This window comes from Paramormyrops kingsleyae, chromosome 9 (genome assembly GCF_048594095.1).
Source record: "Paramormyrops kingsleyae isolate MSU_618 chromosome 9, PKINGS_0.4, whole genome shotgun sequence".
Taxonomy (NCBI): Eukaryota; Metazoa; Chordata; class Actinopteri; order Osteoglossiformes; family Mormyridae; genus Paramormyrops; species Paramormyrops kingsleyae.
Genome location: NC_132805.1, coordinates 2,216,328 through 2,332,222, shown reverse-complemented (window position 1 = coordinate 2,332,222; position 115,895 = coordinate 2,216,328). Strand labels below are relative to the sequence as shown.

Here is a 115,895-nt window from a genome sequence, read left to right as displayed (position 1 = left end):
ATGAATAGTAGTACAATTGGAATAAAACAAATTGTATCCAGTCAATAAGACATGCAATTTCATACTTATATAAAATCAGCGTGTCAGGCAGGTTTTAAGCATGAGTTCCGATGCAGCCTTTAAGAGGTTTTGATAGTTAGAAAGTAGACCTTCCAAGTCCATGTTGGACCTGAAATCGCAAAGGACAGGAGGACAGGAGACTGGAAACAAAAGTAACAAGAACAGGATACATAATGTGGATAATAATCCACATTGTATATTAAAGTCAATATCGGTGTTCAGGGAAATAAACTCCATCTGACAGGCTTGGTACCAATTTGCATAAACCTCCCCACCAATCAGGTGGCTAAATGCGTCTTTCTGTCTCTGTCATGATAACGCGTAAACCAGGAAAATGGCCTCTTCTTCGTCAATTATTTTTAAGATAAACTACTGCCTTGGGTAAATCGATGGCTCCCAGAACTCCAATAAGACACTGGAAAAGTGTCTTATGAAAAAGGTGCTTTATTTAAACAGTGCTAATATACTTAATCACTGTATAGATCACATGTATTAAAGCTTAACATTATTTCATAAGCATTTATAATATTCATAATTTAATCCATGTTAGATATTCCTTTCTGTTAGTTCCACCGCTTGCTTGATGTTTTTACATAAGAACAAAAATGACGGTGAATTCAGCAAAACGCCCGGTAGAGGGCAGTCTACTACAGCTCAATAATGTCATATCCCCATTTTGACATCCCAATAGGTCGTATTCTGTTCGTAGACGATCTGAATTGAAGATACACTTTGGCAGAGGTGTAGCTGTTAAGAAATAGATTCTTCTATCCGTCCATAACCGCTTGTCCTACTTAGGGTCGCGGGAGGTCAAGAGCCTGTGGGCGCAGGGCAGGGAACAACTCAGGATGGGGCGCCAACCCATCGCAGGGCACAATCACACACCGTTCACTCACACACGCATATCTGCAACCCCAACTAACCTCAGCATGTTTTTGGACCGGGTGGAAGACCAAGAGGAAATCCCACGCCGACAGAGACCATGCGAACTCCACAGGCATGGAGCTCCGGCGGAAACTCGAACCCATGTCCCACAGGTGTAAGGCAATCGTGCTAACTACTGAAAACAAACAGCCAATATTATAGTGATACTTAGATAATGAGTTGTAAAAATATTAATTTATCTTCTGAACCGCTTATCCTTGTCTGGGTTAGGACTAGAACCAACCATGTCATTAAAATGGACACACGCTGTTTTAAAAGCTAAATGACGATGGTCGCTAATCCTATGTTTTAGGTTGGAAGTATATATACTGCTGTTTACAATGTATTTACAAATGATATATATTTATTTAGATTTAGCCTACGTACTTCTGTAAAATTCAACAATAAAGGTAAACTGCTTATATAAAAAAAAGGCAGGGTACAGTTGTTCTGTCTCTTAACAGCAAATTAAACGGTTGAATAAACTTTTAAAATACTGAAACTGAGGATATTTTTCCTTCCAATTTTCTAAGCTCTGCACATTAAAACAGATTTGTTTTCAAAACGAACCCTGTCGAACATACCGCACAGGTGCAAAAATCATTGTTTGAAAAGCGTGAATTTGATCAGTAGACCAAAACATCATTAAATTCACGCTGTTCATGGTGATTACAGGTCACAAGCATTTGTGTTTGCTTGATATTTTTATTATCTTTTAGTGGTGAGGGGTATAATGGTAATTTATTCTGGTTTGAGACACTATTTCTGTGCATGACAAACACCGAAGACACACCTGCGTCGCTGCCCGCCCCTCCAAGTTCTGTAACTAATTTTATTGATAAATAATTGCTACTACTGCATTTGATTATTGAAATTGCGTTCAGATATGGAAACCTTTCTAAGGTGTATTATAGTAATTACCACTGTCAGCTTTAAACGTTTTTACATCTGGGGATTGAATGGAGCAGAATAATAAAATATAATGTTGCGCTGATTCCACAGCGATTTCAATTACTTGCTTTTCTTTTGCCAGATAATGTCGGCTTAATAGCACATGCAAAATAACCGAAAGACGTTTGTTTTTACTTATGCTGCTTTCGGTTAAATTTTCTTACCTACATTTAACGATGGAAATTTCATGTTTGTCAAATCATATACGTCAAGTAACTCATCGAATATGAAATACATCCCATAATATGACATGTTATATATAGATAGTCAATTAGCTTACTGAATTGTGTATGCGACTAGGGCATACTGTATCGCCACAGAACGGCTTTTTCTAACATTTAATAAGGGGTGAATAATTAATTTTGGACTGAACGATAAAATCTTGAATGGACTCGGTAGCTTTGCAATGTTGCCTCACACCTGTAGATTTGCCTGCACGCAGTTGGCCTGACTGGAGTATTACCTGGAGTATTATCTGGAGTATTACCGTAAATTACTCATTACCACCGCATTTTAGATGTACCCCTGCCTGGTTCCTCAGGCTGCCTGTGAAGTGACTTTAGGTTCCTTGTGACCCTGAACCAGGATAAGCGATTGAAAGATGGATGGGATTTAATGTTGAGTGCAATTCAACGTTACTTTACATATTTGAATATACGTTCTAAGTGTAATCGCCTTTTAATGACATGAAATATAACATTTTATTAACACTAACACTTTATATTATCAATGGCAAACGACTGATGGAGAGCGAGTAGTTCTGTAAGCATATGAAGAAGTTTTACATATTTCCACACCGGGCCAGTAGAAGGCGCTGTTGTCCATAAATAATTCAACATCTGCATGGAAGATAAAAATTGTCGTGCTCGTGTAGACATGGATAACTGTAAAATGGAAGTGCTTTCCAGAAAAAAAATGTACTTCATAGAATATTATTTTTATTTTAAACGCAATGAGCTTGTGCCATACGGCAAATGTTGGATTCATTTGAATGTTATTTATTTGTTTATTTATGATTTTGAAATGTATACCCCCCCCCCCCCCAAAAAAAGTACATAATTAAATAATGTAATATTTAATCGATTGAGGAGACGAACCAATAAAAAGAACACAATTTAACATAGTTGCTAAAATGATCAAAACATTTAACTAACTGGTACACCTTACAAAGTGAAAAATCGATGCTACACTTGCGGTCTGTGATATATTTTAATACAGTATTTTAGACAAAACAGGTATTTCCTACTGAAATGATAAAAAAAAACTTCAGTTTATCGTGTTTCTTGATAAACATCTCTTCTCTATTTTTTCATTTTCACGGAGTACGTTATATAGATAGCTACAGATATTGGATTAAAATGTGTATTTTAACACTTTGTAAATTATCACAAAATACATTTTAAATGTTGGTGAATACAGAACTCAGCAAGAACGTGGTTGATGAGGAAGAACAAATCTAAGCAGCGGAGACACCATTTCTCTATCGCTCCAGGGATATATAATTTTGTATTGTTTTATCTGTGTGTGTCCTGTTATTATTCCTGTCTGGCACCGTATAGCTGCATGCTTGAGCTTGTAGCACCGTTTTTACTGGGAAGGGGAAAATGCTGATCAAGTTAAATGTCTTAAAGAGCAGCTGAAACGAAGCACCGCGAAGTGACACCGGTAAACATTATTTCTCACAGAACTCGTATCCCGCGTAACGATCCGCGATTCTGCTGAAGGATGCTCCGCTTTCGCTTTGGCATTGGATAATGAGCGAAATTAGTGCAAACGCCATAAGTAATAGTTTTAGATTTTTTTTTCCCCTGCAAATTATTTTTCAACTTGTTTTTGTATCTGTGCATAAATTAAAAAATCTGCTGAAATTTATTATTCATCTGAGATGTAATTAATATGCAAAATTATGCAAATTAAGATGCAATTAGGCTCCAATTCTCTAGTGGAATTTTCCATTATAATTTAATACAAAGTAACAGAGTAATTGGTGTCACGTGTAATTACGGTTACTCAAGTGTACTTTCAGACGTGCAAATGATGTGCTATATGTTGGTTATCCTATGCAAATTTACCATGTGGTGCTTTAACACTTGGGAAAGACCGAAAACTGTTTTATTTCATAAATATGAAACTTGAACATTGAAACGATAGAGCAGTAGAATCCAGCGTGCTATTTCCTTGTTCAGAGCGGGATTCATTTTCTGTGATGTTTTATGGCATTTAGACTGTATAAGAATGACACAGTGACTAGTTAGAGAACCTGCCTCAGTTGCTGGCGAATTTGTCCAGATGTTCCTCTCCTGTGACCTGTCAGAGTCTCCTCTGCCGGTACGCTGCGTGTTATGCATGATAAATGTCAATTGATGACGTTAACTATGGGCAATTTAATATTGGTTAATTGGAAACGACAACAGAATGGACTGCGCTAGGTGAATTCAGGCTGTAACTTCAGAACAGCACGATGCTGTCCGTGGGGGTGTAGAGGAGCACAGGGGCCCAGAGTCTCATAGATCGGAATGGAAAGGGTCCCTTCATAGACATACTCTGTCTTCAGAGGCAAATTGATTTAAATAGTTACATGGCTGTTTGCAGGGCCTGACATCTTGCGCATCCGGCATCCTCTCCCTGGCATCCCCCCCACCCCCCTACTATCTGTCTTGTTCATGATCGTCGCTCCGAACAAAGCCATCTGCCCCCCCCCCCCTTCCTCTCCACTGCACTCGCCGCCCCCTCCCTGCCTGCACAACTCTCTCAAAGAACATAATCCTGCAACAAAACCTACACACAAAGGAAACTTGAGCACAATCCTATAACGCACCGCCAAGCCTCACAATGCTGCCACCCACCAGCCCGCACTGCTGCCTCCTCATGAGCCCAAAATGCCCCATGGCACAAATCAGTCTTTATCCTTCACACCTTACTGATTAGTGCCACCCAGGGCTCTTTGTCGCCCCCATATGGCTGATTGCTGCCACTGCAGCTCTTTCGCAGCTTCATGGTCAGGCCGCAGCACACAGATATTTGACCCAAAGGGATGGCGTTTCATCTCAGAAATAGAAATCTCTACATTCTATGTTGAGTATGTGTTATGTTTCCACTGCAATCAAATAAAACCAGGTGCCAAGTATGTTATTTCCGATTTTCTCCCCCGCTACTCCCCCCCCTCGCCTTCTCCCCCCCCTCGCCTTCTCCCCCCCCCCCACCCCCCATCAGTGCCTGCATTCAGTGATAGTAAAGGCACTCAGCCCTACAGTACAGCTGGTGTAGCCAGGGGCAATGAGTGTGTGGGGAGAGAGCATCATCCCCTGGGAATAGAAGGGGGGGGGGGTTAGGCTGGCAGGGGGGGGGGCAGGGGATAAGGGGGTAGCATTCCAGCAGCGGTCTGGCCTCCCCTCCACGTCAGATAATGGCGTCCTGGAGCACATAAGGACTCACCGACACAAATAATTACACTGGCTGGGTCATCGGGAGAGAACCCCCCCCCTCCCCCCCCCCCCGGTCAGATGTCCTTCAGAAGAAGATCTGCACATATGGATTTGAGGATATTTAATCTTCCTGTGGTGGAGCATTAAGAGGTTTTTGCATCTCAAAATACTGTAATGTTCTGTAAGTAATATCCATCCATCCATCCATCCATCTTTTAAACCACTTATCTAATACAGTGCCAAGGTGAGCCTGGAGCGCAGGCCATAAGCTAAAGCAATGGTTCCGAACTGGTTTAACTTCAGGACCCACATTTTTCCTTGGTCATTAAATTACGACTCATCCATCCATCCATCCATCTTCTATCCTTCCTTGTCCTATTAGGGTTGCAGATGTCTATCCCAGAAGGTGCAAGGCAGCAATTCAATTTTTGTACCAAATTTTGAACCAAACTTATTTCAGAAAAAAACTTGCGCAGTAATATTAAATAGAACACAGTGTAGTAATAGTACTATGACGCCTTCATCCACTGTTAAAAAATGCTTGACATTAGAAAAAACCTTCAAGATAATTTTTGTTTATCCACACACTCTACAACTCAATGAAACGACCCAAAAGTGAGACCCACCAGTTGGGAGATTCCAGTCCATCATAGATGTGTAGCAGCTCTTAATGAAAAGCGGACTACTACTACTAACTTACGTACAGAAAACAATCCTGTTCATCACCAGTGGGTGTGAAAAAAAGACAGAAGCAGCAAAATGGGAGAGTAGGAGTGACACAGAGATAAGGAGCGGGGGCGGGGCGGGGGGGGGGGGGGGGGCTCAGCAGCCGCACCCGGGCGGGGGCCCTAACCGCCACTGCATGGGGCCCTCAGTGGCATCAAAGGTGAGCGCAGTGGGGCCCGGGGAACGAGGCCGCCATTGACAGCGTGGGGGCGTGCTGGGGGGGGGGGAGTTGGCAAAGATGTGACCCAGATGTAACCTCAGGGTCGGGGACACGAAGGGCGCTCGACCGCCTGCTCGAAAGGAGCGTGTCTGCGTCACACCTCCGCATCGGAGAGTCATGCTCACGCTTACGCCTAAAGAGCCGAGGTGAACGTAACCATAAAACCTCATCTCCAGATTATATCACAGGCTCCCGGGGAGAACGACAGACAGGGGTAAGCGACAGGTACGTCCTGTGCCCGCTAGGAAAGGCACATCACCGGCCGCTGAGCCCAGTGACACCTGCAGCTCAAGCTCCTTTGCCTCTTATTTTCTCGAATCTGTATCGCACAGATTTTGCCCGCTATTTTTTTTTTTTAAACGTTCATATCCATCCTACTTCTGTATACACACAGTGCATCGTATTTTCATTACATTACAGATGCACAAATTTTCCTAAGTGTTATCGTTTTGTTGCCGTCGGCTGCCAACTTCACATGCTAGTCCCTGCCAGTCCTGCTGTTCATTTCTTAGTTTGTTTGCGCTCTACCTTGGAATTTTTGCCAAACGAATCCTGAAGCTTTAATTAAATTCACGCTACTTCACAGTCTATATGGTAATAACTATTCAATATGCTGAAGCCCACCTTACCCTCAGAAAATCATATTCTGTATATTTACTAGAAAAAACAAACAAAAACAAAAATAAGTTGTGTGCTTAGGTCTCTAGACAGACTTGCTGGTAGAACAAGGAATAATACAAATGTCGAAATGGCACAAGCAAATTATTTAATTCATTTACAAGTAATATATTCATTGTTTTTTAATAGTGAAAAAATTGTCATAATTGCATTTAAAATACTTTAAAAGACAAACATGACAATAAAAATGATTTAAGATTTTAAAGAATGCACTGTCTTTAATTACGCTGACCATGTAATTAAATTAACTATAGTGTTTGAGTAAACCCACAAATGTATTTGCGGAAAAAATGCATTTAAAAATTGTGGTGGGAAAAACAGACACACAAAGGAGGAATAATGAGCACTTACTGGGAGATATTTAAAGACACACTGGAGATCCTTAGTACAGGAATATAAAATGATGAACAATATTTCACGTCTCAGGGACAAGCAGCACAGCTAAGACAGATAAATCATTTTGCCCCAGGAACAAACGCTTAAGTGGAAGTTTTTACTTCAGAGGCAAATTTATGAAATTATGGCTCAAATCGAGCACCATGAAGGGAGTAGCTTACTCTACAGACAGCTCACAGTGAGACAAACCTCACAGTCTGATATTGTATCTAGGAGTCACAGATTCTGACACATGCTTAAACTGTCTACAAATGCTATGTATTTATTACACTAAATTGACACCAGAGTTGGAATGGAGTATATAAAAAAATCCATTAAAACAATATAAAAGCATTTAAGGGTTATTTGTTTGTTTTTTTTTTATTTTATTCCACCTCAGCTGAAGAGAGATCAATGAGCTTCAAAATGTCCTTTTCACCCTCAGTGACTGTATCCTTTCCTGTCACGCATCTCTCCGCTTTCAACATGGACTTTCCACGCGTTCAACTTTTTTAGGGCCTTGTTAAGAGCAGCTAATAGTGGCTGCTCCCTGCCTCCCTCAAACGCTTCTTATTCTCCAGTAATTTTTATTTTTATTTGGTTTACAGGCGATTTCCAATTTGGCCACTGATGACATAATTCATTAATGTTTGCCCAAAGACATGATTAAAAATCTGGAAACTGCTCCTCCAAGCAGAATAACTATTACAGAGGCCATATGCACCAGTTTAAATGTTAAATGGTTTGTTGAAGTGAACTGGAGGTGCGCGAGACGGTAAACATAAATTACGGCTAATATACTGCATCAGTGGCTTCAGAAAAATAAAAATTACTGACACAGGGAAAACACTGCAGAGGCACTGCGGCAGTGTAACGGGCCTAATCCTGCCTGGTGAAGCGTTTGGACAAAAACAACACGGGCGCCAAACGCGGGGCTGCGAGGCGTCCTTGAAAACGAAGACGGGTTACTGCGGAGCGCACGCCCGGGCGTGTGGGCGCGTTTACTTACAGCCCGGCTCGCATCAGCGTTAAATCGCACGACCTGCCGTGCACAAGTGTGCCGCGCTCATGCTTTGGTGACACACACACACACCATTCATTTCCTTGTGGGGACCATCCATTCATTTCTATGGGTTTTTGACATTGTTAGTTTTTTTTTATTGCATTCGCAGATTTTAATAAAATTGAGATATATCACATTGTGGGTTACATTTGGTTCCCACAATGTAATCTATACATGCCCCCCACACACATCCGAGAAACCTGTTCTGAACAATAACATAAAACTAAAATCAATATTAAAGCAAAAAGCTAGAATATTTAAACTGCTACTGCTGCTAATGTAATAAATATACTTATCAATATGCGATACATAATAAAACATACATCTGCAGCCTTATATGTATGTGTGCCAGGCATCAGTAGGATTGTAATCATGCAAAGTTCAGTCCTTCATAGGTAGATAGTCGTATTAGGAGAATCTGTTTTAAGGGGTATTACAGCCATGGAACCATGACAATGACATCCTGACGCGATACTCAGTCATGTTCCCCTGCAATCTTTTAGGGTGAAGGAAATTCTAGCAGCTGCAAATATGGTGATTTTTTTATATTCTTCAGTACCATTTGTACAAGTTTCCTTGTCAATCAATTTTAATCCACTGTCATCCGTTAAGAGTACAAAAAAGAATTAAGGATGAAAGAGCAGGCAAAAAGGAGAATATTTTGCAGCGTAACACTTTCAAGATTACAATTAAAATGTGTATGTTATAAAAATAAAGAGGAAAAAGTATCATGGTTATATCAATCTATAAGAGTTTTCTTCCTGGAAATGTTTTTCATATATGACACAGTCCCATGAATTTATTAAACATATTTTTATTACTGAAGTGCAGGGGATTTCCTCAGTTAAGATTATTGCTAGATGTTTTTATTCCACAGGAAAAAAATCATCTTTGCACAATCACAGTGGAAATATTCAAAACAAAACCTGTCACGCTGACACAGAGAGTAAAGAAAAAGATTCTGGGATGTGATTTACATGATTAGAGTATTGATTAGAGTATTGCTACCGATGTTACTTGGCTACGCTTTGCTTTTTCTTTTTTGTGACTCATTTACAGCGGGATTGTTCAACATGTCAGTGAACCTCAGGTCCACCAACACCACCTGTCTTGTGGACTAGAACTCTATTTTCCTTTCCTACAAAACAACTATAACCCTTAATAGCTTGGCTCTCTTTGTATATTTAAAAATACTGTAGGAAGATGGGCCTTTGGTTCTGATATTTGTGTCTGTTATTCTGGTAAGGATTTCCAATGCTGGCCTTCATCAAACAATCGCGCCGGTCCTGGCTAACTGGCTAGCTGGTAATGTACCACGCCTCACTCTCTTGGTTCCACGTGCATGTGAGTATGCGTGTGCGTGCGTGCATGTGTGAGCAAAATCCCGCTCTCCTTTCCTTTAGCTAGCTGGCTGAATCGCTGCCATATCTGGCATGGAATGAGGCAGCAGTGAAGGCGGCCGGGATGAATATGGCTTAATCTTCACCAGGCCACATGTGTGTGCATGATAACATGGACGCTTTCTTCCTGTGTGGGGTCCTTCTCCTCCCATTGCCAGGTGGCTGTTTTTTTGTGATATTTGCACATGCTGAAAGTGCTATTGAACCTCAGGAGAGGGTTAGCGCACGTCGCTGGAATTTAAAAACAAACGGTTTGTAATTCCTGGTGCTTTATTGACACCAAATACTGTTTGACAGCAAATGGTGTTCATCTATTGGGGGGGAAAAATAAATTAATAAATAAATAAATTAATAATAATAATAATTAAAAAACAAATATATATATATATTATTATATATATGTGTGTGTGTGTGTATGTCTGTATCTGCATGTGTATAATATACGTTTAAAACCTTTTAATGTATCTTAAAGAATATATTTCACTTCTGAATATTGACTTCTGTGAGGTTTCAATATCTGTTAATATCTTTCAGCACATTTCTGAGTGTCTGTTTATAGGGTTAGCATAGGTGCTGCTGTACTGTCCTACTGACAATTCCATTTAAAATCGCCGGATAGCTGAGCGCAAGTGTAAATATCTTTTTTTTTTCAAACACAACCCCATTTAATATGATTGCATTATCATAAATGATTTTATAACATCTGCTTGTCAATAATTATCCTACAGATTTCTTTGGCTTTTGACCCCTGGTTTGGATAAACCGCAGGTGTACAAGTCTGCTTAATGAGCAAGACAACAGCTCCACATTGTGCCCCCCCCCCCCCCCCATACCCCCCCACCTCACCCCCGCCACTCTTCATGGCAGTAATAACTGAGGGACATTTCCAGAAACATATGTGCATGTGCATGTGTAAGTGTATGTGTATGTATGTCTATATACTGGTCAGATTAAAGTAAAAATTGATTCGTGGCAAAAAAACAAATAAATAAAATCTTGACAATACATTAACATGTCAGTCTGAGACAGGTGCTAGGATGACACTACTAATGTCTGTTAAACGTGAGATTTACATTTTGTCCACCACTAATAGTAACATTTTTCATTTGTTTTACTTTTGAAGTGCTGTATGTTCAATTTTTTTTACAAGAAATAATCAAACCTAACAAAATCATAACTGCCTATTTCACTCACCACTAACTTAGCATACCTCATAAACCATAATAAATGCATAAAAAAGAACACAGGACATGCAATTACAATGTATACCTTTGATCTTTTAAAATGTTTTTGAAAGTCAGTTGGAACAAAGTAACAATATACTAGATTTGAAAATGCAACATTGTCTTTGCAAATAGCAACCTGCTAGTGCTAGAAATAACTGCAAAGTCAGATGTGACTTTAATGGAAAAGTTAATTATGTTTTTTAAAACCATCAGTTGTCATTTAAGGAGATCAGATTCTGGTGTCGTCCCCGGAGACAAACTTTATTTCGGTCTTGACGGCTTGGGGCCTCCATTTCCCTTTCCGTGAACATTTGGTCACCGAATGCGCCATTTATTGAGTATTGTTTAATTAAAGTGAAATTAAGAGAACTGTGTGCGGAATTTAATTTCATATATAAATTATTTTTAAAGCTGGAGGTGTCTCTCTTCCCATTACCCTCCCTACTTCTGGAAAAGCTTCCGTTTTTTCCACTTTGATCTGTACGTGTTTGTTGACTGTTCTTAAACAGGAGTAAATGCATGGTAAACACTCAGAATGTATTGCTTTGACTCCACTGGGAAATTATTGTGTTTTGTATTGTTTTTTTTTCCTTTTTTGTCAGTTTTTTTTTTCTTTTCTGGGATTTACTTTAATAATGTGAAGCCAGCACAGGGTTCAAACTATATGGGCTGAAAATCGAGGGCAATTTATAAAAACAGATGCATTAGAAATCATCACAGTTGCTTTGAAGGAGATTATCAAACTCTCTTAATGTCATAGAAATGTCGCTCATGTCAGTTAAACAGCAGCGTTTTGGACCCAGTTCTAAAAATGAAAGAACTGAAAATTAAAACAGCATGCTAATACTGTCCTGACATGTAGCCAATTATTCTAAATGTTTAGAAGAAACCAGTTGGTGTGGGAAAAGTAAACAGAGAATGAATGTTATCTTTTTGTTCAACCAAGCCCATACTGATGAGTAATAGTTACATAACACAACAGCTCCTTAAGTATGATTGATCAGAATTGGAATCAACTTAAAGTTCACTGGAAGCTCAGTGATTATAAAGAATTTGCTGTGGACATGATTCACAGTGCAGGCAGGTGACTCGTAGTGCAGATAAAGAAGCCACAGAATTCAGAAACTGCATAAAGAAAATAAGGATGATATTCATGGAAACATGCAAGGCATACATACAGTATGTAGCAGTATTGGTTATGTGATCGCTATGGAAAATACAATATGAACAATACAATATGAAAAGGAAAGGAAATGTCTCAAAATGTTACATTTAAGTGACATTCAAGTGATTGTAATTTTGTGAGTATTTACCAAACGTTTAATTGGTTGCTAGGTAAATAGTCCATTTTTTTTCTTGCAGAGATAAAAGTCCAGTAACAGGATAGCAGAGAGCAGGAGGGAGCTTCAGATTGGAGCTTCAGATTGGAGCTTCAGATTGGAGCTTCAGATTGGAGCTTCAGATTGGAGCTTCAGATTGGAGCTTCAGATTGGAGCTTCAGATTGGAGCTTCAGATTGGAGCTTCAGATTGGAGCTTCAGTGAACTGCTTGGCTGGGTCTGAGGCGTTACATAACGCAACAACCAGCTGAAACTGGGTGTCAGGTTAAAGTCTTCTGCTGGTTCTTCAGCAAGAATTTTTCACACCACATCACATGTTACCCAAACAGGACATTTTGAGGATATTAAATCTAATTTTAGACTTTTTCCAAACATCCACTAAATCTACTGTCACCGCCAGAGGAAGCCTGTTCTTTAATCCCCCGGCGCTGTTTTTGATCCAGACTGTACTTGCACTGTAAGAGACACTGTGCCTTTATTTTTCTAACAGTAAACATTGCTTTGGAAACTCTTAAGCTGCTCATTTACAAACATATAACCTGTTCGAGGTACTAATTAAGAAAGTAATTCTCCCCATGGACGCTTACAGTTCCTTTCATTTTCTCATCTTATCAGTCTGTGGCATCTTCTTCATCAGCAAACCAAAAGGAAAAAAAAAATGTGTTGTGCAGTTTCTGAGCTCCATGGCAGCTGAGGTGCCTCCCCTTCTGCCTGTACATTTTCTATTAAAAAACAAGAATAAAACCAGTGGCTGCCTGTACTGCTTCATTGGCTTCCCTTCACGCCCCTCCCTATTGCTGGGCCCAGCTTTGCCGTTTTGCTGCCGCCCTGGTGTTTGGAAGGTGTAATGCATGGCGTGCTCTGAGGCCGGATTGCAGCAGGACTGTCATTCTGCGGTGGCTCGCAGAGGTGGGGCGGATTAGTGCAGGCCCCACTGCCAGATGAGGGCGAGCTCCACCCAGCATTTCCTCAGCCGCCTACTGCACTGCCCCCACCCAACACGGCAGTAAGACTTTCGGCTGAATTGCAGATCGTGCATCAGATCCACACTTTGATCTAAAAAGGAACCACTTTTTAATATTGCTGGGGCAGATTTAAGGGTGTGTGCGTGCGTGTGTGTGTATGTGTGTGTGTGTGTAGTGGGGGGGGGGGGGGGGGGGGCGGGGGTGTTTACAGACCTGGCATAGGTTGTGGGAAGAATTTTTCATATAACGCCACCCAATAATAACATGAAAGCTATGACTTAGGTAGTTATAGTCAACTAGCAGTGTATTTTTTTTTGCACAAATTACACAGTAACAATAATTCCTATGATGCATTACCTGTCAGGCCACTGGAAACCAGCTGCACCTTTACATTACGAAGGGGAAAGACACACTCCACCATTTTAAGAAATTACAGAATAATTTTGACAACTGCCCCCATAATATATACCTCTAATGCAATGGTGATATTTATCTATTGATTTTTACCAATGTTAGCAGTGACGAGAAGATTTTTTAACTATTTTTACACTATTTCAATTTTTGAAATTGCCAAATTATATAATGTGACTGTGTAATTGCATAGGACTGCAGGAATGAATTGTGTATTGCAGGCAGGTTTATCTATAGATAAAATTTGAACTGTTTTTAATTTTTTTTTGTAAAAATGTAACGTGTAAAATGTAACATGCAATATAAAAGTAATGACGTTGAATTAAAACCAAATAAAAAATTTGGATGCAATAAAATGGTTGGCCTAAATGAGCAGGTTGAATGATAAAGAAGGGCCTAGATTTGGGAACGGATGGTAGGGACATGTACCTACAGTACCAGTATAGTGTGAGTTCCCTGTGTATATACAAGTCATGAGCGGTTCAGTGTCATCAACCCAGCTCCACCGTGTGCCCTGGCAGGGATCCCACACACACTGGAAGGCGCTCGGGGCAAGCAGAGCTGGCCGGATTCAAACCCACAGCCCTGGGGGCTCAGGGGCACTAACTGCAACTGCTAAGCTGCCTCCGTGTTTACGGGCTTAACCGGCTCAGTGACTGATGACGCGGATCTGGGGTCGTCCCCTTTGTCCCTCTGTCCGAAACGCCTGAAAGAGATCAGAAAGGGGAACTTCTTTTTTCTTAAGAACTCTATTCATACGTTTCAACATTCTAGTCATTCCCTTCTCCCATATGAGGTTTCTCATTTGATGGAAAATAATACGGACGCTCCCCAGGTTACGATGGGGTTATGTTCTGATAGATCTATCGTAAAGTAGAAATATCGTTAAGGCGAAAATGCATTTTAATACAGCACACCTAACCTAACAAACATCATAGCCTAGCCAAGCACACCTTAAACATGCTTAGAACACTTACATTTGCCTACAGTTGGGCAAAATCATTAACACAAAGACTATTTTATAATAAAGTGTGGAATATCTCATATAATTTATTGAATAATGTTCTGAGAGTGAAAAACAGAATGGAATTTGAATACCCGTCGTAAAGTCGAAATATCGCAACACAGACCATCGTATCCTATGATGTATGATTGTTGACTGTGTAGGACCTGGAACATTGATTGATTTTCATATTGCTGGGATTGCTGCGAGGATTGCTGGGATTGCTGCGATTGCTGCGAGAGAGTGGTGTTGAGCTGCAGCGATTGTTTGGGATTGTTTTTTTGGAGTGTTTTGAGTGTTTGTGTGCTTTACCTGTTTACGTGGGTGGCTGTTTATTTCTATTTATTGTTCTTATTTCGGTCAGCGTGAGTGCTTGTCTGTCCTGTCTGTTAATCAACAGCGCGATTATTACCGACAGAAGAGCTGCGGGTGTCGCGTGCGCGGCGTTTTTCTGTCCGCGTTTAAACTCCGTAACAAACACCCGCGGGGCGATTATAACTAATAACATCTAACGTCGGTATCGCTACCAAGCGTCGGAAAAGGACAGTTGCTCCTGAGCTTTGCTCGGTCGCCAGTCGGGGCCGGGAGGACATTTTCCACTTTTTTCCCGCTCCGGCAGTAGCCTGCTGTGAGGGGGTTTTTGTGGTTTTTCGACCTCCCAAGAGCAACTTCGATTTCGCCTTGTTTTTAGTTCATACTTGGTTCAGGCAGAAGTTCTTCTGGTAAGTAGTAGTAAGTTTATCAGGTTTAAAATTTTTAATAAAATAATAATAAAGTTCCGTTTTAACACAAGTAATAACTTATTTTAGTGTACTCCGCACGTTACTGCATTTATTGTTACGCAAATTAATCTTTATAGTTAAATACACTATATAAATTTACTGGGCTGGGAGTACGGGGTCATAGTGAGTTAGTTAATTATGGGGCCAGCTCAGTGTTGCGTTTGCAAGATGTTTGCCCTTCTGGACGTTAGTGTCCAGTCGGACTTCATCTGCGAGCGATGTAAGCTAGTGGACTCACTCATGGTCAAGGTTCGCGACCTTGAGGAGCAACTGGCTCGCATCCAATGCAACAGTGAGTTAGATGAGCTAGTTGATACGCCGTTTAGGGAGACGGTGTGTACGCCACTAACGGGGGGGAGGGAGAATGAAGAGCAGAGAGGTCGAGAGAGCTGGGTGACCGTAGGTCGTAGACGCAGGAAAAGGCGTACACACGTTACAGAGGCGGCATCACCTGAGGTGTCTGTGTCTAACAGGTTTCAGGTGCTTCCAGCTTTAGAGCCGGAAGGGACTGGGGAAGCAGGTGGGCCCTTGGGCACTGAGGAGCCCCCTCCCCCCAGAAAGAGGGAGGTTGTGGTAGTGGGGGATTCAATTATTAGGGGAGTAGACAGTTATGTGTGCACGCGTGATAGAGGGTCCCGTACGGTGTCTTGCCTGCCTGGTGCCCAGGTAGGAGACCTTCCAGATCGTGTGGACAAGCTTTTGGCCCCAGCTGGGGTGGATCCAGTTGTTGTGGTGCATGTTGGCACCAACGACATAGGCAAGGGTAGAAGGGCTGTTCTGCAGGATAAATTTATAGAAGTCGCCAATAAGCTTAGAAGCAGAACGTCCATGGTGGTATTTTCCGAAATACTCCCCGTGCCACGCGCAAGTGAGGCTAAGTTAGCTGAGATAAGGAGATTAAATGCGTGGCTAAAAGGATGGTGTAGGAAAGAGGGGTTTAGGTTTATGGGGCACTGGAGGACCTTCTGGAACAGGTGGGACCTGTTCAAGCCGGATGGGTTGCATCTGAACCGGAGGGGAACCAGTGTACTGGGAAGGCGTATTTGTAGAGTAGTTGAGGAATGTTTAAACTAGGGACTGGGGGGGCAGGGAGGTTAGTTAAGTATGTAACTGGGGGGAAACGGAAAGCCCAAAAAAATCATATTATAAGTAGGCACTGTAATAAGCCTACCCTTTGTTGTCTGTATTTAAACGCCAGGAGTATTAGGAATAAAATTCATGATTTAGAGGCTCTTATCTCATCGGACTCTTATGATATTATAGCAATAACTGAAACGTGGTTGAGTGATAAGGATGGACAAGAATATAATATGGATGGTTACACATTGTTCCGTAAAGACCGTATAGGTAAGAAGGGAGGTGGTGTTGCAGTATATGTAAAGGAAATCTTGCAGGCAAGGGAGCTTACTGATATAAGTAAAAGTACGGAAGCTATATGGGTAAAATTAGATGCTACAAACTCAAATAGCCTAATTGTCGGTGTTTGTTACAGAGCACCCAATGTAGCTGCTGAGGAAAGCAGATTGTTATACAGTGATATTAGGATTATGAGCAATAAAAATGATGTGGTAGTTATGGGTGATTTTAATCTACCGGGGATACAGTGGGACATTGTTGCTGGCTCTTCTGAAAATGAACTTGAGATGGTGGAATTAGTACAGGATTGTTTTTTTACTCAGTTTGTTAACACCCCTACCAGGGGAGATGCCATTCTTGATCTTGTTTTGTCTAATAACCAGGACAGGATTGGTAAATTAGATGTTTTAGAACCACTTGACAGTAGCGATCATAACATGGTTAAATTTGAGGTTAAGTTTAGTGCCCGAAGAGCAAAGTCCAAATCAAAAATATATAATGTTAGGAAGGCTAACTTCAATTGTATGAGATTAAAACTAGAAACCGTGAACTGGATGGAGTTAAATAACAAAACTGTTGAAGAGGCATGGGAATTTTTTAAAAGCACATTATTGCAAGTACAAGAGGACTTCATACCTGTTTCTAGCAAGAATAAATCTAGGAAATTGCAACCTAGGTGGTTTAATAGGGACATAAAGTATAAAGTAAGGAGGAAAAGGGCTTTGTTCCAGAGATGGAAAATAACTGATGATGACATAATAAAGCAAGAGTATCTAAATCTACAGGCTGAATTAAAAAATGACATTAGACGAGCTAAAAGGAATGTCGAAAGGAAGATCGCATTGGAGGCTAAGGATGACGTTAAAAGTTTCTTCCAGTATTTTAACTCTAAAAGAGCTCTAAAAGCTGAAATTACTAATCTGCAGGATAGTAAGGGTCTTATAATTGAAAACGACATTGACATAGTAAATGAGTTCAATGATAGTTTTGCACGGGTATTCACTGTCGAGGACACTAGTAACTTACCAGTTCTTATTACTAATTCAACATCGTCTATAACTAATATATATATAACTGAAGCTGATGTTTTGCAAAGCCTAGCTAAGCTCAAAATAAATAAATCACAGGGCCCTGATGGCATCTTACCTATAGTGTTAAAAGAGATGAGGGATATTATTTGCCGACCCTTAACATTACTGTTTCAAAAATCCTTATCTGAAGGTGTGGTACCTTCTGATTGGAAGCATGCCAACATAACGCCCATTTTCAAAAAAGGGGATAGAAGTAATTTGTCAAACTATAGGCCAATCAGTCTAACTTGTATAACTGGTAAAGTTATGGAGGCTATAATCAAAGAGAAAATGGTAGATTACCTGGACTCAAATAACATTTTGAGGGATAGCCAGCATGGATTTAGGAGAGGTAGATCCTGTTTAACAAATCTGTTGGAGTTTTTTGAGGAAGCTACTCAGGAAGTTGATGATAAGAAGGCCTATGATGTCATCTATTTAGATTTCCAAAAGGCTTTTGATGTTGTTCCCCACAAGAGGCTCTCACTTAAACTCAAAGCGACAGGTATTTTAGGAACTGTAGCGACTTGGATTGATAACTGGTTAACGGATAGGAAGCAGCGAGTAGTTATAAGAGGCTCGATGTCACAGTGGGCCTGCGTTCATAGTGGGGTACCGCAGGGTTCAATTTTAGGACCACTTTTGTTCCTAATTTACATAAATGATATAGACACCAATATATACAGTAAACTGGTGAAATTTGCAGATGACACCAAGGTGGGTGGTGTAGCAGATACTGAACTAGCGGCTCAGCAGCTACAGCGGGATCTTAATTTAATTAGTGACTGGGCTGACACCTGGCAGATGAAATTTAACATAGACAAATGTAAGGTACTCCATGTAGGGAGCAGAAATATAAAGTACAGGTATTTTATGGGACCTACTGAAATAAAGGTAGCTGATTATGAGAAAGACCTTGGTGTGTATGTTGATGCTTCCATGTCTCATTCTCGCCAGTGTGGGGAAGCAATAAAAAAGGCCAATAGGATGTTGGGGTACATCTCCAGGTGTGTGGAGTTTAAGTCAAGGGAGGTAATGCTAAGATTATACAATTCCTTGGTGAGACCTCACCTAGAATATTGTGTACAGGTTTGGTCACCATATCTTAAAAAGGACATAGCGGCCTTAGAAAAGGTGCAGCGTAGGGCCACAAGAATGATTCCTGGTCTTAGAGGAATGTCATACGAGGAAAGGTTATTTGAGCTAAATCTGTTCAGCCTCAAGCAAAGGAGACTGAGGGGGGACATGATCCAGGTCTATAAGATTCTAACAGGTTTGGATGCTGTTCAACCGAATAGTTACTTCAGCATTAGTTCAAATACAAGAACTCGTGGCCATAGGTGGAAATTAGCGGGAGAACATTTCAAACTGGATTTAAGGAAGCACTTCTTTACACAGCGTGTAGTCAGAGTATGGAATAGTCTTCCTGATAACGTAGTGCAAGCTGAATCCTTGGGTTCCTTTAAATCAGAGCTAGATAAGATTTTAACAACTCTGAGCTATTAGTTAAGTTCTCCCCAAGCGAGCTCGATGGGCCGAATGGCCTCCTCTCGTTTGTATAGTTCTTATGTTCTTATGTTCTTATGTTCTTATATTTATTCAATTTTCAACAGGAGACTCATGCAGTTCAGGTATCAGTTCCATATGTTTTTTTCTCAGATGCATCTTGTAAGCAAAAAAACCAAGATAAAACAAGATAAGTTTAAACATGTTTAACAATGTTATTTGCTGCTCAGTAACAGACTAGCTGTAATTCTGAAAAAGGCTTCTCCAGAATATTCAGATTGAAGCAAGTTCAAAGCACCTTAACCATCAAATAATGAGGCCACTGCGGGAAAATAGATATTCCTCAGCTGTCCAAACCACAAGCTTTAGCAGTGCACTGCACTGTGCAATTAACACGCCATGAGCACTTATGGCAGAAATGAGGCTTTGAAAATTGGGTGGGATTCACCACATACTGCTCAGTGTAACCCAATGGGGACCAATAATGTAACCAATGACAAGTGGGTTAATCCTGCTGCTGACAGCCAACGATTACCCTTCCCACTGCAGATTTTCTACCACCGTTCCTCTCATCGCTAAATATAAGAGGCTATTAGCTCTGCACTGCAAGCACATACTGTACAGTGTGCAGAGAATTTAAGTACAGGCATGAATAAACAGCTACGTGGGAAATGATTCAGTTAAAATCTAATAATTAAACACACAGCATATAATACTTGTTAATACGTGTTTGAATGTACTTAATTATAAATAGTTTGTGTTTGGCTGCATGTGTATCGGACACCTGAATGTGGAAATCCAGATTAATAATAAGGCTATAACGCTTCGAAAGCCCCCTTGAGGTTGTTACATGTGGAGCTTTAATGTGATTTTATGCACCACTTTCTTGTGTTCAATGTAATGGGTCACATGATACATCAATTATATATTCATTCCAGAAAATTCGGGGCACATGAGGAATACAAATATGAATGGAATTACTCGTGTTTAACTGTTGGCAGGTAGGGTTGCAACTTTCAGTCTGAAGAAGCCCACCCTCAGTGTATCCCCACAATAAATCGTGCCAAGTTGTTTGGGGGAGGGGATGCAAATCACAAAATACAGGACAAATCACACCCTGTACTGGTTCAAATTCACAGCAATTTCAGTTTTTCAATACAGGATGATCCCGCAAACTACAGGACAGTGAGCAACTGTAACTGGTGGACAGACTGGTGGTAATTTCTCTACCCGACAGCCTTACGCTCTTATACTGTAGCTCTTTGCGGGAAGCAGCCCCCCCCCCCCCCATCACCTGATTGGCTCAGGCCAAGGAGCAGGCTGGAGACACGCCCCCCTTCCGGGCTGCTCGGCACGTGTGTCAAAGTGGCAGAAGTCCAACTGCTTTTTTTTTTGTATCACGAGAAGTTCCACCTGGGACTGAGAGTTCACACCTTCACAACACCAAGAAGAACCGCCGTCTCAAACTATTCGGCATGCCTGCATATGTTAATTGAAATATTAGCACGCCCTGCGTGTAAAGCGTAGCCAGCATCAATGGCCAGAAAGCATTAAGAGAGCTCCTCTTATATATGTCAAGTACAGAGATTAATGTGTGGTAATTAGATTAATATTCTTCACGTCACACTCAGTGAGAACATCAAAACAATACTGTTCCCACTGATGAGATGAGTCGACGCGCTGTTCATTACTAATACCCTGATTCAGGCTTCTTTTGTTGTGGTACAGTCATGATTCCTCCTTTCTCTGAACTCCTACGGCTTACCTGAAGTTACTCACCGCTTGCCACTGATCTATCTTTTGGAAGGCTTCTCTTGTTACAAACAGACATGCACATTTATACTATCCAGGCTCAACATGATCTTTCTCCATTTATTGTTTTATTAATAAACACAGATTGACTGTGAGCGTAACAATGGGTAAACTCCAGAAATGCTCAAAAGAATATTTCTTTCTTTCTTTTGAGGTTGAACTATTTTGCATATTAGCTTAGAGTATGTTATCAGGACTAATTAAATAGCAGCAAAAGGAGACTTGTTATACCACTGAGATAGACAGTGGCACTAAGTGGGTAATTACCCCGTTACATCTGCTTTGTTTGACTGTAGTGTAGTAATTTTGTGTCATCACCTGAGAGAGTGAAAATGGTATTTTTTATTTTTTTTCAACACTGCTAATCTTTTATTGATGCAGATTTTAGGTCACCGTGCTGTTATTTCCAGTTAATCAATTCATTTTGATTTGTTCTTAACCAGTGCATTAGAGCGCTTCCACAATTCGTAAGAATCACACAGAACCAGAGTCTCCACGTCCCGACGACAGCAATATAAGGAATGCAATGAATGATGTTTTTTTTTTCCCATAAAGACAGCAATACATAACTGTTTTTTTTTCTAACAAACCTTTCATTTAAGAGAATCATACAGACCTGCCCCTTGTTCTAATCACCCAGCATCGTCAAGCGTATAAATTGTGTTTTTTCTAACTTCTGGGGTTTTTTGCCTCCTTGACCATCCATCCCTTTCTAAAGAAAAAAAAAACGTTGCCAGTTCAGCATTTTCCCCCTGAAAGTAACTCTATGCAGACAAATGTTGCCTTTGAAAGTCAATGTGGTTAAAGGAAACTGCTTTTTTTTCAATGAAACCATTTCTTAAAATATGACGAGTCTAGGCGTTCCAGGCAAAGTGCTCTCTCCGATACGTAGTGCTCATGCAGTATCTCCGATACGTAGTGCTCATGCACATGTCACGCGCTCTTTCCAGTTCTGTGAACTCGTCCTGACCTGTGACTCGACTTTTAAATCATTTTATGTCTTTAAATGGATATTTTCTTATGTAAAGTGATTGACTGGGTTTTACATCGAATGGCACATGAGAGAAGCAGGTCCACGGAATCCCATCTTTGTGTACATTTTGTGACTGCGCTCTTTCCTGTAAAGCGCTGATCCGGTTATAGGGAGGCGGCCTGCCGATGCCTTCCAGGGACTCTGATGCGGAGCCCTCGGTGGCAGAACATTGCTTTATAGGAATGTGTTCTGCAAGCATTTCAGCACTGGCATCAGTGGTGGGGGGCTGGGGGGCACACAAGACTCCCCCAGCATGCTCGCACGCACACACACCGTAGCACTAGCTCCCATAATCCAATGCAAGGGGCTGATACCAGGAGAGAAATGGACAGTGGTTCTTATCAACGCCAATCCAGATGAAGGGAAAGACATGCTCAACCAACATTTCAGGTCTTGTTGCTCCATATCTGGAGCCTTTAACTGTGACAGACCCGAAGGCACAGCGAAACACTACTGCCAAGACACATTTCCCAAGGCAGGGGGCCCTGGGGGCTTACTGGCCTATAGAGGCTTAAGCCCCGCCCCCCCTCGGGAATCTCGGCCAACGGGAACGTTTGGCACCGACTGTTTATGATGGATCACAGAGCGGTGAATGGAAAGGATATGTTTTCACCATGGGCTATTTCTGTCATGCAGAATTTGCAAGGGAAAAAATTGTGTTTGCTTGTTTGAGGTGTCTCAGTGTAAAGACAGGCTAATGCTTCAGTCTGCAAGCCGCCCTCATATTTCCTACCTCAGGGAGATTATACAATACAGTGGCTCATTCTTAAACGATTACCTAAAGGAGGCTATACGATTGTGATACTGACCAAAGGGATACTTTGCTTTTATATTTTCCCAATACTTCAACCTTAGAAGCACAGATTTATCTCCATGCGTGGCAGATTGCGACCACAGTTGGACAGCTGTAGTGCTGCACGCTGATCTCTGCTTTGTTTTACCACACATGCAATTGACACCAGTGGTGTTCGAGTTAGCAGTCTTGTGCAATTTTCAACCGTCAGATCAGAGATTCACAGTAACGGCCGTCCTCGCTGTCATCTCAGCAAACAGGAGTGCTTGGGCATTCCTTGACCACAAGATTTGGTGCTTCTGTCCCATGAACATAGTATCAACTAGGTGAAACCACATTTCTGGTGTGTAGCTCTGTTCTTCTTTCCCACCTTCCATCTCCTGCTTTCTGGGTCCTGGTTCCTGTCTTCTGGCTACAGCAAGGGTCTCCATCTCCAGTCCTGCAGAGAAACTTTCCAGTAGGTTTCCTATCCACCTGGCTTCATATGAGCCTAGATAGTAACTCTCCAAGACTGGAGTTGAAGACCTCTGGGCTCCACCAACCCTCTCACCTCAAGAAAGCTCTGCCTTTCCACTAAAGAGCTAAAACTGGAAAGTGTTGCCCACATTTAACCTTTTATATTCCATAAATAAAATTAGAACATGAGTGCAGCATTGACAACAACATTTATTTGGAAGTTTCATTGTAATATAAACAGTCAGTGAAAGAAGTGACATAAAACACAAAGTTAAATGACAGTAAAAAATTGTGTTGGGGAGGAAAACGTCAGCAGAGAGCATCAGCTAGAATGTCAGCCGTTAATTTTAATGAAAGAATTAATGAGCTGCAAATGTATTAGAAAGTAAGATCAGCGTCACACACAACAGATTAAATACAATCTCAAGTTTCGATAGTACAGCTTCTACTATTTGAAACATCTGTATGTGCTAAAGGAGTGGGCAATACAGTATCAAACAGAAACATTACTACACACACTGTGCACATTTTCACCTTTACCTTACTGCAATAAATCCCAGGGTAAAGCTATTATATGCTACAGCAACCCAAAAGTGTAATAAACATTTATGATCTGATATCAGTCATTAAACGTTTATAAAACAAGGTTGTCATAGTCTCGAGTGCCGCATGTTTACCTTTAACCCATCAAAACCGTACTGTCATGATATATTGCAGTAATTATTTAATTTAGACATGCACTGCTTTGTAATTTACTTTGCTTGTTGTGCCTTAATGATTTTGATTAATAATGGATTTTTCTGCCAGTGAAAGAGATTGATACAACAATTCATCTAAAAAATCCAAATCATTAGCAACTAATGGCAAGCATGAAAAATTATGCGAATCCTTTGGTTTTCTAAGAAACAGCCAAGTCGCTCGCCACACCAGTCTTGCCCCTACCGGTTGTTCCCCCCACTGCTCATTACATTTCAGTTCTTCTTTATAACTTTACCACAGAGATAACTGAGATCTTAATAAAACTGCGATAACAGGGAAATGCATTCAATAAGAACAGACCTCTAAAATTGGGTCAGTGATGATTTCTGAGAATTCTGTCATTAGTATTGAAAGATAATATGATTTCTGGGAATGTTACCATTAGAATCGAAAGATAATATATGCTATTAAAAATGTACATACTTTTGGGCATGACAGCAATGACACAATTCTATTTGGAGAAACTCCAGTCACAGTAAAGGAGAAGATGCAAGTCTTATGTCTGAGATGTGGGCATTTTTTTGGATGTTGTTAAGAAGCCCACCTGCAGAGAACATGAAGACAGAGTGAATACCTAGGAGAGTGAAGTACATAGATGTGAAACACTGTGATCATTCATCTTTGGATAGTCATCCAGACAGCATATATTCACGATGCATGACTCAACATATACGGAAACACCAGGAGGGTCGGGAAAAAGGCAGGTGGGGTCACTCAACACAGCAATGGTGACTTAAACTGTTGGAAAGATCATAAACCCAAAATGTTTTGCACAGGGAGCACAGAGGAATACTCAGTACTGGTGAGGAATACTCAGTACTGGTGAGGAATACTCAGTACTGGTGAGGAATACTCAGTACTGATCCTTGTGGGAGTCTGTTACTTCTGAAGTGAATGTGCAATGCAAGTTGCCCGCCTGGTCACCTAATTAAATAACCATAAACGGAATCACAGCGCTAAGGATGTCCTTGAACATTTATGGGTGAGTCAGGCACTTGGATTATTATTGTTATTTCTCCAAAAAGGATGAGTGGTGAACTCACCTATGGGACCTTGTAGTCTACAGAGGTTAGCAGGCACCGTAAGCTACTGCATGATACTCAAAGGATGTGACAGATGGAAGAGCGAAGGGAAAGACGGTCTGCAACTGGAGATCAGTAGACCTTTTTTCGATCTTGGCAGGGGTGCAGGAAAGATAAAGGATGGGGAAGGATGTTTAGAAATCCATGTTTCTGCAAGGATCAGAAACAAACAGGGAAGCGGAACTACCACATGCAGGTCCAAAGGGCGACTCAGAAGGAAAAGCACAACTGGGGGAAAAATCTGGAGATAGTCCAAGTTTTTGGTACCGTCTGGACCAGTTGTTGATGTAACATGTCGATGGGCAGAGAAGCTGCATAGAGTCATCTTATTAGCAGGTGTCCTTTCTAGGAGGATTCACATAGGTTGACTCGTACCTAATGTCAGTGCCACAAACATGCCAAACGCTGTACATGTAGACCACCTACACAGCTGAACTGAAACTGGGCTCAGTAACAAATCAAGATCTCAAATAATATTCTAAATGCTCTTTAGCTCTACTGACTGTTAAATTACCAAAGCAGTCAGCTATAAATTGTAACGGTAACCATGTGTGAAATAAGGACAGATATCCTCACTAACATGTGTTTAATTGTGATGACAGGTAAGTGACTAAGTATAGCATATAGCAGAAGCATCAACATGAAAGACAGCAAAACAAATCATACTATTCTCATAAAAATCACATGTTTGTGTTACTCGGAGTAACGCTGCCCTAAATACTCACCCTTTCTAGACAGTCGGCTTCACATCATACCAAGTGCTACATCTCCAAACCAAAATGCAAAAAGTAAATGCTGGATCTAGTTCATAAAGCTAACATGGAACAGATAAGCAGGAATCAATTTCTTTATTCTAAAATAAGTAGGACATGTTTTCTGGACCACAGAGAGGATCGTGAGCTCGGCGTCGTGTAGGAGTTGTGTGTGCTCAACAAAAACGTCCATGAAAGGAACCTGTCTGAAATAGGGAGTAGCTCTGGCGCTAGGCCTGGGCGTGGTGACCACAGGCCAGCCTCTGGTGTCTGGGCCACCCTCTCAACCTAAATCGATTCCATGGAGTCATTTTGTGGGCTCAGCAACTGCAAGGTCGGCAGGGGTCGGGTACAGTGCTATTTGATGGATCAGGCCCTGCTAATGCATGTTGGCTTTGGGTACATGGAATGCTGCCTCTTCAGTGGGGAAGGTGCCTGATCTGGTGCAGGAGATGGAACTGGTCAGTTTTAGTTAGCCTTACGTCCATGCGCAGTGTAGGCTTTGGATGGACCAATTCATCAGGGTGGAAGTTCTCAGGTGGGTGTGAGGATATTCACTTGCCTCAGGTATATCTACAGTAGCTGGGGTTTTTTCCCAGTGAATAAAAGAGGTTCCTGTTTGTTACAACAAGTTGCAGCAAGGAAAACCTAAACTGTTCTCTGTACTAAACAGCAGTTTAGACCCTACCCCTTCCCTTTCAAAAGATATCCAAGGATCTTTTATGACCTCAGTTTTACATCTCAGATGAAGGACGGCACCATTTTTACAGCACAGTGTCCTCATCACTGCACTGGGAGCCACACAGACCACAGGGTGGGCTCCTCTGTAGTCCAGACCAACACCTCTTCCAGCAGAAACACAGCTTTCCTAGGTGGTCTCCCATCGAAGGATAGGCCAGGTCCAATCCGGCATATCTTTATATTAGGATCACTTAATCTGAACTGCAGGTAGTATGGCTACTTATGCTGCTTATGGATACTGAGAGACCATGCACATACATTGATGGGTAGCCCCAAAGATGTTTGAGCAAACTGTGTGATGACTAAGGATGGAGCTGTGTTTGGCCAGCGAGTGGTGGTGCTGAACACCTCTGGAAACACTGCTGAATATTGTCGAATAGTTCACTTTGAGGAATTCCTCCATCCAGTGGGTTTGCCATCTCATCAGGAGGCAGTGTTGGAAAATTCTGATGGTTCACTGCAGCTGAAGGTGCTGTGGTGCTCAGAGGCCTTCAGGGTGGAAAGCCTGAAGGGGTGGGTGAAACCTGAGATGCTGAAAGCACTGGATGTTGTTGGGGTGACATGGCTGATGAGCCAGTTCAATATTGCATTGAAGGTGGGCAAAGAACCTCTGGTCAGGCAAACAGGGGTGATGGGAATCAGAACCAGAAGCTGTGTTTCTACTGTAGGGAGAATCAACTGAACTGAACTGGGAAAGCCAGCGCCAGGGTGGTGCAAAGGTCTCTCTGCCCCGTGGTTTAACCTTTAAGAAGGAACAACACAGAATGTGGGCTGGCCGTGAGACAGACTAACTCTTCTCTCTTGCACAGGTTATGGGGGTAAGCCAACACGGTCTACATGTGCTTTGTCAACATGGAGACGGTCTGCTGCTGCATGGAGACAGAAACCCTCACCAGGAAAAGAAATGTGAAGAAGATGAAGAAGTTAAAAAAACATGCATCTAAATCAAAATCAGATCGCAATGCCCACATACCAAGAAACAAAGACCAGGTTTTAAAGAAAAAAATCTAACCCTTCTGAATAACATATAGTGGTGTTAACTGATGTGAATAATGGTTTAAATAATGATTTAACATTGATTTAATCTTTCTCAGATCTTCCTTTTCTTAGAGAAATGTTAATTGAATCATTTGTAAATGCTGCACTGAAGTGTTTTGAATGCCCTAATGAAGCTGACTCTCGGAAGGTGCATCGCTAAATCCACAGTGATTGGCCCTAGCACAGGTGTTTCCTGGCACACGAGACATTGCCATGGTTACGTGATGTGTCACAAAGGTTCCCTTCCCGACATCAATTGAATCTGAGAGGTTACAATGATCTCACAATTGATCACTTGTAAGACTGATGGAACCTCATATGCATTTTGCAAGAAACCAATAAAGGAGCCACTGACAGAATCATCCATAACTGTGTGCTAAAAAACTTAGGTTGCATCTCATATTGTTAGAAATATGTTATGTTATGATTACTTATTCTGAGTAACATGTGACAGTAGTGGGGACTGATGTTGCTATAGCAGGAAATGTGGTCCATGGCTTCTTATTTACTCTGACAATAGAAACCCACCTCCATTGAGGAGAAAACAGTAAGCCCTTTTCTGTTGCACAATCCCCACTGTAGTGACAACCACAAAGCGGTTCCACTTATATAAGCAACCCCCCCCCCTCCCCCCCGCAAACCTAAACAGTTTCACACTGGATAAACTCCACTAACACACAAGCACAGCAAACCCAGTCAGCCCAACGCTACTACTATGACAGAGAATGTGAGCATACTAACAGATGCAATGGTAATAGCACAGTCCGTAGCTTCATTCAGACATATTTTTAAATGATGAGAAATTCAAAAATACACAATAAGAAGACATAGGGTATGTCTGAAATTGTTTGCTTGCACAGTAGGTACTGAATTTTGTCAGAAGTCTACTACTCAGCCATTAATGTAGTATGAACTGTACGTATGCATAAGAACAGGACAAGTGCACTTTGTCATACTGCGGTCGCCATCTTACCTGACCCGGATGTTTACCAATGACGTAGCTTAACCACTGTGAAAATTAAAAACCGTTAAAAACCAGCAACCGAAAAACAACGTTTGAGTCAACTTATGTAACCAGGTATTGTTTTCTACTTAACTTTGTGAGAAGCTGGCACTTCCCCCCTTGTCATGACTCAAATTTCTGAGCAAGTAGAGTTTCTTACCGTTCCATTTGCCTGCTGTCTTATAAGTACTGAAGATTTGGATACCATGCTTACTTCATGTACTTCACTCTGCCTACTAACACTGGAACTCTAGGAGGGGCAGCTGCACTGGGGTCTACAGAAATGGGGGGGGTGGCATGGATGGTTGATGGACCCCTTCACAGGGAGGATCGGGAGAGTACAGATCTATTCGTTTAAATTATCAAAGTATGTTATTATGAAAGACCGGAAACCAAAGCATACGTATGCCCTTTACTTGGCTGTTGCACGTGGACTGTTCAGTTTTTTATTTTTCCATTTTTTATGACCAGGCTATAAAAGTTCATATTGTATACCTTAAGAATATTTCACAAAGATACATAGTACACAAAGCAGTTAACTGAAATAGTATTTTTTATTTTTTTTTTCCAAATTTTTTTTTATTCGATTGTTTTTTTGCTTAATTCCAGGATCAGTACAGTATCCTAAATTCAGAGAGTTTCTTCTGCATGTTTTTTTTTTATTTGCTGTGTTGAGTTTGTGAGTTTCTAAGAAACTGAGAAGTGCACATCATTCCAATTTTTTGTATCTGCCCTCTGGTTCCCATCAGACCTGAGCTGTTCTAGAACACCATAGTACTTGTGTTACTGGAAAAAATGGAACTTAAAGCAGCTTAAAGTTGCACCATACTCTTTTTATTAGCCATGTTACCTGGTAAATAAACTGTCAGTATTTATAATGATTACATGGCAAAGAAGGGAGCAGACACAGCTTAGCATTACAAGCAAGGCACAGTATCATTATAAATCGATCCTGAAATGGTAACTCGTACATGCATTTATTTGCCAGTGACAATGAATAGACTGCTATCTCTGCCTGATCTAGCTAAAGGCTAAATCGGCTTCTCCAAAGCATGTAATGCAATGACAACCAATAGGTTAACAGAGCACAGAATACAAGGTGAGAGGCATGACGGTTAGTGGTTATGTAATTGTCGCATTGTGTAATCCATAAGGTATATTAATAAACATAAAGAGGATACATTAGCATAAGAAAAGATCACTGAAATGATGGATTTTTGCTGTCTACATTGGGGGGTCGTAAAGGGGACGGGGAAGGGTTTCCAGGGGTAACATAGGACAGTTCCAATGGTCCCTGAGTGACAGGTGTGACCTAAAATATTTGGAATGTAACTGGATTGGTCTGGGTTTAGGGCTGAATACGATCTGCTTTCATGGGGCCCAAAATTTGTAGCAGAGTATCTGTATCTTCATCAGCTTGACAGGTTCTCACTGAAACTCTGCCTAGTATCCTGAAAATTAAACAAATTATTTGCAGGAGCCAATAGATAATTTAGCTAGTAACTGAATTTATTTATAAGATATGTCACTCTGCCTGTAAATGATTTAAATGTTGATGTTTGGTAAATGCCTTATTCATCTGATTATTAAACATGTAAATGCATTTGAATTAAAAAAACAAAAAACATTTGCTGAAATTCAATTCCCCTTACCTTACCTTTCTATTTTTTTCTACTTCTGGCATTTTTTCCACTAATAAACCTTTAAGGGGAAGTTTATTATCATACTCAGAATTTTTTAAGCTTTTTCTGTATTCCCTTAGATTCCAGCCAGTGTTTAATCAGACAATGTAGTTTTAATAACAAATGCTTCATGTGCCTTATAGGTGATAATACACCATAAATCATCCTGTTAGAAACCCAGACTGTGTTTACATTGACCAGGTCTTAGCAAACATGGTGCAAGTGCAGAGCTTCCACTCATTATTTCTGATTTTAGCGTCACACAGGATTAAACTGCCTCACAGGATTACACTGAATGTGCTGTATTAATTATAAGAGAGAGATTGGGCCTTCCCATCACTCTGTACATGTACAAAACAAAACTATAAAACAAATTCCATATCACACTCAGTTTCATGTCTGAATTTCCTTTAGTCATATTTTCAGACAAATTAGCGATCAAATGAAATTGTCTATAATTAAATTGTCCCCAGTTATGATGAGGCGATGAGATAGCTACAGTATACTTATAATTCCCTACACTAATTCCAGGGTCTCACCTCAGCAATGCATTTCTCCCCTAAGCTGTAGTGTAATAACTGCCAGAAAGCAACCTTGCTGATTTTTCTGGGCCAATTGCATAACCTCAAAGAACAAATTAAAAAAAAAAAAAGGTTTTTAAAAGCTTGTGCGATTTCAAATTAGGACTATTACTGGGTCAGACACAAGCTGCCGCCCCCCCCTCAGAAGAAAGTTGGAATGTGAAATGTTAACCTATGAATTAAAGGTTGAACTTGGCTTAGAATCTTTAATAAGACCTTTTATTTGTACATACAAATATTAGCAAAGAATCCTACATACATCTTCTGTAGCATTTCATGTTTTATAAGGTTTATATTATTAAGACAAGTTTATTCTATATATTCTGTATACTAGCAGTGAATGCTGGATGCACAAGAGTTACTGTATTTGTTTCTTTTAATAAAAAGTTACACATATGTGCATATTGTAAGTGCACTTGTCAGCAAATTTCACTTCACTTACTGAAAAGCAGATGTTACGTAATTATGTGAATGTTTTGGGAAACTTACAGATGTTGCTGTAATGTAGATATATCACCAAGTCTAAACAGACATCATGCATAAAACAGCATAAATATTAAAGGGAAAAAGTTAAATATAATCAAATTTTTTACTCATTTTTATGTTTTTTTTAGTTATAGCACAATTACTCTACATTTCCACTTCAAATATGTAGCCTTATCAGGCAGAAATGTAAACGACAGCTTGTATCCAGAAGCGCTGTCTGATTACTGTTTCTACTCCAAGGCCCAATGAATTTACCACAAATGTCCCCCTGGTGGCGACTCAATGAATGACATCCAAAAATAAATTCAGTGCCGTTACAGACGCCCATTTAATGATGTCAAATCAGTGCTTTTTATATGGAGTCCAAGACTGCTCTGACAGCGTTGTAGATACGCACATGGATCATCCTGAAAATACGTCTTTAATGTCTGTCAGGGGCCATGTAATGCAACCGACAGAGAAGATTAATTTGGAGGTCATTCTCATTTATGTCCGATTAACTTTGGTACATTACGAAAAAGTCACATTAAAATTCATTTAACATTTACATTAGTGTGCCCAATCAGCTCCCCCACTCCCTCCTAAAATTGCAACAGGCAGGTTAATCATACCGAAAACACACCTTTCAGAAGAAGCTGATGTAGATGTCAAAATCTGACTAAATGCGAAACAAGTCTTCACAGAGACAACAATAAATCTGTACTTTTCTGGGAAACAATTGTAGAAAAGAAAAAAAATATCAGGGACTTACAGGTATAACACGTTAAATTTCTTAGCATTACTGTTTGCTACAGAATCATCTCCTGAAGAGAAAGCAAATCAAGGAAATATTAATAGAGACGTCCACTGTATTTATTTTTTAATCTTAAATATGAACAACTAGAAGAACTATGCTGCTAATTCCGAAAAGCGCGTAACATTTCTAATATACTTACAAAGAAAGGGCTACTGTACATGCCTGGTGATATGACAATATAAGTGATTTGATGAATAATAACAACAACAACAACAACAACAACAACAACAACAACAACAACAACAACAATAATAATAATAATAATAATAATAGAACCCCATAATGGTTGTAGTGGATAAGAGGATAGAATAATACAATAATAATAATGAATTATGCTGTAATGATAAAGTACAGTTAGCCATGGATTCCCTGTATTCTTTTACTTTTAAGGGTATTTTAGGATAATAAAAAAAGACCAAAGCAGAATCTAAAGGTGTTTGGCAAACTGCCGTTAGAGAATCCAGAGCTGCATCGGCGTCAGCTTGCGTTAGATGTAGCTGAGTCGCTGTGCTGAGTACAGCAGCAGGATTCCTGCGCACAGGCATGCAGGAGGAAAGGACAGCGGGGACCTGCGGGGGTCCATGCACCCTGTGCAGCTCAAATGCGATCATCCAGGGTGCTGTTAACCTGGGAGCCGTCAGAGGATGGATGATGGCTTCTCTGGGAGCGCGTTTGCACACAGTCAGTTTAGTACGTGTTTCTCAAACAAGGCAAAACAAATGGATTCTACCGGAATGCGCAGCCGACAATGTGGCGTGACAGGTGAACATCTGTCATATGTACTAACAGGTCTTTGACAGATGGGTCAGTTGCCTCAATCTATAAACACATTCTGGAAAGCATGTGACTGCGATAAAACACCATCCGTATGTAATCATTCTTAACATTCTCCTTCCAGTGATATGTACTGTATTCGTACTTTGTACCATTTCCCTGACTTAATGAAGACAGCAGTTAGCAGTTATTTTATATTCTGTTAATACATGTCTACCTAAGATATCCATCCATCCACTTATCCTGTTCAGAGTTACAGATGTTCATACCTACATAGTTTTATCAATATGCCTAAAATATTTAAAAAATATATAGCTTTTTATTAATGGTATGTATGGTATTCAAAAGTACAATCTGATGATGCCAGTTTTTGGATGCACATACAGGCAGATATATATATTGGGAACAAATAAACAAACCCATATAACCCGACATGTCTCATTTAATAACATGAAACATTCATGAAATTCTGGATCTTGGCGGACAAATGATGAAATGTCAGGACCCGCACAAGCCACTTTACGGAGACGCAGCCGTCGCATGTTTCCGTTTGTAATGACTTATCATCGGTCTGTTTCCTTTGTGTTAATTTAGGTTCCTTCATCTGGTAACAAGTAAAAATGGGAGCAATTCTGGCATTCATCTTCACGATTGTGGCATCGGTGCATTCTTTGCATTTCCAAACACCAGAGGTAAACAATCTCAGCACCATTCTGCATACCTTCAGAAGTCACTCATCCACCCTGATGTCCAGGCCTGACACCAGACCTATTAATGACCTTTTCCAGGTTTCCCGAACAGCAGGATTTAGACATATGTCCTTTTAAAAAGGACACTTTTCAGTGTGGTCTTAATTAAACCACCTCCATGCCCCGTTTTTTCTCTTAGATGAGTAACAATGGTTGAAAGTCCTTTCAGATACAGTACATAAATTTTATTCAGAAATGGCTGTAATTTATGGTATTATTTTGCTGACCCAATTATCAGTAATAGCAGGCAGACACACAATTAACGCAACTTTACGCTTTAGTCATACAGGCAACAGTATGCCTGCTATTCCCAACGCAGACAGGCAGCGTATTGTACCACACTGGATACTGCTAGCACAGTTTCAGCTGAACTCTGAGGGACGCGGAAAGACGCGCATTTGGTCTGCCGGCAGCGAGCGCGTTAGTGCCACGTCCGTTCTAGCACGTAACGGCGGTTTTCTCGTAATTGGCCGCTGCCGCGTAAGTGTGAGCGGAAGGTGTGATATACTGTGCGGCTACTGGCATACAATCACAAACTGGGTAACTTACCTGTCTTTAAATGAAGACCACCCACAGTACCACAAATAAATATCTGCACGGAGACATTAAACTGATTAAAATGTCGACATAATTTGTAAAAATAAATAAAAAAAAAAACCCAAACTTTAACGTCATCGTTGCAAAAGTAAGTGGAAACGAAACTTAACGCGTAACTAATAAATAATAAACATAAGAATATTTATTTCCTTATGGTAACAGATATATATCCCCAAAAAATGCATTGCCTTCCGTGACCGCACATCATTGTAGATAATTAGTCAGCACCGTATCCGGAAGACAAGTGATTGAAAAACTACCATTAGCTTATGTTTCTATGTTGTACGTTGTCGATACTTTTCAACAACCGAATCTTTTTCAAAGTGTATAACTCATCAGTTTTTCTATTTAGGTGAAGACAGAAATGACAGCAACCCTTCATAACACTAAGACTGAATGAGGAAACAAAATATAATCTGAACTTTCACATAAATAACAAATAGCCTAGTACGTTTAATTTAAAAAGTACCATATGATATGCATGGCGCATTAAAGACATTGAATACTAAAGTCTCAGAGTCCTGCATTAGCGCAACTGTCATAAGCAATAAATCGAAATAAGGTTAAAATGTAACTTTTGATTAAAAGCTGCGCGCGCGTTTTTTTCCGTATAGAGGACTATAATGCGGCCATTGTTCATCCCATTAAGACGGACATTTGAAGGTTTATAAAATAGCACAGGTAGGCTATATCTTAATGAAAGTTAAAAATGCAACGACGCAGCCGATATGTTACATTAAACTGGTTTTTTCGGGAACTGTAGAATTTTCAAAGAAAATATAGGCGCTTGGGTTGTGTGCAAAATAATTGCAAAACAGTCTCTCCGGACAGTGGTGCCCTTATTGCGCACTAGAGTTTTGTACAGTATGGCACCATGAACCGATAAAGTGAATAAGTCAGTAATAATTCTCTGAAACCACAAGAAATCGAATTATAGGCCTATTTGATATGTTTTCAAATATAGCCTATTGCGCTGCATAAAAGTGTAGACTAACAGAACAGAAAGTTTATTCAGTCTCTTGATAACATTTTACTGAACGGGGCGAAGCCTATGTAGGCTATTTAAAATATCCTCACTTTTTTGTGGGCGCTAATTACGTTTTTTAACGGATTTGTTTTTATTTAAAATACTTCAAAGCCCCTTTTCCTACTAAAATAGTCACTAGTGTCATTTGGTTCTGTGCGCCAAGCAGAAAAATCCTTGCCGGATATTCAGGTTTCTCAATTTCTATTAGGAATATTAAGCGTTTAAACAATGTTTGTGAAATTATTATTTTAATAATTATTGGATATTACTTCCGACAAATGCTAAGAATGAAAACGAAGCGAAAAGGACAACGGTTCTCTCATTTGTAGGAACTGCTAATACACAGGCTAAAGGCGCAAGCAATTGTAAAAATTGTAAGTTTCTACAGCTTCACTCTCAATAAGTACAAAATCGTTTGAATTTTACTACCGTTTACTGATGTTTGGGAAATAAACCAACAGGAAGTTGTATTAGGAAGTCTGCGACGGATATTAATATAATAATAATAACAACAACAATAATAATGTGTATAGGAGCCACAAAAAAATCTTATTTTATCATTAAATGTCATTTTAATGCACATAACCCAGGAACTTTTAAGAATAATTCCGAATTTTTAGGTATTTCAGTATTACGCACATCCTGCGTAGCCCAGTAGCCTTTATCACGTGTCGATGCGCATAAAATAGCCAGCAAGCAGTTGATGTACTATACTAACAACTCGTATTATACTAGCCTTCTTTAATGAACCCGAATAACCGTTATGACGGGGGACAGGTAAAAACCAGACAACCGAAATGAAGATGAAAAAAAACTTTCTCTTAATAATATCACAAGTGCTTACAAACCATTGCGGTCGGACAGGCACACGGTGCAAATGTTATTTACTTTTTTTGTTTGTCGGAAACAGTCTGGGCTCCGGCCGTCATTCAGGCTATTAAAAGAGACAATACAGGTATAAAAAACTCGCCTAAAAACCTACGCACCGCAGACCTTAACCTCGACTTATTCCATCCACCCCCTTACTTGGCATATAAACATGTGGTGTGTAAATATCATAATTGATGAGTGTGAGCGCTCTCCTGGCAGCCAGCTTCGCCGCTCGCTGCTAGACTCCCCGGGGACCGAGAGGGAAGCGGGGCGCCGTAAGACGCCCCAAGTGGGTCTGGAGATGGGGCTGACAAATCATCGATCTGAGCATCAGAAACGGGGAGGGGCGGCTCGCTTACCTGACACCCTTGCGAAGGGCCCTCCTCCTGTGCCTCTACCCCGTTTCCCAATCCGAGCTCGGCACACTTTCGCTCAATCTAGTCATTCTGAAGTGCGGCACAGTGAACAGCTGCGGCGCCCACACTGCCCGCCCGCCTGCCTGCGAGGACTCCCTCTGTATTGGATCTCTCAAGGTGGGACACAGCCAGCACCATTTCTTACATTTTAATGGAAAACAGGAGGTCTCACGGTGTCTTCTAACTTTGAAGGTATTGTAAGATTTTGAAGCTCGTTTTTTTTTTTTTGTTTTGTTTCTCGACGCGTCACGTTTGACAGCCGCTGTCAGCCTTCGGTCTCATACACAGCGGCGCCTATTTAACGTATCCGCCTTTACGCTTAAAATGCTGCAATTTGCTGCATATATTCAAAGGGTCAGATGCCTGGTAAACAAAATGCTCGGTTTTAATGGGGTGATTGCTAATCGAAAGATGTATCAAGACAAAAACGTTTCCTATTTACCGCCGGAAACGTCAAACTTTAAGAGCTTACACAGCTGCAATGCGTGTTTCTCGTACGTTGTACTTTGTAATATTATACTTTATCAACTTTTGTTTTATCATGCTGGGGATTCCCGAGTCATGCTTAACTTGTCGTAATACTACTACTACTACTACTGCTACTACTAATATTAATAATAATATGGAGAACATGAAGTACCAAGTGACGACTTTTTCAGGCAGTTTGCAGGTTGTTTGCAATTGCCCAAAATTAACATTTGCTTTAATGTAAATACGAAATGACTCAAATATTCTAAAGTTACATAGTGTAGCAAGTGATCGTATGACATGCTGCACATTGCTACAAACCTACAGTTCCATGCATCATTGTACTTGGTCTGGATATAATTAAATTAACCAAGAAGCGAGGCTGCAGGGCTCCGTCTCTGTGCAGATGCGGTGAACACGGACTGAAAGGTGAACAGCGGAAATATGCGGGGCTCAGCGCAGCCTTAACTTCACGCGCGTTGCCGAAGCGCTCAGAAACGTTCATTTTGACTGTGTAATATGGTGCGGGTAATCAGTCTATAATGTTATAGACAAGAAACTATTGCTCCTTATTCTCTGTAATACTCTTGGAGGTTGCATTAACCTTAATTTAAACCTCTTGAAGCTTTTTTTGTGTGGAATATCTGTTGTAATTGAACTACACCCACATGTTTCTAGATTCCCAGCGTGGTCAGCGTGATTTAATTTTAATCAGGGTAATTGCTGCATTGTGAAAAACATTTATAAAGCGACCGCATGAGACAGGCTGACAAAAACACACGATCACGTGTTGGGTAGTTCCTCGGTTCGAAGGCACACAGGTAGTATGTCCACAAAAAATCGTTCATTTTTGTCTTATGTGTTCATTTCAGTGAGTTAACAAATAATAGCAATAAACAGCAGACAATAACGACAACAAGAACAGCAGCACGGATGATAATAAATAGCCTACAACAATAAATATCAGTCAAAGCATAAAAAAACGCAGAACTTGTATAACAAAAATAAAGAGCAATGATTTATGGGTAAAAACAGTTTCTAAACCTTGTGGCAGTGTCTGCTGTTTCTGTGCTGCTTGACAGAAGGGAGAAAAGGACCAGTGTGGGGTTTGAAGGGTTGATTATGTAGTGAAATTAACGCTTTGCTTTATTATTTTCCACTAGCAGAAGCTTCTTAAATGTAAAAGGTTCTCTCTTGAGTAAGAATGGTAACAGTGCTTAGGTCATTGTTGGGAACTTGCACTATACTGTTCTGGGATTACGAGGGTGTTAAGTCATCTGTGGTTTCCAGATTCACTATCTGTTGTTTCATCAACCACTGTTTGAATTAGTGGGTTATTTTAATGCTTTCATGGCACCAAAAACTTAAAAAAAAATTTTTTAAATGTATTATATGACCAGTAAAATAGTATCATCTGTAAGGCAAATAATCAACCAGTGAAAAAGATTGACAAAATGCAGAAGGTTCCTTTGCAAAAAGTCTACATGACGCAGATTCACTTGTTACATTTAATCTTCCATTTAAGGAAATCCATCAAATACTTGCATTTTTGCTTAAATATTCTTACATAACAGTATTTTGAATTGAAATATTGTGTAAGATGGATATATGGTTGTTAATTTTAGAGTCTAAATTTACTTTTATGTAGGACTCATGAAGAAATAAAATAAGTGATATTCAATGCAGTTTTCGTTACAGCTGTATATGTATGCCAGTTACAGAATATCTCTTTTTGTTATAAAAACACACTAGATGTCCCGTCCCATGTTTTTCATGCAAATAAGTTAACATTCACAAAAATTGCACTAAAGGTTTTTTGAATGTAGTACCTGTGTACAGGTGGTTTGTATGTCTGATCTAATTTGGTAGTTTAAATGAACAGGGCAGGATCTGGGTAAATACAAACACTATTAATTTGGTGAGTATGATGTTCCACAGAAATAAACAGTTCCTTTCTTATTAGGAAACCATGCCGCTTCTTGTAATTGCTGTTGAAGATCAAAGGCAGTGTAAACATTGTCTTTACCTTTTCAGTATTACTGTTACACATTTTATTATGCTGCACCACATTATTTCCAAAGTTCCTTGCAAAAAAATTAAAAAAAACAATGAAGTGTGACAATAAATATTAATGGGGTGACATAAGCTAGAGATGTAATATGGGATGCTTGGCTTGTAAGCAGGTAAATCTATGCAAAGGACATGCAACATTATTTTATTGTGTAAAAATAAGTGGAAAATGTATAATCTGTGGACATACGGGAAAGGAATTTATTTTTGTAAAAAAAGCTGTTCTAGATGATAATGTAAATTTAAGTGTGGTAACTACATGACTTTTCATATAAAGCGTTTAATAATTGGCTTCAGGACACAATCCCACGTTAAGTCTGGTGTGAAGAGCAGTTGGAATACAGGACATTTCTTCTTCACTTGCGGCCCCTAATTAGGTACAATTGAGTTCAGGTTGGTCTTTTCGGGGTGCAGAACTGAAAGCCCTACCCTTCTAGTTATTGTCAGTAATTGCAGGGGAACAGACAGCTTCCCAGGACTGACAGAAACACCCAGGTGATCTTTGCCTCATTCTTCCTGCTCGTGCTTTTGCATCACATTCATGCTTAATTGGCACTTAATTCGTCAGATGGGTCTCGCGGGAGGTGAAGGCAGTGGTACAGCAGAACAGCTCTGATGCTGCTGGCCGCTGTATTAAAACGTACAGGTTTTACTGCTTCTAGGTCTATACCTTCATATGTGCTTATAGCCAACAGGGACGGAAAGAAAAAGAATGGGATAGATAAAGCCTCACAAATGCATGTAAAAAAGCGTTTGACGTGGAGGAGAAAGGAGAACAACATTCACACGTCCTGACCCTCTGAGACCAATTAGACGGTACAGAGGACCAATGGTTTCTGGCACAAGAGTAGAAGCATCTTACCAAAGTCAAACGACTGCCGCACAAGGAATAGATCTCCACTTGTTGGCTCCATTGCTGGCTTTTGAAAAAGTATATATTCGACGTCACGTAGTTCACTGCTACCAATGTGTGACCAGAAAATCCAGATTTTTCCACCTGATCTTTGAGGCACCAACTGAGAAGCCACCATTTACCTCCACCCCCCCCTCTTTTGTGAAAGTTTTCTGCAGACATACAAACACGTACACCCCATAATATGCTGCCGTATATACTCATTAAGCGGAAACCTTCATCCCAAGCTCTTCCCTTAATGATAAGAGCGTACAAATTACATACCTAGCTATTTGGCTGACACTGATCGTTGGAATATTTAATTATCCTGTTAGGAAGATGAGAACGCTGCTGAAAGTTTACATTAATTTATCCAGGGGTGACGGCTCCGCTCTGGGGTCTGACGTGAGCCCCGACGGAATTTGCGATTCCGCAGAGAAGAGAAGAGAAGCTCTGTGTCGCCACTTTGAAAAGCCCCCGCCTTTGTTCCCAATTAAAGAGCGCGGCCCGATAAGCCAAAGTGAGACCGGCGGCTCCCTTTCACCGCGCAGAGTCAACACCTCCGCGGACAGTGAAATTATAGCTGACGTACAGTAGGAGTCGTGTAAATACCTCTTTAACTCCCGGTGAATGTGTTTATTTGACTGTCGCCAGTAAATAGGAGGGCTGTCTCCCTTTTAATGTGCAGCTGTGAGCAGATTCGCTCTCGGTCCTGTTATGATTCCTAATAGAGGGGGAACAAACAAACCCAATAATGATCAGGAGGGTTTTGATGGCAAGCTGAAACCGGTTTTAAAGTGATAGTTTCTTCATGGGTTTTGCTTGTGCATTCCTAGGTTCTGAGTCAAATACGTAACAGGCCTGGAGATTACATACGTACCTCCTTAGGCATCGCTATACCGTTTTGCCCTCGCTGCTTAATCACCAGGTTAAATATAAATATTTTGCAATCACTTTGAAATATTTTTATGCATTGACAAGTGTGCTGTTCTGCTTAATGTCACACTGGATCTAAATAATGCAGTTTCCTTTACGTTTGAAGAGCAAGTTTTCATACAGAAAACATGCACAGCAGAGTCTGTAGAAAAATTCATATTCATGAAGTTAAATACTATAATTAAGAATGTCATGTAAATTTTGTTACGGGAAGTCGATGTGGAAGCTGAATAGCATTTATCCCATCCAGTTGTTTAAGGATGAAAAATGCAATGAAAAATAAATTGGGATGACTTTCTGTACAGATTTAACCTCCTGGAATTGAAACGTTTTTAAGTCTGCACTATTCATCTTTTAGAAGTATATCATTCTTTATTCTACGGTTGCCACTATTAGATGCGTGGAGGTTCCCCCCCCCCCCCCCCCGCGATGGCTGGTTCTGTCACCGAGAGATGGGGAGAATACGGCGCTTCAGCCCGCTCTGCATCACAGGACCCACTTTCTGGGATCAGTTTGTAATTCCCGCCCACATATTCCAATAAAACGATTTAAACAGCTGTCCGCCTTTGTCGCTCATCGCGTGGAAGCACTGCTCTGCCTCCATTGCCCCTCTTTATGAAGCTTGTATGCAGATGTACCAGACAAACACACACACAGGCTTGTAATTATATATGTGTGGGGACTCTCCATTCATTTCTATGGGGAAAACTCTAATCCCAACATGACGACCTTAAGCCCTACCCAGTCCTAACCTTAACCATAAGTAACAAAACAAAGTACAAGACTTTTGGCATTTTTAGTTTTTTGATAGCATTCACAGATCTTTGTGGGGACCTCAAAAATGGTCCCCACAATGTCAAATTTTTTTTATTACATTGTGAGGGACATTTGGTCCCCACAATGCAATATAAACATAATCACACACACACTTCTCTGCTCACTACAATTATCCAGGCCTTTATAAATCTCTTAATTTCATTTAAGAGGAACACTTAGCAGTTGATATATGTTGTAGAGCATGATGCATATCTTCTAATGTGCAATGGAACTAACGTTTACTACTTCGGAAGTTTCCATCGCAAGGTCTTTTGGGAACCGGTGAATTCTTTCTCGTTCATTCTTTCATTGTTGTTAAGCCTCTATTTACCTCCTTCCCCCCCCCCCCCCCCAGGCCACCTCTGTTTAGATCAAGTGATGTGAATTAGTTTTGAGTGCAGTCTCTCTGCGCTAACCCTACAGTGATCTGTCTATTATCAAACATAAGATAGCACTCAGAATGGATACATTTTGCAAACCCTTAAGTGTAGCCGTAGGTACTCTATCCGTGAGAATTTAAAGGCATTTTTGTGTTAAATATCACTGATGCAAATGTAGAGAAAGGATTTAAGGAACCTTAAGATGCCATCGGTCGGTGTTCTGTTACTCTGTCATATACGAAGTAATTCACGTTTTGAGTGTTTCCCTTGAAAGGCTAGTGGGGATTAAAAAAGGGGACGATGAAGTTCTTTTGCCTAAGCACGTTGCCGCCAAGCTTCCAGGAAGCATCCTGTGATCCACTGGACATCTTCCGTGTTATTCTGTAGAGAGGAGCTGCTGGTCTCTCTCGCCCCGAGCCGGACGCCACACCCCACACCCCGCACGTCACCTTTGTGTCGAGTGGTGGCCTCTGGAATGCAGAGTCACCCTTGCCTACATTAGCATGGCACTTAACAAAAGGTGAGTCGTCCTTCTGGTCAGGTCACCAGCTCTCTGTCGTTGCCGTGGTCACGGCTGACAGAGTGGAGATACAGCAGTTTTTTTTTTTTTGCTTGCATTTGAACAACAAAGCAGCAGTCACAGAATTCTTCAGAGGCTCTTCCAGCAACACCCGACCTTGTCCCTCTAACAGTATTAATTACTGATACGTTGTAACCCACGAGGTAGCGATTACAGCCATAATTATTCAATCATGTGACGCAGAGGCCACACCAGTGGCAGAACAGTAATTTTCTAGATGCTGAAACTGATGTTTGTTGATTCTTTTGCGGCAATGCGTTTTGTAATTAGATCAAAACCAGAGGAACAAATGAGAGATGATTCGATAAAAGAGTCTTCTCCCCGTCCCGACACACGTGAAAGACGGTCACAGAGAATTCATTTTACACCATTAATTACACGAGATCCCGGCGAGAAAATCAGGAACGTAGACTTTCTGTTTGTCCCTCAGTCTAAGTGTCATGGAGGCGAGTGTCTTTGGAGCCGGTCCTGCGTGTTGAGAGTGCGAGCGCAGGCGTGCTGCGGAAGAGCAGCCGTCTTCTCGTATCCGGAAAACCGCAGGCATGCGACTCTGTCATGCACATCACTGGCCTGCAGATAGAGGTGGCTGTCACAAGCACGAGTTCCGCTCTGTAAGGAAAATGTTACCTGCTGTAACCCATAAGTGCTTATTTACACCCCGCTGTACAGTGTCAGCACTGTATCGGCACCCCCTGTACAGTGTCAGCACTGTATCGGCACCCCCTGTACAGTGTCAGCACTGTATCGGCACCCCCTGTACAGTGTCAGCACTGTATCGGCACCCCCTGTACAGTGTCAGCACTGTATCGGCACCCCCTGTACAGTGTCAGCACTGTATCGGCAAACACCTCCGCAGCGTGTCCGTGAAACAGCCGCTAAAAGCCCACCATGGCCCCTCACCGTTCAGCGTTTCCGTTTATTAGCAAATACAGCGACACTTGACATTTCTTAGATATATTTGACCAGTTTTATGCTGTTCTCTTAGAGTACTACGATATGATTTATTACATGTGACCACATTGTACGTCGCTTTCAACAAAGGTGGCTGCAAAATATGTAAATGTTTTAGGCAACGCGTACGAAATCTGCTGCTTTCTTGGTATGAATGGAGGTCAAGTCAACTCAAAACTCAAAAGTTGAGAGAGAAGTAAAACATTTGCCAAAATTCAGGACAGTATACCCTCCCAGGTGACACCTGTGATGATGCTCCACTTCTTTTAATTCAACGAACTTTGTCGGAAATCCCTCTAACCATTACAAACGTGACTATTTCAACAGTGATCGTAATGATTCAACTTCATAAAGAAACCTTTGCTGTCTGACTTGCTTTGTGAATGTTGATGCTTCAGAGTCTCGAGGAATGTGTAGGCATCTGCAGTGGCTCTTGGTGATGCAGAAAAGTTCAGAACTGTCTATATGGCTTGTAGGTATTTATGCAAACTGTTTCTGCAACGTGTAGCTCAGGTACAGAGCAGCGTAGCCAATGTTCTTATCACATCTAAGTCACATCTAAGTCACATAGTATGCTGCTATTTTGTCACTTCAACATTCATTATACTATATATATTAATGGCCCCTGTACACACACACACACACTCACACAAACACACACATATTTGAGTTTTATGGTATTTTTTCCACAAAACATAGTTCATTAATAGGTTATACTGCCCTCCTCTTGTAGCCGTACAGAATAAATGCAAGTGCTTTAACGTTTTATTGCTTAATAATGTGAAATGTGTCTTCTTAAATCATGATTTATCAACTTCCAAACCACATTTCATTTCATATTTCCTAATATTCTTAACATCACACACAATAGTATTTTTTTTTAGCATCTTGGTGTGCCAAAGTACAAGACTTAATTTTACCATATAGGTAACCGACGTCAAAATTAAAATTCAAATCTGAAGTACAAACAGTGGATATGGGGTAATACATGCACATTTAACATCTATTAATCCTAACAATTGGCTTAATGCAGTGGGTAATGCTCACTGCCTCGGGCCTCTGTTTACATACTGCATTCTTTTAAGCAATATAACAAGTGACACGCGGTGTACAAATTAACAACATGAACTCAAGCAGTCCCACTAAATAGGACTCAGTAATCGACTACACGCACTGGAAGGCTGTACAGGTTTGACGTCTTCCAGCGTTAGACTTTATTACTATTTACCCACATGTTCATCTTTGTCATCGATCATTGGAGCAGCAGGTGGCAGCACTGAGCATGGCTGTCACTCCATTCTCCATGCTGCAACCTCTCCATTCTAACCTTTCCACCTTAATGGACATTAGCTACACATAAAATACAAAGAAATATGAGATAAGCCTCAGCGGTTAAACTGTGACAGTAAGACTCTATTTTTTGCAAGTTACAGCATTTAACCAACACTGATCTAGTACTCTAACCTAACATACTCAACAGACAAAAAAAAACAGACAAATGCATACAGGTAAAGGAGCTATTGTGCTATTCAGAAATAGCAGAATAGCTTATATAAAAATGACTGGAATTGGGTGTGACATTGTTGCTTTGCTTTCAAACCACGAGATCTATAAAGAGAATTTATAAGAGCAATAATAAAGAGCGACACTATGTTTACAAGGCGCGTTGTGTTATATCACGGAATGTGGTGCAATAAAAAAAAAAAGTGATATATTTGATAATTCGACTTTCCCCAATAGGAAGATTAGGGAGGGCATTTAGTCGTTAATAATTAATTATCATTATTTTTATTTTAATGTAGCACCCATTGCAGTACAGTACAGTAGCACCTAAACAAAATATCTGACTGACAGTAGTTTGACTGAATGTTCACCTTGGCGAGTTTTTTTTTCTCACAATTCCAATTTTGCTAACAGGTGTCAGTTTAGAGTAACAATCTTCTCCTTTCAGATCTTAGGCACCACACGTGGATTATATTTAATATGTCATTAGCCTGCGGGTTAAATCATTCAACCCAAGGGCCAGAGATTAAAGCTACACCTCTTGTCTTCTGCACATTCTGATTCTCCCTTGTTAATCAACAGCTAATTTTGGCCTCAACAAAGACAGATCAAAAGATTACATCTGTTTTTTTCCAATATGACTTTTGGGGGGGTGTTTTTGCTAATGTTTTTATTTTACATTAAAAAGGTGGAAATATCCTTGACAGAGATTTGTTTTATGTAATGACAGATTTGAATTGTTATTCACAGACTCTGTTTTCTTGACTCCTTGCGAGTGCATTGTTTTTGAAGCAGTGAGGACCATGTTCATTGCTCCACGCACAGTGTCAATAAGCTTTTTTTTTTCACTTGTTTAATTTTTATTCTATTCACATTTTTGTCACAATGTTGGACTCCCGCTTGCACTAGAAAACTGTATTTACAGTTCTGTACCAACTAACATTCAGAAAGTAATATCTTATGCGTGCCTTTCTATTGTCTGCTTGGTTTAACAAATTAGATTAGATACGCGCCATAGACTTCCTATAGGGTCACGTTCATTCAAAATCTTAAAGTGGCTATATTTCATTGTTTGCTTTATCTTATGCATGAAACCTTTCAAAAAGTAGTTAGGTAATTTTAACACCCCTTCTTTATGTTTCCCCTGTTTTGTCGGTTTCCTGTTTTGATGTTTTCGATTCATGATCTGAAGCGGTGTTTATACCTCACCTAATCTTATTAGTGTGACCTGGTTTCGCAGATGCCTTTCTCAGGTGTGCACGGCTACCTTCCCCTTCTTAAGTTGTAGATTTCCAGCTTCAGAATGTGTTCGCGTGGTATATTTCCTAATTACCTTAATGTTTCATTTGGTGTGGAAATTGATGTTGTAGCTTCGCTGATTATCCAACCATATGTTTAATAACTCCAGTATTACAAAGAATTCTCCCTGAAGAGCAATTTCACGCATCCAGATTAAGGATAGCGAATGAGAATCTTCCCCCTATTATACATTGTAGGAAATCGGAGTTAGGTATAGAATCTCATGGAAAATAAGAGGGTAATATCACGTTTTTATAACTTTGGTGTGAGTCGCCTGCGTTCTCGTATTGCGTTGCTGTTGCGGATCTGGCCGCTGATCGTCCCCTCCCACCGCCCCCCGCCTCTCCGTTCACGGGGTGATATCAGTGTCATTTGTGTTGTGGTCAGGCTTCGTCAGAGTTGAAATTCGATCTGCTCGCTGTGGCTAATAGGCTCCAAGCTTGGTTGTGCGCTGCACGCCCTCGTCACCTGCGATCGCCGCTCCCCGCCTGTGTGCCAGCATGTGTTGTTATTAATTCCCATACTCGAGATATTCCGCCACGATAAATATCCTTTCGCTCGCGGTCCTTCGCCTGCCATATGGCGCGTGCTGGGTAATAAGCAACATTAAATTTTGCACATTGTAGAAACACTCTCAATCTCCCACACATTTCGAAGCGTAAATACACACAGTAGGCCATAGTTCAAATGATAAAGTTGTTCAAATAATATTATCCGAAAACACACACTTACCAACTGCTATATTTTTGTATATAAGATAATTTGAAGAACAAAAAATGTATTTGTTTCCCTTTATACTGAGGCATATTAAACTGCACAGCCAGTGCCAAGAGCCTGTATTTTGTGTTGTGTTTCAACAATCAGCTGTTTATCGAATATACGACTGACGTAAAACAATACAATCCAAATCTGCTTTGAACACACCGGATTGTCTCTTCTTCATAAAGCCCCCGACGACAGTAAACGCTGGTTGTTTTTTTACCGTTTACATACCTCGAATCACATGGTGCATTATTTTTATTCGCATAATATGGGTCCGTGGCGTGTGCGCGTTATACAGTAATAAATGCAGAGCCGCCTCACTCTAATCAAGCTGATTAAAAATTCCTGCGCGCACAGCCGGAAATCGCACCATCTTCTGCTTTCTTTCCAGTTTTTTACTTTTTATTTTTCGGGGTTTTGCGCTTTTTTTGCTAGGAGATCGGCCGTCACGGGAGGCTGTGCTGGCTGATTGGAAATGCGCTGCAAAGATCCGCTGGCCGGGGTGTTACTTTCTGTTGAAATGAGGAGAAAGAGCAGAACCCAGTCACTGCGAGCGCCGGAGAGGGGAGTGATGAGTCAATGCAACTAATAATTTAATGGGGACACGGAGAGGGGGACGGGAGGAAGACAGAGGAGCGCCGTCCGGGCACAAATAAAACCGGCAGAAAACATTCCCAACGCGGGGAGCTGTCAGGCATTTACACCGCGTCAATGCTGCTTCCAGAATCGGAAACTAAAACGGACTTCCCCCCTCCCCTTCTCATCTGTTCTGTAATAATCATGCATCGTCTTGATAAAAAGGCAGACGCTCCGTTTTTTTCCAACCCTGGACAGTAGAGAAGCTGAAGTACCGAACCGCTGGAGATCTTTCTAGCTACACAGCCATGCAAGTGACTACGGAAGATGGTTACCGGTTTATAAATGATAGGTTTTTAGTGTTTTGTTGAGTTCTGTTTCTTAGGGTTTGTTTCTTTTGTATGAGGCTTGGTTGTTTTCGGGGATGGATTTGCAGGCTGTGTGAACTGCATAGAAGTGTCCGACACAGCAGCATATGGCCGTGAATGTCCGTGTGTCTGAGATGTACGTGTATCGGAACTGTGCACATCTCAGACATGACCCGTTGTTACTTCGTAACATGGCGAGCTTTATATTTTCAGCCCGTTGGCACAGAGGCCAATTAGTGGTTTCGGTATAATGTGCATTATGCGTCTGCATCTGTCGCTCATCCATGTTGCTGTTTCTCAGCAAAGCTGAACTTCTCACTTGTGCTCGAACGCTCCGTGGTTTAGGGGAATCGCCTTTTCGGTCTTCAAATAAAGAATATTCATTTCCCGAGAAGACTTGACATCTGTTGTCATACCGACCTAGAAAGAAAACGCTGAAGTTTTTTTTTCTTCTTTCAAACGAACTTGAAGAAAGGCGCTTGGCACTCGGGCGGCTGTATATGCTTTCCAGTTCAGAAGTACTCGATTTCAGGTTGGTGTCGCTAAATTTGCGTCAAAATTGCTAAATTGTTCCCGGCTTTAAAATGTAACTTTCGTATTCTCCAGCTTGGACGTTTCCTCCATTTGCGCAGTGGCTATACTTTATTGCAATATCACTTCAATTGTGACTATTTCCGAGCACTTTATCATCCTTTTTCATTGAACCATTAAGGAATATGAACTGTAAATATAACCCCGCGTTCGAGTAAAATTGATTAATTTGTTATCAGTTTGTTGTTGTTGTTGTTGATGATGATAGTAATATTATCGATAGTTGCAGAGTCAGTAATGCAGCTCGGATTTTGTAGGTAGTGTCATGCCTAATATTCGGCCGTAGGCTGCTGCTGTCTGCATAGGAATAACAGACCGACGCACTCTGCACCTTACAAGTTAGTCAACAGCTTGTTTTTCCCCCCTCTTTTCTTTTTTTACCCCAAAACGATGTGAAAGCGGAGTATCTTTTGGTAATTAAACGAACCAAAATGTGCTACAGAAAAATCTGCAAGTCCAGCCCTGCCAGGTGAAGGTATGCCCAGGACACACTGTGTGTATGACAGTCCGTCATGCAGAAGCTATGTAAAAAGTTTTATGCTCTGTAAAGGTGGTGGTGGTGGGGGGTCTGGATGTTGGGCTAGCTGTATCTTTATGGGAGATGCTCTCCCTGACTTCCACCTCCTGTCCATTTGCTTGCACTCGACTGTAACATCACCTCCTCATTCTAAAAACAGGCCGTCATTTCCCCTCACTTTAATTTTCTATTGTGTTTATACACATACAGTAAAACATGTTGACGCTGTTCCTTTCAAATACCATTAAATGACTCACACTGTGACTACAGGACAGTACCATTGCAGTCAGATTCCTGTTTGACTGTAGGGGGTAGAATTTAAGGTCTGTGTCTTTTAGAACTGAGTAAGAGTAGAGCGGGTTCTTCCGCTGATTGTGCAAATGGTCTTGGGTCCTGACCGCATGGCAGTGTGGTGTGGGATTGCTGTACACAACTGGTGAGCGTGGTGGTGGTAAACAGTGGTGAAACTTGTGCGCACACTCGTGGAGGACAAATCTCTGTGAAATGTGCTGACAGGTACTTTTTCCTTTTAGATTTTCCGTTGTGTTTTTTTTTTTTCTTCTAAATAATAATAATAAAAAAGATTCTGTGCTTTAAAACCATTTTAGATAAAACAAAATATTTCGTATTTTGCAACTTTTTGAATAGCTGCAGTACAAATAGTAATTTAAAATATGCTTTTTAAAAATAAATAAAGGTCCAGTTCATGCTGTAAGAGCTTTTTTTTTACTGCACTGTTAATCTTGTTGAGCTTTTTGATGCCTTACCAGTATAATATCCCAGCACTGATCTCTGGCTACTGGAGTTGGAGCTGTGGGATTTTAGGCTGACGATCAGTTTACAGCACTTGTGTTACGGGAGACGTTCCCTTATATAGTCATCTAAATAATAGTTTTTTTGTTAAGGAGTGTCGTTTTGTCAAAATGACGTTTGGGTGGACTGACATGTATGGCCCTGTTTGGGAATTGGCAGGTGACTGTGAGCAGTGGTGCTGAGAATGATGGATCATCTCAGTGAGACCTGCCTGGGGAAGGAGAACTGCGAGCTGCCCAACAACATGGGGGAGGCCAAGGGCCCCCCAGCCAAGATGGCGCGGCTGGAGCAGAACGGGAGTCCCCTCGGCAAGGCTCGCCTTGGGAGCACCGGGCCCAAGATCCCTGGCGTCCCCTTGAAACCGTCCGGACACCTGCTGAAGATCTGCCACAAGAAAGGTAGCCGCCTGGGGAGCGATGGTGCCGCTGGGTATGAATGGACGGGGCTTCATACTGCGGCTCTGTGCCGCGCGTGCAGGTTAGGGGCCGTAGTGCAGGTTAGGGGCCGTAGTGCAGGTTAGGGGCCGTAGTGCAGGTTAGGGGCCGTAGTGCAGGTTAGGGGCCGTAGTGGCGCTCTGCGCCGCGCGTGCGGCTTAGGGGCCGTAGTGGCGCTCTGCGCCGCGCGTGCGGCTTAGGGGCCGTAGTACCGCTCTGCGCCGCGCGTGCGGATTAGGGGCCGTAGTGCGGCTCTGCGCCGCCCGTGCAGGTTAGGGGCCGTAGACGAACTTAAAAGCCGAAATAAATAGATGCTATGCTTACGAAGCAGGCATGAAGCAGCGCAAACCCTTTGGAGAACTCTAGAAATTCTCGACATTATTTACTCATCGTGGTTTTTGATCTCTTGTTTATAGAACTACGTTTTATTTAAACATAGCTTATTTTATGTCTATTGGTCTGATTTGTAATCAGAAATTGATTGACGTTGGTTCATTACATCTTTGCACACTGTGCTCAAATTCCAGGCTCTGTTTCCCTGTATCGGTGTGCGGAATGTTTTTGTGAGGTCAGACATTTATTTCTCCCCTTTTCAGGAGTTATCTGTTCCACATTTAATTCTCTGTTGAGTACCGGTCTTATAATATATTAAAAAAAAATAAATAATAAAATCCATTGTTTTTGTCTGTTTCTCTCACACCCTGAATTCTCCGTAAGACCCCTTGATCGTGAGTTTGCTCATTTATGTTATGTATTTATTTAAAGTGAAAATGTTATGTTTTGGAAATCACAGACCTCAGTATGTTTGCTGAACTTTACAGCGGTATGTGTTGTGTGAGCGAAACCACATTTACCACAGTCTATTTTTTTTTTTTCCATTTGGCTGAAAACAAAGCACATATTGATTCGGAAAGGAACCTACACAGCAGTCTTTATTGTTGGATCTTTATCTATTAAAAATGGAAAAGCGGCACTTCAGCACATTCCTTGGCATCTGGTCCCTATTTATTGATTGTTTGCCAGGAATGTTTGGATCTTAAGAAAGCTGGAGGCAGAGTATTAAAACATAATTTATTACAGGCCCTCAAACAGGGTGCGCTAATTGTAGGCTACACAGCCAACAATTATGGGGTGGGCGTTGTGGATATTTAAAAATAAAATAATAAAAAACTATGTATCAAGTCTTAAACACAAACGAAAATCAGGGATACTTATGTGACATTTGTAGAGAACCACCCCCCCCCCCCCCCCCCCCCCAATGCCAGGACGGCTGGAGACCAGGCTTATGTGACCCTCCCATCTTAATTTAGCTACACACCTCTTACCTAGAAACTTAAACACCGCGGGCTGTTTGGCCGTGTGACAGGTGGCGCAAGGCATGCTGGGAAGGTTGAGTGGGACCAGGGGCGCTCCGTCGACCCCGCACACCTTTCCGGGAACAGCCCTGCCCTTTCATTCCAGAAAGGGGTACCTGCGATGTTTAGACCTATGCTAAATTATGGCTGGAGTGCTGCCTTTTTTTTCCATGTGGGTTGCAGGTATTAAAATTAGGATTAATGATACCTCTGAGGATTCTCAGGCTTGGAGCTTCTTGGAGATGAGGAAACGGATAAAAAGACATTTTTATAAGTACAGCTATGAGTGGAGGCGTCGCATCTGCAGCAGTAGGAGGGTCTGGACGGATGGGTGAGCTCTGTCGCCGAGCCTGAGGTAACGGACTCCCGCGTCTGCTTAGGCAACATGCTGCCCGTCTTCTGCGTGGTGGAGCACTACGAGAGCCCCATGGAGTTCGACTGCAAGGAGGAGCACGCCGAGTTCGTGCTGGTGAGGAAGGACATGCTCTTCAACCAGCTGATCGAGATGGCGCTGCTCTCCCTGGGCTACTCGCACAGCTCCGCCGCACAGGCTAAAGGTGAGATCCCCCCGCCGCCGGGGACGCCCCCCCCCCCCCGGCCCCCCCCGGGAAGGGCGTCCTCACAGCCGGCGCGTCTCTCGCACAGGTCTGATCCAGGTGGGCAGGTGGAACCCCATACCCCTGTCGTACGTGACGGACGCGCCGGATGCCACGGTGGCTGACATGCTGCAGGATGTCTACCACGTGGTCACGCTGAAAATCCAGCTGCATAGGTGAGCCCTGGCCTAGCTGGGGTGGGGGGGGGGGCTCTCCAGAATGTTCTTTAAATGCTCCACCTGCCCGCATCCCCCTCACAGTCTGGGGTGGCAGTTTATGGATGGGAGTGGGGGGGGGGGGGTAGACTCTCCCTCCAGTCAGGAAAAGAGGGGGATGCTGTTTATTTCTAGTGCATCAGAGCTTGTGCACCTTAGCTGTCGCTCTCTACCGCTCCCTTGCTCCCCCGGAGTGGCGGAGCGGCTCCTCACTTTAAGGTGTTCCTGCAAGGATGCCTCCTCTGCCCCCCGTGTGCACTTACACGCGTGTGCACTGAACACTCATTTCCCAGACCCACACTCTTTGTCACACTCACATTTTAGGAACTTGGTTTTTTCCAATTGGATTCTTTTTTTCCCTTATATATCCCATTTCTTTTTCGCCATTGATGCCTGTTCCTGTTCCCAGGATCAGATGGTAATTCTGCATTTACGATATTTCTATCCAGTCAAGCGAAAGTGTGGCCGCGAAATTCCGGCGGTATTCCCGACGTTCCGGGAGCGGCACCTAGGTAGGAACACCTTAAATTGTTCCGCCGAGTACGTCGGTTAGGAAGGTAGAAGAAACATGAGATAATGGTCGCCGCATGCAGCTGATGTATAATTCATGCATCAATGCAGCAGATGTGTTGTATAAAGTAATTAACTAATCAGAACAATCAGGAGAGAGAGACTGATCTCCAGCTGCATGTCCTCAATGCGCCAAATGTAATCTGTCTGTCTTAGAGGGAGCTTGCAGGAGCGAGGCTAGGCCTAGTGTCTCCGTGTGTCCCCCGCCCCCCCCCCATCCATCTGACCCCCTTTCTCTCTTCCTCCCACCCTCCCCCATCCCTCGACAGTTGCCCTAAACTGGAAGACTTGCCTCCAGAGCAGTGGACCCACTCTACAGTAAGAAACGCCCTCAAGGAGTTACTGAAAGACATGAACCAGAGCTCTTTGGCAAAAGAATGCCCCTTGTCACAGGTGCTGGAGCCCTTCGTGAAATCGCACTAAAGCATCCCCTTTTCCTAAATGCCCAGAGTTTGATGGAGTGGTGGGGGGGTGGGGTGGTGGGGGGGGAGTTGTAATGACGAGGGAAATGCTTGCCTGTTGTCAGCCTGATAGATGAACACACATGCTTTTTTATGGTTTAGCTGAAGTATGTTACTAGCTGATTAAATGTAGGGAGGGAAAGAAAAACAGTGACAACCCGAAATTATAGGCGTCCTTGGAATGTGTGCAGGAGTTTTATTTTTTTCTTGAATCGCAGGTGCGTCTTTTTATTTTTGAGTCTCTTGTCGTCATTTAAACCGGGGGGACGCTTTATGGCACGGTTCACGCTGGCGCGTTTCAGGCTTTCGGTTAGCTACACCTGCAGGAAAGGTATGCCTGACTTATTTTTAAACACTGGATTAGCCGGCCGGTGTGCGCAGTGCGGAACCGAGGCGACATGTCGGAGTCCCCCAGTGACGTTAATCCGGAGCGGAGGTCAGCCCAGCCCCGCTGGAGAGATGTTTGCAGGCAGGGTCTCTCTTTTCGACACCCCCCTTCCCCACATCCGCCCTTGTGGACGAGCGTTTCCAGGCCACGCCCAGCCGGGTGCTTTCTAAGGGCACGTCAGCGGATGCATGATTATTTTAAGCCTTTTTTCTGAAGTATAGAACGGTGGGTGATGAGGATGGGAGGCGACGCTTCCGGGGGTTGGTGTGTCGTACCTTCAGCCCAGGCTGCCCTCCCCGGGCCTCACTGTGTGTTTGTACTCTGGTACTGCATGCCCCTTACCACGGTCCCCTCTACATTTCTCATGCAGATTTTACTAGGCGTGGGCTGTATTACTGTCCAGACAATATACCGCGGTAATCTGTATTTTGATGACGTTTCTGAAATCTTGCCGATAAATAATTTGCTGGGATGGGTAAATCGTCCCCGTGGGTAAATCTGCGAAGTGTTGCTGCCCAGTCTGAGATTTCTCGCTGTGGCCTAAGTGTCCCTGGCGTGATTCCGGGTCTGGCTCGGTTCTGGCGGCATGTGTGAGCTGTGAGGCCCGCAGATTGAGGCCGGTCTGGTGGTCCTGCTGATAGAAAAGGCAGATCGAAGAGTCAGATGATTGACGCCTTTTACAGGATCGATTGCCACTTCCCTGATATTCTGGTGCTTAATCCCTCGAAAATGAGGGGGGGGGAGGTACGCATACAGAACCACAGAATGAATCACTCCCTACTTTTCAAAGATGTTAAAGGGGAGATCTCGAATATAGCGCCTTTTGTTCCCTTTCTGTAACCGCATCCGTAGAGAGGGCGCGCGGTGGAGCCCCACGGACATTGCCTAGCTGCCGAGATTCTGCCGTGTGGCGCCTAAATCGCCGTGAACCGCCGTGGCCTGGTTCGGCACTTTCCCACCCCCCCCCCCCCCCATTCTCTTTGAAGAGACTGCGCCTCTCTGTGACGAAGCCCCTGCCTTCTTGGGAACTCCAGCCACAAAAGATCGGCCCAGTCACCCCGGTGGTCGTGAAAGAGCAGCTGTTTAGTTGCGTAGCAGCAAATGGCCATCAAAAGCTGTCTCTGCGCCTGTGTGTGTGAGCTGTGTGTGTGTGAGCTGTGTGTGTGTGAGCTGTGTGTGTGTGAGCTGTGTGTGTGTGCTGTGTGTGTGTGAGCTGTGTGTGTGAGCTGTCATGGGCTAAAGGAATGATTTTTTTTTTCTTTTTTTCTTTTTTTTTTTTCCTTGCCCCAATCGGTGTCAAAAGAGGCTATAATTAAGACGTGATAAAAGGGACAAATAACCCATGTCTCCTACACAATGGGGGCAGGATATCTGGTTCAGCTGGAGCCAGGCAAATGGCCTCGTCGGAGAGGGAGAGAGAGAGAGAGAGGGAGGTCATTCGGTCGTGCACTTCTTCGGGTGATTCTCCCATGACGGAGAGAGGGAGATCGTTCTGGGTGATAGGCTCTTGGCGAGCCTGGTGATCTGGCCCCTCCCCATACCTGTCGGTTGCCCCGCCCCCTCCCCCCACTTGGCCAGTGACTGCTGTCCATCCAGCTTTCCCTGATCCCAACACTGTCTAGAACGGCAGTTGAAAGCTGGCCTTGATGCATTGCGATGGATGCGTGATTAATGATTTGCATTTATTGCAACATCTGTGTAAAGATGGCGGGATCGGAGAGTCTGTGGTGGACCCCGCTGTGCGTGGTTATTGAGCGATGTTTGCAGTAATGGTCGTAATGATGTTGTTTATTATTCCAGAACGTGGATGAGGGGACGACTTACTATAGTTAGCTTTTAGTAAATGAGCAAACTCTTTTTTTATTTTTTTTTATTTTACCTTTATGTGTTCAACTTCTACCTGAAAGTGTAACCAGGAATCATTCTTCAGATTCATTATGGAATCAGTTTAAAAACTGTGTTTCTGCTTGACAGTCACACTGAACTTTTTAAAGTGCCTTCGTGATGGAACGGTTCGGGTTAAGCATCACGACCAAAGTGAAGCCTGACGGTTTGCGTCTGCGGATTTACAGCTCGGATTATGAACCATAGGAGATGCGTCTTTCTGATTAGCAGAGCTTGGTGTTCTCTGCTGACGAGATGTCAAGCCAGAAAGCTCCCAGTGCCCCTGCAATACGCACCAGAGCTGCTATACCTGCAACTCGAAAACAGCTGGTATTTTGCCTTTTGAATATTTATTACAAACAAAACAATATCTGTGCTATTCACCCCAAGGCCAGAGAAAGCTTCTTCGGTCTTAATAACAATAGGTGCTCATTGTTTGTGAAGAATGCATTAATCAGGTTTTAAGGGGGATGAAATCAAATGTAAATATGGCATTGAGATGTCAGTGGGAAAATGAAGGGGACTGCTAGCTATATGTGGGTTGGTTTTTTAAGCAGATTGTGGCTTAACAGCTCACATACATGGCAGAAAAATAAAAGCTTCGTCTGTTAACACCAAAATCCCTTCTAATATCGCCGTTTCATCAAATAAGTTACGTAATAAGCATGGTAAACTCCACCATATTGAGGCGAGGCTTGGGCTTGACTCTGCTGACTCTGCCAGCGACTCCACTCCCTGACTCTGTGGCATTTATTAAAGGGATACGCTGCTGTTTTTGTTTTGCTTTTCCAGAAAATGCCGCTTAGACTTTCGCATGGCCGTTTTGAATGTGCTCTCTACTTCTTCATGCATCAGTCCTATTGAATTTTCTTTAATGGACGTAGGGTGCATGCCCCCCCCCAACCCCCACCCCCAGACGTTACAATATTACATTTTCCAGATCCCCAAAGACCTTTTTTGCCCAACTCTCATCTCTCTCTTTTACAGAGTATGATCTCCTCCATTGTGAACAGCACTTACTATGCAAATGTCTCTGCGGCGAAGTGTCAGGAATTTGGTCGCTGGTATAAACATTTCAAGAAGACAAAGGATATGATGGGTAAGCAAAATAAACCCATGCAGATATTACAGCCGCGTACTGGCCGACAGTCCAAATATTTCACTTTTTGGTTCTGCCTTTAATTTCCTCTCGCCATCGCATGGAACGTTAAATTATCGCTTTCATTTTCGTAGTTGTTTATGAATGTATATTTTACCTTGATACTTTTTTTTTTCCATCCCTCTATATTTGTGCAGTTACCAAAATGAACAAAGATTCCAGTTGTAATGGCATTTCCTGTAAACATCAAAGTTTACATGACATCATGCTTGTGCCCAGTATCTGATGTATTGGAAAAACTTTTCCATTTTAAGAGTAATATCAGGCTATTAACTATTGCCTGTTTATAAATACTGTCTGAAATATTAGTCATTAATATTTATTATTAACATTAGTTGCTGATATCAGCACCTAAAATAACCCGTGCGATATGAAATAAGTAAACCTACAAGTGTGTTGCTCATTTGTTTACAGTGCAACAGTGGTAGCCCCGCCCTCCTGATTAAAATATTTAGAACCTGCCGTGCTTTAATGCGAAGAGCAGGAGGCTCTGTGAGGACGTGGAGAGTAACAGCACTATGCCACATAGCACTCGAATTAAAGTGAAATATTCATAAGTCAAAATGCTGCTTTCGTCGGAGGCATCCATGTTTGTTAGGTTCAGCTCGGACATGTCAGGACGAGGAACGGTTAGGCTGCGGAAATTTCGCGTTCATAACGGCGGCTGTTTTTGCGTAACGGATAAATGAAACCTACACCGGCAGGATGAAACGTGTGCTTTCTAAAACTGCTTTATTTCTTGTAACATTTAAAGAAAATTTAGCGGCAATGCTAACTGCTATTCGAATTGGCCTTAGTGTGGCATAAACAACGAAAAGTGTCGTAAATGAAAACCTTTGCGTTTCCAGGCCAAGACTGAGGTAATCACTTTCCATGTAAGGGCCAGTTACTGTAATTCCCCCCCCCCCCGTTTGTATACACGTGGCTGTAAATGGGCCCTAACCATCTCTCTCTCTCTCTCTCTTTCTCTCTCTCCTCCCTCCACACCTCTATGTGTTGTGAATGTGTGTGTGCGCAGTAATGCGCCAGCCCTCCCAGCTGGAGGGGTACCTAGGGACGTGTGTCCTCCACGACAGCCCACGTGCCGCTGCAGTAGGTATGTCACGTGTGTCCCCCCTACCCCCCCCCACCCAACGGCGGCCACGTGGCGTGTTCCGGCTGCCACCCCGGGTGCCCATGCCCCACAGCGACATCCTTCGCTGCTGCTGTTGTGTTGTTCTGTTTTTTTTTGTTTTTTTCTTTTTGCTCATTCTCAGTGTCAGGAGAGCTGCAGCATGTTTCCAGTTAAAACAACAACAAAACCACACGCGCTATTCCAACCACAGACTGCCGGTGCGCACGTCTCTGACCTGTTTTGCGCTGAGGCAATTTAATAGTATAAAGTGATGAGGTATCGGTCGATATCGGGCTGCTTTGTCACATTGTGTTGCGTCCTCTGCTGATTTTTGGTGGCTTTGTCTGTAAACAGAAGCCAAGATATAGTTTGCAGTCATTCAGAAGCCCTACACCTTTGACCGTCATGCCTTTTAAGGCTGTAATTTTTTTAATCATATTTTATAATAAGTACATTTATTTTTGCACATTGAACGAGAGGTAAACGGTTCTGTGAATGGTGCTGAAGTGCTAGGGTGAGCTAGAGGATCATTGGGCATCTCCATCTGTTAGGCCCCGCGCTGAAGCCGGCTTCTGACTGCTCAAGCCACGGACAGCCTCCCCCGAGGCCGTCTGCTCGCCAGGGTCAGGGTTCCTTGTCAAATCTGGGGCTTCGTTGTGTTGCTAATCCTGATCTGGGTCCAGTTCTGCAGAAGGACTTTTCTGCTGCCTCTCCGAGGTCCTCTTTTTATTTCCTACTGCGTTTTCAGTCCGTCACATAGTGGCCTGTCTAGGTGACCCCCCCCCACCCCCAGTTCCCCCAGCAAGACCAGAAGGCGACCCACAGCGTGGCGAGTGAGACTGGGGATTATCTGCGGTGTGATTATTCTGACACTCGTTGTCGGGGAGTAGGAAGGGAAGCCTGTGTGATTTTCCCCTTTTCTCCTTTTGTCTCTTGGTGGCTTGGAAGTGCTTTTATGTACCTATTGTTGTTTATTTACGGGAGCTTTTGTGGTTTTGTTCTTTCATACCATATTATCTTTTATACTGGAACTTAAATTCCTATGAGCTCTTTTTAAGAGCCGTTTCTTTCAGGCACTTTGTGAAATTTCCGCGATCCGGTGTTCCAGTGCTTAGCGAAGAATTTTGTAATATCACTCGGTGTAATCGCTTCCGAAATGCGCTCATATTGCGCTAACAACGCAAAGGTCGCGGGTTCAAATCCCGGAGATCGCGCACATATCGTAACCCTTCTCTCCTACTGTAAGTCACTTTGGACAATAGCGTGAGATAAATGTAAATGGAAAAAGAAAAATAGTGGAGAGGCTCCTCTTGGGATGCTGGTGCTCCCGTCTGACTCTGATGTTTCACCAACCTGCGTAATCAAAGGGTGAAGTTATTCCTATGCATTGCATTGTGATTCTGCATACATGCTCTTACACGGGCCGTCATAGCGCAGGAGATCTGTTATTCCCCACCGCATGGAATATTTTAAACCTAGCATTTCTTCCCCTGGCTCATACTTACACCTTCTTTTACAAGTAACAGCGTAAAGAGTCACATGGGTGGGGCTGTCAGATCATTTCCCGTGAAGTTCCAGTATTTGTCTGTGATAATATCTGGGAAGGTTTTTTTTGTTGTTGTTGTTGTTTGCTCATGTGACTCACATGGCACAAACGTATAACGATTATATGGGTTTGTGCGGCGAAGTTCTCTATGTGGAATTGAAAGACCACCCTGTATGTACATTTACTGCGGCCTTGATCTGCGGCTGCCTTTGCCTTTGATGTAAAGCCATTTGTAAATTTCCCGCCACTCGCCTGTTTTAATGACGCTGGGCTTCCCTTCCACCCTGTAGCTGTGGTTCCCTCTGCCTGCGTCTATGGTGTGGTCTGTCGGGCAGTCTACACTACCCCACGTACTGTCTGGTCTCAGTGGGCGTCGCTGCGGTTTTGGGCTCTTTGTTGCACGTCGTTTTCCATTGTTGGAGTTACACCGTGGGTAGGCTCACTGAGAGGTTATAATCTGTTATCCTCTTTTTGCAACAGTAGTAAATTTCAGCCTTCTATTCCTCACGGCACTTCTTGGGGGGGCAAAAAAATGGATACCATTCCAACGCGCTGTTTAAGAAAAAAAAATTTTATGGAGGTTTTTTTTTTTTTTTTTTGCAATACTCATTTAGCCTGAGGTATTTTTCTCCTGTTACCTTGTAGCCATCTTAAACAGAGCGTTTTATTGTTGTTATTGGCATGTTTTCAAATTGACTTTTGGTAAGACTTTCTGGCTGCTGGTGACGAGTTGCATCACAGCGTATCTCGAATGTTCTACGAAAAATATTTTGTTTGATCTGTGTATATTTTCTGTGTATAAATTGCCCTCACAGATGTAGCCCAATGTACATTATTTAATAATGTATAACTTCACATTAACTTAATAACTTGATATTTAGAGTATAACCAGAGTAATATTTAATAGTAAGGGTATTTCTGAATGTTTGAGTATTGTTTAAGAGTAATAATATTTAGAGTATAATGTTTAAGCATTCACCAGGTCCTTTGTTTCACTTAAGGCCGTGTGGTTTTTTTTGTTTGTAGATTTTTTTCTTTTTGTTATTTCTCTTATGCCCTGTTACTTAAGAATGTTTTAGACGCATTAAGCTTTGCTCTTTTCCTCCCTCTCCCTCTCTCCTCTCAATACCCCCCTTGCTTTAATCTTCGACAGAGATGGACAGTTTATCGGACCTTTCCCCACCTGGAACGAACCACATGAGCTTCAGCCAGCAGCCGATCCCAGGCAGCACGGCGGAGCAGCCCGCATCGCCCGTTCCGCTGTCCCACGGCGGTCAGGCCTCGGGCCGGGCCCAGCTGCCTGGTCTCCACCCCAGCCTGGTCTCCACCCCAATCAGCCCTCAGCTCGTCAACCAGCAGATTGTCATGGCACAGTTTCTCAACCAGCAGTACGCCGTCAACCGGCTCCTGGCCCAGCAATCGCTCAGCCAGCAGTACCTGAACCACCCGCCCGTCAACCGAGCCCTCAACAAGCCCCTGGAACCCCAGGTGACCTCCAACACGGAGGTCTCCTCAGAAATCTACCAGTGGGTCCGTGACGAGCTGAAGAGGGCTGGTATCTCCCAGGCAGTCTTTGCACGTGTGGCCTTCAACAGGACACAGGTAAACATCATCATCATCATCATCATCATCATCATCATCATAACCTCCTGGCTTATGTGCATCGCTTATCGCTCGACGGATTAGCGTGTTTCAATGACAAAGAGCTGTCCTTCTATGATACCGCCGTCATTGTCACAAGGCGCAGGGCACCCAACACAGACACCTACTGGAACATTGACCTCACGTTCTGGAACGTTTATAAAGCGGCCCATTGTTACATAACACTTGTTAGAACGGTATGGCCGGCAGGGTTCCGCCCGGAATTCTGAAGACGCCCTGCAGCTCTGCCATCACCATGTGCTCGGTCCCATAGAACGCCGTGCCAAGTTCAGGCAGACAATCAAGGTTGGCTGTTTTCATCCCAGTAGTCAAACAGCTGCTGCCTGAGCTGTGCTGGGAAATCAGCTTCCCTCGTGCATCGCCACGTGAGCGAGGTTTTAATGAACCTGGGCAAGATGTCAGCGAAGCTGCGTGGCCCCTCGCAATATCACTGCAGTCAAGTTGTAATGATAGTGTAATAATGCAAAAGTGCAATATCTTTCAGCGGCAAGACTGAAAATTATTTGCGAACACAAAAGGAAATAACAATGAAAAGGTGAATGCTACCAAGTATATATCTGGTTCTATTCTTAACTGCCTACTGCTCATTGTGTGGGATTGTGTTTGTTCTGTCTTGGGCATGAATAATCACTTAGCACCTGTAACTGATAAGAAATCAGAGTGCCCATTAATTTTCTACTCCCCAAATCTTTCTTGAGCACGAAGCTGTATGCTGTATGTGGTCGGGTCCTTCGGAGACTGCGCTGCTCAATGTTCTTTAATCCTCTATGTGCCATTAAGCACCGAGTGAATTTTTTTTTTATTATTATTTGCATTATTATTAACATTATTTTCCCGTCAAGATGGAGCTGGCGTGAATCTGTAATGCAGGCAGAAAGCCAGGCCAAGAATGTGCTGCTCATTGTTGTTAAAGCCAATTATTAGAACAATTTGCCCATGAATTCCTGTTGAGCTCGAGTGCCATGACAACAGCTCACTGTCAGGTGAGGCGGAGGAATGCCTGCGCAGTAATGTACCTGGCACTGCGCCAGCCCCCTGGGGGAGGGGGGGCTTGCTCACAGACCACCACCGAAATGGGCGATTTAAGTTTACAGCGATGGAAGCACTAATGTGCAAAATGCAGCTTCCCCTGTTTTAGTGAGGCTGCAGTAACCCACAGCTCATCTGAGGATTTTAAATTCCAGCAGAACGATAATATCTTTTGTGTGTTTGGGGGGGGGGGGGCGGTGGTCAAATTTTGCACAAACCAGAACCTCTAGCATACTGCATAATTCATTCTGATCTTCTAAATATTTTTATTTATTGTATTCCTTATAATTATTTTCGCTTGTAATTAGGGATTTTCTGTGCCTCCTTAAGCAGGCCACGTTACATCACAGCTTTTTTTTTGCCAAGATACTTGCAGATCATCTGAAAAGAATGAAGCATCTACAGTTTAGAAAGTCCAGCCAGTAGAGAAGCGTGTTTAAGTCAGTGGCGCCTCCACTCCAGCAGGTCTCACCTGCTTTTCCAGTGCAGACACGCAGTGAGTCTGGAGCTCGTCCCAGGAAGCACAGGGCATCAGGCGAGGTTCACACACTAACGCCGCTTTTTTTTGGATCTTCGGATCATGGGAAGAAATCGGAGTAGCCGATGGAAACCCGTGCGAGAAATGGGAGGGGGCTCTCGAAATAAACCCCCCCCCCCCGACAGGAGTCAGAGCCACAACCCCAGAGTTGTCAGATCTCTCTGCTCTCAAGCGAACGGCCGTGCATCTCTTTAAATGCTTGGGTTTTAAGGAATAAAGTGACGCTAATTAGCCGCTTGAAGTGTTCACCTACTCAAGTGGAACGAGAATATTCAAGGCAGTGACCCCTCTCCGTGGGGCTAACCCAGCTCTTCAGTATAAAGACGGACATTTATTGAGCTTTAAATAACAGCCTGTGAATATTTATTCCATGATATATCCCTCTGATGTATAATTTTCCTAGCTGACGAATGCAGTGGTTATTATTTGTGACTGAAGTGAACAGCAGAAAGGAATCTGAGAAAGGTCTCCACCAGACTTTATTTCTATGAATGAATGAATGAGTCATTGACCAGTCCAGTACTAAATTTCATAGCTTTAAATATTCAAACTATCATATACTTCATTTATTTTTTGGCATTTTAATTACTACTTATGCATTTTTATTTAATGCCAACACTGACTGGGATGCCAATTAAAATCAGCAGCCAGTCTAAGTACTTCCAGGTTCAAAGGTTATATGGGAACTCTAAGGCTTTTTACTGGGTGATATGTGCTGACCAGTACAGTGGCAGCCGGAACCGCCAGTGTCATGACTGCGTTCTCGTCCTGTGAAAGGGCCTGCTGTCTGAGATCCTGCGGAAAGAGGAGGACCCGAAAACCGCCTCGCAGTCGCTGCTGGTGAACCTGCGCGCCATGCAGAACTTCCTGCAGCTGCCAGAAGCTGAGCGGGACCGCATCTACCAGGAGGAGCGCGAGAGGAGCCTGACCGCCGCCTCGGCCATGGGGCCCGCGCCCCTGATTAGCACCACCCCGACTCGGCCGGTACAGGTAAGACTGCACTCGCCTGCCGGTCACTCTCAAAGGGGGAGGGTTAAACTAGTCACCAAGTGATCAAAACCAACATCCACCGCAGCCACCGGGGCTTCAGCAGTCTCATACCTTTACTGAGAACAGCCTAGTTTGAAAAGCAACCGTTTGCATGGATACCCTGTCAGATTCAGGGGGCCCAGCACTTTATAGGGGCCCCAAAATAAGATTGGGGGGCCCAGCCGGCAGAATTTACTGCAGAGGCCTGCCCCCAGTTGGCAAAATGTACCAAGGCGACATTTTGTCAGGGAACGCACAGTTTCTAACTGCAACTCTACCTGTGCCAGTAGTCCGGTTAATGTACACGGTGATACTGGTAACCTGAAATAACACGCTGTAGTACTGGTAACCTGAAATAACACGCTGTAGTACTGGTAACCTGAAATAACACGCTGTAGTACTGGTAACCTGAAAAAACACGCTGTAGTACTGGTAACCTGAAATAACACGCTGTAGTACTGGTAACCTGAAATAACACGCTGTAGTACTGGTAACCTGAAATAACACGCTGTAGTACTGGTAACCTGAAATAACACGCTGTAGTACTGGTAACCTGAAATAACACGCTGTAGTACTGGTAACCTGAAATAACACGTTGTAGTACTGGTAACCTGAAATAACATGCAATGGTTCTGGTAACCTGAAGTAACATACACGGTGGTAAGAGTAACCTAAAATAATCATGTGATGTCTCAACAACAAATTTCCGTTGAATCTCTTCTCCCACACTTTGACCTTTTCACCTCGATATCTGATTGAACGTAATTGCATAATTTTTTTTAAGCAACTTTAGCAACTTTTCCAGTTGAGTGAATCTTAAAAGAGGTTTAGTATGTCAGTAGAGTTGAAAGACAAAGCTTGTCTCTATTCGTTTCAACGGAGAGAAAGGCCTTTTTATTGGGGATAATGAGTCCTGTGGTGGAACGGGAGGCCCTTGAAGTGCCGTGAATGTGGGCGGCCATATTGGCGACAGCGTTACCGTCTGTCCATAAACCAGACTGAACCCCTGTGACTGTATACCAGCTGGAGGAATGTAGTTCGGTGCTTTTGAAAAGGTAGTTACCATCCGGCAGGCGAGTCGGATGTCTCACTGCCGATGGCTTTACCTCCAAAGTTGGTCTATTTCCAACAATCCAAAGAACAATCTATGTTTCTGCAAAAGTTTGAGATCGGAGATGAAACGGCAAGCGTCCTAAAAACTCCTCTTCATACTCCATCGCTGTTGCAAGTGTCATGGTCACCTGATAGACCAAATGATTTACATTATTTTAAATATGTATTATGTAAATCTTCACATATACCATTATAATTTTTTTCTATTATTATTTTATTTTATTTTTTAATTTCGGGTGAATGCAGTAACCAAAAAAAGATTCCCATATGAAGTGTGAAATAGGAGCGGTCTGAATCTGATTTGTGAAGCGTATAGATGTACCGATATATATAATATAGATATACACACGCACTTGTTATAAACAGCAATGAGATTGTATGAATGTGTGAATGGCGAAATCTGTCCATAATCCCCTATAAATAGAATGGCTGAGATCTGCGGGGAGCTGGTGCCAAGCAGGCGTAGCTCTTCAGTACGGCTGATCGGGCTGTAATAATCGATCGCGTTGAAATGCAAAAAGGACTTATTGTCAGATACTATAAGCTAAGGCTTCTTGAGGAAATCAGATTTAAGATTTTGGAGGGAAAATAGAAGCCTGTTTCAGTCTTTAACGACACGGAGCTGTCAAAAGTAAAAACGTGAAGGGGCCGTGGAGTTAGCTAGCTTTCGTTTTTCACTGAATTATTTTGTACATGGTTGTAATCTGTACTTTTAGTCTTTGTGTGGTCTGGGCTGTGGTTCTGGAGCTCAGAGGTACTCACAGATTGCTTTTTATGACTTTCACTAACCCAGGCGCGTAAGACTGTGGGGATAACTGTAAGCAGACAACGCTGCGTGCACAATCCGGCGTGATTTACGGCAGCGATGGTGTAAACTCAGCATCGTACCATAAAGTTGTTCGTCACGGTTAGTTGAAAACGAAACACAGCATGAATGACTGATGTTTAATTTCAGCCCAGTTGTCTGTTAGTCACATTACACTCTGTTATGTGATAGCGTTGCATAATCACACGTTGACTGATTTACGTAGGCCGTGTATTAAGGAGGTACTGTACAGTAAATACTGAAATGGATGGAATTTATTTATATGTTTTTGCACTTGCAGACAACATCAGACATTTTTATTAGTCAAGCGGATCACAGATCTGGAGTTTAACTGATTTTGCTTTTGATGAAGAATTACGGTTAGTCTCATGGACAGGATTCAGAAATTGACCTCCAGCTATTTAATGCAAGCTTACTTTACCTTGAGAAATTGTCATGTGTTTTCAGTTGTGTTTGACAGATGGTCTATTTATGAATTTGTTCTCAGTTTGATTACTATCGCCCTGTAAGGACTTCACTTTTTATGTACAATTTATGACGGTTCAGGCAAACTCTCAAATCCGATTACAAAAAAAAGAAGAAACGTTGAACTTGATTATCCAAACTGCTCAAGGCTTGTTTTGTGCAAAAGATCATCTCTATAGATGACAAATGTGCAGGCTTGGCTAACCTGGTCCTCCTGCCTTTTCAGCCCAGGAGAGAGGAATGCAACAATGCCAGGCCTGAGGACTGGAATCCCAGGATTCCCGTGGGCATTTCACCCGTGAGTAGGCCCCGCCCCCAGCGCCATGGTTACCATACATCATTTAGGCACACGGCCACAGAGTGGACTGAAGTGAATTGGACGATTTCTGTGTCCCAGAAAGGAAGCTGGCTGTCTTACTGAATCCTAGTGCCTTTGCTGAAAATGTTGTAAAATTGCACAAAATTGCCATCAAAATGGATCTGGATATTCTTCACTCATTTAATTCAAGCCTCTGTTCAATGGCTTATTTAATCATTTTTTTTTTTTGAAGGGATGTTATATTATAAAACATTTGATAGAAAGAAATTCAAATTGAAGCCTTTTATTTGTAAGTCTATTAAAGAAATCAGATTTTATTTGAAGTAAATTTCAGTGACTGGCATTGTATAGGGGAGTCTGTATTATGAAGTTGTGTTTAGTCTATGTAACATTTGTCCAATTTCAGATCCTAACTCAAAATATGCTTATTGATTTTGGTAACTTTTTAATTTTGGTGTTCACCACCAAAGCGTTTTGTACAGGAATCTGGTCCTAAAAACCACTTTAATGTAGTTTATAATATAGTCTGCGTTTTCACCTTACCAAATAAGCCTTGTAATGAGAAATAAGGCTTTTGTCGTTGCAGATTAAGTAACCGGTCTGTTTGCCCTTGTACAGTTAGAGAACGGGTCATTGCTTTTTGAAGAATCCATGAAAAACTGCTGACCAACCCCCCCACTAAACCAGTGTTTCCCAATCCGGTCCTTGGGACCCCCCCAGACAGTCCATCCCGGTAGGACGCGTAAATGTGGAGCGTGTGACAGGCAACTCAAAGGGAGCAAAATACAGACCGACTGTGGGACCTCGAGGACCAGCCTGGGGAACGCGGCGCTAATCTGGTAGCTTTAATTGGCGTCTCATCTCATGTGCACACAGGTGAAGCCCTCGCCCCTCCCCACTGAATGGAACGGGAAATCCGACAGCAGCATCCTGAACATAAATGCCACCATCTACGACGAGATCCAGCAGGAGATGAAGCGTGCCAAAGTGTCCCAGGCCTTGTTCGCTAAGGTGGCTGCGTCTAAGAGCCAGGTATGTGCTACACGTGGGGCTGTGCCCGCAAGTTTGAGAGGTAAAACTCTTTCCTAGAGTCCCAGGTTCTCTAGGTTTTCTCCCTTTTAGATGTAGCACTGCAGATGCAGGCGCCCTGAAGTCTTGAAGTTTGTTTCGAAACGCCAACATCTGTAGGCGTCCGCAGATCTGGTATCTAGACGTCGTGTCAGAACCCGTGTCGCGCTTCAGCCCCGTAGTTTTGGCAGCCGTCCGTCAAATGTCACAGAATCAGAGGTGGGGGGAGGGGGGGGAATTCACAGAAGAATTGTCGATGCTGTTTGTTAATTACAACTTTTAGTAGACTGATAGTTTTTTTGCATATGTTTGATTTACTGATAGCTGAAGAAGTCCAAGATTCACAAAACAATATTTTACAATAAAATACAGTAAATGTGATTTTGTGGCTTTAGTTTTGTCAGTTGAACAAACGATGCCATAGCAATGAGAATACCAGACCTAATTTCAGGCCTCTTCCTCAAATTATTATTTTTGTTATTGTTTATGAATAGTAATATTTTGTGCATCTTTATACTTGTATACATTTCTGATTCTGCGAGAAGCAAAAACCTTTTTCTAACAAGACGTGCAAGTTCAATGGTGCGTTTTGCTGAGAAAACTGATTTTAATAGCAGATAGGTTTCATCCCCCCCCCCCCCCCCCCGTTGAATTGCAGTCAGTCAGACTAGCTTTTTTTTTGTTTGTTTTTTTTGTCTTTTTTGTCAATGAGTTTGACGACGTGCACCACTGGTGGGAGAGCAGCAGCCACTCTGTCTTTTCTCTGCGGCCCATCCTCTTGTGCACGGGTCTCCCTGCCGCCGCCCTGCTGGCCCGTCCTCTTGTGCGCGGGTCTCCCTGCCGCCGCCCTGCTGGCCCATCCTCTTGTGCGCGGGTCTCCCCGCCGCCGCCCTGCTGGCCCGTCCTCTTGTGCGCGGGTCTCCCCGCCGCCGCCCTGCTGGCCCGTCCTCTTGTGCGCGGGTCTCCCCGCCGCCGCCCTGCTGGCCTGTTCGCGCGCGCCGTCGGCGCCGACGCAGCCGCAATAAGAGCCGTGCTAATTGCCCCACTCAAAGGAGGCCTGGGAGAGCCGTTATCTGCGCCTCCATCTCGTAATGCTCTCTCCCCTGGCAGCTGGTGCCTCGCACTCACCCCTCCCCGCACCTTGGCCATGGGGGGGCGCCGGCGTGCCGGTCCAACCCGACCAGAAATGGCCAGTGAGCGGTAGACTCATTAGCGAGGAGGTATTTCCGTCGGGTCAGTGCCTGGCAAGAGCCAATTGCCCCCCCCCCCCCCCCCAGTCCACGCTTCCCATCCAACTCCCTCGTCTGCCTGGGGGCTCACTGCAGGAATCCCCGGTCGTGGAACGTGGCGATGGGTTTTTCTGGAGCTCCAGTACGAGGGTGGGGGGTGGGGAGCGGTTGTCGTAGGTGCCCCTCAGAGAGCACTGCGGTGGGGTTAGAGGCGGGAAGGGAGGGGGAGGGGGAGGGGGGATGCTGGGATGGACCATATGGTCTCCACTTTAGGGTTAATGACCACAGAAAGACTCCGTAACAGATCTGATTCATTTGCATTTCCTTACTTTCGGATCTGGACGGGAATCCGTTATGTCTGTTTCGGAATGAATAAGCTATTAGGATCCCAGGCTGTCATGGCAGTGGATAATATTAAGGAGATTTTTAAAAATACAAATTAATTTGTTTGTTTTAACAGAGTGCCATGTAAATTAATCGCGTGAAGGAAAATAATGCCGTTCGGTAATTGGTTTGGGTGTAATTTCGTGACGCGTTTTGGTTTGGATTGAGGATCTGCAGTCTTCCCGTCACCCATTGAAAAAAGCCTGCACTGCTTTCACGCTGCCTCTGATTCCGGAGCACGCGGACCAGGGAGCACCTGCTGGGGCTCCTTGGAAGTGACCCCACCCCCTCCAGAAACCCGGAAGGGCCTGTGGTAATTAGCAAGGCTCTAATGAGACAGAATGTCACTGATCTGGTGGTGTTCTGCTTTGCGTGTGGGTGGGGGGGGGTTGCCGGGCACTAGGGTGCCCTACCATCTGTCACGCGGCACCCATCGTCCCCCTCCCAAGGGGCGCGGGGAGCGCGATGCCGGGATGCAGCCTGGGGGGGGCGCTGCCGGACCTCAGCCCCCGGGCAGGTCGCGCACACACTCCAGGGCGTGCTTCACGGTCAGCGTGACCTTAGCTGTGTCGTGTCCTTGGTGTATGGAAGGTGCAGCACGTCACCTGGCATGAGAGGACAGCCGAGAGGGGATCGTTTTGGCACTGGGAGCCCCAGATCAGAGCCATTCCAGAGGGAAAATGTCACAGGAGGGAGGGGGCCGGAGATCCTGGGGGGAATTCTGTGGTCCGATTTCCAAAAAATAAACAGAAAACTTGTGTTTTTTTTCTCCTTTGACTTGTAGATGAACACAGAGAATGAGATCATTACCAAAGGCTGTGGTTGTTATTAATTGGTTGATTTATTTATCTTGTTGCTTGGATATTATGTTTCCAGGGAAACGGCCACAAACATGCCATTCTCTGTACTATTAGAGGCAAATTTTCTTGAACTGCAGACCCGTCTGAATAATTAATTTTGCTGCGTGAATTATCGCCTCCCTCCAAAAAGGCAGTTCGGTCCCAGAGACAGGCTCTTCCTGTCGTTTTTATAATGGACAGAACGATCCACGATCCACACCCCCCTCCCCCCCCCCCCAGCTCTGGCCAGGAGATCTGCCACGTCACAGCTAAGTCGACTGCGGAACTTTTTAAGAAATTATTTTCTCAAATGTCTTGTCATGTCCAGTACAACCCCCCCCCCCCCCCCCATCACCCTTGAGAGATTCCCTCTCCCCAGGCTCCTGTATGAGAGAGATTTTGGTCTATTATCCGGCTGCAGAGCTTCCACCGCCCGCCTGCCCGCCGCTTATCGCCCGCAGAAGCGCCCCCGCGGTCCTGCAGCCCCCCTCGTCTCCTCTGGCAGACCACACAGGGCTTGTTCTGAGTCCCATTCTCACTAATCTGATCAGGCAGGCAAATACGCCGGGAAAACCGCTTTAATGATCCCTCTAATTACCTCAAGTCAATACCAACTGTATTATTAGACTCCGGGAAAATATTCCATTAGGGTGCCCCCCGTGGGACTCCCCCGCGTGCGCCGATGTCACGCGCCGCGCGCCCCCACGCTTGTAATTAATTTTATTTACACACGCAGGAATGCACAAGGTCGCACCTGCAGCCCAGAGCCGCTCGTTCGGCCCCCAACTCGCCCGCCTAATCAGATCTGTCATAATTACCATTGTGCACGATTCTGACACACGCTGGGAAATATTTCAATTTAAGCAGAGCAACCAGCAGCCCCAGATGCAGCGTAAGAGCTGCTGCTACAGAGGGTACGTTAGTGCCACCCCCCCCCCCTCACCACCCCTCCGACACACACCAACACCCCCCCCCCACCACCCTACCTCTCTCCCCCTTCTGTCTTGATAGCTGTTTGTTCCTGCTCTCCTTTTTCTTTCTTCACCTCTTTCTCTCTCTCACTTCCTTTCTACGACATGCGTGTATCCTGTAAATTTCTAGAACCTGATAACAGCCCATTAGGCAGTTTAACCACAAACAGCTTGTTTGCTGGTTTTATTTATTTATTTATTTATTTTAAATTGAAATCACACATGACAAGCGAAAACTGTCCATCTGTTTCTCCAGCATTATTAGTGCAATATCTGTACCGTTCCACGGCCCCCGAACCAAACCCGCCCCCCCGCCAAATGCAACATGGAGACCGGCCTCAGATTTTCTCGCGGCGTCATCGTTACCCTATGAGGTAATTTGTCGAGGAGCCCTGGAAGTTTTGCTTTGCCACCGTGATGTTGTGGTTTTTTCCCCCATCATGCTGAGTCATTCTGCGGATGACTAAGATCTGGCGACAGTTGGGGAGTTTGATTGTCAGTGCAGTCGACTTGATATAAATCTGGGTGTGTGTCAAAAAAACAACAGATATAGGAACGGAAAAAAAAACTTGCGTGTGTGTGTGTGTGTGTGTGTGTGTGTGTGTGTGTGTGTAGGTGTGTATGTATAAAATAATAATTATTTTTAATTTAGCAGATTGATGGCCATCTCTGTCTACAACACCAATATTTTCTGATAGAGGGTCTCAGTCTATTATTCTCAAAATTAAAATTTAACCGCTGTATGATTACAGGAAGCTGTAATAATTTCTGCTTGTTTGTTGATTGATCTTCAGATTAGCGTTAGCGCAAGAATTTTTTCCATTTGCGAATACACTGACTCTGCTACATTTGGTCCACCTTAACTTGGGGGGGGGGGGTGATATTAATCTGGTTTGAAATGTTCATTAAGCCCTTCACGTATTTAAAAATCCCAAAATAATAACTTTAAAAAGTAAAATGTCATATAATTGAAGAATTTGCATGGGGGGAGTAAACTTGCCAGCTGCCCCCCCTCCCCCCCCATGACTCTGCATAATGTAGAGAATGCTTACCTCCCCGTCTGTCAGTCTTTGCGGGCAGTAGAATCCCCAGTGCGACTGTAGAAGTCGCAACCTTCACCCCCAAAAAGTGCTGACATCATGCAGCCCCCCCAGCTGGCGCTCACGCGTGTGCGTGTGTGTGTGTGCGTGTGCGAGGGGCCGCGGTGTCGCTCGTGAGACGGGCGTGCGGCGCGTCGCCGTCCCCGAGCAGATGTTCAGACGTGTGCAGCTCAGCCACCGCCGCCGTGACTCTGCTGCCTTTATCATTTTTTTTAATCGTTTATTAAAGGCACTCCGCTGATCAGAGGCGGCAAACTTGGGGAGAGCGATATGTGCGCTCCAAAGGTTACACTCACTGAAATATTGTATTGCACGTTTTATCACGCCTAATTAAGCTGTGATTTATTACCTTTTTGAAAGCTTCTAAATTTGTTTGAACTATCAGAAAATGTATGTTTTCTGATTGGCTTCTTTTATGTTTCTGTATCCATTGTAAAATGAGCCATTAGAGTCCTACAGCAATTTTGATATGCAGTTATTTTCATTTTATTACATCACTCAAGGAGGAATGGGCATTAAAAATGGCTGACTAAACCACCTATATCAGATCACTTTACAGTCATACAGGTTAGTCTTTTTTTTCCCTTAAAGGTTTTTTTTGCCCCTGTGCAGTTATCAGTAATGCAGCCTGCGTAGGTTTAATTTGAACACCTTGGAAGTTATCCCATCTGGTGGGGGCCCTCCAGGGAGCGCTAGTTGCTCTGAAGAGATGAATGTGAGGTGGTTGGTCCAGGTGGAGTTTGTACACAGCAGACTTTCATTTCTCCGCTGCTGTCATCTGTGCTTGAAGACCAAACAGGGGCGGGTTCCTCGTCTTCCGCTGGGGAGTCGGCCCTCACCCGTCTCTGCAATCTTGTGGGCCCCTTGGTCAATGGAACCACAACCCTAGTTCATGGACTGTTTAAGTCTATAAATGTCCTATGATCCATATAAAAGAACTTTATGTAGAAATTGCACATTATGCTGGATTTCCTTGAGTTGTTATATTCCCGTCACCTTTTCTGGGCTAGTTGAGTCTGGAATATCTGGCCCCCCATACCCCGACCCCCCCCCCCCCCCCTTTACCCAAAGATGCCAGCAAGAAAAAAAATAAATTTTTTAAACAAAGGCTCAGAGCAGTTGTATTTGCATAATAAGATTTCCTCCAAACGTGCTCGTCTATTTTCAGCGGGTTTGCTTATTGTTGCAGGAGATCCACATATGCCGCGAGAGCACAGACGAGCGTGCGCGAATGTTTCCCCCGTCGGCAGATGGACGCGGCGAGCGAACAGCGAGGCCCGTCTGTGCGCCCGCCGCGTGGCGCGTGCGACTGTGTGGCCGCGGACCGCGCCGAATGACAGCTTTCAGTGTGCCGCGTTACCCTTTCCAGTTTATCCTCTTAAGAAAAAAAAAAAATGCAGCGTTCTGCTCTGGGCCAGAGCCAAGATGAAGGATAAGAGAACAATACTTCCTCTGTCGTCCCCCCCCCCCCCCCTTAGTCCTTCCTCCGACGTGCGAACGTTCCCACTCCCTTGTCAGTGTCTTTTGAGCCATTCGCAAGCTGCAGTGACAGATCGTGATGTTTGACTTCAGATGAGTTCCTCTCCTTCACAATGGAGTGTTGGTCTCCTTGATCCCTTTTTCTTCCCCCCATTAAGTATTTATAGAATAAAAATATACCCTGAAACTTAGAAACAAGGTGTTTATCACTCGGCGGTCCATGAATTTCTTGTAAGAGACTTTTAAAAACATTTTAAATTTGGGAAATTGGCTTGAAGCATTGCTGTGTGAGTCTGTTGCGATGCCGGAGAACAGAAGTGGCACAGCATTGCTTTAGGGGCCTCTGACAGCGCGTTTCAGTACCGAGTGCCTCGTGTCGGGCCCTTGGTGCGCGGGGCCCCTGTGCTGGGGCGTGGAGGGATGCAGGGGGCCCCGTGAATGAGAGGCTGTTCTCTGACAGCGCTGCTGTCACGTGTCTGCATCACACTGACACACACACATGCACACTGTTGTGTAACTTCACAGAGCCGACACTCTGAATTTGCCTGTTGTCCTCCCCAAATGACCCTTTGCTGTTTTAACACAAGTGCACAGTGGAGCTTGTGCAGGCTGTGTGTGTGTGTGTGTGTGTGTGGGATTGATGCAGAAAGGTTTATTAGCCTACAGTTCTTCGTGACCCTTGACCTCTGCTGAGGAAGAGGCCCAGCAGAGACTTTAGTCTCCATAAACAGGACTGTTTCTGGATAAGCAAACGCCGACACCTCCCCCTACCAGCAATTCCCAACTCCCATCTTGTGTGCCCATGGCTAATTATAGATTCCTACTGAAAGAGTTCTGTCTGCTGGGATCACTGGATCCAGATCTTGTGTGCACTGAAGAGAAACCGTGTTTCACAGAGATCCCAACCATGGTCTGGGCTGCTTGGAATAGCTACGGTGACAACATCTGACCAAAAGTTGCTTTCAGCAGTTCCAGCAGGCCACTTCCAAAGGACCAGTAACCAGACTTAAACGTAACCAGTCATTCTCTCTTACACATGCCGGTGACGTTCGGATGTTACCTGAGGCATGTAAAATATGAACATGTTTGTCAGATCAATCTACAACAATAGATATTTTCATTTTTTGCCCTTTCCCTGCCTATACCTTAGCTCTTATCATATACAATATGTGAAAGCAAAAATGTTAAAAATGTATGCATTATAAAATCACAATTTTTGAGTGTCCTGTTAAGAAGGCAACCTAACTTGTCGTCGTAATTATATTACGATATAATCTCTCCAGCTTGTCCTGGGTCTGCCCCGGGGCCTCCTCCCAGTGGGACATGCCTGAAACATCTCCCCAGGGAGGGGTCCAGGAGGCACCCCAGACAGTTACCCAAACCACCTCAACTGGCTCCTTTCGATGCGGAGGAGCAGTGACTCTGCTCTGAGCCCCTCCTGGAGGTCCGAGCTCCTCGCCGTATCTCTAAGGCGGAGCGCAGCCACACTGCGGAGGAAACTCATTTTGGCCGCTTGTATCTTATCTCACTTTTTCAGCGACTACCCAGAGCTCATAGGTGAGGGTAGGAACGTAGACCGACCGGTAAATCGAGAGCTTTGTCTTCTGGCTCGGCTCCCTCTTCACCAGAACAGAACGGTACGTCGTCCGCATTACTGCGGGCGCTGCACCAATCTGTCGATCTGAAAGGCATCCCTGTGAAGGTCTGTGCCGGGTTCCTGGAGAGGAGGGTCTGTCCATTGGAACCTCGGATCCCGGAGGAACAATGCGTATTCCGTCCTGGTCGCGGAACACAGGACGAGCTCTTCACCCTTGCAAGGGTACTGGGGGGTTCGTGGGAGTTTGCCCAAGCAGTCTACTTGTGCTTTGTGGACTTGGAAAAGGCATATGATCGTGTCCCTCAGGCGGTCCTGGGGGGGGTGCTTCAGGAGTATGGGGTACGTGGTCCGTTGTTCCCTGCGTGACTTTGGTTTGCATTGCCAGCAGTAAGTCAGACTTGTTGCTGGGGGGTGTTGGACTCTGCCTGGGCTGCCCTTTAACAGGGGGTCCGGGTCGGGGGCCTCAGGATCGCGTCTTTGCTTTTTGCAGATGATGTGGTCCTGTTGGCGTCATTAGCTGGTGACCTGCAGCCTGCACTGGGGCGGTTTGCAGCCGAGTGTGAGGCGGCCATGATGAGGATCAAAGGAGCATTTACAGACGGATACGAGACATTGCTAATTATCCTATTAATGTGCTAGCAGTCCGGATCACGCACAGTTCTGTCTAACTCAACCGACGTTACTAGTATAGCTGTGCTTACATTCTAAGGCTTACATATGGTACAAATTTTTTATTTTATTTATAGATTGGTTCTGATCTTCTGCATGTGTGCTTAATGCAGCCAGGTCATTGTTGTGTGAGTTTGGATTAACCGTGTTAATAGGAGGTTGAAACAACTGAGCGTCTCTGTTCTGGATCCACCGGAACCCACATCAGTCAGGAGAAATCCAAAATCCCTCTACATGCAAATTAAAAAGCCCATAGTAAACATGGCAGAGAAACAAGGTGGGCCGGCTCTCTTTATATGCCCCCCCCCCCCCCCACCCCATCTCAGGTTTGATGTGGGTTTTGGGGAGAGCTGGATGGGAGGGGGGCAGCAGAAATGCTGAGTTATCTCCAGCGTGCAGTGTGGCCACGTGGCTCTGGCCCTGGCACACGTTTGCCGTCCGGTGTCGCCTCGCGGTAATCCGGCAGAACCGAGACATGTGCTGCCACACTTCGGATGCGCGGTCACGGCGCGGAGGCCCGTGGGCCAGCAAAGGGGCTCCGCTTCGGTCTTGGGCCTGCACGCCCTGTTCCGTCCCTGTGGAATGTTCCCTCCACTGCAAAGCTGGCGCTGAAAGCTTAGGGCCAAGCTCAGCTAGCAGCCTGAGAAGGCATGCGTGTATAAACTCCTGTTCGGAGACCTGACTGATTAATGCGCTCTGACCATGATCACAGGTCACACCCCCCCTTTATCAAAGCTGGCCCATTGTCACCGTTTCCTCTAATGTTAGCATGCTGGGGGGGGGAGGGGTGGGCAACCAGTCAACCCCCAGAGTTTTTTTTTCTTTCTCCTTATTTGGGAGTTTTTGGTTCCTCTCCTCTTGTCTTCTGCCTTTCCCGCTTCCATTCCACCCTGCTTCATGCACCGTTCTGTATAAACGATGTGACAGATTGCCGCACAGTCCTGTCAGGCTCCATGGCGTGACTCTGCTGCGAAAGGCGCTATATAAAAATGAATTGAATCCAAGATAAAATGCTTAGTTGCAGCTGCAGCATGGTCACCACGTTGCTGGAGGTAGTGAGGACTGAGGAAGGCCATGTTTGCCCCCCCAGGGCTGGCTGTGTGAGCTGCTGCGGTGGAAGGAAGACCCGTCCCCGGAGAACCGGACCCTGTGGGAGAACCTGTCCATGATCCGCCGCTTCCTGAGCCTGCCGCAGGCGGAGCGCGACGCCATCTACGAGCAGGAGAGCAGTGTGGGCCAGCAGCATCACGTCGACCGCCCCCCCCACATCTTACACGTGCCCTCAGAGCCCCTGCAGGTGACCGAATGCACACAGTCCACAGGGTCCCGGCCTCCTGCGCACATTTCTTACTTCCGTTTACTTTTAACTTTATTAATCTGGACCCAGGAACTATAACTCAACTTTATGCATACTGTGCTACAGCTCCTGGACCAAGACTGAACCAAGACTGCAGCTCTGCTGCTTCTAACTGATCCAGGATCTCATGATCTGAGGCTTACATTTTGAGAACTTAAATTGCTTTTAAAAATAATGTTAAACGTTTTAGCTACAGTAAAGTTTACAATGGTAGCGCTCCCTGCTGCCTGTACGCCATTGCAGTGTTGCAGACTTGGCAAACACGGTGGTGTCGTTCGTGCGTAGCTTCCTTGAATTGACTGCAGATGCAAACGGCCTATGACTCCACAGCCGTACTAGTGTGGGGGTTCTTCATGGGGGGGCACTGCCGCTTTTCTCAGGGTTTCAGCTGCACTTCATTGTTCCTGCGCAGTGTGTTTTGCTCAATCTGATATGACACAACCCACCAGAATAATTACATTGTTAACAGAAAAGAACATGATAGGATTATCGCACTCTCTGTGACTGGCAGCCATCTACAGATAGGCTTTTGTATACATGCTTAGTTTGGGTTTTGTCTATATCATATGAATGGGCAGTAAAATATATATATATACATATATATGTGTGTGTATATGTCAAATCAACAGGCTTAGAATTTCGAGGCGTACATTCTGAATATAAAAGCCTGCCGTAAACATTTTGGCAGAACAGAGGCCACCACTCAGGGATTGATTAGTCATGCTTTCTTGTTCAACTCTTGACTATCGTCATAGAGATGAGATAGTATCTGGGTAATTCCAGCCCTGGACAATGGTTCATAGATGCATAATGAAAAAGTGCCAAAAACACAGCAGTTGGAAACAGAAACGTTAATCTGATGTTTTAAGCGTCTAAATGCCGCCGCCCCCCCATCTGTTTTCCTGTTGCAGTCTCAGCCTCATCCACAGCCTCAGCACCAGACCCACTTGTCACAGCAGAGCCCCCCCCAGCCCCCACTGTCCCAGCAGCCCTTGCAGCAGCCGATGGGGCCCCGCCTTCCACCCCGGCAGCCGTCCACTGCCCTACCGGCCGAATCGGAGGATGACACCCGCAGCAAAGTCCAGCCCGCGGGCAAGATCTCGTTGGAAGCCTTAGGCATTCTGCAGAGCTTCATCCAGGACGTGGGCCTGTACCCAGATGACGAGGCCATCCATACGCTCTCTGCACAGCTGGATCTGCCCAAGCACACCATCATTAAGTTCTTCCAGAACCAGCGCTTTTACATCAACCATCAAGGTAAGCTGAAGGATCACGCCGGCTTTGAGGAGGACCTGGCGGACTTCAGGGAGGGCGAGTTGCTGAAGGACCTGAACGAGAACGCGCAGACCAACAGCACGGTTTTCTCAATCAAGATCGAGGAGCAGCTGTCGGCTGACATTCACTCGGAGTCCGACCACGACTCGAAAGAGTAGCCCTACTCTTCATACTGTAATACTATTTAAATAGACTTTAAAACGATAGTATTACTCCTGATTTCCTTTTCAATTTGTAAACCATGTATTATTAACTGTAAAAAGGAAATGGATGCATCATTTATGAACTTGCACAAAAAAAAAATACGTATGTTACCGTGGATATTTGCAGATTGCACTTGACGTGCATCGTTTTTACACTGATTTTGAGCTACTGATAAAAGTCAATAGAGTTTGATAGATTTTGATAGATGTTTATGTTATGTGGTGTTCACTGGAATTCACAAGCGTACAGTGCGGCTGAAGACAAGGCCTTAACGTGGAGGCTTGGATGCCTGCTGCAGTGACATTATTCTCTCTAGCTAAAAAGAAAATAATAATAATAATAAAAGCTGAAACTTGATTATAGGTCACGCAAACTGGAAATGGTCGAAAAGCGAAGAGTCTTGGAAGTATAGCTAGCTCGATTCTTCAACATTCGTTAATGAGAAGTATGTGTCCATGTGTGTGTTTTGTGTATGCACAAACACACAAACACAATTATATATATAATATATATATATAACATTAAAATATACTTTACCAATAGACATATTAATTGTAAAAAGATAGTTTTAAAAAAAACTATGCCAACAAATGCCTTGTATTATATGGCACTGCCGATGTTCAATTATTTTGCAAAAAGTTTGTCACTGTAACTTACTGAATCTCCACACGGTTTAAAATGTGAAACAACCTCCGTTTTGTTGTCCTATTTATTTTGCAGATTCTGATGTAATTACTTTTTTTGGAAGGTTCTGTTACGTAAAGCTTTTTTTTTCCATTTTATCCTTTTTCTATTTATAATTGTAATTTTGATGGGCAGTTTATCTGAAGTGTCTTAAACGTTTTAAATGGAAAATGTGCTTTAACGGTTGCCTATTAAAAAGTGCTGTATGTCAAGCAACACATGCTACAAGCTTCACAATGGTTGTATGCAATTTTTACTATCATGCAAATAAGTAAGCTTAGGTAAATACTAACCTATAGAACACCTTAGAGAAAGAAAAAAAAACATATGCAATTTATGTGAAAATAAATGTCTGCAATGTGTCTTCCTTTGGTTAACGATCCAATTTGAAGCTATTCCTGTATAAATATTCTGTATAAAAAAAAGACGTGTTTCTTTTTTATGAGTTTATTGCAATGAGAACACCGGTTATTTTGTTACAACTAACTGTTTTATAAGTGTTCCTCTGTTCTCTTAATCCAGAAATGTTCTAACTAGGAGTGGTTGATTGTTAATGACACAATTAAACTGTTTGTATTGTACTGAGGGTTTTGTGTGATTTGTTTGAAACACTTTATGGTTAATCTCTCCACAGGATAATGAAATATAACGTTGAACATGCAGTTACATACTTATTCTAAAAGGCTTAACCATTGCTCTTAAATTTGTCTGGGTTCTTTGTGAGTGGATGGGTCAATTTGTTTTGGGTTCATACTCCATGTGTGTGCTTAATACTCAAAAACTATTTTAAATGTATTAGTTTGACAAAACCTTTAGATTGTTCAGTAATAATGCAAAGGAATTAAAAATATGTGATTCACACATCTGTCATCTTACCGACACGACAGGGAGAACATGCAACACACACAGAGCAGATGTGGGATTCAAAGTCCTGACACTGCAGGGTCATGTCGCATTACAGTCAGAAGGAAGATGCGTACTTATCTCATTGTTGTGAAGTCTAAACCTTTTTAATCAGCCAGTGACTAAGATGGAAACTGACTATAATATTTAGTTCTGCATTATAGTACTTAAACTGTAACCACTTTTAACTGAACACTGAACATTTTTAACTGAACACTGAACATTTTTATTGGTCCTGTGGTATAGTTGGCATGAAGCTAAACCATTTTAATTTGATTAATTCTAATTTTCTGATATATTGTACCAGATACAGGAGGGTAACATGACCGTGACTTCATTTGTCTCCTCTGTAATAAATAGACTTTTGCATTTAAATTATTAAATTTCCCCCCCCCCCCCCAACACAGAGCCTTTGCTCATGCCTTGAAACCACTTACTGATTTTTGACCAGATGAATGGGAAACACTGATTGCCATGAATCCGCCGCTTAGTAATTAGCAATATTAAAGAATTCAGAGTGGAATTCTTACACCAGTGTTGGCTGCAGTGATGATTTAGATTAATTTGTAAACACCGAAATTGAAATGAACGTAAGAAAAGCACATTACACTATACGAAATACCACGCAACCCGACTATAATAATTGGGGAAAAAAAGCTTCTATTCATGGATAAGTGTGAGGCGTACAAAAGAAAATGTTTAGTCACCAAAGCACACAAATCATTCACGCTCCACTCGTTTTCCCCACTATCTGACATGTGGCACTGCACGACTTTTCCTGTGTTACAAGATTATTTTTGTGACAGCCTTTTGTTTGGAATCAGACTCCAGTTAAAGAAATGAAAGCATAAAATCAGTGTTTTGAAGGTAGAAATCCACATGAAAAATAACAGTAAGAGTCTGATTGCTGAGCTGGAGCTGAGAGCAGCAGAGGTGAGCCCAGAGCAGGCCATGTCCCGTCCATTTGGCAAAAAGATTTACTGATGCGTCGGCTGCATTTTCCTGCAGCAGCTAGTGTGGCGTGACAGGTTTACCTTGTGCAGGGATTTCCTCTGTGTTTACACCAGCAGCCCCTGGGACTGCACAGTAAATCAGACAGGAGATGCACCAGAAGCACTAATAAAGTTATGCGAATGATAGCGATCTCAGCCGAATCGCTCTCTCTAAATCAGGCTCTTCTCCCTCTCCTGCCGGGCCATTTGGCAACTTAAACACTTTAACTGTTTTCCAATCTGGAAGAGCAGGAGCAAAAGGGGGAGTGTGGGAATTAATACCATAAATCGCTGTGGAACCTCACTTTCCTCAGTCTTTGCTTTTCTCTTCACAGTTTTCAAGCGAAAAGATTAGATCTGAGAGGCTCATGGGTATTGATGCATCCTATTAGCAACACAGAACATACATGAATATGCATGCAGAGCGGATGGAGGGAAAGAGACAAGACTATGTATTATCATGATTTTTTAAATTGTTATGGTACTGTGTTGATTTTGTCTTCTAACTTATAAGAGTTATCCTTCATGGCTGAGTCTCAGTGCAAAATGCCAGCTTACGGTGTTTGTTTTACTCCGTGTTACGGGGGCAAGAAAAGTTTGAGTAACTGCAGGAAATTTGTGTGCGTGTGGTTGTACGTGACGATCTGCACAGGACACCACTGTCAGTTTACCGGACAATACCCTGAAACTCCTGCACTCTGTTGATAAACCAGAAAAATCACGCCGCTACTTTTTCCAGTTTTATTTATTAGAAGATAATGAGGTGGATGGGTAATGATGGGTGGATGGGTAAGATGAAATGGACAGATCAATGACCTAAGTTTGTCAAGTTTGTCATTTGCAACCAAATGCATCTCCTGAGATGCATTAACATGATCAGAGGTCCCTGAGTTATTTGAATTGTCAGAAATTGTTAGGGAGGGATTTTCAAAATAAAAATAAATATATAAAAGTTAGGGGGAGATCTGGATTAAAATTGAAAATTTGTTGGGTGGGGGGGAATCAGTTTTATAGTCTGGATTAAAGTGCAAAGTAAATTTCAGTCTGAATGTGTAAATACTGAACAAGTCTCTTACTGTATTGGTTCAAAACGGGACACAGCATTTTATTTTTTTAATGATCCCATAAAATACAAGATGGGTGGCAACTCCAGATTTAAAATTTAAAATTTAGCTGAGGCCCCTGGACTTCAGCCACACGATTCACAACTGAAGTATATGTATGTGCTTTTTACAGGAAAAATGATTTGAATGCACAACCGAAATACTTCAGCAAAGTTATACTGACAAAGCTACGCTTGCATTGTAAAATCCCGTCGAAACAAGAGCTCTCACCACACGCTGCACATGCTGCTCTTTTAACAGCCACGTTTTGGCCATTCGCAGGCAGAGCGTGAGGTCTTGGGCCTCTGTATGCTGTTGGCATTCGTGGTTTCAGATCTCACCATGGCTTTGGCCACAGAGGAGTAAAACAATACTGTTTGGGGATCCCTGACCTGAGTGCTGGCAGCGTCCGCCTCTACAGACTGAAACCTGCCAAGATTTTAACAGATTCATTACATTATTAGAACAGCTGCAACTATAGACAAGCTTTCGCCTCTTACAAAGAAAAGCAGAAATTTGCAAACAGGGTCCATTGTATCAGTTTGTGTTTGTTATGTTTGTGTATTTTATTATGATATACGAGCTTCAGGGTTCCCACAGCGCGAGAACCCAAACCCCCAGTACTCAGAACCAGTGTGAGTCCATGGGCAGCATTCCACTGGGGTGCAGAACGCGGGGGGTTCGAGGGGCAGGGGTTGGTTAATTTCCATAAATTAACCATTTATTTTCAAGTTACATATTTATGACCCCTTACATGTTTGCATGTGGAAAAAAAGGGAAATCTATCAATGTAACAACCCCCACCCCCCTGACCGACAAATTTTACAGGTTTGTGCCCAACGTATACTGGTCCGCGGTCAGTTTGGGAACCCCGACTGAACCAGGTACATGGTTATGAATAGATGTAATATCATTAAGGAGTGTGATGTACAGTACTGTGCAAAAGGCAGGCAAAGAAAATGATGTTTAGATTATCCTCGTGTTGGTGTAAAACTATGATATTATGCCTGTCAAAGTGTGTCAGCTTAGCCGTTTCAGAACCTCTGCTAAAATCAGCCCAGTATTTGCAGCGACCGTCCAGTGCAGCCATGTATTTTTTGACTTGGCCACTAGCACACCCTATACAGCTAGTCAATCTGTCACTGACTTTTTAAACCAATTAATTTAATTATTTAATTGAGGTGTTGGTGAAATTTAACAAACTCACAGAACGGCTGAGGTGCCCCTGAGGAGAGGTTTGGGAACTGAAGCCGTGTTCATCTAGACATCCAACTAGGTATCAGTAACTTTATAGAAAACAGAAGAAATTATTACTAGTTTTTATTGTTACTCTTAATTTGCACATGTTCTAATGTTAAATTGTGTTTTTGTTCTAAGCCAAAGTACACTTGCTACCCAGATAAGCAGCTTTAAACATTTCTTTGGACTGCCTAAGACTTTTGCACAGTACTGTATAAATTTTTTTTTTAGCACGCTTGGGGTCAAAACGTAATAGAATGCTTTTATTGTCGTAGCACACACCAGGCACAATGACATTCAGTAAGAATCTCTCTGGGTGATGCCAGACCATAGATCTTCCATCTGACTTTTATGAAACACTAGCAGCATGTTAAACGTCCCAGATCAGAAGCACAAAAAGACCACAACACCACAATCACAGCTGCCAGGGGTCTTGGGTGGACAGTAAGTAAAAGGGGGGGGGGGGGGGGGGGGGCACTGGAAGTGAGCTGACATTCATTAACAAATGACTGTGTGAGTGTGTTACCTCACAGGTCCATGAGGTGAAAGCAGCACCACATCAAATGCAGTGTCATTGATCATTATTATTTTTGTAATGGAAATATTATCACAAGCGACTTTATCACATTTGTTTTATTCCAAAAGTTCAGTAACTGTTTCCCTTTTTTTCTCAAAAGTGATTAATAGTTGTGAAAAAGGCTGCATTCTGCCTTACGCCTAATACCTGAAAAAAATCAATTATTTTGCAAAGCAGCTGGTTAGATTTGGGGGGGGGGGTGCAGTGGTTAGAACTATTACCTCTCATGTCTAGGACTGGGGTTCAAGTCTCCAGCATGGCTCCCAGTGTTTGCATGCCTCATGTCATCGTAGAATTTCTTCCAGGTGATCTAAGGTTTAGCTGGAGTTACCAAATTGCCCACGGGTGTGAATGGGGTTGAGTCCCTTGTGCTATAGGCTCTACACCCCATACATCCCTGCACAGGGCAGGCCAGTACCAAAGTTAGGTAGATTAAAGGGCATTTGTCTCATAAACATACTATTAAATATATGAATTTTGAAAAATATTTTATTTCATAATTTGCACCATTAGCATGAACTCTAGTACCTTCCAAAATTCTACCCTAACCTAGTGACACATCACTAAACCAGTGCAAAGCCGTGAAGCCGTATCGATGCCACTGTATGACACTGCATGCCACTGCATGACGTCTGTAAGGAGGCCCTGGCTTCAGGAGTTCAAACACCGTCTTTAAACTTTCACATTTAAATGTGGAAAAATGAGGCTGTTGGCGGCATAAAGGGACAAGCTGTTACTGAAGAACCATGCTGTGAGGTCGGAGGTCACGCACAAACGCCGCCCTGAGCAGCCCCAGGGCGTCACCGTGACACAGCCAGGCGTATGGACACCTCTCCCTGCCCCTGATAGGCTGCCTCTCAGTTTCAGACCAATCACAAGCGACGATAACGGTTCCAGTGCCCTCCGTTTGATATATTTTATGCAGCACTTTATAGAGAAACGATTGTCCAGGGAGAGCGACTAGCTGCAATTTAGCCATGCTACTTAGTGAGAAGTATCATTGAAATAGTGTCAGTGGTCCTCGGGAGAGAGATAACATCCCAGGTTCACAAGCGATCATGGAGCTGTGCGTGCTGCAGTCTCTTACAATGTGTGTGTGACAACCTGCATCGCGCACACAAATGTATAAACACACATACTTGTACTGCCTTTGACTTAATTATTCAAATGACCCCTCCTTCCCCAAAAACAAAAAAATATTACCAAGCAAATTTGGGAAATAAAGTTTAAAAAAATGATGCTTCCACGATGTCTGATGCTTTCATTTTCTAGATTTTTGCAGACAATCTGTAGACATCTTCTCAAGTTGTAAAAGTCGCACAAGCACGTGCACACTTACACACACCCTAGTGAGTCCTGAAGAAGCAAACAACAGCCCGCAAACCCCCAGAACGCCGCCACACTCCAGCTCCCTATAGTCTCAGGAAGCTAAAAACAAGATCCATCATTTCTTTCATTCAGACACCACTTTTCCAATTACCTGAGGAAGACAAGACAGAATACAGCTGCAAATAGTAACTGGCCACCCCTGTAACACCAGGCACAAAATGTAATAGCCACTCAGTGGCAAATTTAATAATTGCTCCAGCTTTATTAAATTAAGCTGAATGGAATAATATCAGATCCCAGAGAATATATTCAAATTATAATATTTAATTACTATTGCGAGTTACACGGAAAGGTCCGGTAAGTGCAATATCCGAGACAAATCAGAACTAGGCCCTTTTCTTATTCAAGATGTCTCACTCATAATACCATAAGGAATTGTCCTTTGATATGCCCCAGTATTGACAGGATAATCCTACAACGGCCTCCTTGCCCTTGACCTTGCTATGCCTGATAAACCCTAGAAAGGACTTACTCCAAATGGGCTACTGAGTCAATACTATCTTCCCTCTGATCTGCAGCATCCGTCTGGCTGTTAGCCTCAGCTGCTGTTCCGGCGGGCTAGGCGGAATTAAACGGCAGTGCCTTTCAAGTCATCATTTTTTCACAAAGTTGGGAGGGAATGGCGTTGCCCGGCAACACTACGCACCGCAACGTTCGACACGATTGTCCTTTTTTTTCATACGTTTCATTCTCAAAGTTGCCTCTTGAACACATAATCCTCAAGCCAGCATATTTTTGCTTTTTGCATCACAGGAAAAAAAGGGCCTTATTCGTATATTTTTATATAATATTAATTTAGGGTATGCTGGTTTTTTTCTATACAAGGACAATATTTTGGTCTGCCCAAAATAGGGAGTCACTAAATTGACAAAAAGAAGAAAAGTTATGTTGTTTCTAGGGCGGATTCTGATAATGAGCATGATTAATTCAAATAAACATGAACAGACCCCGAAAAAACCAGGGCGAGTGAATCTCAGGGCCTGAACCAAAGCTGGGGCACAAAGTTGCCAAAGCGTTTACATCCGCCATTTGGTGGATGTGAGACTAAGTAAACATGGGCATGACGGTGGCGGCGAGAGTGTTCAGGCACGGCCAGGGCCCAAATTAAAGGAATCGGCGTCAGATGAGGAACCATGGCGACAACAGCACGCAATGGGATGGCAATCCGATTATGAGCTCATTTAGTGGTGAGGGCCAGACCAAGGGTCCTGGAACTGGAATGAGCTCCGGGTTCGATCTCTCCAAAGCCTGGGAAGTGTCCCCTCTGGTGCGTCCCCTCTGGAGCGTCACCTCTGGAGCGTCACCTCTGGAGCGTCCCCTCTGGAGCGTCACCTCTGGAGCGTCACCTCTGGAGCGTCACCTCTGGAGCGTCACTTCTGGAGCGTCACCTCTGGTGTGTCCCCTCTGGTGTGTCCCCTCTGGAGCGTCACCTCTGGAGCGTCCCCTCTGGTGTGTCCCCTCTGGAGCGTCACCTCTGGAGCGTCACTTCTGGAGCGTCACCTCTGGAGCGTCCCCTCTGGTGCGTCCCCTCTGGAGCGTCACCTCTGGTGTGTCCCCTCTGGTGTGTCCCCTCTGGAGCGTCACCTCTGGAGCGTCCCCTCTGGTGCGTCACTTCTGGTGCGTCACTTCTGGAGCTTAACTCGGTGACCGTCTTGCAGACAGCCCAGGCGTGGACACCCTACGAGCTCAGCCCAGAGCCGCACTACAATATCTCAGTCCCACTGACCCTGTTCTTACCCACCTGGATGACCTCAGTGAGCGAAGGCAAGCGAAAACACGCTCGGTCATTCTCACTAAATAACAGAGCTAAGCGGTGCCCAGGCAAGTCAAATAACAGCCAGCTGTATCTAAATACAAGTAAATATGCCAAACGTTAGCATTTAGAGCCATCTTATCTATCCATCTATTGAGAAGAATAGGCATACAGTATGACTTCATTATGTAGGTTGAGTGCATTCAAGTTACCCTTCGCCAGTCTGTCATTATTTATTTTTTGGTTTATTTTCTTTTATAGCAGATAACATTTGTTTTATGTAATGTTTTTGTTTCCTTCTTGTATTTCAGTGCAAACCCTGGCACCTGCGCCCCCCCCCCCCAATCCCTTATCCGACGTCCAGGCGGGATTAGCGGCCAGCATCGCGACGCGGGCTGCGGGGGCTGCGGGGGCTGCCGGGCGAGGCGGCCGCAGGGAGGATGAAGCGAAGCCAGGGGGCGCTTGACTCTCCCACGCTGACGTGCCCCGATCTGCCGCAGAGGCCAACTTGGAGCAGCAAGCTACTTATCCTCAAATCTGTGGCCTGGAACACTTAATACGTGGCCTGGTGTGGGAGCGGAGAACCATAACATGCTGCAGCATTACCGTCATATGGTATTATTATTATTATTACGGAAGAAAGTTAAATATAACCAGCGACGAAATCTGTGGGCTTTGTTTTGTTTTTTGTTTTTTTTTTCTTTTTTTGATAATTCAAATTAAGTGGCCTCTTCTTTTTTTAACCACTAATTGAACTACTCCCCCCTTCATTTCTCTGCATCTGTATTTTCATTTTAAAGTAATAATCTGTTGTTCAACCAGGCCACTTATGTGCAAACACTCATTTCAACAATCCCACTTACTGTTCACATCATGACCGAAATTCTCTGCTCTCTGAGATGCTCTATATTAATGGGGAGAGCAAAGCCACCTTTGTTTTGTTGGTTTTAATTGTTTTTATACCGTATCTTTTAAAAAAAAAAGTTACAAAAATGAGAGCAAAATGGCAGGCAAGACATACAGTTTTGTCTTGTAAACTGCACAGCATTTTAAATATGAATTAAATAATGTATCTAAGTTAATAAGTATCAAATAATTAGGGTGAGGAGTAGTGCAGTGCTTCGCCTATAATTATCAAAATGAGGGGGCGAAAAATGTAAGATCACAGTAAGCGTAACAGCTGCGCTACCAACCAGCAGTGATAGAGCTACATTTTATTATTCTTTATTATAATTTGTCATATTAAGATATTTATTTGCGCTTCGCATTTTTTATTTAAAGGAGAGCGGTGATCCTGAAATAAGCTACAAATCCCTAATGTTTAGTTTTATTTCTGCTCAAATTAAGTCTTAAATTTTTATTAATTTAATTTATTTTTTTTTTAAACTGCCGCCTGGATAATGCGTGCACGTTTTGGCACTCGTCCCTTTCAAGCGTTAATCGGTTCAAGGCCGGGAAACGACAAAGGCTCTGTCACCTAACCGCTTCCCACAAAAAGCCGCTAAATTGATGTACCAGCTGCAGTGGGATGAATGACTTGTTAGGTCTGTGCATTTTAAAGTCATCAAATCCCACATCTCCTCACCTACCCCTCATTTTCCAAGAGGGAAGGACTGAGGTGCTAATTAATGTGATAAAGGGTTGAACAAATCTGATGGAGGCACAGGATTTGGGAAGAAAGAAAATAATCTGTTACATCTGTATTCTCAAACACTCTGGAAGGTGTTACTTTCATGTTTAATTAATTAAGCGTTCTTCTTTAACGGTATCTTGACAAATGCAAGCCAATTACAAATAAAAGAGAAATGTTTAGGACTAATTAATGACTGATTTCAAGGGAAAAGCAAAGCTTGATTGTGAGGTTGTCCCCCCCCTTCATTATTACCTGTATTTTGTTTAAATAGTCTAAATAACATGATTAAACGACAGAGTGAATTCAAGTTGGATATTCAGTCTATAATAACGAGGGGCAATTAGTGGTTTAAAAGCAGCTCACGACAGCCTCATGAGTCAGCCAGATCGGTGCGTCGCCCCTGAACGAGGCTGTACTGCCCCGCGCTTCGGTTTACAGCATCCGGCTGGAAAAAGCAGCAGCAGCCGCCGCTCTTACGCCATCGCTGCCCTTAAACGTAACCATTTCATTGTTGTTCTAAAAATAAGCTGCTCGCCTTTGCCAGTGCGAGATTCAGGGGAGTTTTTCACAGCCCAGCTTCGTGTTGCCACTGGCTGTGAAAGACTTACTGTTTGACTGGCTTTGGACATTGTCTTACAGTGTTTATTCTCACAGCCCTCATTCATTAACTTTACAGCTGCTTGCTCGCTCAAGTATGGATAATAAAATGTATGGCAATAAGTGGCTTTTGCCCCCCGCCTTGTGCTCTATACTGCCGGCGACATCCTACACCAGACAAGAGGCTGGAAGATGGATGGATAGACTACAGTATGATCAGTGCTGGCTGAAGCTCCCTTTCATTGAAAGCAGATAAATATTATCCACAGACAGACTCACTTAACCCGGTGTCTATAAATATCTAGGCTGCAGCCTATAGTTCAGATGATGGGCCCACAGGAGTGAAGGGAAGGGCCATATTAGCAGCAAGAAGAGGGAGGCTCAATTCGGGCACGTTGTCTCAGTCAACATCTGCGTAACCACTGTCAGCCAGTCTGTCAGGTACCTACGATTTATTTGTTGCCAGTGGTGGGTGATGTTACGTAACGTTTTCCTGTCAGCTTTTAGCTGTCCTCCACTTTTCCTGGCATGAAAGAGTTGGAGACAGTGTGTGGGGAAAAAAGCAAACTAGAACTGTAGCGAAAAATTGGTGTAAATTGAAAACATAATACCGGTCTTTAACTGTGTTTGCAGTGTTCACTCACCCTCATTGGTCTCATTAGCAGCCAAGTCTTGTTGACAATGTTTTTTTTTGTTTTGTTATTAAGAGTATAACGGGTATGATTGTGCAATCTGGAGATGATTCACATCTAGTAATTTTATTTAGGTCAGTGACCCCATGTTCTCAGAATGACAGATAATTAGACTGCAGTGAGATCATCTAAGAGGAGCGTTCCGAGTTTCTCAGACGGTAATCAACAAACTAAAAGAGTCTAGCAAGTCATACAAAAACGTACAGATCTTCAAAAATGGCACAATAATGTGATGTTTGCTACCCTAAACATGTGGTCTGAGAGGTGCTTGTTAATGTGTCAAATCAGATTTTCCGATGTCATAAACATTGATGCATATCTCTCTTTTGTAGGAGCAAACACATTTTCTGCCCAAGACGTGCTCAGACAAGAATTAAATAGCTGTGGTTTAACTAAATAAAATCAGTGACCTGCTTTTTCTAGAATTTGCTTTGTCTAAAATATCCATTAAAGATCATGCTCTGTTATATATCTCCGTAGTTAAAATGGGCCTGCTTTGTGCTTTCTGCTGATTTGCGGCCTACGTCCTCTATTTTAGGCGATATTTCATGTAGTCTTTTGAAAAGTCTTATTCCCTCTTCCACAAGTAATTCTTGTGACATTCCATCATTTGTAAATGCAACTAATTATATTAAAATATCTGGTGCTCTGTTCCGTCCTAAAAATTCTTGATAGTGACCATCTATCTATCCATTCATCTTCCAACCGTTTATCCTGGAGTGGGTTCTGGAGAAGATCCCAGGTAGAAGAGAGGAGAGGTGTGGGGTAGACCCTGGACGGGAGGCCAATCCATCTCAAGACTGTTGCCGGTCATGAGTTTCATAAATCCGATTACAGGACATATATTTTTTTTTACTTTCATTATGGATTATAAAAGACAAATTGATCGATACAGCAGATAGCTTGACGCTAATAGGAAATTTAGAAGTCTAGATGAGTCTAGATTTGTAACAAGTCAGAGCAGCATCCAGTCAAGCAAACAGCCCTCATTGTTGAGTCACTCAGATTATTAATTTGCTATTGTAATATTCTGTGCTGAACAGTGTTGACGCTGGGATGCATAAAGCTTAGTGGATCTGAGAACATGAGCAGCAAAAGCAGACTTTCTCAGCCAGATGACAGCATCTTCAACAAATAAGGAGACCACAGTTGGCGTTTAAAAAAAAGACTTAAGTTGGCCTAAGTTGGCCACATTTTATCAGGAAATATGAAATGGCTTCTTTGGAAATGGTCTATATACTTCTTCTTGAATTAAACATAGTCTATTCTGATTTTTTTCAAAGTGTGTCTGTAGGCTCTGTGAACGGACATATTAACTCTCACACTTTGGATCTAATGTGTGACTTGATTCTTCAAAAACTGAACTACTTCTCTTACGTGCATGGGAACTCTTTCCGCGTTAGGTAGGTTAACGTAGTAGGTTATGTTACCTCATTTGATATCTGTGCTCCTGCAGGGGAAGTGAAAGTAATTGTGTACATCTGTTAAGTATGGTAAGTGTACATCTAAAATCCATAAAATGAAATATCCCAGTTCATACAAATTGATTCGGCTAAGATTCTAAAAGCAACGCAGCCTTGTGTTTCCTATAGATTATAAATCGAGTAAACAAATACACAGACTACTCAAACATTGCCTTAAAACGCAGCCGTTTAACCTTTTGTGTATCTATGTACATTTTAATCAACTGTATATTTTCTGCTATATAATATTTGCCTGATTTTGAATCAGCTCTGCATGGTAAATATCACATCTCTGTTGGTTTATAAAGATGAAAATGGGAGGGATAACAAGCAGTTTAAGAGTGAAATGGCTTTTTCTAAAGCCTTTGCTCTTTTCTCGGTTTAGTACATAAATGAAAGCGTGTTGAATATGAATGATTTGTTTCCTTTTCCAGGGTTTGAAAAGTCAAATATGGTAGGCTAGCTCATAAATGCACGGTGACATCGTAGCTATCGGTAACAGTGTGCTGTTCTCTGGCTTAGCCATGATTCGTGCATTTCACCGAACGATTGGCAAACCAGTCCAGACACCTGATATCTTTTCAATTCACACTTTCCCATGTTCGGACCCAAACAGAACACACTCCTCCCAGTGAGAAAAAAAGGAAAACTCAGAGAACGACATCATAATTGCCTCAGACAGGAAAGAGTCTAATAATAAAAGGCCGTCCAGACTGTTTACACAAATTCACAGTATTGACTGCCCGAGAAGATTTCTGCAAAACCATAAAATGCCTTTTGTGCTGTGGTATTTCCTACCATTGAACCACAACAGAATTATCATTCTCCAGAGGAATAGAAACAACTATGCTCTTTTAATTACCTTCTGTGGCAATGAATACATTCCAAAAATATTAATATTACACACTCTGCATGTCATCCCCTTTCAGAGTGCTACAATGGGCCCAATTTTACTGCAACGTGAGAAAAACCCCACACTGGACCGTTGTGTAAGACGTCGATGTTGCGTTTCCCTTCATAACGCAGCGACGTTTCGCATGTTGCACGCAACGTACTACCTTTGTGAACGCATGTGCTGAGCAGGGCCTGGTTTTTGTTCCCGTAAGCATTCAAGTAAAATTTAGCCTCATCCACGGTTAGGAGCAGGCTGGGGGGCAAGAATGGAGCTGCGTTGATTTTTAATTGCGCCGCCGCGGCACTGCAAGGTGCAAAGAGTGAAGACGAATCAGGTTAAAGAACAAACGCTCTTTGGGAAGCGGGACGAGTGGTCCAGGCACATCCTGGCGACTGGAGGGAAGCACAGCCCAGCTCCCCCAAGAGGGTTTATTATTCTGCGCTGAAACGTAGAGGGAGCGCGCAGTGGCAGTCAGCGGTGCGTCAGAGTTGCTCTTTGAAGACATTAAAAAGCTGAACGCACAACAAAGACCAGATGTTCATCCATGCCTTATTTATACACCCATCAGCTATTTTCCAGTGTCCGCAAAACACAGGCATCTCCACCCCCAGCTCCTTTCCCGCCAGATTCTTCTGCTCTTCGGGAAAACAGGCGACGGCATCCGACGGGAGCGCGGCCTTTCTGGGGAGCGTCTGCACGGCACACGCCGGGAAACCTGGCCAGGTGGCTGGAGCTGAGCCCACGGGCGTCACAGTTCAGTGATCAAATGTCGAGTTTTATATCGAAGGAAGCTTCACAACCAATTATTAAAACCACTATATGAATGGAATAATAGACAACAATCTGATGATGATCATTATTATCATTATTATTAATAATAATAACAATAATAATGATAACATCCATCCATACCCTTATTATAACAGTAATGATTATCATTTTCATTAATATTAATAATAATAATAATAATAACAATAACATCCATACCCTTATTATTGTTATTATTATTAGTAGTAATACTTGGATGATGACGGTAAATTTTACCTTTTACTAATTTAAACTACATGTTGTTCTTTCGAAAGTTATCCAAAATCTCGCTAAATGCTACCTCACGAAATATTCGAAACAGCCACATGTACCACAGGCAACTACAGATATACATTCTCATACCATCCCATAATACACAATATCCTGAAAATATATAAAACGTATTATGGGAGTCAGAAGCTGCATAGCGTAATTGTGCCTGCCTATGCAGTGCCTGTTTTTTTTTTTCTTCCGTTCTTTCATAAACGCAAATGACTTGTTTTCAAGTCAGAACACCGGCAAGCTGAAAGGCGGCATCCAGAAGTTCTGCACCGTCCTTCAAACGAATCCGTTTCGTTCAATTAAGAAAAGGGGGGAAAAATATCTTGCCGGATCCATTTAAACATAGAAGCCACTGAAACATAGAGCATTAAATAGATGAAGCCACAATAAAACTATTAGCAGGGGAATAGACAGATGCTGCTGTGCCGGTCCCCTTTCCAGGGATTATTATTTATTTACACTTCTCAGTCGCGGTCCCCCAGATGCTCTGCAGACTCCAGTGTGAAGACGGGGACGGCGGACAGGAGGACCTTGGCTGAGAAGCAGAGAACGAGGGCAAACAGAACACGGTCAGGGAGCAGGATTACGGAGGCCTGCGCTCGTAAATGTGTGATTCAATGCTAGATAACCAACAAGGTGAAAGTAGACGGCAGGAAAGCCTACACCCGTTACTGCTCGTTTTATAAACAAAGCAAAATGGCTGTTTTGTTTAACTGTGGACACATTAAATAGCAAAGACTCTGTACGATTTTTACTCCTCTTGTTCCTTTTAGTTTCATGGGTTTACCGGTGGGGCATTTGGGCCGTAAACAAGGTGGCCTTTATTCTACCCCAGAATTTGGCTGGCAGGGTCCAAATGGCGTCTCCCTCCCCCACTGCACCCATCCACCGGTGTCCTTGCCCCCCCCCCCCCCACGCCTGCCCCTCCCCAGTCCAGGAGCACTCCGGCGTCTCCGTGCCGCTCTGTATGCAGCAAGCCCCCTCTGAAAAACATCTTTATTCAGCTACTTCACTAATGTCTGCGGCGCAGGCATCAACATGCTTTGTGTGAAATGAATTACTGCTAATTAAAAATCAACAGAAATGAGCATGCAACACTCTGTGCCCCATTAATATTTTAACCAGCAGCAGCAGTAATTAAAGCGACGCTAATTTTTTTCCTCTCTCACTCAGCTTCCCACAACCGATCAATAAATTACATCAAAAAGTACAGGTGTGTTCTGCTGTCAGGGCCGTAATATCATGATAAATTGACATCATCTTTCATAGTTAGTGGGCCTCCGTTTTGTTGCCAACTCGCAACTTGCTGTTATCTTTGCAAATAGTGGACGGCTTCTGCAGTCAGAAATGTGCAGGGGTTTGGCTGCCCAGGTCTGCGGCCGTCACCGACACTGCCACTGATGTGCCTCTCGTGTCAGTGGCCAAAAAGTCTTTAAATTCATCCTTTGTTATAGTTAATATTTCAAACATTTATCTTTCGGCTGCTTTTCCTGGTCATGCTTGGGGCCTTAAGCTTCTCCCAGACAGCAAAGCTGAGCCGCACACCCACACTATGGGAAAGTTAAAGGTACCAGTTAACCTGACTGCACAAACAAGCCAAAGTATCTGTAGGACACCACCCAACCCGAGGCGGGGGGAAGACGCGACCCCCCCCTACACACACACACAGAAAACCAAGGTAGGATTCAAACCTGCACCCTTTAGGTGCAGGGCTACAAAAAGGACCAATATGTTGCCTCATTTAAAACATGTTCAAAAATAATAATTGTGGTATATTTGAGGAATTACGGTAGAGAAGACCGTGTTAATTCCAAAGAATGACTCTAACTGCGTAAGGAAAGGAACTGTGTCTTATTGGATTGGGGGACTGAGGATGAGGAGGAGTGGTGCTGGCATTGGGCGAAGATGCATCGCTGTCGTTGTGGTGAATCGCTGCGGGATGAATGAATAAACGTTTAAGTGTTATCGATTTATATCTTTTTCCTGTGTCACCTTCCATAAGTAACTGTTGTGACTCACTGGGGCACATATCAATGATAATAAAAATAATTATTATTATTACTATAGACATGCATAGATGTCGTGAAATTATAAATAAAAGGAGATTTTTTTATCCCAAAGTGAGGCTTAATAACAGACAAAATGGGCTCAATTTTTTCCTCAGAAATTGACCTTTATTTCCTGGCAGGGAAGCAGAACACTTGGAAAGAGCTGCCAGGTGACATCAGGAAAAGACTGGTGAGATTAGCGGATAATAAGGTAACTTGATGGTGCTGGAATGCCAGTCACAAGACATTTTTCCACGTTTTTTTTTTGTTTTTTTATTTCTCCAGCCGTTAAGCAAGTGTGCGCTGTTGCAAGCAGCCTGCATGTGAAGAATTTAGAGTGTTTGCTTTGTGACACAGCTGCGTTATGCACTGTGTCAAAGAGCGTCATTTTTCACCTGGGTAGCCAAGCCCTCCACTTATAATTGCAGAAATTAGTCTGCAATATTAATGTGAATTTAATAGATTTTCTCTTTTTTAATAATCTAGATTTAGGACCATCACTTTCTCAGTATTTCAACAGTATTTACTGTTTGTATTAGTACCATGGACTGGTGGTTTATACTAGCAGTCACTCAAATTCTTTCCTATGCGCTTTTGTAAGAACCACCAAAAATGCAGAGAAAGTCACATGGCTGTATCACATACTGCTTAATACACAGCCCCCACGGATGGTTTTTGTTATTTCTCACAAAGAGCCTAAAAGTGATATTACCTGTGTGCCTTTAACAAAATCCAGCAGCTGTCTCTGAGATTTAAGGAGACCTTCGGCAAATCTTTGGGCAAACAGCGCTGACTGCTTGGGCAACAGCACGGCGGCCCTTCCCTGGGGGGGGGTGCGGGTTCGACAGGTGGGATCCAACCTTGAGTTCCGAACCATATCTAATTAGTGGAGCAAAAATATTTAGGGAACAAAACACTGAGCAATGTGCTGAGACCCAATGTGGACACTTCAGAAGCACGTGGACTTTGGGCGTTATGAGTGCTGTCCTTTATGGCTATAGGATTCTGGGTGAATGCTCTGCATTTTTATAAACAATGCAACCGTTATGACAACATTAGTTCTCTGTGAATTTCTCGTTGCGCAAATGCTGATAAAAACAGGCCTACTTGCACTTCATATCCTAAGAATAGCATGTGACCATTGATTGTGGCTGATAGGGGAATTGTCTCACGATAGGGTGCCCACAATGGGACTCTCAATCGGGTGCAAAGTAAATTGGTATCGACACAATGGCCACAGTGCTGTCCCAATACCAAACATTTCCACAGTCGCCCATGAAGTGTCTGTGGTGGGATGGGCTTCGTCTGTCCCGTCAGGCTGCTCAGGTCAGCACACAGCTTGCTTTAGTATTAGGAAGATGGCTGCTCCCAGTCGCCTGCAAACTGAGCACTTTTGTTCAGATATCCAGCTCCAAGTCAAACTCCGCTCTTTTGGTTTGGTTTTGAAAACTATATAACAGGGCTGCTTGAAAGGGGGGAGAGATGTGGGGGATGATTGTCATTGGGGGGGGGGGGCATGAGAATTTAAATGAAAATGGTAGCTCTTGGTTTGGGGAAGGGAGAAATGGGACCCAATCTGTAGAATTATTCAAAGGCCCAGGCATATCCTTGTGGGGTCCTGGCCCTGCTGTACATTGGTCTTAATTGTCATGTAAACCCCCCCTCCCCCCCGGCCCCCCCCACCACCCTAACAAGGAAAAGGCCTCACGTAAAAAGTGGGTCTTCTTCTGAATCTCTTATGTCACATGGTCGTCCCCTTTAACCTTTTATGGTTTTTCTGAAAATGTGTACTCCTTCCCAACATAATTTCCGCCGAACAGCTGAGTGAATACTGCGGCCCACTTGTAATGTTTGACTGTTCATTCTTTATGAGGCTTGTTTTTGTTTTGTTGTGTGTGTGTGTGTGTGTGTGCTCCTTTCCATGTTCTCAGAGAACATCACATTAGCGGGAGCCTCACCACCGGCCCGCTCTGCTGAAATGCAAACAAACACAGTCATCTGGAATGACCCAGGACTGGGGTGAGATCAGCTGTCGCCTTTTGTTTTGCTACTGCTGATGAGGCCTTTGGATGAGGTTGCCCTGGTGTCATATCAGACTTACCATTAAGTTCCATGCTTGTGAGGAGGGAAGTTTGGGCGATTCCAAGGGCCCCGGAATGACAGGGGTCCTAAAAAATAATAATAGTAATTAATAATAAATAATAATAATAATATAATTAATAATTAGTCTAGGTTGGGGGCCCAATGATCTGCTTTCATGGGGCCCAAAATCTCTAGCAATGTTCAGCAAGGGAATCCTTCCAGGAATACTTTACATATTTAAACTTAATATTTGTACCTTTATCAAGATTATTGACTTGCTAATATTCCTTTAAATTAATCCTTTAACTTCCCATTTGTCTTTTACAGGATTCAAAAGGGTCATTATTATAATTCTGAAATGAATGCTTATACAGGTTTGATGCAGAAATGTACGTTTCCACTCTTGGCTGTTTGTCAGAGTTTTGGGATCCTGACGTTCTTCGTGCCAAGTGCCAAAATGAGAAGACAGTTGACGTGAGATGTTGGTGCCCGTTCAGCTTTTTAAAGTATTTACATCATTCACGGTTTGCTGTGTTTTTTTTGTACATATTGCGCTTTAGGTACCAATATGGCAGCCGTTCCGCTGAGCTATTTTAATATCGGAATGTAACCTATGTTTTAAAATTAACTACCTGTTTTAATAAGCACGACTAGCCACTAATCCTCACTGTGTGTGCTTCGGGTTGGGGGCGAGGCGTAGTGAGGAAAATATATGGTGATTCAAGAGTAATGTAATGGATAAAAAATTAATGTTGTCTAACTTAAGTGCATTTGCTGACTCTACACTGGTATAAATCCATAGCTGACAAGCTTTTAACTGGTGTGGACTGGTGTGAGTGTAAGATCTGTCAGGATAGATGGTAGCGGTGATCTATGTAATGAGACGCATTAAGATGCAAAACAGATTTCTTTTCTATATTGGGGTCTATTCTGTGTGTATTATATTTGAATGCAAGTGCATGATTTGAGACATAAAACAATGTTTTGCTGCTAGTGTATATCTGGGAGTCCAAAGCATAATGACATTTATGAAAACAGAAGCATCACTGTAGAAGAGGTAATAGCGAATGAATATTAACCAAACTCATAGTTTGTTTGTATCTGTCTTTCATTAAATTAATGAATTTGTGCTCACTGCAACGCTCTTCTCCAGGGGCCGCTGGGAAGTCAGAGTCGTTTATGTGGGGCAGATTTTTTTCCGCGCCTGCCTTGTTTTGAACATTTGTGATTTATCGAGCTAGGCAGTTAATTTTGTCCAAGCGTGCTTATCTTCACATGCGCGGTGTGACCCCCTCGTGACCCTAAACGGACATCCCTGGCTCTTTTGTTCACGCGCGGCTAATTGTCAACAAATCTGTAAGCCACAGATCGAGTTTCTCATTGGCCTGCATGGCTGCTTTCTTCTGCGGTCAATAGCTGACTTTGTATGTTCTCCTGTGTTGGCATATGGGTCTCCTCCGGATACCCACAGCCCAAAACAGGTGCTTCGTCCAATCGCCTCACTGCACTGCCCATAGTGTGCAGCAGTATGTGGGAGTGTCCTTACCCTGCCATGGACTGGCATAATTATAGCATAAATAGTGTTTTTCTGGATTTTCTGTTTATTACAATTTTCAGAGAGTAGCTCTTTTATCTCATTCTGTGGTCTTTTATAATTTCCCATAAACCTCACTGGTACCTAATACAGAAATGTGCCCCTATCATTGTACTGGATACATGTGCTGGACCTTGTAATAGCCAGTGCTGTAATGGCCACTCTTTCTGAATCGTCACATGCCACATACTGGTTTAACTGCCTCCCAGTGGTGAAGGAAACAGGGTCACACCAGTCAGGCCAACGGAATCCACCCCGGACCTCATGTCCCCAGAAGCCTTTTTGGACCCCGAGTTGTCGCGGCCCCCCCCTTTCATTTGGAGAGAGCTGGAGCAGTTGGCTCTTTCACATAGACCCCAATCCCACAGTGAGTGATGAAGGCAGGCAGGGCCTCAGGAAACGGCAAACAGCTCTGAGTGAGCGCCACCCTCTGGTAGGGAAACAAAGAGGGAGCCCTTTTGTTTACCCAGCTGCGGTAGCAGCGTGTTTGCTGGAAACCTCAGACCTCACCCTCAAACCTCAGACCACGCCCTCAAACCTCAGACCACGCCCTCAAACATCAGACCACGCCCTCAAACCTCAGACCTCACCCTCAAACCTCAGACCACGCCCTCAAACCTCAGACCACGCCCTCAAACATCAGACCACGCCCTCAAACCTCAGACCACGCCCTCAAACATCAGACCACGCCCAGAAACCTCAGACCACGCCCTCAAACATCTGACCACGCCCTGATCAATAACATTGCTCAGATCTTATTCTCTCAAAATGCCCAAAAGAAACTGAAATAGAAACAGCCTCTTTTACAACAGATTAATTGTACATATTGTACATATCCATCATCAGCATAATGAGTGAATATATCGATTCACAGTATAGTGGGAGATGGCTTACGGACCGGGTACGTGTTTGTATACATGTCATTGACTGGGAAGCAGTGTGAACTTTCTGCCCCCACATTACGGCGCGTCGGTGTTTCGGGCCGCACACGGCGCCGTCGTGTTACCCGTTGTGTCCTGGATGGCGAACATCAGTTACACATAGTGGAAATTGTGCAGCACGTCGTCGCGCTAAACAAAGGAGAAAGGAGGTATACGAAGCCAAGAGTGCTGAGCGGCAAAGCAAGCAAGCAGACGGCGGTTCTGTGCAATTAGGAGAACGTGAAAATGAAAGGCCATCTTTTCAGTGTCGGTGACAAACTCTTAAACATTGTCATGCAGTATAATTGTTAACAATTACATACAATACCATTACTCACATACACTTTAGGTCCTAAATTTGTTTGCTATCATAATTTGTAATAAGTGAATTTCCAGTTATAATAGTTATCAATGTTTTTTTCCAGCACATAAATTTTAAATATTTTTTACACACCTGCAGTGACTTGCTTTGGATTCTAAGTACACCTATACCTTACCTAATACGACAAAGGCCTATTATTGAAGGTAAAATTTATCCCTTATGAGCAATAAACACTGGAACATTCTAGAATGAATGCAATCAACCCCATGTCACCTGCATCACACTTGAGAAGAGCTCGATGTTGAAAATGAGTTTCGAAAAACAGGAACACCTGCTTGCTGGAAGGTGCCTGAAAGGCTCTGACGCAGCACTACGGAACAGTAGCGCTTTTCAAGGGTTCTGCAAAAAGAAAACATCACATGCCAATTGTTACTCTCTACCCTGCACATGAATAAATAATAGTGTTGTTAGTGCTTTGACACATGATAGATATTACTGACTTTACTAGTTAAACATGGTTAAAATATCGTCCCTTTTAAGTTTTGTCAGTTTGATTGATTGCGTTTTGTTTAGCGTCTTCTTAGTAGCGCAGTGTGAGTCAATAGAGATATCCCAGCATTCAACGGGAACCGGCATCTGTACCTCTTTGGATCTGAATAGTGGTCACAAAGCCAGTATTATATGGGTCAGCAGATGCCCCGTACCTCGATCGAAATCTAGAAAGAGGCCGCGTCAGGTTTATTTTAACGTTAAAACGTTCGGCGCTTTGCGGAAGAGGCATACGCGCACGTACGATGTCAGTAGTGAACCACCGGGAGCGTGTTCGGCATGGGCCACTGTAACAGCACGATGGCAACCTCTCCCAGAATTTCCATTGTGCAGACGCGGCCCGGCGGGTCTCAGCGGTGCTGGGATCAGGTGTGCGTGTGTAAACAGTGAGCGCGAGGCAGCTCAAAAGCACAGACCCCCGAGCAGATCGTCTCTCTGCCACTGAGAGCCAACTGGCCAGCAGCACTGAGTCAGCGGAGCACAGTTTGGAGGAACTTGAGACCCACTGCTTTTTTTTTTTCCCGGAGCCATGTTCCTTCGGCGCCTCGTGCGTGCCCCGCAAGAATAAATATTTGAATATTCTCAGACGTTTTTAAACTAGCTTAAATTGGATCACTCCAGCGCGCCGCTCCGCCTGCCAAGATGCCGAGAGAGCGCTGGGCTTGGCGGGGCCACCTTCCCCTCTTCCCCTTCTCCATCACCCCCACCCCTCCGCCCCCTGCCCTGACCAGCCTCTGCATTATCTGCCGACAAACACTCTGCCCCCGGGCCCCCGTTCTGTCATCCAGCCTTCTCCCACTGCGAGCTCTGGCACACGACGGGGACAAAAAACCCCAAAGCTGATGGCTTTGGACATGGAACCCTGGTCATGTGACTTCGAGACAGTTCACCCCCCAGCCGCAGCCGGAAGTTATACTTTGCGAGACTTTTCCTTTCATAACCAACGTCGATACTGTTGCTACTTCTTGAAATGTTGAGGAGCATGAAAGTAGCATGAAAACCAGGAGAGTAGTTAGAGATGAATGGATTAGGTGGGGTGAGTCTCTACTGGTGGGGGAACATGTATTATATAAAAAGCTATTTATGACTTAAGCCAATACATACACATTTATTTGTGGGCTAAACGCATTTCAGGTGGGCTAAAGGCCCCCCTAATACAGGCCGAACAACACCATTGATGGATATGATCAGGAAATCAATTTTATCTTTATTTTTAATCTACCTGGGCATTATAGGGCATTTTTTTAAAGATCCATTGTTTTGGAATTTACTGGTGATTCGGAAAATAATAAGCAAACAAGTACACAAATCCAGAAATACATATTTACTCGTGAACCCCCTGGATGTACAAATGCAGCACATCGCTGATTCGATTTGTTTCATTCATTTTCAATTTAACAGATCTTAACCTTACGGCTTTACAAAGACTTTGTGTTTAATTGTTCTGATCGATTCTGGAACTTCCATTAAGGCATTACCTCTGTCTTAGCCGCCCTTTCCTCCTCTTTTCCCTTTTTTTCTCATCTCATCACACTCGTTTCATCAGCTGTCTCTAATTGCCTCATTAGGCTTCTCTTAATTATAGTTATTAAAGTACTTTCTCCCATATCATATCATGCCACTCTTTGAGATTAGCTCTTTTTCTCGTTTTTGGTTGAATTTTATTCATATATTAATTTCTCCAGGATATTACAAAATGACAGTGTTGTTCCAAGCTACCTGAAGGACAAGAATGTGACTTGAGAGCAAATAAATAAATAAACCAATAAATAAATATTTGCCATAAATAAATATCTAAATAAATAGCTGGTAGAAATAAAAAAAATAAAAATCTGTAGAATAAAAGAATAAACAAATAATATTTGTTTATTTATTCATGCAAAAGACGTATCTATTTATTTCCCGATTTACGGATTTCCAGATTTATTTATTTATGGATATCTTCATCTGTAGCCTATATTAATGGGGTCGGCAGCCCTAACGTTTTTCTAAAGCATTATTGGCCAGACGGGCAACCGAGGCAGAAACCACAGTAACTGATTGGCTACTTGTCTTAACTTGTCTCTAGTCACACGACGGCTTCCACAAGGAAAATTTCCATCTGTGGTGCCAAGACAAGTGGCTGAGGAGCTTGAACACTAGGTGGCCGCAAGCTTTGGGAGAAATCGACAGAATCGGCGCCGCTTTAGCGATACGACGTCGCGTGAGTGGTGATCACATAGGGCACCCAAAGCAAATGTTTGTTCTGGTGCCACCCGCTTTCCACGACTGGCTGCCATAATGAGATGCCACAGAATCGGTCAGCAGAACTAATTAAGATAAGGTGAGGTTAGAAATATACGAAGAGACTGCAGCACAGATGTCAGTCCACACCACCATCTTGGGGCTATAAGGTTACCGGAATGTTCTGCATCTGTATCTGTAAATAGAGCAAAACAATATTAGTATGGATGGATTTATTTTGTAAATGGTAAATGTCAAAAGCATGTAATGTTTGCAGTGGAATGTATGTTTTTCGTTAGTGTCGTGTAAACCGTTGGCTTCCCTGTCTGTGCCACAGCTAGTATTGAACAGTAGTGGCTGTCAATGAATAGAGCAGCTTTCACTGTAACAGAGCATAATACATGTATTATGTGGGTCTGCTTCTTCGATACTGAATGAACAAGGCGGAACGTTCTCCCCAACGTTCGGTTTGGTTTTGTCCCGACGTCATTTGAAGTTTGCTACCACCGTTTCCTCTTCATACTTGTTGATTTGGTATAATGAGAGCCAAAACAATACACTTAGTGGTTTGGTATAATGAGAGCCAAAACAATATACTTATTGGTCTGGTGAAATGTGAGCCAAAATAATATACTTATTGGTGTGCTTAAATTGTAGTGCTACAGACAGACATGCTATTAAATTATCAAACAATGTTGACAAAGTTATCAAACGCTGATTCGGTCATTTTTCTCTAATAGCAGAGACGTCCGTGTTTTGATGGAGCCTAAGTAACAACTACAGTGTTCTGCCAATCGAAACTTTACCTGCCTCAAACTGTTCACTGGAATACTGGCTTTTATCAAGCACCAAATAATTAAATAAACAAGACCACTCTGTTATATTAACACCATATGGATCCCTGCCGTCAATGTCCTACAACTTTTTGAATTACTGCATCAAACTATCTGTATCTAACTTTGCAGCATACGACATATTCGACATCCCCTGGTAAAATGGATTATACACGCAAACTATAACGTAATGCTAGCTGTCATTAGCCAGTAAGAACACCAGCTAGCATTTCTTCTCATTCAAGTAGGGCCAAGGTAATGGAGCGCTGATCAGTCCAGTGACCAATAGTGCTTTAGAAAAAGGTTAGGGCCACCCACCTCATTAACATACAGATGAAGAAATCCATAAACAAATCTGGAAATTAATCACTCAATAAATAAATAGGAAACAAATAAAACCAGTAATCTGGAAGTAAATGAAATCATTTTTATGTGTGACTAAATAAATACTATTTATTTATTAATTCATTTTTTTAATTTGCTTATATGTACATATTTATTTACTTCTACGGCAATTTCTTTCTTTCTTTATTTATGCCAAAACTTTATTTGTTTGTTTGTATATATTAAAGTCACATTTCATCCGCCCTAGCTACTTGAAGTGCTTTGTGAAACGCATCTTTTGGCCATAAACAGATGATTATTCTTTTTCAGAATTTTAAATGGATTCGTTTGCACTGTAAATGACTTTTGACTTGAAAACATCAGGTAATCCTTGTCATTATTTGCATATGATTCTATTAAATTATTTGACAAAGGTCATGTTATGTTGCGTGTGTGTGTGTGTGTGTGTCTGCACGCGCGAGCGGGTTTAAATATCCGTTTTTTTTCCCTTATGGGGACCGGTTTCCTGGTCCCCATAAGGGAAAACTCTAGTTTATAAAAATCGGTGACTGCTATGAAAAAACTAAAAATACAAAAAGCTTTGTTAGGTTACTTATGGTTATGGTTAGGGCAGGGTAGGGGTTAAGGTTGTCATAGTTAGCGTTAGCATTTTTCCCATTGAAATGAATGAGCGGTCCCCATAAGGATATGTTTGCCCTACATGTGCGTGTGTGTGTGTGTGTGTGTGTGTGTGTGTGTGTGTATATATATATATATATATATATATATATATATATATATATATATAAACATTGTACAGAAGTGCTGCATGGATTGCTTTATGTATTAGTATTCCAAAATTGTCCCAATGGTCATTTGTAACAAATTCAAATACACAAAAGAAAAGATAGAATACAAAGAATATTACCATGGTAGTAAGATATCAATAGTATTTCTTTCCACACTGGTATGAGAGTGAATTCATGATAATCATTTCACACATAGGTCAGGAAACTGCAGTCACATATAAAAAAATACCTTTGTTCCTTTCTGCCTTCCATACCAGCCATAGCGTGATTAAGAAATATTTAATTTGTAGGAAATATTGGTAGGATACTTTTATATTACAGCAGTCTAGAGAATTTTTAGATCTTTGTCAAAAGTTCTTTATTATCTTATAACTGTGCTGATCAGCCCTATGAACTTCTTATGTGTACAAGAGACAGTCTGGTTTTTGTACCTCATGTGGCCAGATCTATGCAGTTTGAAGATTAGATGTGTTTAATGTGATTTTTATATGAAAGTATATGTGAATATATAAGTGTGTCCCTAACCTTACGTACCATAATGACAACTGCATTATGGGTCATACGCCCTTCATATCTGTGGTGTAAAATTAACGCCACAGCAGTGTGATTGTTTCTGAAAAGCGTCTCTGTCCTTCGTGTGCATGACTCCTTCAAACACAAACCATGGGAAAAATGTGGACCAATATACAGGTAAACAGAGAAAAACAGTAAAGCACAGTAAAACCAGTGAAATACATACAGATTTTCAGAAGTCATGAAACTCTATGGAAAAGAACAACCTGTCAAACACTGATTCAACTGATTCAAAAGCTATGTAAATAGACACTTAAGTTCAGAATCATCATATTGCAGTAAACCAATCGCAGACCTGATTGCTCAAAAGTCATATACACAATATTTGACAACTTGATGTGAATCACTGCAATTAAAAGCAGAGAACAATTAGATGTGACATTATAGCTTCTTGCTTGAGGTACATGAATCAACAATTGATTATACAACATGAATTAGCCACCTCTGTTTCTGCAGGTACAAATGCATGAGAGGTAAAGAAAAAAAACACGGACAGCCTTTATAGCAAAATGTCAGGGTTGAAAGAAAAATGGCGTGTTTGTTTTTATTAAAAAGTTTTAGGTTCATTAAGGCCTGCTTGCTAAATGAGATACAGGCGTATAAGTTTACCCCAATACATGATCTCCAGTGACATTGTGATTTTGTCATTTCATCTACCGTAGCATGCAGGTTGCTTTTAAGGGCTCATTTTGTTTATTTTGCACTGCAGGCAATGCCAATGGTTACGAATTAACTCCTATCTGTGAAGAGAGTGAGGCATTGTATTGAGAAGAGTGCAGCACAAATAGAACCACTGCCGCAAAAAAAAGAAAACAAAAAAAAAACAAAAGAATGTGACAGGCTCCTCTCCCTCGACCCTGCAGCTGTGACACCCCCAGGCCCACTAATGAAATCAGGTGCTAAATTCACAAATTGAATAATTTCACTAGGCTGTGCAATTTCTCGCCAAAAAAAGCGCCGGTTCTTTGTGCCCTTTTTGGGAGGAGGGAAAAAACTGCAATAATAATATTTTGTGCTTCGATTCAAGAAGAAAGTGTTGCATTCGTCTTTAGCGTTTCCTACACGTTGACGAATTTGGTATTTGTGTTTTCCTGACGTTCCCTGTTCCTGTAAGGTTTTTGTTCCTGCCAATGATGTTCCACTGTAGCCAGATTCAGATGGAGGTGAATTATACCGAATAGAAAATGAGACTCTTCTTTCCCCCACAGCAACAACACAGGGATCTGCTTTTTGAATATTAACTGTCAGCTCAGGGACAGTTTAATATTTTTTAAAGTATTATTAAAGTTTGACACCGTGTGTCGCCCTCCTTCCCCGATGCTGTTCAAAATGCCCCGATCCTCAGAGAAGCTTGACTGTTAATATCCACTCTCACCCAAAATGATAATAAATGGGTCGATCGTGGCCTGCGGACATAGTGGCGTTGACGGAAAACTCATCGCGGGCCAACGCACTGGTGTCCGTGGCAACGGCCCTGACCTCTGGGTCATCAGCATGTAGCCGCAAGGGCGACCGGAGAATGCCGGGACGGCGGGTCGGTCCCCCCATGGCGGCCGCGCCTGTGCACTCGGGGACATGTGGCGAAAGATCCTGCATCCCAATCCACCGTTCCTAATGAGCGGGAGAACGCCGTCGTCGCAGGCGAACGCCTATTCGCTGGCACCCCGGCCTCTGCCGCTTGCCCAGAAATCTGTGTCCCCAATTCCCCGAGCCTGGCTTGGCCTTTGCATCCAGGAGCCATCGCTGCCGTTTAGTCCCTCCAACTAGATCCACAGATTTTCCTGACCACATTTCGTTCCTTTAAGGTGACCCCCGGATCCTTCATTGTGCTCAAACAAAGATTACAGTGCAAGCAAAGCAGCACGGGAGGTTGCCAGCCGCCTGACTACAGACCCTCCTCTCCTACGCTGATCATGCCTGAAGCCTCCCAGTGCCATTCCCCCCGTGGCCCCCGCCAGCTCTATGTGACTTACGGAGTTTGGGCCTTCCACTGCCAATCCCACTTTGAGTGCATTTTTCTGATAAACAAAAGCACATTCAAGCTTTGGCTTCTCATTTCACACTATGTGCTTTGGCTCGGGGCATCCCTTCCTCGGAGCCCTTGGCCTACAGTCCCAAGCATGGCTCCAGTTGGCTTTCCTTAAAAAAAAAAAAATCTACATGTGGAGGATTAGACTCCATCTTTCATCCCTGCAATCACCATACCCTCCACTCTCTCGCTCTGTCAGAGATGTCACTGCTCTCCATGCAGGAGCGGGGAACTCGCTGTCCACTAGGCCGGCGTGCCGCCCTCGCCATCCTAGCCTCATCTGGCTAATATCTCTGCCCACCGCTGTACCTACCCACACTTGCTACCCCTGGCCCCTAAATAGACACTGAAGCACCCTGGGTGATGTGATGGTTTGGGTGTCATTTTGCTGAGGTGTCCAGTTTAGCCTCGAGGTGCACAAATTTTCGTAGGCCGCGAAATGGCCTTCAAGAATTAGTGTTGTCTTGCTGTCGTTTCATTGAAGGCCATGCCGTTTGAGTTTAGAGAAGCGACCAGGGCTAAATGAGTTCATTCCTTTCAAGATGCCCACAGGAATGGAGTCTGTAGTAAAGTTCAGTCATATTAAGCAGTATTCATTTTTAACAGAACTTTATGTGAAGTTCCCAAAACCAGTAAGCCAACCAAAGCCTTTTCTGCCTGATCCCACAATGCTGAAATGTTACATGCATAAAATATGTTTTAAAATATTATCCTTACTCTTCTGTATCTAGTTCAAAACCAATATTCTCAGGACACTCAATGGCTTCCAAAAGTGAGTAGCTGTAGTTGTCACATGGAGTCGAGCCTAAGACACACAGCAGTCTGCAGTGGAAGAGGGAATTCAGTCTGATTTCTCAGGACTATCTGAGTTCGGCTGGTAATCACCTACAGGCTTGACCGCAACAAACTATGAAAGCAGCTGGAGTGTACAGTATATACAATATACAATATGGCGCTACAATCAATTAGTTCTAAATGGTGTTTTTATTTAATGACTAAAGGAAGTAAACATCTTTGACCAAAGAAAATGTGATGTTAACTTTGCCAACAGATGGAAAAATAAAATTGAGGGTACAGCAAACATGACTGCTAATACTCCAGTTATTAAAACAATGTTCTCCGATTCTTGGATCCAACACTTATGTGACACCTCCACCCCCACACCAATATTACCATAGAGAAATATCAGAACAGTTATTAACGCCGCGCGTGAAATGTTAGCTGTGGCACAGGACGACCCCTGGGGGCATTTCTTGTCTTTGGGAACAGATGTGCCGCCCACTCGCAACAGTTGTAGCCTACCCACAATGCCCTGGTGGGAGGAGCCACGCAGGAATCGGACTGAAGCTGATACCTCACTTAACCATTTACCACGTCGCTCCAGGGAAGGAGCAAATCTGGCTGGTACTTGGAGTGGGTGTGTGTATGTCGAGCCGAGGGAGGGAGGGAGGGGGTTGGGAGAGGATCAATATTTATAGACAATCCTGCCCAGCCCATCGCCACCTGCCTGCTGCCCTAGAAAAAGCCAAGTGCACACAGATAAGCACATAGACAGTAAATTATACAAACATATACAAGTCTGCAAGGTCTGCTGCTAATTTAAGTTGACAGATGTGTGTTCAAGAAATCAGATAAAAATTTATTACAATATTACTCCTAATAAAGATACTTTGGGGAGAAAAAAAATCTAATTTCCCTGGCTAATTTTGTTATTAAGAAAAATCGAATGAATTGTTAATGAGATCAATTTTTACAATGTGAAATACAGGAGAAAACATGCATTAAAGTACACATCCATCCATCCATTTCTTTTATCAGGAATGTAATAAATGATGTTTAATTGCTTTTTAATATGCTTAGTAGAATACCATTTAGGAGTAAAATATAATCTATATTTCATTCATTTAAATTTGAGTTATTTTGATTTTGCAGGAAGTTTGGTGTGAAAATTTGTAATAGAACACCATAAGTACATTCCTGCTCGAATCATAGCCTTTTTTTATGAAACTGGTAACCCTTCCTTCACTTAGGCTCAAATCGTGCTCCCAACTGTTACTTTCCATGTTAAGAGAATTAATTATGGTTTTTAGATACAGAGAAGGTAAACAGGCAGATTTCCCAGCCTGCTTAGCTAGTCTAACAACGAAATCTGAGCGCAGCGTGCACCCCTGATGGTCGGAACACACCTGTCAAATACAGCTTCCCCCTTAGGCATCCCCTTAGCTGAAGCAAGGGAAAGTTACTAACCTTATACTGCATATACTGAAGGGGGAAAAGTCAGTGACCTTTGGGTGGACGGGAAAATGGCGGTGTAATCGGCGAGGAGCAGAATGCCGCTGCGGGTGGATGTCAGCTTGCAGAAGCCACACCGGAGCCTCAGCCTGGAGCGTCCGTCATTCGCTCATAAGCATAATAAACTTTAGCACGGCCTTCTGAAATCACAGCTTGACAGGGAACTGTAGCAAGATTAGGAGGAAGATGAGGGATGTTAACACTAGGACTTACTGGAATGAACTGTGTTGACACTTTAATTAAGACCCCAGACAGAAAGACTCTTTTCCAAATTCATCTGTCAATAAATGCAGTCAATATCAGTGATCTGCATTTAGTCAACCTTCTGTCTCCTCTCCATCCAGCGCTTCTGAAGTGGATTAATTACATATCATCTTTTATTTTTTACTCTACAATCTTTGTATTCTATGAAAGTCTAATTTTACTGTATATCTTCATTCGCGATAAAAAAAAATATATATATGTATTCTGAAATGAAAGGGCTTTTTTCATTTTAATCTGTTTTTGTTATTCGAAACAATCAGAAACAGCTTTATTCTGTAGATGCCATGTAATAAATTTTGTTTCCTACTACCAGTAAAGAACAATATTCACTAGATACACATGAAAAGATTACACAAAAGAGAAACATAAAATAAAACAACTAGTGTTACAATCAGTTATATAATAATATTTAAATACAATAATTGCATGAATTACATGAATAGGTATTTCTGCTTCATGAAATTACATATAAAGTAATTATTAAGGTATTTACCAAATATAAATAAAGTCTCATGTTATTTTTTCCTTAAAAACAGATGGCATGTGTATATGGCTTTCGATAAGTGAAAAGAGCCCAAACTAGTGAAATATTTTTAAAAATATTTATTATTTTTATTATTATAAATATTTATTTTTACAGGCAATTTAAAATTTAATCCTAAAATAATTAAATGGCTCTATCTATAATAAACCTTTAATAAATAATGTACATCTGCAGTGGATTGTACAATATGTAATATTGCTATATTATATGAATTAAGTCTAAATGGCTAGAGACTTGAATTTTATATATCCTGAATTTTTCCCTTAAGTCTCCATTATTAGGACATTCAAATTTCCAAAAGAAATGTTAGGCAGCGTAGAGCTCTTCAATGAAAATTTGTGTTTATAAATCAGGAACTTTGATGAATAAATGAAAGTATGTGTAATAAATTATTAAAATTCGAGTACATGGTAAGTGGGCTTAATTGTGCTGGGAAACATGTAAAAAGTTTCAGTTATTATCACCTCCAACTAAAACCAGTTATTCTTCCCTGTCAGACTGATCATTTACATTGTTACATAGTCTAATTGAAGCGTAAACTTTTTAATGTCTTTTAATGTCTTTTTTCTTAGCCATTAAATATAACAAATGGATTGTTCCTCTGCTTTAAAGAAAACAAATGAATCATGCATTAAGAGTACATTTCATATTGCAGTACAGACGGAAAAGAATCCCCAGCTTTATAATGTTACACCCTATACGGCACAACATGACAATATCTATAAATTATAAATGCCTGTTTCAATCAAGATACGCTCATCATTCAGTATATTCCTTCTGCTTTTGTAAGTAATTATTTCAAAGTTAACAACATTACAAAACATTAAAAACATTAGATTATTCTGCGACCTCCAAAATTCAGGATATCAAATTATGTTCATTATGGGAATGGCTCAGCTTCACACACTGAAGGAACAATGTTGCAAACATTATGAAAACTACAATACTTGGTAGCCGTTGAATAGAGCAGTGTGGTGTCCTAGGGTACAACAGTGTGACCTCACGCCCTGAGGGCGTAGGTCTGCCTCCCAGCCCTTCTGTGGCTGCAGATTTCGCTTGTTCTCCCCAGGTCATGTGGGTTAAATTAACTAGTGTCTCACAGTTGCTCCTAGTGTGTGACAACGAGATTAACACTGACTGATCTCCTGCAGCCAGATACAGGATCAGTACTTAGGATATGGATGGAAATTCCAGCTTGTTATTATGGCCTGTTATGTTTTTAATTCATTAAGGTAGATTTTCGGAGTTTGTTTGCATTAATAAAAGGTCTTGTAGCTTATAATCCTTAACCATTAATAATCCTTAACGAGACAGCAGATCGATATGCTTTGTAAATTACTCAAACATCTTACCAAGTCTAACAAACAAAAATTTGCTTGCAAAGTGGGTCTTCAGGCCCAGGGCCTACAAAGGCTTGTAAGAAACATCTGGAAAACCCTCATCTAGAGTTGTAGCTTAAGCAGATAAATACCAGTTTTGGTTATTATAGTAAGGACCTGTTGGACAGGTAACATTACACACCACATCCGTCTTGCTTTGCAAAATGCTGTAATATCTGACGTAATAATATATCAATTGCATTTAAATGAAAAGCTTATCTTGTACTCTTAGGCTTGAGTCGTGGCCGTCCTGACCGCTCCGATGAGACAGAGGCTTCCTTCCCATAATGCATTTTTTATCACTCTCTTTCTATCTGCAGGAGATGTTAAGATTCACTGTTTTTTTCTCCTGAGATCCGGCGTGCTTCGCTCCCTGAAGGGAAAATTAATTCCTCCTCCTTCTACTCCGCCTCCTCGGCCTCCCTTTCACCACCAAGGTGCAGAAATTTCCATTCTATCCCCTATGAAAGGATACAAGAGAAGAGAGAAGAGGATCGACTCCTTGGGGAATCTTGCTTATGTGTAATATTATGCCCACTTGAATACACTGATATCCAATAGACCCCAGGCCGCCTTGGGAATGAATGTACAACAATGACAGCGGTTTCGGTGTTAATGCTGATATTAGTCTTTCTGTTATGTCAAAGCATCAGGAGAAGGTGGAACATTTTATATAAGCACAATAGACAGCAAAACTCAAAGCCGTTATTAAGTTTTATAGGGCTACATTTTCAGTTCATTTGAAATAGTTTTCAATGCCAGTCCTTCAGCACAAAAAAATATGAATTTTATACTGGCATCTTTAATAATTTGATATTGTTCAAAACAAATATTTGTATTACATGTATGGATATAAATACAAAGGATTATATTTGTATTCAGGATAATTTACAGGGTTATTTAACCATATAACAATATTCATTAATAGCTACATTTATTTTCTGAAATATATTACCATATTATTTCCTAATTTATGTTTTCTAATGCTGAGAAATTAAAACGTTTCCATTTCAATGCCATTTCAAAATGATGGTGTTTATATCATTCGTTAAGCATGGAAAGCATGTCAAAAGATAAATTAATTTGAACAGAGGGTATTATTTAAAGCATTAAAAGCGATGGATAATGACTGCATATTTCCGTTATTTTGACTGTGACCCTCACCAGGAAGAGTGCTGTGAAGTATATGAAGCAAATTCGAAGGTCATACAATAACTAAATCATAAAATAAAATAAATAAAATCGAAGATTAACACAGATGTACAACAGAGTGTGTTTCAGAGGTAGAAATGCCTTATATGCTATAATATTATATACTTATATACTATAATATTATACAATCCAACATTTTAGTGTCTTGTCATATTTAATGATTTGGCACGGTGTAGGATATGCTAAATGACAGCTAACTGATAGCTGCATAGCTAATTTTAAACATTCAGTTTCTAAAGTAACTACCAACAAACACCATAAATCATTGTTTTCAGCTTAATAGAAAATTATTTTTTATTATTTATCTTTTCTAACAAAATGGGAATTTAGACTTTTTAATTAAGTGAAAAGAAGCACAGCAACCCAAAACAGCAGACAAAAGTTAAACTTAAATATTACATATCATGGCATTTCTATTTTATTATTCACAGAATATATTAAAAAAAATACATGATCAGGTTAAGAGTTAAGTCCAAACTGACCTGTAGATTGGCCATATTAGTCAGAAGCACCTCAGTGTGAAATAATGCTTCTACATCCATGAGGCGTTTAACGTGCTGTCAGGTAAACATCCAGGGACGATTATCTACAGTGTAAGGTAAGAGTAGTGTTAGGTTTTAATAATCATTATAATAAGCATAGATTAAAGTATTTACCATGAAAATGACTGTTCTTTTAGAAACATACTTTTGTTTTATAACACCCCCCCCCCCCACTCCTTTTTTTATTGTGAGAAACCTCCTGGCGACCTTGAAATCAGCGGCAGGTTTTGCGATGAATGAAAGAGAGGAAGTCATTGAACTGTAATCCCCAGCAATGCACACTTCACAGACCTGCTTCTCCCTAAAATGTGTGACTAATGTGCACAAATCTCCCACTATACAACCTGTCAGCGTAGATGGCTGGGCTCCTTGTTGTAGCATTCGTTGCGTGGACGTAATAAACCCGTTTGTTTGTTTGTTACACGTTTCCTTCCCCTTTGTCTCGGCGCTCCTCAAACAAATGTACCTCGGGCTCCTGTGCCGGGGCCGCTCTGCCTTCCCCGGGTTCTGCGTGCAGCGCGGCGCCATAATGACATTAAACGTGAACACTTAAAGGGCTTTCGGGCGAGAGCCGCATTGTGGCGAGCGAAGGCTTCCAAAAAGGCCCCTCATTATGTGTGTGGATTTAATGCCAGTGTGTGTTACCTGATAACATTAAGAGAGAGCAGGCAGGAATATTTCCGCACTGGCAGCGCTTCAGCAACATTGACCACCAACAGGATTGCAGCTGTGGTTATGCATGTGTATTCATGGGCTCTGAGCGGCCTGATTACTGCTATTACGGAATTATATCCGGGGAGGTGCAATTCATTAGACTTCATTTCTTTTTATCTAGCATTTGAATACAAGACTGCCTTATTGGTGCAGGGCTAGATAAATGTTACCTGTTTTTCCCTCAATGAAGGGAGGCTGTGGGCATTTGCAGTGTGCGGTGCTTCCTGGTAAATACAGATCTCTGTAGAAAATGCCAGCATGAAGAGTTTATTATATAAAGAGATGAAAAAGGGAAATAATGGTGCTTCA

General features: G+C 42.7%; 1 protein-coding gene across 9 annotated transcripts; it reads left to right on the top strand.

The window, feature by feature from the left end:
• The first annotated feature begins 36,740 nt into the window (after positions 1–36,740).
• Positions 36,741–80,589, top strand: satb1b (SATB homeobox 1b). Of its 9 annotated transcripts, XM_072716011.1 has the most exons (15): positions 47,827–49,060; positions 49,519–49,594; positions 50,609–50,847; positions 52,619–52,795; positions 52,884–53,010; positions 53,499–53,561; positions 53,889–54,012; positions 57,340–57,451; positions 58,530–58,607; positions 61,325–61,773; positions 64,178–64,390; positions 67,060–67,131; positions 68,029–68,184; positions 77,579–77,785; positions 78,757–80,589. In XM_072716011.1, the coding sequence occupies exons 3-15, from the start codon at positions 50,634–50,636 to the stop codon at positions 79,276–79,278; spliced, it is 2,514 nt and encodes an 837-aa protein (XP_072572112.1). In that variant the 5' UTR covers positions 47,827–49,060; positions 49,519–49,594; positions 50,609–50,633; the 3' UTR covers positions 79,279–80,589. The 9 variants fall into 9 exon arrangements, with proteins under 9 accessions (XP_072572116.1, XP_072572118.1, XP_072572110.1 ...); XM_072716015.1 differs by lacking the exons at positions 47,827–49,060; positions 49,519–49,594 and adding an exon at positions 36,741–37,044; XM_072716017.1 differs by lacking the exons at positions 47,827–49,060; positions 49,519–49,594 and adding an exon at positions 36,742–37,119 and having other exon boundaries at positions 53,889–53,937.
• The last annotated feature ends 35,306 nt before the right edge of the window (positions 80,590–115,895 follow it).

Bases quoted from the DNA above. Each gene is read 5' to 3' on its own strand.
- satb1b (XM_072716015.1), top strand. From the start codon at position 50,634: ATGATGGATCATCTCAGTGAGACCTGCCTGGGGAAGGAGAACTGCGAG. The intron at 54,013-57,339 runs GTGCTGGAGCCC...TCTCTTTTACAG, and splicing joins AAGAATGCCCCTTGTCACAG to AGTATGATCTCCTCCATTGT. The intron at 68,185-77,578 runs GTATGTGCTACA...TTGCCCCCCCAG, and splicing joins TGGCTGCGTCTAAGAGCCAG to GGCTGGCTGTGTGAGCTGCT.